Source organism: Rhinoderma darwinii, chromosome 2 (assembly GCF_050947455.1).
Source record: "Rhinoderma darwinii isolate aRhiDar2 chromosome 2, aRhiDar2.hap1, whole genome shotgun sequence".
In the NCBI taxonomy this organism is placed as follows: domain Eukaryota; kingdom Metazoa; phylum Chordata; class Amphibia; order Anura; family Rhinodermatidae; genus Rhinoderma; species Rhinoderma darwinii.
The window spans coordinates 40,896,256-41,040,434 of NC_134688.1; the positions used below are offsets into that span (position 1 = coordinate 40,896,256).

At 43.9% G+C, this 144,179-nt stretch overlaps 1 protein-coding gene and 2 long non-coding RNA genes across 5 annotated transcripts; 1 reads left to right on the forward strand and 2 right to left on the reverse strand.

Moving 5' to 3' along the window:
• Positions 1-29,452: 29,452 nt before the first annotated feature.
• Positions 29,453-93,762, reverse strand: ALKBH8 (alkB homolog 8, tRNA methyltransferase). 2 transcript variants are annotated; one of them, XM_075849980.1, is made up of 12 exons: positions 93,654-93,762; positions 82,869-83,009; positions 81,093-81,333; positions 73,423-73,545; positions 72,796-72,891; positions 72,116-72,220; positions 71,075-71,145; positions 56,718-56,824; positions 45,836-45,987; positions 43,874-44,133; positions 32,358-32,507; positions 29,453-30,197 (listed from the first exon to the last, which is right to left on the reverse strand). In XM_075849980.1, the coding sequence occupies exons 1-12, from the start codon at positions 93,669-93,671 to the stop codon at positions 29,736-29,738; spliced, it is 1,926 nt and encodes a 641-aa protein (XP_075706095.1). In that variant the 5' UTR covers positions 93,672-93,762; the 3' UTR covers positions 29,453-29,735. The 2 variants fall into 2 exon arrangements, with proteins under 2 accessions (XP_075706095.1, XP_075706094.1); XM_075849979.1 differs by lacking the exon at positions 93,654-93,762 and adding an exon at positions 83,251-83,335.
• On the forward strand, positions 83,477-89,629 carry LOC142742124 (uncharacterized). Of its 2 annotated transcripts, XR_012881315.1 has the most exons (4): positions 83,477-83,735; positions 87,196-87,382; positions 88,165-88,275; positions 89,049-89,629. It is a non-coding gene; the product is annotated as an uncharacterized LOC142742124 (long non-coding RNA). The 2 variants fall into 2 exon arrangements; XR_012881314.1 differs by lacking the exon at positions 87,196-87,382.
• Positions 93,763-122,306: 28,544 nt separating the features above from the next.
• Positions 122,307-128,815, reverse strand: LOC142740486 (uncharacterized). The gene is made up of 4 exons (XR_012880720.1): positions 128,321-128,815; positions 125,289-125,395; positions 124,456-124,823; positions 122,307-122,469 (listed from the first exon to the last, which is right to left on the reverse strand). It is a non-coding gene; the product is annotated as an uncharacterized LOC142740486 (long non-coding RNA).
• Positions 128,816-144,179: the final 15,364 nt, after the last annotated feature.

Genomic DNA, 144,179 nt, shown 5'->3' on the forward strand with positions numbered 1-144,179 from the left:
CAGGGTCTCTCCCTACAGGTCCAAGACCTGGCTCAGAGGTTCGACCAGCGGGATGCCACCCAGGTAGTGCCCTTCACCTCACCTCTTGAACCCCACCTCAAGCTGCCTGACCGGTTCTCAGGGGACCGGAAGACTTTTTTTTCTTTTCGGGAGAGTTGTAGACTCTATTTCCGATTAAGACCCCACTCCTCAGGTTCTGAGAGCCAGCGAGTGGGTAAAATTAGGTCCCGGCTCCAGGACCACCCCCAGGAATGGGCCTTCTCCTTGGCCCCTGATGCCCCTGAACTTTCATCTGTTGACCTTTTTTTTCTGCTCTCAGGCTCATCTATGACGTGACTGACAAGACTGCCTTTGCCGAGAGTCAGCTGGTGACCTTACGTCAGGGTAAGAGACCCGTTGAGGAGAACTTTTCTGACTTTAGGAAGTGGTGTGTAGCTTCTCGGTGGAATGATCCTGCCTTGAGGTGCCAATTTAGATTGGGTCTGTCGAACACCCTAAAAGACCTGTTAGTTAGCTATCCTACTTCAGACTCTCTAGATCAGGCTATGGCTTTAGCGGTACGTCTTGACCGACGTCTCGGGGAACGACGACTTGAACGTTTTGGTGCCTTCACTTCTGGCTCCCCTATGATGGCTCCACAAAGGTTCCGTTGCTTCGTTCTTCCACGGAGAACTCGGATGAACAGATTCAACTCGGGGCCTCCGTGTCTCCCCAAGAATAAGCAGCCGGAAATCTTCCGCGCCTAAGTGACCATCGGGGAGGTCGCTTGGGCGCACAGGTATTTCCCATAAACATGAAGCCTAATAAAATCTTGCTTCCCTTTCAGGTTTCTTTTGATGGAAGGTCTGCCACAGGCAGTGCCTTCGTGGATTCAGGGTCTGCTGCTAATATTATGTCTGTGGAATTTGCTATGTCTCTAGCTATGCCATTAATTGATTTGCCTACACCTGTCCCGGTAGTGGGTATAGACTCCACTCCGCTTGCTAATAGTTATTTTATGCAGCATACCCCTGTTTTTGAACTCATTGTTGGCTCCATTCATTTGGAGCAGTGTTCTGTGTTAGTGATGCAGGGGTTATCGTCCGATTTGATTTTAGGCCTTCCTTGGTTGCAAACGCAAAATCCCACTTTTAACTGGAATACTGGTGATCTTACTAAATGGGGTAATGAATGCATGACGTCATGTTTTTCTATTAATTTGGTTTCTCTTGTTGAGGAGGTGAACACTCTACCTGAGTTTATTTAGGACTTCGCTGATGTCTTTTCTAAAAGAGCCTCCGAAGAGTTACCTACTCATAGAGAGTACGATTGCGCAATCGATTTGGTACCAGGTGCAAGCTCCCTAAAGGTAGGATATTTAATCTCTCTTGTCCTGAACATGAAGCCATGAGAGAATATATCCAGGAAAGCTTGACTAAGGGTTACATTCGCCCCTCTACTTCTCCGGTAGGTGCTGGCTTCTTCTTCGTGGGGAAGAAGGATGGTGGTCTTAGGCCGTGCATCGATTACCAAAATTTAAATAAGTTCACTGTAAGGAACAAATATCCCCTTCCTTTGATTCCTGATCTCTTCAATCAGGTTCAAGGGGCCCAATGGTTCTCTAAGTTCGATCTTCGGGGGGCTTATAACCTTATCCAGATCAGAGAGGGAGATGAGTGGAAGACTGCGTTTAATACAACCGAAGGTCATTTCGAATATCTCGTCATGCCCTTTGGGTTGTGTAATGCTCCCGCGGTCTTCCAGAATTTCATAAATGAGATTTTAAGAGACTATCTGGGGGTATTTCTTGTAGTGTACCTTGATGATATACTTGTGTTTTCCAAGGAATGGTCCTCCCACATTGAGCATGTCAAGAAGGTGCTCCAGGCCCTTCGGGAAAACAAACACTTTGCAAATACGGAAAAATGTGTGTTTTGGGTGCAGGAGATACCATTTTTGGGTCAAATCCTCACTCCTAGCGAATTCCGCATGGACCCTGCCAAGGTTCAGGCTGTGGCGGAATGGGTCCGCCCTGCCTCCCTGAAGGCCTTACAGTGTTTCCTGGGGTTTGCTAATTATTACAGGAGATTTATTGCTAACTTCTCGGTCATCGCTAAGCCTTTTACGGACCTCACTCGTAAAGGTGCTGATCTCCTCCACGGGCCTCCGGAGGCGGTCCAGGCTTTTGAGGTCCTTAAGAGGTGCTTTGTCTCTGCCCCAGTGCTGATTCAGCCTAACCAAATGGAGCCATTCATCGTGGAGGTTGGCGCCTCCGAGGTGGGAGTGGGTGCTGTCTTGTCCCATGGTACTAGGTCTCTCACCCATCTCCGTCCCTGTGCCTACTTCTCCAGGAAGTTCTCCTCTACTGAGAGAAACTATGACGTTGGCAACCGCAAACTCTTAGCCATTAAATGGGCATTTGAAGAGTGGCGCCACTTCCTGGAGGGGGCTAGGCACCAGGTAACGGTCCTTACTGACCAAAAGAATCTGGTTTTCCTAGAATCTGCCTGGAGGCAAAAGACAAGCTCGATGGGCGTTGTTTTTTACGAGATTCAACTTTGTGGTTACCTTTAGGGCTGGGTCAAAAAATATTAAAGCTGATGCTCTGTCGCATAGCTTCATGGCCAGCCCTCCTCCTGAGGAGGATCCCGCTTGTATTTTGCCCCAGATATAATCATATCCTCTGTGGATTCAGACTTAGTCTCCGAAATTGCGGCTGATCAAGGTTCTGCTTCCGAGAATCTTCCTGAGAACAAGCTGTTTGTTCCCCTGCAATTCAGGCTAAGGTTGCTCAGGGAGAATCATGACTCCACACTATCTGGCCATCCAGGCATCCTGGGTACCAAGCACCTAATTTCTAGAACCTATTGGTGGCCTGGGTTGCTTAAAGACGTTAATGCCTACGTCGCCGCTTGTGAAATTTGTGCCAGGTCCAAGACTCCCAGGTTCCGACCTGCGGGCTTACTATGTTCTTTGCCCATTCCCCAGAGACCTTGGACCCATATCTCCATGGATTTTATCACCAATCTCCCTCCATCCCAAGGCAAGTCGGTGGTGTGGGTTGTAGTAGACCGCTTCAGTAAGATGTGCCACTTTGTACCCCTCAAGAAACTACCCAATGCCAAGACGTTAGCTACCTTGTTTGTCAAACACATCCTGCATTTCCATGGGGTTCCGGTCAATATTGTTTCTGACAGAGGGGTACAATTTTTTCATTGTTTTGGAGAGCTTTCTGTAAGAAGCTGTAGATTGATCTGTCCTTTTCCTCGGCCTTTCATACTGAAAGTAATGGCCAAACCGAGAGGACTAATCAGTCTCTAGAACAATACTTAAGGTGTTTTATCTCTGACTGTCAAAATGATTGGGTCTCCTTTATTCCCCTTGCCGAATTTTCCCTTAATAACCGGGTCAGTAACTCGTCGGGGGTCTCCACCCTTCTTCTGTAATTTTGGGTTTAATCCACGGTTCTCCTCCGTTTCACCTGGTGGTTCCAACAACCCTGAGGTAGATGTCGTTCATCGGGAACTGTGCACAGTCTGGGCCCAGGTTCAGAAGAACCTTGAGGCGTCCCAGAGCATCCAAAAGACTCCAGAAGATAAAAGATGTTCAACTAACCCCCTGTTTGTGGTCGGGGATCTGGTGTGGCTGTCTTCTAAAAATTTGCGCGTTAAAGTTCCGTCCAAGAAATTTGCTCCCCGGTATATAGGGCCGTACAAAATCATTGAGGTCCTCAACCCTGTCTCCTTCCGGCTGGAATTACCCCCGTCTTTTCAGATACACAACGTGTTCCATGCCTCCCTCCTGAAAAGCTGCTCCCCGTCCTTGGCTACATCGAGGAAACCTCCAGTCCCTGTTCTCAGTCCGGATGGGGTAGAATTCGAGGCAGCCAAGATTGTGGACAACAGGATGGTCCAAGGCTCCCTCCAGTACCTGGTCCATTGGAGAGGATACGGGCCTGAGGAGAGGACTTGGGTACCCGCCCGGGATGTTCACGCCGGTATATTGCTCAGGAAGTTCCATCTTCGGTTCCCCAACAAGCCAGGCCCACCTAGGAAGGGTCCAGTAGCCCCTCATAAAAGGGGGAGTACTGTAATCTCCGATTTCCCCCTCTATCCAGGAGGTCATTAGAAGAGCTAATAGCCAATGTTATCATGAAACTTATTTAGTTTCTGATTTAGTTCTTCATGGTCGGAATGTGAAGAGATGGAATTCTTGGACTCATTCAAAATACTGTATTTAATTATGATCTTAAATGGCTAATTTGAGATGTGTTTTACTTATATGGAGTGTCATTCTAATACGAACAGTATTGTGTGTCTGTTACTTATGTGTATTTTTGTTTGGTTTTAATGTATAAAAATCTTTCAATAAAAATTTAAGATTTAAAAAAAAAAAAAGGGGGAGTACTGTAAAGGGCTTACCAGACACAGGTTCTGTGTCGACGCCCGGGGTCAATCAGTCATCAGCTCCAAGGTCTGCTAGAGTGACACGATCTGTTACCACTCAGGCTGGCAGGCTGAGGAGAGGGAGAACCTATCACAGCCTGGCCTGATGGTTCTAGCTCCCGCCCTTGGTCTATTTATACCCTCACTTGCAGCATGTTCCTTGCCTGTGATTGTCTGGTTTCCTGGCTCTGCGATTCCTGCTATTTACCTGATTGACCGCTGTTACTTATTGACCCTGGCTTGACTGACTATTCTCCTGCTCTGATTTTGCTACTACGTACTCTCCTGGTTTGACTCGGCTCGTTCACTACTGCCTGTTGCTCACGGTGTTTCCGTGGGCAACTGCCCCTATTCCCCCTTTGCTTCTGTGTGCCCTTGTTTTGTGTTGTCTGTCTTGCACTTATTGAGCGTAGGGACCGTCGCCCAGTTGTACGCTGTCACTTAGGACGGGCCGTGCAAGTAGACAGGGACTGAGTTGCGGGTAGATTAGGGCTCACCTGTCCGTCTGCCTATCCCGATTCATTACAACTACATTACTATAATAATACTACATTACTATAATAATAGCGCTAGGTTTAAACTTAACAGAAATTTGCGAGTTTACTCCACTTGCTTATTTCAACAATCCAGTTTTCTAATTTAAGTGTCGCTAAATGCAGTCCAGCGGCTGAGTTGGCAGCGTTTGGCAGACATATAAATGTCAAAATTAGGCAGCCCCTTTTTAGATCGTGCCACAGAGCCCTCTATATATAATGCCGCAGTGCCCTCTGTAGATAATGCTACAGTGCCAGCTGTAGATAATGCTACAGTGCCCTCTGTAGATAATTCCACAGTGCCATGCTGTAGATAATGCTACAGTGCCCTCTGTAGATAATGCCACACACTGCTAGATAATGCCACAGTGTCCTCTGTAGAAACTGCCACACACCCACCCGTAGATAATGCCACAGTGCCCTCTGTAGATAATTCCACAGTGCCCTCTGTAGATACTGCCACAGTGTCCTCTGTAGATGTTACCACAGTGTCCTGTGTAGATGCTGCCACAGTGCCCTCTGTAGATGCTCTCACAGTGCCCTCTGCAGATGCTGTCACAGTGCCATCTGCAGTTGCTGCCACATATGTGGACAGCGATGTCAAGGGATTCCACGCAGTCCCGGAGCAGAGCCTTTACTAGCTGTCTGCCCAGGACTCTGGCTCTGGGGAAGCCCCAGACATCGTGTGTCCATATATAGACAGCGATGTCAGGGGATTCCACAGAGTCCCGGAGCAGAGCCTATACTAGCGTTCTGCCCAGGACTCCGGCTCTGGGGAAGCCCCAGACATCGCGTGTCCATATATGGACAGTGATGTCAGGAGGATTCCACAGAGTCCCGGAGCAGAGCCTATACTAGCGCTCCGTCCGGGACGCTGCTCTGGGGAACACTGTCCATACTAACAACACTGTCCACAGAGTCCTATACTAGCGGCTCTGTGTCCCGCGGGCCGCAGATGACAGCCTCAGGGGCCGCATGCTTGAGAACCCTGCTCTGGAAGATGTCCTAGAACATGACTTCAGCTTTAGCCATACATATATGACCATCTCTGGATTGACCCGGTTAGCTATTACTCAAATTATGTTCTAAGACACCTCCTGGAGTGAAACACTGACTTACAAGGTAGTTACCAACACTTTTCTTTCTTGTGTAGAAAAGTCTCACGACCTTCTGCTGGTTTTCCTAATGTTGAAGCATTAATCTAGTGAAGCTCAGAATTAGTGGGCATCCCAAAACTGGAAAGCTAATGGACCAACCGCACTGGACATAGAGATATTTAGGAAAATAAAATCACATGGGAAATATGAGCCAGAACCAAAAGAAACCTAAGAAATCGGAACAGCACTCCTTTAGAAATGAACATTCATTTCTGTATCTCCGAATCCCTGACACAGCGTTTCTTTTCAATCTTTGTGTCTATGTGGAATTGGGTGGTTTTTTTAAAGTGTTTTAAAGGTGCTCGTATATATCTGTGTGCTGATGATTTCAGCAGGTATGTATCAGTTTATATACAGTTTGGTCCAGAATTATTTGGACAGTGACACAATGTTCGTGATTTGGGCTCAGCTACCACCACATTGGATTTGAAATTAAACAACTGAGATACAATTGAAGTGTAGACTTTAAGATTTAAAGTTGAACAAAAGGGGTTGAACAAAAATATCCTGTGATACGTTTAGGAATTGCAACCATTTTTCTACACAGCCTCCTCACTTCAGGGGCTCAAAAGTAATTTAACATTACCATAAATAAAATATATTTTTTTAATACTTTGTAGCGAATCCTTTGCAGGCAATGACTGCCTGAAGTCTGGATCCCATGGACATCACCAAACACTGTGTTTCCTCCTTTGTGATGCTTTGCCAGGCCTTTACTGCAGCTGTCTTCAGTTGTTGATTGTTTGTGGGTCTTTTTGCCTTAAGTTTTGTCTTAAGCAAGTGAAATGCAGCTCAATCGGGTTAAGATCTGCTTATTGACTTGGCCATTGCAGAATATTCCACTTCTTTACCTTAAAAAAAACTCCTGGGTTGCTTTCACAGTGTGTTCTGGGTCATTGTCCATCTGTACTGTGAAGCGACGGCCAATCAACCTTGCTGCATTTGGTTGAATCTAAGCAGAAAGTATATCCCTGAACAGTTCAGAATTCATCCAGCTGCTTCTGTCTTCAGTCACATCATCAATAAACACTAGTGAAACAGTGCCTTTGGCAGCCATGCATGCCCATGCCATCACACCACCTCCACCATGTTTTACAGAGGATGTGGTGTGCTTTGGATCGTGAGCCGTTTCAAGCCTTTTCCATACTTTCGTCCTCCCATCCTTCTGGTACAGATTGATCTTAGTTCATCTGTCCAAAGAATGCTGTTCCAGAACTGGGCTGGCTTCTTTAGATGTTGTTTGGCAAAGCCTAATCTGGCCTTTCTATTTTTTAAGCTGATTAATGGTTTGCACCTTGTGGTGAACCTCTGTATTTGGTCTCATTAAGTCTTCTCTTTATGGTAGACTTAGATACTGATACACCTACTTCCAGGAGAGGGTTCTTCACTTGGGTAGATGTTGTGAAGGGGTTTTTCTTCACCATGGAAAGGATTCTGCCATCATCCACTACTGTTGCCTTCCATGGACGTCCAGGCCTTTTGGAGTTCACGAGATCACCAGTGCGCTCTTTTTTTCAAGAATGTTCCAAACTTGATTTGGCCACTCCTAACATTTGTGCTATCTCTCTGATGGATTTCTTCATTTTTTTCAGCCTAACGATGGTCTGTTTCACTTGCTGTGAAAGCTCATTTGACCCCATGTTGTGGGTTCACAGCAACAGCTTGCAAATGCAAATGCCACACCTGGAATCAACACCAGACCTTTTACCTGCTTAATTGATGATGGATTAACGAGGGAATAGTCCATGCAGCCCATTAAATAGCTTTTGAGATAATTGTCCAATTACCTTTGGTCCCTTGAAAAAGAGGCAGCTACATATTAAAGAGCTGTAATTTCCTAAACCCTTCCTCATATTAGTTTTTGAATACCCTCAAATTAAATCTAAGGGTCTGCACTCTAAGCACATATTGATTATATAACTGTATATTCAATATGTTTTGGTAAACAGCTAAAATGCCAAAACTTGTGTCACTGTCCAAATAATTCTGGACCTAATTGTACATACATAATAACTTGTATTCCTTTAACAAATATCCAGATAACATTGGTCAAATTGAGAAACATCATAAACATACAGAACTGTTATAACCAAACTATTTTATGCCTGTTGTATTTCATTATTTGTATTGATTTATGCATGAATTTGCGCAGATGGCAACATTGCAGTATAAAATTCTGGCAGCTGAGTGTATTTGCTTAAAAGCACAATTGAGCTTTGGGGGTGCTTGGGGTAAATTTCTTTGACTAGAGGGTACTTGACTTAGAAATTTGAGAAACGCTTACCTAGATGTCTCATTCACGAAGTGCTCTCTGTCACGGCTATGGTGTATGTGGACCCACTAGGCCGCTCTGCCATAGCGGAGTAGCAGCTGGCCAAAGAACAGTGAATGAAAGTCTTTAGGACAAGAGTACCTGGGTAGAAAATAGGCAGACACTTGGCGTAATTACACTTGGCGTGATGATACATGGCGTGATGACACTTGGCACAGATAACACTTAGTAAAGATAAGAAACTCGACTCCGGCGCTTCGTACTGGAACAAACACAAGTACTGGATACGGGATACAGGATATGGGAACACTGGGTACAGGATATAACTAAGGGACCATTTGTTAAACGAATATGGGTAGACACAACAACGCTTAGGCACTGGAAGGAGGGCAGGACGGATTTAAGTAGGACAGGGTGCACAGGGATAAGCTAGGGAAGTTTATAGTGGTGCATGTGCTGGCCCTTTAAGAGGTCTCTAGAGCGCGGGCACACTCTACGGGAACGAGCAGCTGGCGGGAGCAGTAAATGTCAGCATCCCCGGGGAGGAGGAGGGGAACGCTGGCACAGAGGTAATAGATGATGGTGGCCGCCAGGGGATTTGCTGTATTGATTCAGGACCACGGGCTTTGGGAGGGACACATGGAAAGAATTGGGAATCTTGAGAGTCGGAGGCAAGCGTAGCTTATATGTCACAGTATTGATCTGTTGGAAAACTTCAAAAGGACTAAGAAATCTGGGGGCGAATTTGTAAGAGGGGATTTTCAAACTAATATTCTTAGACGATAACCACACTTTGGCTCCGGGAAGAAACTGAGTATGGCTTTTTCTTTTTCTATCAGCATTTTTATTCATGCGGTCCACCGCCTGCAGGATAGAGAACTTGGTTTGCTGCCAGATATGAAAAAAAATTCCAACTGAATTAGCAGCAGGCACTTGAGATGTGGCCGGTACAAGAACAGGAACACGTGAATGTTGGCTGTATACGATGAAGAACCTGGAAGAAGCAGTAGTTTCACTTGTGTGGTTGTTGTTGGAAAATTCGGCCCAAGGAAAGAGCTGCACCCAATTGTCATGTTGAACATAAACAGATTGACAAAGATAATTTTCCAGTATTTGATTAATCCCTTCAACTTGGCTGTTAGATTGTGGGTGATAAACGGAGGAAAAGTCCAATTTCACATCTAGAAGTTTACAAAGGGTTCTGCGGAATTTAGAAGTAAATTGCATACTACGATCAGACACGATATGGAGGGGCAGTCCATGTAGATGAAAGATATGCTGTATCAATAAATTTGCCAGATGAGGAACAGAGGGAAGGCCATTCAGTAGAATGAAATGTGCCATCTTAGAGAAGTGATCCACCACAACCCAGACAGTAGTACAACCTGCAGAAGAAGGAAAGTCGGTGATAAAGTGCGTGGCAATGTGTTGTCAAGGACCATCAGGAACGGGCAGAGGTTGAAGCAGACCAGCAGGCTTGGAATGAGTAGACTTGTCTTGGGCAAAATAGGTACAAGAAGCAACATGGTACACAACATCTCTAGGCAGCGTGGACCACCAGTAGTCACAAGAGATAAAGTCCTGTGTCTTACGGACACCAGAGTGCCCAGCCAGTTTGGAATTGTGTCCCCGGAGGAGAATCTTTTTCCTCTCTGCAGGACGAACAAAAGAATTTCCAGGGGGAATGTGTTTAATTTGCAGAGGGTTAACGGCAATAATCCTGGAAGGATCTATGATATTTTGAGAAGCCTCCTTAGAGTCATCAGTTTCAAATGACCTCACATTTTTATCTGCAGGACGGAAGTGGAACAGGAACTGGAATAGCGCGAAAAACATTGACCATCTGGCTTGGCGAGGATTTAATCGTTGTGCAGACTGCAGGTACGTGAGATTCTTGTGATGCATATAGATGATGATAGGATAAATAGCGCCCTCCAGCAGGTGTCTCCACTCCTCCAAGGCCAGTTACTCCCGTTTCCCAAAGAAGTAATTGTGCTATACAGGAGAGAATAGTTTGGAGAAGAAACCACAAGCCACTGTCTTACCCTTAGAGTTTCTTTGAAACAACTGCTCCAGCACCAACAGAAAAAGTGAGAACTGCCGAGTCACATCAGGATCGTGAAGAACGGAGGCTGAAGTGAATACGCTCTTGAGGTTGGTAAATGCTGACTCTGCCTCCGGGGTGCAAACCTTGACCTCCTTCTTGGTGAGAGCAGAAATTGGAGCAGTCAGAGACGAGAAGTTTGGGATAAATTGGCTCTAGAAATTTGCGAATCCCAGAAATATCTGTATGGCCCGGAGACCCTGTGGATGTGGCCACTCTAAGGCGGACTACACCTACCCTGGATCCATCTTGAGTCCACAATCGGAGACAATATAGCCCAGGAAGGGCAAAGAGTTCCTTTTGAACATGCACTTCTCGAGTTTAGCGTATAGTCAATTCACCCCGTAACCGCAATAGGACTTGGAGGACATGCTTCCGATGCATCGTCAGATCTGGTGAGTAGATCAGGATGTCGTCCAAATATACCACCACACAGACATACAGTAGATCCCAGAAGATGTCATTCACAAATTCCTGAAACACAGCTGAAGCGTTACACAGACCAAAGGGCATCACGAGATACTCGTAGTGACGATCTCGGGTGTTGAATGCGGTCTTCCATTCATCACCTTTACGGATTCGGATCAGGTTATAAGCCCCGCTTAGATCCAGCTTCGTGAAAATCTTGGCTACACAAATTCTATCGAAAAACTTGCAGATTAGCGGCAAGAGGTACTTATTTTTGACCGTGATTTGGTTTAAACCCCGGTAATCAATACATGGTCAAAGTGATCCATCTTTCTTCTTGATGAAGAAGAATCTAGCTCCGGCATGAGAAGTGGACTTACTGATGAACCCCCCTCTCCTTGATATACTCTGACATTGCCAGGGTTTCTGGAAAGGAGAGAAGATATATCCATCCGCGAGGGGGAGAGGCTTCAGGAAGCAGTTCGATAGGACAGTTATAGGGAGGATGAGGAGGAAGGACCTCCGCCTCCTTTTTTCTGAAAACATTTGCGTAATGAGCATATTGTGGAGGTAGTCCAGAGAGAGATTGGGGCAGAGGGGAAACAACAGGTCGAAACTGAGACAGACAGCGGTGAAGACATCGGGGTCCTCGTTAGAGGACCGCTCCGGAATTCCAGTCAAGGACTGGAGCGTGCTGGCGAAGCAATCCAAGCAGGAGGGGGATAATAGCTTTGGTTAAGATGTAGAAGACTATTAGCTCAGAGTGGAGAACTCCTATCTGTACAGGGTGCACAGCAGTGGGTGGGAGCAGTCCTTACGGGAGCGAGCAGTGGGCAGGAGTAGTACATGCCGGGGTGGAGGAGGAGAACGCTGACACAGAGGTAATAGATGGTGGTGGCCACCAAGTGAAGCCGGATAGCGGGGATCAGCGGCCCTCAGCGTTACACTCTACTACATATTCACTGCTGTCCCCAAGGCCACCATCAGGGCAGTACCAGTGGTACTGCCGTATGGGACCTGGACACGAAAAAAAGAAAAAGGGGCCAGGCCACTGACCGCCCACCCGCCGCCATCAAGATTTTCCCCAGCAGCATTAAGTTAAGAGAAAAGAACGTGCCCTTTACATTGCAGGGGCCGTTCTCTTCTCCAAACTTACTATCGCTGGGACCCTGCTTTCCTAGGTCCTGATGCTGGCATCAGGACATTGTGCAGCGGCGCATACAACTTCCTGAGGTGTTGAATGCGCCGGTGCACTCAACATTCTGACGTCAGGAGTTTATAAGGCAGGGCACAAGTGCCAGGATAATGCCAGGATAATGAGGCGCTCAGAGGAGAAGAGGTGTCATCTGTATTATTTAAGGAGTCTGGTCTGGGGTCTGAATTATTGTAGGGGTCTGGTCGGGGGTTTGAATTAATTTATGGGTCTGGTTAGGGGTCTGAATTAGTTTAGGGGTCTGGTTAGGGGTCTGAATTAGTTTAGGGGTCTGGTTGGGGTCAGAATTAATGTAGGGGTCTGGTTGTGGGTTTGTATTAATTTATGGTCGGGGGTTTGTATTAATTTAGGGGTCTGGTGTCTATTAATTTAGGGGTCTAGAGAGGGGTCTGAATTAATTTTGTTATCTTGGCTGGTGTCTATGCAGGTGACATGGGTGCGACGTGTAAGGAGCCCCTGCCCACCTACTGTCTCCGTCCCGCCCCTCCACAGAGCCACTGCAAGTTTGCACCTCAGCCCTGCCCCCCTCCTGCCACTTTGTGTTTTCCACACCTTGACTGTATGGGGCCCAAAAATTTCTGATGGCTGTCCCTCTTTATTGAAAGACTCTGATTAATGTGGGATCTGATTTATGAAAGTACAGAATCCTTTTACAAGGACTTTTCCCCACTATTAACATATATGGCTCATTGATAGGGTATGCCACAATGATTGGTGAACATCCAACTGCTGTACGAAGTGAGGTCCCATGATTACTATAATAAAGGTCTGCAGTGCTATACTGTTATCTCCGCTCCATATGCACTACGGCTTCATTCAAACAGCAGACTTGGGTACCGCGTTCCTGTGATGGCTGGGGGTTCCAGCAGTCAGACCCCCAGCGATAAGATATTTGTCACCTATCCTATGGATAGGTAAGAAATGTTGTCTATGGAAAATCCCTCTTACTTATGTTAACGCGAACCTAACTTTTCAGGTGACCATTCAAAATAAGATGTCATATGTGTGTACATGAATAACCATATTTCTGGCCATTATATGACTTGTTTTTGCATTTTTTAACAGTTTTCCACTATGCAGGCTCTATCTCTAATTCTCAGTTTTCTCTGAGCTAGTGGGTGGAGCCTAACTGCTATCATGTCTTCTATACAATGCACACATAGAAGAGGAGAATCCTCCTTTCTCTATCTATCACATATCTATAGAAGCAGCAGCATTGAGGAGATTATACAGCAGTAATGAGCAGTGTAGCTGAGAATCCAGCACTAGGGTGACATATAACTCTTACTATGAGCAGCTGCTCCTGCCCCCTCTCCATATACTTCTATGGGCAGCGTCTGTCTCTCTGCTACCTCCTCCTACTCCCTCCTCTCCATAGACTTCTATGGGCAGCTTCTGTGTCTCTCTCACTCTTAGCCTTACTCCTTCTCCCCCTCCCCTCTCCATAGACTTCTATGGGCAGGCTTTTAAGAGACATACCCCAGTGAATGGGGAGGTGCTGCAGTTCTCTCTAAAGCCAGTGTACAGATTGGAATAAGCGCTAAAGCAGCTCCGCAGCCCCTTCAATCCCAGGATTGGTGTGGGTCTTGTCATTTAGATTCCCACCTATCGCAAAATGATCTTAGCGATATGTCATCACTTTGGGTGATGGGAATAACCATTTAACCCAGCCCAAGTGTATTATAATCAAGTGGTTGTTAAGAGGGCCAGTACCATTAATGCTTGGAAGCAAAAACCATTTTCAGTCCGTCTTTAGTACTTCTGCATTTACAAAAGCTGAGTTTCAGGAAGTGATATAGATGAGAATGTCACAGTACTTGCTCTACAGCCCCCTGCAAGCCCCTCAATCTCTGGCCTCTGTGACCCCATTTTAATGAACAGTGTTGGACCCCTTAACATTAGGGAAATACTGGACACGGTTTTTGATAAGCTCCTTTAGCAATGTTTAATGTACAACGTCAGAGCAGCCAAAATGGGATCCAGCAGAGGTGACATGACACAATGAGAATACCTGAGATTGCCATTTACTAGTACAATGTGCTCATTAGCTGTGTGCTGACAGGCGGGCGCACTACTTGTCAGAATAAATTACTTATTTTTTTCTTGCGAGCAACAGAGGTTCACTTAATATTCAAAACATATCAGACCACAATCGATGTCTCAGTCCCTCAACCAAGGAATCTCATTACATTTTCAACTAATCCATGAAATCACGACGCAGCTCTGCGTACAGGTTCTCTCGTAATCCGTAGGCACAGTTCATCAGCTATTATGGAAATGACAGAATGCACAGGAGAAAAGTTTCCATTGAATTGCTGAATAATGAAGCAAATAGCTTTGTCATTGAACAATTTTCCTTTAAGAATCAAATATTTCTCCAGACTTTTTGGTGATTTTTTAATCAGATCTTTTGTGTATAAAGCATTTTATTTCAAACCTTCTCTTTCTCATTTTCCCCCTTTTATTTCAAGCTGTGCGATTGAGCAATTTGAAGATCATTAAACACCATTTCCTACGGATAAAAGGACATTTTAGACTTAATACATCACTTTTAAAGCTTCTTCTAAATCTGCTCAGTGCAATCAATAAAGTCATCACCTTTGAGAGATTCTTCCTTCCACATGAGATCACACGTTCCCGTGGTTTTTTTTTTTTTTCTTCCTCTGGATGTCACTGGCAAAGTGAAGCTGAATAATAGAGTTGTATGAAGAGGATACGTCTATTAGAAATCTTATAGTATTTTAGAATCCAATTGAAAAGGAAGACAACGTTCCTGAAATGTTAAAATTAAAGCAAATGGCATTAGATATAGATGAAAGTAGATAGATAGATAGATAGATAGATAGATAGATAGATAGATAGATAGATAGATAGATAGATAGATAGATAGATAGATAGATAGATAGATAGATAGATAGATAGATAGATGCACCAACTCAAGGAGGTTGAGTCATGGAGGGTAAAATATTTAATAATAAAGTATGTGCCATCCACATAAAAGCTCCTTGCACTGACCTGGGTCTTCAGAAACAGAGCTTTTCATGGGTTGTGTGTACATTTCGACTCACTTGTAAAGTGCTGATCTCCAATTTACAATTTTCAAAGAGATAGGAACTTGTGAATCACTTAGACACAAATTTATTAGAAACTAATTATTAAAGGAAATTATCTTTAAATATTCCAGTTTTCACACTGGTCACGGAAGCACTCACAATAAGCTGACATTTCCTGTTTTCTTCAGCTCAGTTGTCAGTTTTGCTGTGTAGACTGGGACAAGCTCAGCAGAGTCATCTCATTATTATTACTACAAGGCATGGAATTGAATGGTAGATGACAGCTTTATTGTACTGCTGTAAGCCTAGATAAGCAGGATAGTAACACTATACACATAGATAAGGCTCTGTATGCAGCTTCCCTGTGACTCTTTGGTCTCTGGGGGAGAGGGAGCTGTATTCCATCACTTCTTGGAGACTCTAATTATATATTACATTTCTTAGTCAATTGATTCCCATTATTTTCAGCAGCCATCAAGCACACACACACTGCTGCACTGACAATACAGGAAGGAAGTGTGTGCCTCAAATTTCACTGCCCCCAGGCAAGTTATTAAATAAGTACGCCATTTAAAAATAATAATAAACACATTATTTCTCTTCTACAGACGTATATCTAAATAATGAAACAACAGTAATCTAAAATACGATTCAGTCACTTTAAAGTAAGCACTTGTGACAAATCCTCTTTAAAGAATCTAGCATGAATCCAGTATTTATTATTTTAAAATGTGTTAACTTTGTTTATTCACAGAGGCAAAAATCCCCCAGTATAAAATAAGACTTAACTTTTTTTTTTTTAATTCTTTATTTCTGTGACCAAAAAAAGGTACATTTTACAAGAAGATAAAAAGTACAAAATCATAACAACATAAGAAAAAGAATGTGATGAACAATTCACAACATTCATGGCACTTATGTGAGGCAGGAGTGCTCAACAATTAGAAGATAAAGTATCATAAAAACATTATGTCGAGCAAATATACTTCAATGTACTACATAAAATAATAGTACGAGAGTGTGGACAGGGAGAGAGAAAAAAGGGGGGGAAGAAGAGAAGGGAGGAGGAGAGGGAGGGAGGGAGGAGAGGGAGGGAGGGAGGGAGGGAGGGAGAGAAGGCATGGGGAGGTTTGTAACTCCAGATAACTATAGGTAGATGTGGCAGCGGAGATCACATTATATAAAATGGTGATCCAAAGCAGTGGGGAAAAGGCCTAGGTGGTAGGGTCAGTAAGGCTAAAGTCTCGGAGAATGTCCCTGTAGGAGACTGATTCCTGAAATACAGTCCATTGAGCCCATGTTTTGCAGAATTTATCATGTGCATTATTGAGAGAAGCTGTTAAGTCTTCCATGTACATAATGTCATTGACCTTGGAAATCCAGAGGGACAAAATAGGAGAGGTTTGCTTCCACCTCAGGGGGATGCAATACCGTGCTGCCATCACCAGGAAGTGGAGCAGTGAACGCTTGTAAATCTCGGCAGAAATATCGCAGTGGTGGAGAAGCAAGAGGGCCGGACCCAAGGTTATTCCAATGTTCGTAGCTTCACGGATCACCCATCTGACCCCTTCCCTAATTAATGCTAAAAGGTTACAGGACCAGAAAGTATGGAGGAGGGTACCATGTTCCACGCCACATCTCCAGCAAAGGGGGGATGCATTAGGGAACATGGTATGTAAACGTGTTGGGACTCTGTACCAGCGAGATAGAAGTTTATAACTAGCCTCTTGATAGCGAGAACTAATAGATGTCTTGTGAGCCAAGGTGAGGATGCGTGTTTACTGCGAGGGAGAAAAATATATATTCAGATCTGATTCCCATTGTGTTAGATAATTAGGAGGGGGTGTATTGGGTGGGTTTGAAGAATAGTGTATATTGTAGACAGGGTGTGGCGAACCAGACCAGATCCGGAGCATAGTTCTTCTAGTGGTGTCTTATCGCTTTGATAGGTAGAAGAAGATGAAGGGTTCTCCACAGCCCTAGAGGTTTAGGGTCTGATAAATGGGATAGGAAAGAGAGAGGCAGTCTGATGTAGAGGTGAAATGGGAAGCCCTAAATTTACCAGCGATTGACCATGATCGGAAGATTGGGTCTTCCAAGCCTGGCAAGAAGAGGGGATTACCCAAGATAGGGTACATGGGGGACTGGGACGGGAGTAGAGATGTTCTTATTAGAAAGGACGAGCAGCATGAGAAGTTGGGCCAATGGTGGAATGTTGGCGCAAAGATTTAATTTGGTCCGGCTCTAGCCAGGGGGCGGCAGATAGGGGAATATTGGTGAAACTTTGTTCCAGAACTATCCAAGGTTTGGTAGATGAATGCCTACACCAATCGACTACCCGTGAAAGGTGTGATAGAATGTAGTAGGATATAATATCTGGAAGGGCTAAGCCCCCGGTTTCTCTGGGTCTGCACAATAGTGTGCATTTAAGTCTAGGCGGTTTGCCTGCCCAGATGAATGAAATTTGAAGAGAGTTAACCAGTTTAAAAAACAAAGTTGGCATGGCAATTGGAAGGGCCTAGAATAAATACAAGATTCTTGGCAGTACATTCATTTTAAAAATGGTGCAGCGACCCATCCACGTGAATGTGCCTTTCGGCCATCTAATACAACCTGTCTGAATGTCTGCCATGAGAGGAGGGAAGTTCAGTTTGAAGAGGTCTTTCAGGTCAGCTGGGATCTTAACCCCAAGGTATTTAAGGGCTGATGTGTCCCATTTAAAGCTGAGTGCGTGTTCTAAGGTGGGTATTAAATGGGAAGGCAGGGAGACGTTCATGGCTTCTGACTTAGAGAAATTAATTTTAAAATTAAAAAGTTGGGAATTCATGCATTAGATTTGGGAGGGATATGGAAGGGTTGGACAGGAAAAATAAAAGGTCATCCGCATATGCCGCAACTTTGTCTTCCCTCGTATCTGTTTTAAGGCCCGTAAAATTAGGGTTTGTTCTGACATGTCAAAGGAAGGGCTCGATAGTCAGGATAAAGATTAAAGGGGATAGAGGGCAGCTCTGTCTGGTTCCGTTATGTATTGGCAATTCCTCAGAGAGGATGTCGTTCACCCGGACCCTAGCAGAGGGGTGGGAATACAGGGACATCACACATTGCATCATGTGTGTCTTGAGGCCAAGTTGGAGCAGGGTCTCCTCCATGTAAATCCAGTTAACCCTATCAAAAGCCTTTTCAAAATCAGTGGACAGTAAAATAAGTGGAGTGCTAGATGTTTTAGCTCTATGAATGAGATTTATAGTCTTTGTGATATTGTCACGTGCCTCCCATCCTGACATGAACCCGGCCTGGTCCGAGTGAACGACATCCCCCAATAAGGCAGCAAGGCGCTCGGAAAGGATTTTAGCAAAGAGTTTTGTGTCCACGTTAAGGAGGGATATAGGTCTGTAGCTGGCACATTGGGAGGGGTCTTTGCCGGGTTTAGGAATCACTGCTGTGTGCGCTCTGAGAGAATCAGGGGGTATGGGAGAGGAGGAGGACAGGGAATTCCACAAGGTAAGATGGTGTGCGAGCAGTGTATTGATTTTTTTTTTATAGTATGGGAGCGTAAAGCCGCCAGGGCCGGGGGTTTTAACCGTTCGGGAAAATGTTATGGCAAAGGTCAGTTCTTGTTCTGAGATTGGGGTTTCTAGTCTAGTTACACTGTCTTCTGAAAGAGCGGGGAGGCCATAGCCTGCTATATAAGATCTGATCCACAAGCGAAAGTCAGTAGAGAGGGATTGTTAGAGTCTGTGTTATATAAGGTGGCAAAATAATCGCGAAAGGCTGCTGCTATTTCTAAAGAAAAGTGAGCTTGTGGGCAGGAGGCAGTAGATATAAACGGGACGTAGATATAAGATTTCTGGATATGCAGAGACCTGGCAAGGGATTTGCTACATTTATTACCGTACTCGTAGAAATGCCATTTGCATTTTGAGAGGGCGGCTTTGGCTTTTGACATCAGCAGGGCCCTAAGGTCTTCTCGTTTTCAGAGCAAGGAGACTTTATTTTCAGGGTCAAGGGAAAGTTTGTGTGAAATTTCGAAAGTTTCAATCTCTGATAATAGGGTGGTGATGGCAATGGAACGTTCCTTCTTTAGGCATGCCCCATGTTTGATCAGAACTCCACGTATAATGGATTTGTGTGCCACATAATGCAGGGGTTGGTGTCACCTGTGGTGTTTAATGAGAAGTATTCATCTATGGAGCGTTGAATGTCGGCAGACACTACCGTGTCATTGAGGAGGGAGGAATTCAATTTGGTTGATACGGGATCGGGAAGCGGAGTGAGAGGACAATCTTGATAAGCACATCGGAAAAAGTAATCGTGTCAATGTCAGTTAGTTTTAGGAGGTGGAGGTCTTGGTGTTTAAGAAAGAAGAGGTTGAGTCTAGAGTATGTGTCATGTGATCAAGAGTAGAACAAAAAATCCCTGTCGGAACGGTGTAGTAAGTGCCAAGTATCTACTAAGCGGTTTTCGTGAAAGGTTTTCCTAATACATCGAAGTTGAGATAGTGAGAGAGCAGAAGTTCCAGTCGAGACATCTAGGGCAGGATCTAATCTGACGTTGAAGTCTCCGCCGAGGACTATGGCACCTTCCCCAAACTCCTCATGGGCGTCAAGAAAGTTAACAAAAGCCGTACCTTGGCCAATATTAGGTAGGTATAACGAGGCAAAGGTGTAAGTTTGGGAGGCGATAGAGCCCTTGAGCAACAGCATTCTTCCATCCCCATCACTGCGAGAGTCAAGGAATTCCCACGGAAGGGAACGTGATACAAGGATACTAGTCCCTCTGGATTTCGGGTCAGGGTTGTGACTATGGTAGGCGTGTGGGAACCACAAATTAGAAAGCTTGAAAGATTTTTGTTCACATAAATGGGTTTCCTGAGAGAAAGCAGTGTGGATATGTTTACCTTTCAGGAGGTTCAAAAGGATTGAGCGCTTTTCAGGACTATGAAGTCCCTTGACGATAAGTGACCCCACTACCAGATCCGTCACAACCTGCTGTGGCATTCCTGTACCTATGTGGAGCACAAAAAGGAACAGAGAGGGGTGGAGGGGAGAAGAGGGGGGTGGAAGAGGGTTGGGAAAAGAAGAAGAGAGAAAAGAGTTAGGGTATGTGCACACGATAGCAGGCATTTACGTCTGAAAAGACAGACTGTTTTCAGGAGAAAACAGTTGCCTCGTTTCAGACGTAAATGCTCCTCCTCGCATTTTGCGAGGCTTCTCTGACAGCCGTAAATTTTGAGCAGTGCTTCATTGAGTTCAATGAAGAACGGCTCAAATTACGTCTGAAAGAAGTGTCCTGCACTTCTTTTGACGAGGCTGTATTTTTACGCGTCGTCGTTTGACAGTACGTCGGCAAACCCATTCAAATGAATGGGCAGATGTTTGCCGACGTATTGTAGCCCTATTTTCAGACGTAAAACGAGGCATAATACGCCTCGTTTACGTCTGAAAATAGGTTGTGTGAACCCAGCCTTAAAGGAAAGGCAGAATGAGAGAAGGGGGGAGCAATGCAGAGGTCCAGAGGCCGACTCCTCAGTGAAGAAGAAAGGTCCTGAGGAGAAAAAGAATGTGAACTGTGGGGATGAGGAAAGCCATGGGGAGGAGCCCCACAAACCGAGCACAAAGGAATGGTCATAAACATCCAAAAACAAGGACCTATGAAGGGCAGTGACGGAGGTACAAATGCTTGCAAACCATGGCAATGGCACCATGAATGAAACTATAAAACTTTTATCGTTAACTACTTAAAGAAAAAAGGAAGAAGAATATTTTTAATCCTTAGATTAAGGCATCAGTAATCACATATATGCTAACAGGAGGATGAGCTTCACATTTTACATGTAAAAACCTGTCCAGACAAGGGAGGGGGTGGCAGGGGTGGGAAGGGAGCGGGAACAATGGACACTAAGTAAAAATAGAAACTTTACCGGCGTAGGGCAAACAGGTGTCCAAGGTGCGCTCCCGGCAGGCACCCGGGATAGGCCAAATGAGGAGTCTATAGCCGCAGAACTTGAAGAACAGGGAGGGGATCCACAGTGCACCGACTGGGACCGCAGCAGGACACCTGGAAGGAATCAAGACACAATGCTAGAATAAGTCCGTAAAAAAAAAAATACAGCAAAACCTTTGGCGATAAAATTCGGAAGCCGGCAGAGAAGGGACATCTGAGGATCATGTGTGTCTTGGGTAGTTCGAGTTCTATATAGTTATCAGCTTGCCGGTGGTGTGTATAGGTCGAAGAGTAAGCAGTAGACATGCGGAATCAAATCCTGATATCCAATCTCATGAGGCATTGTTGTCAAAATGTCCTCCGTGAATCAAAGTGTTCATACGTGTAGGTAGGGTGCAACATCAAAGGAGAGTGTTTCGAATGAATAGGCAACGTTCAAAAGTAACAGGTCAAGGTGTGTAAAAGAGGGTCCCCTTGAGATAGAACAGGAATTATGCTTCAGGAGGGAGCACTAGAGAGAGGTCCAGAAAAGTAGGACGTTGATCCAGTAGGATGGGACAGGTATTGGATAATTGTCTTGCATGACGGGATCGTCCACACGGCTGAAGATCAGAGCCTCCAAGTGACAACCAGTCAGGAACCGGGAAAGGAGCGATCTGCAGGAAGCAAAACAGGTCTTCGAGGTCAGAGTGATGACGTAGTAAGAAAGTAGTAGAGTCTTTTTTTGATTATGACATGGAACATGTGACCCCATCTGTAGGTGGCCCCTGTTGTCTTAATTTTTTCTGGGAGTTGATGTAGAAGGCGCCTCATGTATAACGTTTTGGAAGAGACGCCAGTGTATACCTTAACCAAACCTCCCTCTATTGTTATGGGACCGTGCGTCCGGGCTCCTCGTACAATCATATTTTTGACGGTGTAGTAGTGGGGTCGACATAATACGTCCTTGGGGTTGTAAGGGTCAGTAGGGCCCAGGTGAGATACTCTGCGGACTCTGTCCATAAAAAGGTGGCATCTGCAGGCCTATTAGTTATAGTATTAAATATGGCGGAAACCCTTGCAGGGAGGTCATCTTGCAGGCCAAGTTTCTCCGACCACTGTTTTCCTGATCATCCAGGGATTGTAGGTGCGATCTATGCGATCTATTCGAGGTCAATTCCTGTTCAAGGGCAGCAACTCTGACGTCCATGTTGGACACATTCTGTTCTATGGCATGGGATCTATTGTTTATTTGTTCAATATCGGAACATATTTCAGTTAGAGCTTGCTGGTGTGATAGCTCAATTCTGGAGACTAGGGAGTCCAGATCCTGTCTAGTTGGTAGGGCCTGAATTAATCCACGTAGCCAGACTGGGTTGTTTGTTCCCCTATCATGGGAGGTAGCTCCAAGATGGCGGGCGCATCCTCACGTCGTGGAGGAGGAGGAGGCGCCGTGACTCACCTCGGTAAGCGGTTTTCAAACCGAGGGACAGCTCATGTCGACTTGTGGCAGTGAAGGCAGAGGTGTCCGAGGGTAGCCATCGTCGGAAAGAGTAGGACGTGAGCGCGGTGGCGCCATATCCTCCATGTCAGACGATGCTGCAGTGCAGAGGAGCACGAGGCCGCAAGGAACCGATCTATGCTCTGACTCCGAGCGGAGGTCCTGGAAGGTGTACGGGAGGTTGCAGTGTAGGATCCCCTACGTTTTCCGGGTTCTGCCAGGGTTCTGCCAGGGTTTTAATGCAGTGAAAAATCGTTAGTTCGTTCTCGGTGTAGCGGATCTCCTCCAAGATGCGTGTTCACGGCGCCATAGCTAAGCCACGTCCCCAAGACTTAACTTTTAATAATATCCAGCTAAAATAGTAAGTAATAAACCTACCAACCAAACCGTAATACACCCTAGTGTAGCCCTGCCTAATAAGAGCACCAGCCCCAAAAGGGTGACCCCATCCTCCTCCCTATCCCTGGTCGGTCCCTGTTATGTACTAGCGATGTACTGTCAAAGAGCAGATAAGAGTTTTATGCCTATATACCGGCATCATACAGCTTAGGGCACCAGAACATTGTTCAGGATGGTCAGGGAAGCAGATTTTGCCAGGATAGGAAGAGGTAGGGCAGAGTTCCTGGGGGAAAAAGCGTGTGCAAATTGTGTTCAGATTCTCTATCAGGCTTCTTTGCAGGGAGAGAACCGTGGCCAAAACCAAAAGAGATCAGCGTGAGTACCGAGGGAAAAATAAAGGCAGAGCCCTGAGCTTGTTTGCAGCGAAGAGGCCAATGAGAAAGGTAACCTGGTGTATGGAGCAATTATTGAAGAGTGAAATACAGACTTAGGCCCCATGCACACGACCGTGCCTGTAATCACAGTCCGTGATTACGAGCACAGACGGCCGCGGACAGTCACCCACATTTTTGATCATGCTCCCGTTATAAAGTATGGGAGCACGGTCTGTAAAATAAAGGAAAAGGACATGTCCTATTTTTACGGAAATTTTCTATGGCCCTGACACCTTCCCATAAATATACGGGAAGGTGTCTGTCGGCCATGGAAACTAATGGGTCCGTAATTCCGGATAAAATCTGCGGTCGTGTGTGTGGGGCCTTTGGCCATTACTAGATCCGTCCCAAGCATATGCCGAACAGTTGAACTATTAGCATAAGCTGTGCTATCACCTGGTGCAGTCATTGCCACAAATAATGTAAAGACTGTTTTAGCGCCCATTTAAAGTTTGTCAACTGCATGCTATTTTTGTTCCACTGTTCCGGTTTGTTTGCTGCATATGTTGAAGTAAAGAAAGAGTTGACTGCCATAACCGTCTCAGCCATCTTTATCGCCTGCTTCCTGCATATTACATTTAGAGAGTGCAGCAGGATGTGTGTACTTTATAGCAGCTGCAATACATTCGGCTAATCAGACTAAGAGTCCCAAACCCTCAGATAGTTTCCAGAAAAGGAGGAGTACTGGCCCCCCACTCCACCCCAAGACTTCAAAGTCTCCTTCTACCACACTGCAAAGACGTATATAGGATAGAAACAGATATCTTTCCTGATTCCACTATAAACATGCTTTCAGCTTTGCCAAATGTGCCAATAGGGGCTGTGAGGAAGGGTTTCTAGAATGTAGCCCTCTTCCTCATCGTTCCTTAAAGTTCAGCATCATAGCTGTCAAATGCACAATCATTAATTTTATTGGTCCAATCTCCCCAACATTAGTCTACTTATTTATAATACAAATTCCCCATTTCCCTGGTACCCCTCTGCATATGTGTATTCATCAATGCTGATCCAACTGTCCACCCTACCTCATATCTTTATGACAGGAGCATTCTCTTCACCTATTTGTCTTAAAATATTACTTTATAGTGTAAGATGGAAAATTAGAAAGAAAGACAGCTTGATAAACAAATTTATAGCTAGATCAAGAGATCGATCGATCGATAGATAGAAATGGTCATCTGACAATTCACCTGACGTTGGGGAAGGGGTGTCTTTGTAAATGCTACCGGGACCGCCCACAATTTACTGTTATCGTCACAGGAAGCACCCAGTATCAAGCACTCTTTGCATCAGCACTCTACTCCGGCTAGTAGAGGCAAGTCCCAAGCGTGCAACAGGGCAAATACAAAGGGTTGCTTATGGCAGGTGTTACTGTGGAAACTGATGTCCAGATCTTATGTTTGGCTGTACAAATTTTAACGCTTATATGTTGCTTCTCAGGCAGCATATTTTATCAGCAATTTTCTTTTCTTTTTTTTCTGTTTGGTCTATGACCGCGCTCAACAGAAAGTCGATCATTTATCCACATTCCTTCTAAAAACAAATTTAGCTAAACAATCTAAAACCCAGCAGAAAGGCTTCAAATTGCTATCACATGCCCTGAAACAAAATAATATATTGTAAAAGAACACATAAAATAAACACACTTGTTATTTCCGAAAAATTTATGGCCAGAAACGACTTTTCTTTCCACGAGCTATCCAATATTCATTGCAGGCTATTGGGGTGACCTGTCATTGACTCCTGCACATAACTGTTTCCATTAAGTGAGCAATTTCCACTGATCACAGGCTGGTTTTATAACACAGCCCAATATGTTTTGCCACAAATAAATAATTCAGGTTTTACAGGCGGCTTTTGATGATTACAGTGAAAAATGAAGCTGGAAGATGCTCTTTGAAGCCACAAGCTCTGCAGTATGGCATTATTGTTGTAGCACAAAACGAATGTCAAATCGTTGTGGTGTAGGCCATTTGTTGGGATGGTATATGTCATTGTTACCTATTCTCAATACAGTAAATGTACCCTTTATGTACCCCGGATAGATTGCAGGCATCCTGAGCCAAATTTATTTAGAGCCTTCGTAATCCGCTATTACTAGTGGAGGAACCTCAAATGAGAATACATTATATGACAACCACTGAAATCAAATTTAGTATTATATGACACCCATTCAAATAAACAGACGACCATTTAATACACAGCCCGGCTGAGCCTGCCAGAATGTCTTCTAGGGGGGTTTTGAGTATGCCTCCCCCTACAGCATCCATAAACCCTAATAAGGTATATGCAGAGGGATAAGACTTTCCTACACCTAGGTCAGTGGTCCTCAACTGTCGGACCTCAGTCCGAATCCAGACCAGGGAAGCACAGGTATGCCATCATAGATGCATTGGAGGAGGGGAGTGTGCCCTCTAAAGCATCTACGAGAGTTGGTCTGCCGTCAGGTGCAAAATTACCGCCAGGCCAGCGTTAGCACGTTGTGTGCACTGGTCTGGGGTCTGAATTAATTTTTGGGGTCTGGTCTGGAGTCTGAATTAATTTTAGGGGTCTGAATTCAATTTAGGCGCTGGTCTGGGGTCTGATTAATTTTGGGGTCTTGACTGAATTAATGTAGGTCTGGCTTTCCCACTAAAGAATAATAATTTGTGATGTAAATAGTTCTACAAAATTTGCGAAATGTTAACAAGAAGACATATTTACTGTTAGTGTGTTTGCGGACCCTTACTAAAGCTGGTTCAGAACCCCTGACTTGGGGCAAAGAATTAGAATGCTGCCCTAGACCTGTATCTAAATAACCTGATCATGGCAGAGTAGATTGTTGGCGCCTCCTCATGCACCCAGGGGAAAATTCCCCCATCTATAACCATGCTTGATGAGAGTTTACCTTTGGATACTCCATTTTTGTTCGAAGGGTCCCCAGATGATCCCATGGTGCCCCGATGATGGGTTCCCGAGTCAATAACTATAATCTGTTGGGTACTTAGCAACAAGTGTTTAACATTACACAGTTCTTATTGACATCAATGGGCTTTCCATGTAATGCACAGACAAGCAGGGTCCCTTAGGGCAAGAGACACTCTTTGTAGCAACTCCTTGCTCTGGCTAATATGTGAGAATACTGAACGGGCAACCCCTCCCCCCACAAACACACACACACTTTATTTACTTAGGACTCCATAATAGGGAGTCCTAAACCAGACATCACCCATATCAAGTCAATCCCACCCAATCATGGTGGTGCCACTGCCATCCACAATAAATCCAGAATTTCCAAAAGAAAACATGGATGGTTGTGATATGGATAGAAGGCATCAGTGTTTTATTACTATCTTCTTTGATTCCAGGTTATGTTAGAATAGGAATTTATATCTTGGAGGGACATAATGGTGGATAGCACTATAGACATGCAGCATGGGTTTGACTCCAACCAGGACATCGGTGTGGAGTCTGTGTAGCAGCCCTTTAGAAATAACTGGTACTGAATAAAGTTGCATCTCCTCCACGGTTCTACTTTAAGTCATGTATAACCCTCTTAATGTATCTGTAGAAGCCTCATTGCTTTACTACACAGCTGTAGAAGTAACTCCACCAGCAGGTCTCTGAACCTATGGAACAGCAGGCTTCCGGGCTTTGGTCTGCAATCAATCTCTGTAAAGGTCATTCACACTTATTTTCTGCCTCCTATTTGTTCTCTATAAAACACCATTCAAGAAGAATGACAAGTTGTGTCAGCGGGATTTGGCAAAGAATTACAAAAGATTGCACAGAATTTAGAAGTGTAAAAGGCAAAGTAAATTTAGGCATCACAGAGTAGACAATAACATGAATACACCACTATACTATGAATAGAATACTTCATTCTGAACAGATTCACACAATAGTAAGCCGACAGACACACTGTATATATATACTGTATATATATATATATATATATATATATATATATATAAAAATACCAGATAGTTTGATAAATAAATACGAGATAGATAGATAAATAGATAGATAGATAGACAGATAGATAATAGATAGATAGATAAATACATACGAGATAGATAGATAGATAAATAGATAGATAGATAAATACATACGAGATAGATACAAGATAGATACAAGATAGATAGATAGATAGATAGATAGATAGATAGATAGATAAATACATACGAGATAGATACAAGATAGATACAAGATAGATAGATAGATAGATAGATAGATAGATAGATAGATAAATACATACGAGATAGATACAAGATAGATACAAGATAGATAGATAGATAGATAGATAGACAGACAATTTTTCTAGGGCAGAACGTCTGTTGTTACAAGCTCTCACTAATCTGACTTATCTTTGGTGGTGATTTTCTATTGTCATCCCGTTATTCTAGATCACACGGGAAACAAACTATAACATACTAACGGATTTCTTTGTCTTTTTGGATAACACGCGTTTATAAAACAAGCAATCGTTTGTAGTTAGACTCTTTTTGCTACATTTACACCCTGTGGAGTCCCGTGTGGCCGCACGGACTGATCTTGCCAGGTTGGCAGTTATCTCGTGGTAGCATCTGGAAGTCATCAAGGAAATAAAATACACAAAATGAGATCTTGTACAAAAAATCCTAGAATTTAATAAGATGTTGGCTGCAGTTAGTGTGATGTCTCCAGGGAGGGTAAACATCTGAGAACCAGAGTAGGAAAACTTCCAGCAGAAAGGCAGATCTAGGTAATAGCCATTTATTCCCTTACCTTCAATATTTCCTAAAAAGAAAGTATTATATGAACATCCGATGCTCCAGAAAGCACTCGTTTCCGGGACAAAATTGAGATATATATTGTGGAAATTTAAAATGATCAACAGCAAAGACGGTAGCAGATTTTAAAGGCTATAGATAACTTTGGGGTGAATTTTTTTTTGTCATGGAAATGCATTTATTGTGAAAAATCACTTTTGTAAATAATTATTTTTTTTAAAAAATAATGCGGTTTTACTTCTGCAGCTTTTATGTATCATAGTACATAGAAGCTGTAGACAGTTGTTCTGAGCCGAATCGTCAGTGAGCTGCACTGATGTCTCGGCTGACAACGGCTCCTTTGCGCTTCTGAACGGTTTTGTAAGCTCAGTTCTGATCTAGTCTAAATGGATCCAGAAGAGAAACCGTGCATTTTTTTTAAAATTAAAATTAAATTGCAAAAGTAATTTTTATCACTAAATAAATGCACTCAGTTGTCTCTATCAGACCCATAGACATTGAATGGAGCGCCAAAGCACTTGCGCAATCGCCGTTCCATTCAAAATGTTCCTCAGTGCGATCATGTATACAAGAGGAACAGCGGCTCGGGACCCCTGTTCTAGTGATCGATGAGGGTCCGAGCTAAGGTGACCAAAAAACATAACTTCTGTTTTTTCTTTTTCTTTTATAGAAATCACTGTGTGGGTTTATATTGAAACAGTTTAGACTTTTACGGATAAGACGATACAAAATAGGTTTTGTTTAAATCACTGTAGAGGAAAAATGGGAAAGGTTTTTTTTCTTTCATATTTTTTGTACAGGAAATCTCACAGAAAAGATTCAGAAGTGTCAGGATTCTGAATACACATGAAGTCCAGGCTGGAGGTCATGTATATTCATTATCAGGACACTTGTGTATGTGGCTGCACGTCGTTCTAGCAAGAACACTATGTGCTGTGTAAATGAATGGAGAGGAGTGCATGATGCTGATTGGTCACTGATTCGTCAGCATCATACACTTCTATTCACAATGCCCAGTTAGTAAAACAAGTAAACACGCCCAGATGTTACAAACACAATACACGCCCAGTCGGACATACGAAAAAAAACACGCCCAGTTGTCCATTTCAAAGCTCATTTGCATATATATAAAATAGCTCATAACTTGGCCAAAAATGAACGTTTTTAAAAAAAACAAAACTTTACTGTTATCTACATTGCAGCGCCGATCATATGCAATAGGAGATAGGGGTTTGAGAATCTGGTGACAGAGCCTCTTTAAGGGTTAAATAAATGAAATGGGGTACTGAACATTATTACCCTGTAATGTTTTTGACAAAAACCAGCAATGTGCAGTTATAAGTTATTTAATATGTAGAAATAGTATAGACTGAAAATCTCCGCACACCACATAAATCTCCTTATTCCGATGCAGACATTATTCCTAGTGAGATTATGCCATCTAGTGTGCGCTGAGGGACTGCACTTGGCACAAAATATATGTATTTTTTTTCATAGTCAAATATTTCTTTATTAAATCACAAACACAATGAAATATAAATAAAATGTTATCAGTCCAATAATCCCGTGACACTACGGAGCTTGATGCCCAATTCATAGGACCTTATTTCTTCTTCCTCCAGCATCATAATTTCTCTATAATTACGCACCAGTTTCCCTGATCGTGGTAACTGTGCCGGATGGTAACACCTGTGACTCTGCTACATAACGCTTCCAGCTCCCCTTCTCGGAACACGTGATAATAGCGGTGATACACTGAGCCTGGCACCAGCTGGTTTTCCTCCTTGGCATTAGTGGCTTCATTATTTCTAGCTTGATTGTTTGCTTTTAGATGCCAAGGAACTAGCAGGTCCTGAGAATCAAATGCGGTTCTGTTAGTGTGTATGGGTAGACTGGCAACTGACGCCTCATGAGTCTGATCAGACTTGGCATTCTGGAGGATCTGCTCATTGCAAGTCTTGCCTTCCTTGAGGTATTTTGACTTGTTCTTCTTGTACTCCTGTTCCATAGCCCAAACATAAATAAGAGCTGTCCCTCCTCTTTTAAGGAGGCAAATTAATTCTTGTATTGCTGCTAGTCTTCTCTCCTTCAAATAAAAATAAAAAAAAAGTTTACAAATCCCATTTACTCTGTAAACAGCTGTAGATGTGTATTCGATATAGTGCAGCCAAAAACGGTATGTAACTTTTTCTCCCCTCTATATAATTTCTGTAAATGTTAATGTGTAGAGTTGGAGAGCTGTGCTATGAGTTCTGATGCTGCTCCCTCTCCCCTCTCACAGCATGAGTCTTACTTTTAGGCAGGGGAAAGGAAACTGCAGTATCTGACCCTCCCTCTCCCCACCTGTGTGTCTCCAGTTACTATGTTACTCAAAACCTGCTTTTGAGTGACTGAATGGTTTCAGAACATAGAGAGAGAGAGAGAGAGAGAGAGAGAGAGAGAGAGAGAGAGAGAGAACTAGACAGTGAAAGAGGAACTACAGGCAGCTGAACAGGGAGGAAAATGTCACTTTTTCCTATTATATATATTACAATCATTTATGTATTCACATGTACTACTGATATATGCAAAAGAAAACCTAACACATAGGCTTTAAATCTTTATTATCAAGCTCAAACAATTAAAGGAGAACTCCACCCAAAATATCTAACACTTGTAATGTTTACGATTACCATGAACACGTTCATGGGACCCAACATGGCTGTGCCCAATGCAATCAACAGCAGGAGCCCAGCTATGATTGACAGCCGGGCTTCTGCTGCAATGGCTGAGATCAGAGAAACCTCTGATCCCAGGCGTTAACCCCTTAGTTGCCACAGTCAATAGCGCCCGCGGCATCTAAGGAGCTTGACAGAGAGAGGGGGGCTTCCTCTGTCTGTTCATCATCCTCCTGCAACATGATCGCAGGGTTTCGATGGTTTTCCATGGAGACCAGGTCTGCCATAGATATCTACCTATGAGGCCATGACAAAAGCATGTCCTAAAAGTCTGCCTGTGAGTGGTGCTAAGCATTATATACTTCAAATACCCTAGTGGGACAAAAAAAAGTGAAATAAAGTTTAGTTAGAAAAAAAGTCACCCGCCAAAAAATAAACCTCTTATTATTAAAAAAAAAATATAGAAAACAATAAAGAAAATACATATAGAGCAACCGCCCTAATAACGACCCATAAAATAACGTTAACATAATATTTATACAGCATGGCGCAAAACAATAATAACATTTTTTTAAACTTATTGAATAAATGATTTGTACCCCACAATGATACCACTAAAAACTACAACTTATTCTCATAAAGCTACATTGACGGAAAAATAATAAAGTTATGCTCTCGGAATGGAGTGACGCAAAAATGTTTTCATTTTTTTACCAAAACATATAAAACTATATACATTTGGTACCACCGTATTCGGTAATTCGTAATCCAAAATAAGTTAATGGGGTTTTCCAGCCACTAAAAATTGATGGCCTATCCTGAGGATAGGCCATCAATAGCTGATGTGTCGGGGTTCGACTGTCGGGACCCACGCCGATCAGCTGTTCAATGGGAGAAAGCTGCAATACCTGTGAATCGTCACTAAATGCGTGTCGAAGATTCACAGTGAAAAAGAAGAAATGAAGGGGAAGCCGTGCTCGTACGAGCGCTGCGGCCCCTTCAAAACAGCTGATCGGCGGGGGTCCCGAGAGACGGACCCTGACCTATCAGCTATTGATGGCCTATCCTATCTGAAACCCAGACCCCGCACCAATCAGCTGCTCCAGCTGCCTCTGGGCACCGGAAGTTATGCACTGTATGCAGTGTTTGGCGCTGGAATCAGTTGGCTCCGTACACTGCATAGAAGCCGTGCTGCAGAACTTCAACTCTATTCACGTGAATAATAGCTATACTGTGACTGGAGCCATCTGCTTCCGGCACGGAGATATTGTAGTTTTGTGCCAGATCAGTCTCCCTGGAATATTGGATGCCGGGTTAAAGGAATTTCACTGTACTTGGTTTAATAAAGCTACATAAAGTAAAATCAATAACCTCAATAGCACCCGTCAAGATTATGTAAAAGAGAAATGCCACACAATAAATGATTGGTACGTGGTCCGGGTGTCGGACCCCCACCAATCGCATACTGATGACCTAACCTGTGGATAGGTCATCAATATGAAAAAACGCCCCACGCCCGGACAAACCCTTTAAGTGTTAAATGTAGTAAACTCTTGAAGACTTCTAGCAAGCACAATCATCATCCATACCTCTGTGGCAAAGTGGTGGATCACCGCTATGGAGATGCATGCATCAAACGAGCCATTTCTAAAAGGAACAGATAACGCATCACAAACACACGCCTCAAATTTCCTCTCCCCACAAATGTCCACAAGGTTCTTACTGCGGTCACAGCCGATCTGGGAAAATAAAATGATATGGTTATAATACACACAAAACATCAATCACAGTTATGTCAGCAACGATAGCGACAACTATTTTAAAGAAAGATAAGAGAGTTAGAATGTAAAGAATTGCTTATTTTTACCTAGCACATACAAATTTCATTTCTAGAACCCTCTCCAGTCTTGGCTGCTTTTAACCTCCATTAGGGCATAAATATGATCAATGGCTGCAGCTTAGCTACTCAGATGGTCTGACACATACCCGCTGTCCCACCAGAGGCTCCAGCTGCTGTTCTGTATCTCCTCTCTGTTTTAATCTACAGCTCTGCTTATTCTGATTGGCTGCTGAATGGCAGCACAAGCTCACCCACAAGTCATTGCATGGGGTGCTGACTTTCAATATGAATAAAATTAGAATGGATAAAATTATCATAAGCTGTAAACTACTAACCAGTGAGAAAAGGATGTCTATCATGTAATTAAATAAAGGAAGAGTAATCACAATAAGGTGAGATCTTAGTTTTCTTCATTAAAGGGAATGAGTCGCAAATGAAAACTTTTAATGTAAGTTACTTATTTCTATTATATTTTTTAAGTTGTTTGCTGTATTTTTTTTTTTTCTTTCACATGGTGGAAAGTATTAAAAATTAAATAATAATTTGACATGTTTTCCTATGTTGGCCACCAGAGGGAGCACTTCCCAGAATTACAGCAAGGTGAATAAGGCAAAGCAACCTGATTCACAGCTGCCGTAAATGTGGGAGGGAATCTCACCCCCCATCTCACCCCCCTCCCTATTTTTGGCTACAAGCCAAGAAAAAAAAATTGCTGAACATTGACCGGCTGCCATTTTGGGAGTGATTGAACAAATGGCAGCTAGCAGAAGCTATAGGACACACCAAAAGGCTAATGGTATGTTCACATGCGTACTAAAAATGTCTAGGGAAAACAGCTCCTGATATTCAGCCATTTTTTAATCAAACTCACGTTTTTCGCAGCGTTTTTTACGGTCGTTTTTGGAGCTGTTCTTTTATAGTCAATGAAAAACGGCTCCAAAAACGTCCCAAGAAGTGACATGCACTTCTTTTTCGTGGGCGTCTTTTTACGTGCCGTTTTTTGAAAATGAGGTGTAAAAAAACGCCACGTCGGAACGGAACGCCGTTTTTCCCATTGAAATCAATGGGCAGATGCTTGTAGGCGTTCTGCTTCTGATTTTACAGCCGTTTTTCGGGATGTTTACGGCCCGAAAAATGGCTGAAAACACTATGTGTGCACATACCATAAGGGTATGTTCACACGGCTTATTTTCGGGCAGGAAAAATCGGAAGCAATACGCTCCAAACATCTGCCCATTGATTTCAATGGGAAATAAGGTGTTCTGTTCTGACGTGGAGTTGCTAAAAACGTCTGAAAATCAGCTCTGTATTTTCAGACATTTTGGATTTTGTGTGTGCACATACCCTAAGAATGATGAAAGTGAAGCGAAAGACTTTTCAGTTGAAAGGTTTACACGGCATGTATTTGACGTTTTTTTGCGCATTTTACATGCCAAAAAACGCATAAAAAAACGCTTGATTACGCTTTTCATTTAGATAATTGGTAAAGCGCGCTGTTAGTACGTACAACGCGCTTTTTTACAGAGGCATTTTTAAAAAACGCGTTGTGTAAATAAAGGAGTGTCGAGTTAATTCCTTTGCACGTAAAACGTGCCAAATGTTCCCATAGTCAATGGGAGTCCTAATTATGCGTCAAAAAGCGCACACAAAATGCGTCAAAAAACACGCGAAAAAAGCGTCAAACACTCGATTAAGCTTCCCTTTTACATCAATGGGAAAATGAGCTCTTAGTTTTTTACGCAAGCGTTTTTAAAAAACGTGTTGCGTAAAAAAGAAAAGTGGGGTGGGGTCGTGTGTGGCGCAGTTGCATGTCTGTGGGGATTTGTGTGTGTGGCGGGGTGCTCAGCGCTGATTCTTCAAAACAGCTGATAAGCGGCTATGAAGGATCAGCGGCACCCATGCATACTCCGCTGCACAAAAATAGGACACAGCTCTGCTGCGCACACTACACACACACAGCTCTCCTGCGAGCGCACACACAGCTCTGCTGCGCCCGCACACACAGCTCTGCTGCGCCCGCACACACAGCTCTGCTGCGCCCGCACACACAGCGCTGCTGCGCCCGCACACACAGCGCGGCTACACACAGACACACACACAGTTACAGCAGGTGTGCGGGGGGGGTCGCGGGGTGGAGTTGCGAGAGGGGGGGGCTGTGAGAGAGAGAGAGAGAGAGAGGGTCAGACAGAGATAAACACACCTTACCTGTAGTGCAGCCGGTCTTCATAATGGCGCCCGCTTTCCCCCTACAAACCAGCTTCACACACCCTATTTACGGACGTAATTCGGGCGTTTTAACCTCGAATTACGTCCGAAAATACGGCTCCAAAGCGTCGGCAAACATCTGCCCATTCATTTGAATGGGCTTTACGATGTTCTGTGCCGACAGTCATTTTTTTTACGCGCCGCTGTCAAAAGACGGCGCGTAAAAAAGACTCCCACTTCAAAGAAGTGCATGTCACTTCTTGAGACGTAATTGGAGCCGTTTTCCATTGACTCCATGGAAAAACAGCTCCAATTACGTCCGTAATGGACGCAGCGAAAAGCGCCTGCACATGTCTTTACGGCTGAAATTACGGAGCTGTTTTCTCCTGAAAACAACTCTGTAATTTCAGCCGTAACGGAGGCTGCCGTGTGAACATACCCTCACTCTGAACTGCGCTTGCGCAGTACAGAACCAGATGGCAGATGCAATGAACGGCTCCCGTTCAATGTGTCCTATGCACTGTAGCTGCCGTATTCCATCTTTGTATGTGTCGTTAAGAGACACATACACAGATGAAATAAAACATGGCAGCCCCCAGTACAGTAAGAAAGTGTTCATGAAAAAAAAGTGTGTGTGTGTGAAAAATTAAATAAAGTCAATATATTTTATTAAATAAAAACACATAAATAAAAAAATAAAAAAAAATCATGACACTGTCCCTTTAAGCTTAAAGGGGTGCTGCAGGGGAAATGCAGTGCTATACGCCGGACATTGAAATGAATGGCTGACCATGTAATACATAGCCTTTCCCTGTCCACCAGAACAAGGACAACTCTTTGTTAGCGCCTCTTCGCTCTGGCTAACAGAAGCAGAATCCCCCCTATGATGTTCATGTGCCCTGTTTTGCACAATCTGGTACATCGGCTTATTAGGAGTCTTGCCTATTTTTAGATACTTTGACTTGTTCTTCTTGTACTCCTGGTTCCATGGCCCAGATATAAATAGGAGCTTTACTTGCTCTTTTAAGGAGGCATTAATTCTTATATGGTCTTTTCCAGATATTCTGGATTATCGGTGTAAAGGATCAGTCTGCACCTGCTCCTAGGTCTGATAGAGTGACTCGATCTTCTACCACTCAGACTGGAAGGCTGAGGAGTGGGAGAACCTATCACAGCCTGGCCAGACGGTTCTAGCTCCCGCCCTCGGTCTATGTATACCTACATTTGCTTCTTCTCTTTGCCTGTGATTCTTTCTTGTTTCCTGGCTCTGCTGTTCCAGCTATTATTATTGACCTTGCTTCATTTTGACCCTGGCTTTACTGACTACTCTCCTGCTCTGCATTTAGTACCTGGTACACTCCTGGTTTGACTCGGCTCGTTCACTACGCCTGTTGCTCACGGTGTTGCCGTGGGCAACTGCCCCATTTCCCTTAGCTTCTGTGTGCCCTTGTCTGTTGTGCACATATTGAGCGTAGGGACCGTCGCCCAGTTGTACGCCGTCGCCTAGGACGGGCCGTGCAAGTAGGCAGGGACTGAGTGGCGGGTAGATTAGGGCTCACCTGTCTGTCTCACTACCCCGTCATTACAATCGGTCCCTGAAATAACTTAGTTTTTTTATTCCGAGAAGGGTCCTAATTGGACATAGCTGGGTTTTCCTTCAAGATTCAGCTTGCTGCCCAAGCCCTGTATTTAAATAGGCAGAGTGGCTTGTTGGCGCCCCTCTGACACCTAGCACCAAGGGCACATGCCCAGTCATTCCCCTCCTAGCTATGTCCCGGGTTCTCTCTGCTCAGCCTTCTGCTTCTGGTCTTGTGAAATTCTAGATTTTATTTGTTAGGCCCCATGCACACGATCGTGCCCGTAATCACAGTCCGTGATTATGGGCACAGCCGGCCGCGGACAGCCACCCACATTTGCGGGCCGTGCTCCCATATAAAGTAAGGGAGCACAGTCCATAAAAAAACAAATCGGACATGTCCTATCTTTTGCGGAGCCTTTATATGGCACGGACACCTTCTTGTAAATATACGGGAAGGTGTCCGTCGGCCAAAGAAATGAATGGGTCCGTAATTACGGATGAAATCTACGGTCGTGTGCATGGGGCCTTATATTGTAGTTTGTGCCAGATCAATCTCCCTGGAATATTGGATGCCGGACTACAGGAATTTCACTGTACTTGGTTTAATAAAGCTACATAAAGTAAAATCAATGACCTCAGTAGCACCTTGAAACGTAACAACCTGCTGTTAAAACGAGCAATACGGAAATGAATATCCGTCAAGATTATTTACAAGAGAAATGCCACAAAATGAATGTAGGCAAGGCTGAGCATTTACCCAAACGGTCATGTGGAAAATGTACTTATTATGTGTAACAAGAAGGGAAAGAAATATGACCTTGAGAGTGATCTTAACACACCACAAAATGTTAATGAATTGTAAACTAATTGAAAGGAACAAAGAATATTACTCTGTAATTTGCATGTAAATTGCATGAAATATATTTCGTCTCAGACTTGCTTTCTGTCCTTGTCTTTGTCCACATAAAAAAAGGGAAAATGACAGAGCGGGAAGAGGGTTGAGTTATGGGCCTCAATTACAGTTTACGGTAGATGTTAATTATGGGTTGGTGGCGCTCATTTCTGTGCCCGCTTCCCAATCTTATTTATTTATAAAGGATTGAATTGGCAGCAAGTGATAATAAAGAATTGTAGACCCAACAAAACAAGTGAAAATAAATCATCCAGAGCCTGGAGGACAATTCTGAGGATTATTATAAGAGATAGAGAGCTGGGTGATGTATCTACCTTGCTACCAAATTCCATTGACAAGCTGCTTATAACCAATTATGATTTTAGAGGTTAAGGCTTGGAGACGCCTTTCCAGTTGCATAGTAATTATCGGCATATCGCTAGGATATGCCATCGCTTAACCCCTTAAGGACGCAGCCTAGTTTTGGCCTTAAGGCTCAGAGCCCATTTTTCAAATCTGACATATTTCACTTTATGTGGTAATAACGTGGGAATGCTTAAACCTATCCAAGCGATTCTGAGATTGTTTTCTCGTGACACATTGGGCTTCATGTTCGTGGTAAAATTTGGTCGATATATTCAGTGTTTATTGGTGAAAAATTGCAAAATTTAGAGAAAATTTTGAAAAAATTGCATTTTTCAGAATTTAAATGCATCTGCTTGTAAAACAGACGGTTATACCACCCACAATAGTCACTAGTTCACATTTACCATATGTCTACTTTAGATTGGCATCGTTTTTTGAACATTCTTTTATTTTTCTTGGACGTTACAAGGCTTAGAACATAAACAGCAATTTCTCATATTTTTAAGAAAATGTCAAATGCCTTTTATTTAAGGTACCTCTTGAGTTCTGAAGTGGCTTTGTGGGGCCTATGTATTAGAAACCCTGATAAAACACCCCATTTTAAAAACTAGACCCCTCAAAGTATTCAAAACAGCATTTAGAAAGTTTTTTAACCCTTCAGGCATTTCACAGGAATTAAAGCAAAGTGGAGGTGAACTTTGCAAATTTCATTTTTCTTGCGGAATTTAAATTTTATTATTTTTTTTTTCTGTAACACAGAAGGTTTGACCAGAGAAACACTACTAAATATGTATTGTCCAGATTCTGCAGTTTTTAGAAATGTCCCACATGTGGCCCTACTGCGTTCGTGGACTAAAACACAAGCCCCAGAAGCAAAGAAGCACCTAGTGCATTTTGAGTCCTCTTTTTTATTAGAATATATTTTAGGCAGCATGCCAGGTTTGAAGAGGTGTTGAGGTGCCAAAACAGTAGGAATCCCCCAATAGTGACCCCATTTTGGAAACTACACCCCTCAAGGAATTCATTTATGTTTGTTGTTACCATTTTGACCGCACAGTTTTTTAACAGCACCTATTTGAATTGGGCTGTGAAATGAAAAAAATGTCATTTTTTCCAATAAAATGTCATTTGTGATCAAAATTTCTTATTTTCACAGGGAACAAAATACCCCATTTGGTTGCCCAATTTGTCCTTAGTGTGGCAATACCCCATTTGTGGTGATAAACTGCCGTTTGGGCCCATGGGAGGGCTCAGAAGGAAAGGAGCGCTATATGTTTGTTGGAGTCCAGATTTTGTTGGATTGGTTTTCGGGTGCCATGTCGCATTTGCAGAGCCTCAGGGGTATCAAAGCAATGGAAACCCACCAAAAGTGACCCCATTTTGGAAACTACACCCCTCAAGGAATTCATTTATGGTTGTTGTTAGCATTTTGAGCACACAGTTTTTTCACAGCACCTATTTCAATTGGGCTGGGAATTAAAAAAATATATATTTTTTTCCAATAATATGTCATTTTAGCTCAAAAATTCTTATTTTCACAAGAAATAAAATACTCCATTTTGTTGCCCAATTTGTCCTGAGTGCGGCAATACCCCATTTGTGGTGATAAACTGCCGTTTGGGCCCATGGGAGGGCTCAGAAGGAAAGGAGCGCTGTGTGTTCTTTGGAGTCCAGATTTTGCTGGATTGGTTTTCGGGTGCCATGTCGCATTTGCAGAGCCCCAGAGGTATCAAATCAATAGAAACCAATCACAAATGACCCCATTTTGGAAACTACACCCAGCAAGGAATTCATTTATGGGTGTTGTGACTATTTTGACCCCATAGTTTTTTCACAGAACTAATTTGAATTGGGCTGGGAATGAAAACAAAATTATTTTTTTCAAATAATATGTAGTTTTGGCTGAAAATTTCTTATTTTCACAAGAAACAAAATACCCCATTCTGTTGCGCAATTTGTTCTGAGTGCCGCAATACCCCATTTGTTGTGATAAACTGCCGTTTGGGCCCATGGGAGGGCTCAGAAGGAAAGGACCACCATTTGGCCTACTGGGGATTTTCTAGTGCGAAGTCATGTATGCAGAAGCCCCTGAGGTACCAGTACAGTTGAAACCCGCAAGAAGTGACCCCGTTTTAAAAACTACACCCTTAAGGCATTCATCTAGAGGTGTAGTGAGCATTTTGACCGGAGACCTACACCCCATAAACTGTAATGTGGGTTCTCCCGGGTATGGCAATACCCTACATGTGGCTGTTATCAGCTGCCTGGGCACACAGCAGGGCTCAGAGGGGAAAGACGAGGGGGGATAAGCTGTGCGGAGTGCATCAGGGTAAGTAAAATTGGGGTAAATTATAAACCAAGGGATGTATGATAAATTTTAAAACACTCTTTCATACAGAGCTCTGGTTATTCGGGACACGTGTCACATTGATATATTGTGTCATCCCTTATCGCCCTCTTATAGCAGACTTTGCACCTCTTTTGACTTTTTCCCTTCTTGCCAGTTTGGGGAACTTCCCCTGGAAAGTGTTGCTGCCCTGGTACGATGCGTGTGGCCCCGCTTCCAGAAGTACTGGGTGCCCCCCCCTTCTTGGTCCCTAAAGATTAGGTTCTTGATAATCACCTCTTGAAATTCCAGGAAAGTTCCCGTCTGGCCTGCACATCGACTTAGCACGTACACATTGTACAATGCCATCTGTATGATGTGCCCGGCCAGCTTCTTATACCACACCGCATGGCGCTGTAGGGCTTCAGGGCTTGATCTTACAAGTCCATCCCTCCCATGTACCTATTGTAGTCCAGGATGCAGTCTGGTTTGGGGGTGGCCTTTCCTTCATATATCCTAAACCTGTAGGTATACCCTGATGCACTCTCGCAGCTTATACATCTTCACGCCATACCTTGCCCTCTTACCCGGCAGGTACTGGCGGAATTGAACCCTCCCTTTAAAATGTACCAGGGACTCATCAATAGAAATACACTTCTCGGGGGTGTATGCTTGGGAAAACCGGGCACTGGAACGGTCTAATAGGGGTCTCCGTTTATACAAACGGTCAAAACTGGGGTCATCTCGGGGTGGGCGCGGCTCATTATCAGTATAATGTAAGAAGCGAAGTATTGCCTCATTTATTTATTTTTTTAGGTTCCAGTTCAGTTCTGAAGTTGCTTTGAGGGGCCCATATATTAGAAACCCCTATGAAATACCCCATTTTAGAAACTAGACCCCTCAAAGTATTCACAACAGCATTTAGAAAGTTTATGAACCCTTTAGGTGTTTCACAAAAATTTAGAGCAAAGTAGAGGTGAAATTTACATTTTTTTTGTCAGAAAATCCTCTTTATACCATTTTTTTTATAACACAAAAGGATTTATCAGAGAAACGCAACTTAATACGTATTGCCCAGATTCTGCAGTTTAGAGAAATATCCCACATGTGGCCCTAGTGCGGTAATGGACTGAAGCACCGGCCTCCGAAGCAAAGGAGCACCTAGTGGATTTTGAGGCCTCTTTTTTATTAGGCACCATGTCCGGTTTGAAGAGGTCTTGTGGTGCCAAAACATTGGGAACCCCCCAAAAGTGACCCCAATTTGGAAACTAGACCCCTTGAGGAATCCATTGTAGTTTTCTTGGGGTGCATGCGGCTTTTTGATCAGTTTTTATTCTATTTTTAGGTGGCGTGGTGACTAAAAAACAGCAATTCTACTATTGTTTTTTTATTCTATTTTTTTTACTGCGTGCTCCGTGCGTTATAAATGACATATTCACTTTATTCTGCGGGGCGATACGATTACGGCGATACCAGATGTTTATAGTTTTTTTTATGTCTTATGTCGTTTGCACAATAAAATACGTTTTGTAAACAATCATTCACTTTTTGTGTTGCCTTATTCTAAGAGCCAGAACGTTTTTATTTTTCAATCAATAAAGCCGTGCGAGGACTTATTTTTTGCGTAACGAATTGTAGTTTCAATCAGCACCATTTTTCGGTACATGCGACTTTTTGATCTCTTTTTATTCCATTTTTTGGGAGGTGAAGTGACCAAAGAATTGTGATTGTGGTTCGGTTTATTATTATTTTATTTTACGGCGTTCATCGTGCGGGATAAATAACGAAATAGTTTTGTAGTTCAGGCCGTTACGGACGCGGCAATACCAATTATGTATAGTTTATTTGTTTGTTTATATATTTTTATTAATAATAAAGGACTGATAAGGGAAAAAGGGGGATTTTTACTTTTATTACTTTTAAATCTTTTATTTTCTTATTTTTACACATCTTTTTTTAACTTTTTTTTGACTTTATTACTTTGTCCCACTAGGGGACTTGAGGGCAGGAGGCCCTGATCGCTATTCTAATACACTGCACTACATGCGTAGTGCAGTGTATTAGAACTGTCAGCTACTCACTGACAGCAAGCATAGTGGGTCCTGACGTTGTCAGGGCCCACTAGGCTTCCGTCTATGGCATAGCCGGACGCCATTGTTTGGTGTCCGGTTGCCATAGTCACCATCGCCGGCCGCTATCGCGTAGCAGGCCGGCGATGGCAGCTTAACCCCTAAAAAGCCGCGATCTCTATAGAACGCGGCTTTTAAGGGGTTAATCGGCGGGGACACAGCGATCGGTCCCCGCTGTAGGAGCTGTGACAGCTGCTGAACAAGACAGCAGCTTCACAGCTCCTGTATGTGTCGGGAGGACGGCCGAAACGGCCGTTACTCCCGTGACGTACTATTACGTCATGGAGCGCGAACGATACAGCTGCCATGACGTAATAGTACGTCAAGGAGCGGGAAGGGGTTAATGATTAATGGGGGTCAAATGTGGATTCTTTGAATGTAGGCTGCTAACTAAGGCCCCATGCACTCGACTGTATTTTCATCGATCAGTAAATACTGTCCATAAATATGGATCTGTAGGCATCCATAATTCATCCGTATTTATGGATTGGTATCCGCAAATACGGTCCGTATTGCACCCGTATTTGATCCGTATATACGGATCTGTAAAATAAAGGGAGGCTGCAAATGATGTCAGCAACAATTCCGTAGTGGGAACTCAGCTTTAGGCCCCATGCACACGACCGTAAAAATTGGCCCATAGACTTCTATTGGCCACGGGTACCTTCCCGTTTGCGTACGGGAAGGTGCCCGGGCCGTTAAAAAATATAGAACATGTCCTATTTCAGGCCGTAATTACGGCACGGGCAGGTCCATAGAAGTCTATGGGGCTCCCGTAATTACGGGTGGCTACGTGTGTGCATCCGTAATTACGGGAGCTTTGCTAGGCGACGTCAGGGGATTTCAATTTTGGAAAATATCAAAATACGGGTGGAATACGGATGACAACGGATCCGTATTTACGGGCAAGGGTCTGTAAATACGGGTTAAAAACGTGTGACAAAGGACCCGTATTTACTACAGTATTTACGGGAGGGAAAAAATACGGTTGTGTGCATGGGGCCTTTAGTGTGGTGATTCCTTCAGTGTTTCCCTGCGCAGTGATGCTCTCGATCACCCACTGTGCAGGATCCTACCATACAGCCCCATTCACGGGAATAGGGCTGTGTTGCAGGTCCCTGAATAGCCAGTGGTCGGCAGCACTACTGTGCAGGTGAAAAGCCGAAGAGACCTCAAACCCTTCGTTCTCAAAATTGGTGGTGATTCCAGAATTTGGACTTCTGCAGTGTTTCCCTGCACAGAGTGCATGTTTATTTTAATGAGGAGGGAGACACGCTGCTGCCAGACCCCTTTGAGGGTATGTGCACACGTAGTGACCAAAAACGTCTGAAAATACGGAGCTGTTTTCAAGGGAAAACAGCCCCTGATTTTCAGACGTTTTTTGAGCAACTCGCATTTTTCGCTGCGTTTTTCGCGCCGTTTTCGCTGCGTTTTTTACGTCCGTTTTTGGAGCTGTTTTCATTGGAGTCTATGAGAAAACGGCTCCAAAAACGTCCAAAGAAGTGTCCTGCACTTCTTTTGACGAGGCTGTATTTTTACGCGTCGTCGTTTGACAGCTGTCAAACGACGACGCGTAAATGACAGGTTCTCTGCACAGTACATCGGCAAACCCATTCAAATGAATGGGCAGATGTTTGCCGACGTATTGTAGCCCTATTTTCAGACGTAAAACGAGGCATAATACGCCTCGTTTACGTCTGAAAATAGGTCGTGTGAACCCAGCCTTACAGTGAACTTACACTTTACAGTCTTTACAAAGATCACTTACCATGAACAGATTCTTATTAACTCCAATATATTTTCCATTGCCACAACCCACGTCAGCCACGAGAGATCCTGCTGATAAACACATAAGGAAGTCTACCACCTTGGGCCATGGAGTGTGTCTTGTATTGCTGAAATGGCCAGCAATATCTTCATAGACCTTGTGAACATATTCCTTCTCCAGGGATTCAGGCTCTAAGTCATTAACCTGAGGAGGCGTTTTCTTCTCCTTGAATTGTTGGCTATCACACACTAATGGAAAAACTGTACAGTGAAAAAAATGAGTTTATAAACTTATATGCTGTAAAAAAATAAAAATAAAATATATATATATATATATACACACACACACACACACACACACACACACACACACACACACACACACACACACACACACATATATATATATATATATGTTTAATGGATATTAAAGAGAATGTATCATCAGAAAGATTTTTTTTATTTTTGGGGGTGTTTATTTATGGGCCAAAAAAAATAAATCACTAGCCACGAGCGGTTACAATAGGGTGATACTTCCTGTTTTTTGTAGTTTACCTGTCAGCTTTGCTGTATAGACTGGGACAAGATGAGCAGAGTCATCTCATTAACATTAGAGGGAGGAATCTAATAGCGGCTTTAATTGTACTGCTAGAGGCCTAGATAAGGCAGGATCGCAACACTATAAACACAGATAAGCCTCTGTATGTATCTTCCTCGTCACTCTCATCGCTTTCCGGAGATTGTGGTAGTCTATGAGATTTCTCTGTCAATTAAAACACACCCTGCTTTACTGTCTACATACAGACAATACAGGAAGGCAGTGTGTGCCTCCAATATGACCGCCCCCCCATTGAAATAAAAAAATAGCTACAATATTTAAAAAAAATAAAAAAATACAAGATTATTTATCTTCTACAGTCTTACATCTAATTAATGAAACCAAACTAAATATATATATCAGACATTCACTTTAAATATACTTCCGGATGTAGCCATCTTTAACTTGACTCTGATAACTTGCTGCAGCGTGTTATCACACAACAAAAGCCATTGAAAAGTCATTGAAAAAGTCAAGATAAGGGATCCTTCCACTGTGTATTTAATGCGTTAAAAGTCAAGGTAAAAACGGCTACATCTGTACTTTTCAATGTAAGTATATACGTTCCAAGACAAATGTTTCAGTGTGCTTCTCCCCTAACCAGTAACACAGTAATATACGTCTTTAAGTTGTCCTGTTCTTTCAAATTGTAAAAATTATTTTCAGCTGTTCTTAGTTATATCTGATTGTGCCAAAATTAGGTGACAACCAATATGGACGCCATTACAACTTCCACAGGCGTTGTCATCCACCTTTCCCGGATTCCTAAACAACCAATCTATCTAGTTATGTAGTGATGCTCCCATATAACTAGGTGGATTTGCCATTCAGAAGTCTGAGGATTACTTGGTGAACATCACTGTGGAAACTAAACTTGTGGCCATATCGGTTGTCACAGAGCGTTCTCAGAAAGATAGCGAAAATGTGTTCTGAATGGGGAGAGGGGAACAAGCCGCCGCCAGACCTATTATTTCCCATGAGAACAAAGGATTGGGCATGTTAAAAACCAATCTGCCTGATACTTCATTCCCACAACATATGCCATCAGGGGAGAGTCGTGACACCCCCATACACATTAGATTGTCAACTGGTTCTGCCAAAATCGGCGGGCAAATGTATATCTAAAGAGTATGGGTGGGCACCTTAAGAAACAGCTGAAATCTGACACAGAACTTATTTTCCCAGTAATTCATGGACTACCTGAATCCACCAGAGGGAAGCCGCTGTTTGTTAGTGGCTCTCCACTCTATCTTACTCACAGGGGACCCCAATGCAGGTGACCCCCCTATATGACATCCATATATATGACCTTTAAATCCTAAAAAAAATATATAATGTGAACAATAATCAATATATGAGACTTACCACATTTACATGAGCCATGTCTAATTTTCCTAAATGTAAACGATGTCCTCGTACCCCTCTTGCTTAGGGTTAACTCCTCTGTGTTCCCGCTGACAGTCCCAACTTTTTGTCCTTCTGATACTTGAATAACGTCAAACTTTCTTGGAGTGATGCTGGAATAAACCAAAGTTCAGAAATTATAGAGCAAGGATAAGGCTGAAATGGATTTAGTTCTAATAAGTGAGTGTGACAGTGAAACAATCAACTGTTTCTGAATGTCGGCAACACTGACATTACTCAAAGGAGAAGAAAATTGTTTTGCTATTGAAAATTAAATGAAGTGAAAATATCCATAAATAACTAATAAACTGTCCGGTATACAAGATGTCTAGCTCCTAGGAGAACCTATTATTTAGGAAGTGATATGAACTGTAGTCCGTGTCTGGTGTCTTCAAGGCCTTCTCTAGCAAAACAGTAATTTCGCTGTCATTCCACAAGTGAGAAGAATCTTTACAGGGGATGGAAACTGTTTATTAATCACAGGGCTGAGCACAAATCCAAATGTGAAGCGCAAAATGGCCAAAACCTGGAACCATGGGAGAAGAACATGAGTAACATGGAGGGGACCATAGAGAAATAGAGGTGAAAAAAATGAGCGAACCATGTCCCCAGTCAGTGACTCCTGAACAAGAGGAGTATTAAGGAGCTCCTGAGTCCCATCAACTAAATGCCGGTGACATTAAAGAGGACCTGTCACTCGGTCATATAAGTTGAACTGGTTAACTGACCTGAAAAGCGCTGTCACCATGATTCCAGCACTGTTTTTGTTTCCTGGACCCCCTTCATATATGAAATATGACCCACTGTTGTGTTGGCTCTATGCTAATTTGCTGTAGTTAGCCAACAGGGTGGAGCTAGCTTCCCTGCCTCTAATGCTGACCAATAAGCATGAGGCAGCTTGAGAGTAGTTCATGCCCCTTTGGCTAGCTACAGCAAATTAGCATATAGGGACCCAACACAACAGTGGTCCATATCTCTGGAACGGATGGGTCCAGAGAAAAAAGAAAAACAGCACTGGAATCAGGGGGACAGCGCTATTTAAGTCAGTTAAACAGTTCAAATTATATAACCAAGAATTATATAACCAAGTGGCAGGTACTCTTTAAGTGCCCCTATATGATATGTGGGTTACACTATAGAAATTGAACTATTCACTTGTATCATAAACCAATTGTGTAATTAGCAAATTACAGTAAAACCTCCTCTAAGAAGACCGACCGGAATTGCAGGGGTGGTCTTCTCAAAGAGGTGGACTTTTGAAGACAGATGGAAGAGAGTATTACTGGAGGATCAGACTACACAAGGTTTGTTTGTAGTCTGTAATCGTGGAGACAGATAGGTCTCCACAGCAGCTGTATACACAAAATGCAAGGAGAATTTTGATGTGGTCCATCCGTTTTGGTCCTTACTGCAATACAATGAGATATGGCAAACATCCTCAAAATTATGAATTGTGAAGGTCTTACCTGCCTACTATTGACAAAGGATATCAGGGATAGAATGGAAATTGCATGTGTAACCTCCTCCCTCTGGTGAGTGCCAACGGAAAAAAATACTGTCTGGAAATGTGCGCTTTATGCTGCGAATATGGTGGAGCTGCCCCCTGATTAGGAATTTTTGGGATGATGCTCTTGAAGTAAATGACAGGTTTGCAGATGGGCAGGTTGCGAACTCTCCTCAGCTTGCTTTACTCTCCCTAGTACTCTGGCTCTGGTTAAGAAGGGCTTGTTTCGGCACCTTCTCACCGTCTCACTTTGGCTAGCATGGGAACTCCAAGACATTGGAAGTCAAAAGTGGTTTCTTCACTTGGTTAATTGCTTGTGAAACTCAATCATATCATGTGTATGGAGGAGTTAGTAAATGAAAAGCATGACCATTCTGAGGGGTTTTATACTGTATGGTTTGCTTGGGTGTTGTTTCGAAACGCTCAGGATTTTCCTTAGTTGCTGTTTGGATTTGGGGTGAACTATGAGTTTGTGTTTTATTTTCTCTCCTTTGCTTCTTTCTTTTTGTATGCGCCAGGAGAGTGTAATATGGCATTGGTACACAGCTATCATTTGTTTTGGTATGGCTGTCTTTTGCCAGTAATAACTAACTTATAGTTTGATTAATATTCTGTTTGTATTGTGTATGTTATTCAGACTGTTCTCTGATTCTAATTATACATTTTTGTGAAGTGTGTATTTTACTTTTCTCAAGTCGCTTTTTGTACTTTTGGGAAAAAATACAAATAAAATAAGATTTCTCATTAACAAAACTCTTCAGTTTACTCTCTTGCCAGTCATTGTTGCTTCCTAAAGAGGACCTGTCATGTCCCCAGAAAAGGTAATCTGCCTCCATACCTGTGCTGCTGCCTTGTTCATAATACCAGTGCTGTTTATTTCATGTTGCTAGGTACCTCCGTGCCCCCGCAATCAGCCTTCGTTCCCCCAGAAATCAGTCTATTTATTTAGTAGGCCATTATGCTAATTTCGGAATAAATTAACAACTGGGCTGTCTCCACCATCCAGCGTCAACGGAACGTGAACCTAACCTCAGAGTGGATTAGGTTCACGCCCTGTTGATGCTGGGCGCTAGAGACCGCCCAGTTGTTAATTTATTCAGAAATTAGAATATCAGCCGCCAAGGCTGATTGCGGGGGCACGGAGGTACCTATCAACATGAAATAAACAGCACCGGTATTAGGAACAAGGCAGCAGTACAGGTATGGAGGAAGATTATCTTTTTCTGGGAACATGTCAGGTCTTCTAAAGAGTGCCAGCCAGCGCCCCCTCTCCCCCCCCCCACTACAGATTACATAGTTAGAACGGTTGAAAAGAGACATATGTCCATCAAGTTCAAACAAGGCATGGGAAAAGGGGAAGGGATAAAATGCCTCCAGGATACCCATTCAACTAATTTGCAAGAAGTAGGATTGTAGGTCTCTAAGGCCCTGTTCACAAGCTAGAACCATGAGCAGGAAAAAAAAAACAGCAAAAAGTCAAACTTCCCCTTTTCACTGCCAGGGGTTTCTGGACATTTTGCACCTCTGGTAGCTGGAACAATTTTCACCCTTTTGATATATATTAAACCCATACTGTATATTTTCAGAACGTAGACACCCGACACATTTTCATAATGCCATAATGCCTCAAGTCAAAAAGTCTGACTTGAGGAAAGAATTGCATGCAACTACTCCTAAAAATAACAGTTCAAGATGCGTGTCAACAGGGCCGATTCTAGCTTTTCTGCTGCCTGAGGCGAAAACTGAAATGAGCCCCCCAGATTTTGATTGACATCTCCCTTGCTGTTCTACATCACTAGCAGCCTCCTCCAACTCTTGCGGATGCGCCGTTGCCTTGTACTGCCATGCGTGGTGCAGCCGGGCAGAGTACACCTCGCTGCACGGTGTGTGCCCAAGTAGTACAAGGCAATGGCGCATCCGAGAAAGTTGGCAGAGACTGCTAGTGATGTATAACAGCTAGAGGGATGTCAATCAAGCATGGAAAGGTGGGTTTGGATGAAGTACTATGTGAATCTTCAGGATAGCGGCACCGCCCCATGACCCTTTAATGAGTAATTAGCATAAAGTGTGTGCCGTTTTAAAGTTGATTTTATAGATTTTGCTGCATCTGAAAAAAAACATACAGGGGAATCTTTGGAAATATTGTCAGATCATGTATTCCCGCATGGTGCCGGTTCAAGGGGTTAAAACTACCTGACAGGTTGCCATTAAATATACAATGAATTGCAACAATTCCATCTGCCCTGTAATTTTATTATAAATATATTCTACATAATTACAGCATCAGAACCAAGATCAGTACACATATACAGCCCCAGAACCAAGCTCTGACATATATATAGCTCCAGAACCAACCTCAGTACATATAAACAGCACCAGAACAAAGCTCAGTACATAAATACAGCACCAGAACCAAGCTCAGTACATATACACAGCACCAGAACAAACCTTAGTACATATATACAGCCCCAGAACCAAGCTCAGTACATATACACTGCACCAGAACAAACCTTAGTACATATATACAGCCCCAGAACCAAGCACAGTACATATATACCCAAGCTCAGTACATATATACAGTAACAGAACCAAGCTCCGTACATATATACAACAGTAGACCCAAGCTCATACATATATACAGCACCAGAACCAAGCTCTGTACATATATACAGCACCAGTACCAAGCTCATACATATATAAAGCACTAGAACCAAACTCAGTACATAAATACAGCACCAGAACAAAGGTCAGTACATATATACAGCTCCAGAACCAAGCTCAGTACATACATACAGCTCCAGAACCAAGCTCAGTATATAAATACAGCACCAGAACAAGATCATACATATATCCAATGTAGCGTCCATGGCCGTGGACCGTTGGGTTTACTCACCCCCCGACGGTCGCAGCCATGGATCCGAGAGCGCTGGCTCGCATCTCCTTCCCAGGAGACGCCAGCGCTCACTTTCGCTCCGTTCCGCTGTGTCCCGTAGTGTGCACGTGAGTGGCAGGCCAAAAAGGGCCAGCGCGCACACAAATGGAATCATCATTATCAACTGCCCATGATTCTCTGGACTATAAAAAGGGCCCTGCCCTTCTGATCCTTGCCTGAGCATTGTTAGTTTATCCCATGTCAGTCTTGCAAATGGTCCCGATCCTGTTGTTACCCGTGGCCTGTTTCCTGTATCCCGTGCTGTGTTCTTGTTCCTGAGCATGTAGTGTTGGAGTCGTGTTCCACTGCAGCTGCTGTCGTCTGCCACGTCCAGTGTCTCCTGCCACGTCCAGTGTCTCCTGCCACGTCCAGCGTCATCTGCCACATCTGAGCCTGTAGTGTTGGAATCGTGTTCCACTGCATCTGCTGTCGTCTGCCACGTCCAGTGTCGTTTCCACATCCAGTGTCATATGCCGCGTCCGGTGTGATCCGCCGTGTCTGGCGCAACCTGCGGCACCTGCTGTCATCTGCCACTTCTGGCGTAACCTGCTGCCCCCACCTCCATCCGTGCCAAAGCCTCAACCACTGTCTGGACTATTCAGGTACCCTAGTGCGGGACTTCGTATTGCTGGGGTGCTGTTTGGCCAGCTGCCTCCCTGCTACGGAGGTGCAGCCTAGTGGGTCCACATACCCACAGACCGTGACATCCAACACCAGAACCAAACTTAGTATGTATATATATATATATATATATATATATATATATACACACACACACACACATATATATATATATATATATATATATACACACACACATATACATACATACATACATACATACACAGCCCCAGAACCAAACTCAGTACATAAATACAGCCCCAGAACCAAACTCAGTACATAAATACAGCTCCAGAACCAAGCTCAGTACATTCTTTTTCTCTTTTTTTCTCTATCCAGTCCAGACCTCTATGATGACTTCTCCTGGCCACAGCCCATTTCTGCAGCTTGCCGCTCAGATGTCTTCAGCTTCTCACTTTTCAAACATTTCTGCACCTAGAAACGAAGATAAAATTCTCATGGTGCCACACTCTACGCCCCTAAATATAATAGTTCCATACACTGCACCTCTAACTATAATAGCACCATACACGTTGTCCTTAATTATAATAGCACCATACACTGTGACCTGAATATAATAGCAACGTACACGGTTTCACACACACACACACACACACACACACACACACACACACACACACACACACACACACACACACAGTGCTCCCTGTAGATCGTGCTCCATAGAGCCCCCTGTAGATAATGCCCCCATAGAGCTCGATTTAGATGGTGCCCCCATAGAGCCCCCTGTAGATAGTGCCCCACATATAGCCCCCTCCCTGTAGATAGCGCCCCACATATAGCCCTTCTGTAGATAGCGCTCTACATATAGCCCCCCTGTAGATAGTGCTCTACATATTGCCCCCTGTAGATAGTGCCCCACATATAGCACCCCCTGTAGATAGTGCCCCACATATAGCCCCCCCCTGTAGATAGTGCCCTACATATAGACCCCTGTAGATAGTATCCCACATACAGCTACCCCCGCAGATAATGGCACTCTTAACTTTGAAGTGAATAAAAACAAAAACTTTATATACTCACATTGATCCCGTCCCTGCGCCGTCCTATGTCAATGCAGGCCTGCTCTCTTCTTAGCAGGTCTGCTGGGCTGAATCGTTGAAAGGCGCTGATTGGCAGGGCAGAATGACATGCCCCGTCAATCAGCGCCTTTCAACAACCATTCAACAACCATATAGACGCAGGTACAATTAGTGCAGGAGGGAGTGGCGGCAGCTGGTTTCAGTTGCACCGCCGCCTCCTCAGAGAGGCAGCAGGCCACCAACTGAGGCGAGAATCTCATCTCGCCTCGGACCGTGCGGCCCTGCGTTTCACTTATGTCTACAAGAAAATATACACACAATTACCAAAACTGAAGAGATCAACGATATAGCTTTAAGTTGGAAATGTAAAAAAAAGTACAATTTATAAAATTCAAGGATTACACTCCTTGAAAACTGTGTACACCCCCACACACTATATACTGTATTTCCTGAAAGCAGCCAACCTGACTATTGCAATTGTCTTAACACAGCCATTTTTGGGATTTTCATTTCAGTTTTTCCTCCCCACCCTCCAAAAGCCATAACTGATAAAGCCATATGAGGGCTTGTTTTTAGCGGGACGAGTTGTAGTTTTTCACGGCACCATTTATTGTACCATATAATGTATTGGGACAATGGAAAAGAAAACCTTTGTGGGGTGGAATAGGAAAAAAAACAGCGATTTCTCAATCTTTTGAGGAGTTTCATTTTTACAGCTTTCACCATACGGTAAAAATCACGTTAACTTTATTCTACGGGTCAATACGATTACGGCGATACCAAATTTATATAGTTTTTTTTTATGTTTTACTACTTTTATAAGGAAGAAACTAATTGTTAAAAATAAAATTTGTTTTTGTCGCCACATTCTAAGAGCCATAAGTTTTTTATTTTTCTGTCGATTGAGCGGTATGAAGGCTTATCTTTTGCGAGCGAGCTGCAGTTTCTATTGGTACCATTATGGCCTACACGAGACTTTTTGATCACTTTCTATTTAATTTTTTTTGGGATATGAAGTGACCAAAAAACAGTGGCGTTTTATATATTTTTCTTTTTACAACGTTCACCGTGCTGATTAAATAATGCTATGTTGTAATCGTTCTGACTTTTACGGATGCAGCGATACCAATTTTGTATATATTTTTTACATTACTTCAGAGGAAAAATGGGAAAAGGAGGATTTTTAACGTAATATTTTTTTTTTTTACACTACTAAAAACTATATGAAACTTTTTTTTTTGACACATTTTATTAGTCCCCCCTAGGGGACTTGAACCTGCGATCGTTACAGGCTCCTCTTAAAGAGGCTCTGTCACCAGATTATAAGTGCTCTGTCTCCTACATAATGTGATCGGCGCTGTAATGTAGATAACAGCAGTAGTTTTTATTTTGAAAAACGATCAATTTTGAGCAAGTTACGAGCAGTTTTAGATTTATGCTAATTCGTTTCTTAACCCCTTAGTGACCACTAATACGCCTTTTTACGTCGGTCACTAATGGGCTTTAGGCTAGGCTGACGCCTTTTCACGTCAGCCTAGTCGAAGTCCTGCACGGGTCTCCCGTGCAGGCAGGAGCCGGGGCTCTGCTGTCTGATGACAGCTGAGCTCCTGCTCCAACGCCCGCGATCGAAGTTTACTTCGATCGCGGCCGTTTAACCCGTTAAATGCCGCCGTCAATAGCGACCGCGGCATTTAACTTTGTTTACAGAGGGAGTGCGCTCCCTCTGTCACCCATCGGCGGCCCGCGAATGAAATCGCGGGTCTCCGATGGGGTGTCATGGCAGCCGGGGGCTTGATAAAAGCCCCCAGGTCTGCCCTGGACATATTCCTGTTGGGACGCGCCGGAGGCACGTCCTAACAGATTGCCTGTCAGATTTACACTGACAGGCAATAATGCTCTGGTATACGAAGTATACCAGAGCATTATAGCAGCGATCTGAATATCGGACAGTAAAGTCCCCTAGTGGGACTAATAAAAAAAAGTCAAAGTGAAATAAAGATTATTAATAAAAAGTACAGTAAAAAAATAAATAAAACCATTTTTTTTCATAAAAAGTGGTTTTATTTAGTAAAAGTGTAAAAAAAAAAAAAAAGTACACATATGTGGTATCGCCGCGACCGTAATGACTCCATTAATAAAGTTAATATGTAATTTAAACCGCAAAGTGAACACCGTAAAAAAAAACGCAAAAAACCATGGCGAAATTGCAATTTTTTTCCATTGCCCCCCAAAAAAGTCATAATAAAAATGAATCAATAAGTCCCATGCACCCCAAAACAGTACCATTCAAAACTACGTCTTGTCCCGCAGAAAACAAGCCCAAAAAATCACTACATTGATGGAAAAATAAAAAAATTACGGCTCTTGGAAAGCGACGATGCAAAAACAAATAATTTTAGTTCAAAAGTGTTTTTATTGTGCAAAAGTCGTAAAACATAAAAAAACCTCTACATATGTGGTATCGCCGTAATCGTACCGACTCATAGAATAAAGGTAACATGTTATTTACGTCGCATAGTGAACGGCGTCAATTTAAAAACGCATAGAACAATGGCAGAATTTCAGTTTTTTTTATAATCCCCCCCAAAAAGGTTAATAAAAGTTAATATAAAAATTATATGTACCCAAAAATGGTGCTATTAAAAAGTACAACTAATCCCGCAAAAAACAAGTCCTCATACAGCTATGTAGACGAAAAAATAAAAACGTTATAGCTCTTTGAATGCGACTATAGAAAAACGAATAAAATAGCTTGGTCATTAGGGCCTAAAATGGGCTGGTCACTAAGGGGTTAATAGACAACTGGGCGTGTTTTTACTTTTTACCAACTGGGCGTTGTGAAGAGAAGTGTATGAGGCTGACCAATCAGAGTCATACACTTCTTATTGTTCCAGCCCAGCTTCTTTCACTGCACAATCACATTGTAACAATGGGCTGGAACAATGAGAAGTGTATGACGCTGATTGGTCGCTGATTGGTGAGCATCATACACTCCTCTGTACAACGCCCAGTTGGTCAAAAAGTAAAAACATGCCCAGTTGTCTATTTAGAAAGTCATTAGCAAAAATCTAAAACTGCTCATAACTTGCTCAAAATTGATCGTTTTTCAAAATAAAAACCACTGTTATCTACATTACAGCGCCGATCACATTATGTAGGAGATAGTGCAATTATAATCTGGTGACAGAGACGCTTTCAGCTCTGCCAGAGGCAGGGTTTAAAAGATGAAGAAAGGCGGGCCTTTATTAGGCCCCTGGGCTGCCATGACAACCATCGGCACCCACCCCCGATCGTGTTGTATGAACTGATCTTTCTAAGGTCTTAGATGATGCGGTTGATCACAGCATCTAAGGGGTTAAACGCCCAGGTCTTATGCAAACAAACTGTACTCTGCAAAAAACTATAAGATGTGAGGAGTTCATACGTGTCTACGCTCACAGGTGCGTGTGTTAAAGAAATGCCAAATTGCTAGTAACGCACCAACAGATTTTTGCATGCAAATTAAATTGGGGGTTATATAGGTATAGTGTACATGTAATTTTCCATCCCTCTATATGAACTCTAACCCTAATAAATAATCGCAAATCCATAAATGTAACCTAATGCATTATCTAATACTGATTTTTGTGGAACTAGTTCGAAACGGTCATTTATGGCAACAGTCAGTGGGTGAAAATGTTTTTACTGGCTGGTGAAAATCTGTACCACTAGTCAGAAATTGATTAGACTTTCATCTCTAGAGATATTCGTTATCGATAGGACTTTACCATGTAATGGGTATCACTAGAGAAGCAGTCAGCTGATTTCACACTAAAGATCAGTTGCGGACAGGCTAAGGACATTGTACTATGTATAAACTTTAATTGATGTTTTTGTGTGTTGTGAATGTATTTGGTGCGCCTTACTTGACTCTGTGATCTGGACACTGGTAAATGTTCGGGTCGTGGAGTCAATAAACGTCCTTATAAGGTGCAGAGGAGTAATTAGATGAGCAAATGTTCATCATCCCAATCTTTTTCTAGAAAATAAATAGTATGTAACAACTTGAGAGCAAATATGCTCTCTGATTGATAAAAGGGGTTATAACATAAAGGAAAGTTCATGTTATCCCCGCCCCTGGGGTTATTTAAAGCCATACAGGGACAGGAGGGTGACAGATACTCCTCCTTTCCCTGAACGCTGCCAGCACATCCTCTGCTGGCCCTCCTCTGCTACTTCCCACAGGCTGAAGTAGAAGCTGCAAATCTATGCAGCTCCCACTTCAGCCCGCTCGAGCTAGATCATTACTAGAGCCACGTTCTTGGTCTTGTTTTAAAGTTCTGAATTGCGTCCCTGCCAGGACATATGAGATACGTCCTTACCAGGTAAAGAATTAAAGCCAAGCAGCAAAAGCCGCATTAAAGAGTGCCATTTAGTATGTCCCCTTAAAGAGTGTCTGCTATCCCCATGACACTTCCTCTGTAAGTAGAGATAAATGCTGAAGACTGTTATTCTTCCAGCAGGAGCAGTCAGTCCGCACATGTTTGTTATTTTTGGAGTCTGAAGTACTATCATTATGTTGGTACAGTCTTGGAGAATATGTGTGGGTAGGGAAGTATGATCCAGGCACATACTGTCTAACAGTCTGAGGAAAAGCATTCCATAGTTCAGGTGCAGCATGAGAGAAGACAGAGATAGAAGCAAGAAGCTGTGATAATTTATAATGACCGTATGACAACACCCCAATCAATTACATATACATACCCATGCATCCACAGATATCTAGCTTCACCACTCATCACCAACAGACTGCGCTGTGGTACCATAACTGGGACACTAGTGCCGTCTAGATGTCTGAAGTCCATAACAATCTGCAAACAAATAATAACTGTTTGAGTTTTTTTGCAATTGGGAACTTTTTGGAATAATATTGAATAGTGTATTTATTACACTAGAATATATGTGTGCAGCCCAACCTTTGTAAACCTCAAACGTTCTAGCACCTATGTCCCTTTTTTGCCAGGGGCCCTGCAACGAGGAGCAGCTTCATCACAGAGAAAAATCACTGGACCCAAAACTGTGAGCTTGGCTTGTCTACGTATTCCATAATATCTTTATGATCTGTGCTTCACCTTTTCTTATATGTGTATCATGGTTCCAATGTCTCAAATCATAATGGGACAATTCCAGGACTTAGCCCACAAAGAGCCCCATATTCCCCTTATCCTGGAAGTTTTGGAATGTTATGTGCTAATAAAAATATATTTTTTCCATCATAGACATTTATGGCATATCAGCAAGATACAGGTGCGGTCGCTCTCCATTATAGTGAATGGAAATACAGAAATAGCACAAAGGTGACTCATCAAAAACTACGCCTAACATCACGGGCTCAAACAATACAAATTAAGGCATTTCTTGCATATTGGCGATGAGTGTCCTTTAAACTACATTCTTATTCATACTAATATGAGGTGCTCCTTTTTTCAGTTTTCAAAAACCAGAGCCGCAGGCATTAGGAACACAGAAAATGAGCACAAACAGCGTCTGAATTAATAACTTCTGCATGAATAATTTATTGCAAATTTCCCTACGAAGTACTTGTGAAATATTCATATCTCCCCCTCACAACATTGACACTGCGCGCCTCTCTGTGGGACCTGGGAACTTGCAAGTCAAAGAAACAAATCCCAAATTGTCCCCTAAATCCACTGTCAGGAGTTTCTTGTCTTCAGCACCAAAAGTCGGCTGGCAGATGTACGGCGGACGCCAGGCCTCCTCAGCTGTCTATATGGGTTTGTTATTGCTGACAAAGGCTGCAAATCAGCCCGAGGTTCCCTCTTGTTAGTTAGCGGCAGTTGATGTAAGTTTCATATTTCCACATTTCATACTTCACAAAGTGCTACAGAGAGAAAGGCCGGGGAGATTTCCAACAAAAACACATAAGAGAGAATAAACAAAAGGCTCCCGGTATAATGCGTAGCCAGAATATTAATAATATGTCTGTAACTGCAACCTATGGACTTGTACAACTCCCAACATGCAGTGCAGACACGAAGTCATGCTGGGAGTTGTAGTTTTATAACAGCTGGACGGCATGTGGACGCAGACTGCTGTACAAAAAATGTATTTCAACGGGGGAACTCATGGCGATAGAAAACTCCATTGTATGCCCCCATAAAGAAGTTAGGCCCCCAGTTTGCGCCCCTATACAAAAGTTAGGCCCCCTTTATGTCCCCATATAGAAATTAGGCCCCCAGTTTGTGCCCCTAATATACAGTGCTCTCTGCAGATAGTGCAACAGTGCCCTCTGCAGATAGTGCCACACATACCCCCTGTAGATAGTGCCACAGATACCCTGTGTAGACAGTGCCACACACACCCCCCATAGATAGTGCCACACACACCCAATGTAGATAGTGCTACACACCACCTGTAGATAGTGCCACACACAGCCCCTGTAGATAGTGCCATACAGACCCCCTGTAGTGCCACACACACCCCGTATAGTGCCACACACACCCCCTTTAGATTGTGCCACACACACACATACCCTGCAGATAGTGTCACACACACACATACCCTGCAGATAGTGTCACACACACCCCTTGCAGATAGTGCCACACACACCCCCTTGTAGGTAGTGCTACACCCCCCTCCCTGTAGGTAGCACCATTGGGGTTCCTTCTAGGAGTGGAATTCCCAGCCAGGGCGTTGCCGACGTTCTGGCTGGGGATTCCTCTCCTGGAGGGGCCCCTGACGTCACTGTCCACATATGGTTAATGACGTCAGGGGCTTCTCCAGGAGCGGAATCCCTGGCCAGAGCGTCAGCAACGCTCTGGCTGGAGATTCCGGTCCCGGAGGAGCCCAATGATGTCACTGTCCATATATGGACAGGGACGGAAGGGAGGGGCTCCCTCTAGAAACGGAATCTTAGGCCAGAGCGTCGGTAACGCTCTGGAGGGGATTCCGCTCCTAGACAGGGGCTCCCTCTTGGAGCGGAATCCCCGGCAAGAGCGTCGGCAATGCTCCTGGAGGAGTCATGACGGCAGAAAAAAGCACCAGGCGACCGAGTGGACCCCCCAACGGTAGTGGGCACCGGAACTTACCCAGGTTCACCGGGTGCTGATGCCGCCTCTGAAAGAACTTTCAAATTGACAACCAATTTCCCTTGCCCCGCTTTTTTTGGCAGGCCATACAAAGTGAATTACTCTGCAGGAGGCAACAAGAAACGCAGATTCAGCATGTCCCCATATTATAATAACAACAACAGGTTTTACTTGCGAAAGAGAAAAAAAAATCTATTTAACCCTTTAATGATTATTTTTAATTTTTTCACCGTCGTAACTCAAGAGTCCCATCTTATTTATTTTTCCATCAACATAGCCATATGAGGGCTTGTTTTTTTGCGGGACCAGTTGTATTTTTCAAATGCACCATTTTTGAGTACATATGTTATATTGATTAACTTGACTTTTTTTTTTAAGGGAATTGAAGAAATTCCAGTAATGATTTTCGCGTTTTAAATTTACAACGTTCACTATGCAGTGTAAATAACAGGTTACCTTTATTCTATGGGTTGGTACGATTACTGCAATACCAAATATGTATAGATATGTAGAGGAATGATCGAGGCACTCACCGAAGCTGGCAAACAATTTCTTTATTACAAAAAAGATCTTTGGTCAGGATGTGGAATTGCCTACGGCCGTTTCACGTGCTGGTACACGCTTTCTCAGGGCCTTGAGAAAGCGTGTACCAGCACGTGAAACGGCCGTAGGCAATTCCACATCCTGACCAAAGATCTTTTTTGTAATAAAGAAATTGTTTGCCAGCTTCGGTGAGTGCCTCGATCATTCCTCTACATATATATTCAGCCTATTGTGCTACTCTTTCGATGAGCAACTCCGTGGCAATTTACCTGCAATTATCCAACAGTAAGCAAGCCATATTTCAACTCCCATTCCGATTAGGCGGTTTTGGCAGTGCCAGCCTTCTTCCTTCTTCCCATTGATTCCAAATATGTATAGGTTGCACAATATAAACTCTCTTAAAAAAATAATAATGTGTTTTTGCATCGCCGCATTCCAAGAGACATAACTTTTTTATTTTTCCGTCGATTAAGCCATATGTGGGCTTGTTTTTTGCAGGACAAGTTGTAATTTAATTGGTACTATTTTGGGGTACATGGAACAACTGATGACCTATCCACCGGATGGGTCATCAGTATACCATCGGTGCCTGTCCGACACCCGGACCCTGCACTGATGAGCCACTCCGGTGGCCTGCGGGCAACGGATGTTATTGCCCATTATGCGATTTATGGAGCCGGAAGCAGTTGGCTCCGTACATAGCATAGCGGCCGTGCTGCAGTACTGCAGCTCGGCAGCCATTCCGTGGCCAGAGCGGCTTAACAGTGCTGGGTCCTGGTGTCGGACCCCCACAGATCATGTACTGATGACCTATCCGGTAGTGGACAACCCCTTAAACGTTTATCTTTTAGGCAGGGGGAATAGTAAAATAGTAAAAATATTTTTTTTTGTACGGCGTTCACCTGGCGGTTTAAATAATGTGTTAACTTTATTCCTTTGGTCGTTACGATCACAGCGATACCAGATATGTCTATTTTGTATTCTTTTTTTTTTTACACTTTTGCTAAAAAAAAAAACCACACAACTTTTTTAGGGAAAAATTTGGTTTTATTTTTACTGTAATATACAGTTAGGCCCAGAATTATTTGGACAGTGACACAATCTTCATGATTTGGGCTCTGTTTGATGTTAGTGTTTTATGAAAAACGTTTGTATTTATTTGTGTGTTTGTGTGTTACTTTTTATTTTTACACTTTTTCTTCCCTATGGGGGCTGCCATTTTTTTTTCCATTTCTGTATGTGTCGATTAACGACACATACAGACATGGAATACGGCAGCTCCAGTCCCATAGGGACTGCGAACGGGGCCCGTTCCATCCACTATGGTGTACGCCGCCTGTGTGGGAACGGCGCATGCGCCGCTCCCACACAGTCTAATTTGAAATGCGCGCCGTCCGGCGCCATTTTCCTGTGGACCGGAAGTCGCGGCCGGACAGTAAGATTACTACTTCCGGTCGCGGCTTCCGGACTTGTGCACATGGAGCAGCGGCAGCAGACGGAGCGGACGGTCCGGAGGGAGCGGCGGCGACTGGAGCAGGTAAGTGATTTCTATGTATGTTCGTGTTTTACTGTGTGTTTACTAGTGTATGTTAACCTACTACACTGTGTGTTAGCTCAAAAAATGGCGACACACAGTGTAGGAGGTTAGACCGTTCGATCCCCTCGTTTCTCCCGGCACTAGCCAGGATAAAGGAGGGGGGGATTCTGAGAGCTCACTAGAGCGAGGGATTTTTTCCCAATTTTGCAGCATAAAGCAATGTGGTTGCTTTACCACATGCAATGCTGCAATTTTGGGAATTGCTCCATCTAGTGACCAGCAATGGGAAATATTATAAATTGAATCCAATTTATAATATTTCCTGACTCGTAAAAAAAAATAAAAAACATTAGAACAATGTTTAATCACCCACACACTAATTGTTTAACTAAAAAAAAAAAATACATTTTTTGCTAGCAACACATTCCCTTTAAGATTTAATTCAAGGGGTTGAACAAAAATATCCTGTGAAACGTTTAGGAATTGCAACCATTTTTCTACACAGCCGCCTCATTTCAGGGGCTCAAAAGTAATTGGACAAATTAACATTACCATAAATAAAATGTCTTTTTTTCAGCCCTTTGTAGAGAATCCTTTGCAGCAATGACTGCCTGAAGTCTGGAACCCATGAACATCACCAAACGCTGGGTTTCCTTCTTTGTGATGCTTTGCCCGGCCTTTACAGCGGCTGTCTTCACTTGTTGCTTGTTTGTGGGTCTTTCTGCCTTAAAGAGGCTCTGTCACCAGATTCTCAAATCTCTATCTCCTATTGCATGTGATCGGCGCTGCAATGTAGATAACAGTAAAGTTTTTTTTTTGAAAAACGTTAATTTTTGGCCAAGTTATGAGCTATTTTATATATATGCAAATGAGCTTTGAAATGTCCAACTGGGCGTGTATTGTGTTTTTAACTGGGCGTGTTTACTTGTTTTACTAACTGGGCGTTGTGAATAGAAGTGTATGATGCTGACGAATCAGTGACCAATCAGCATCATGCACTCCTCTCCATTCATTTACACAGCACATAGTGTTCTTACTAGAACGATGTGCAGCCACATACACAAGTGCCCTGATAATGAATACACATGACCTCCAGCCTGGACATCATGTGTATTCACAATCCTGACACTTCTGAATCTTTTCTGTGAGATTTCCAGCAAGGGAAGCGAAATCTCGTTTACCTCGTAATCTCGCGAGATTACGAGTGTCGGACGAGCGAGGACACATCGGCACCAGAGGCTACAGTTGATTCATCGACTTACCTGCAAACCGAGCTACATCGACTTACCTGCAAACGCCGATGCTGCTGCGAATCAAATGTAGCCTCTGGTGCCGATGTGTCCTCGCTCGTCCGACACGATGCAGGACCTGGGGCAGGAAGTGAGTGACGTCACAGCGTGATCTCTCGAGAACACGCTGTGTCTGCACTGCCAGAAGCTGGGCGTTGTGAAGAGAAGTGGATGATGCGGATTCGTCAGCATCATACACTTCTATTCACAACGCCCAGCTAGTAAAAGAAGTAAAAACGCCCCGATGTAACGAACACAATACACGCCCAGTTGTACTTTTACTTTAAACACGCCCAGTTGTACTTTAGAAAGCCTCATTTGCATAAATATAAAAATGGTCATAACTTGGCCAAAAATGCTCGTTTAAAAAAAACAAAAAAACGTTACTCTTATCTACATTGCAGCGCCGATCTGCTGCAATAGGAGATAGGGGTTGCAAAATCTGGTGACAGAGCCTCTTTAACCCCTTCCCGCTCCTGGACGTACTATTACGTCATGGCAGCTGTATCGTTCGCGCTCCATGCCGTAACAGTACGTCTCGGGAGTAACGGCCGTTTCGGCCGTGCTCCCGACACATACAGGAGCTGTGACGCTGCTGTCTTGTTCAGCAGCTGCCACAGCTCCTACAGCGGGGACCGATCGCTGTGTCCCCGAAGATTAACCCCTTATAAGCCGCGTTCTATAGAGATCGCGGCTTTTTAGGGGTTAAGCTGCCATCGCCGGCCTGCTACACGATAGCGGCCGGCGATGGTGACTATGGCAACCGGACACCAAACAATGGCGTCCGGCTATGCCATAGACGGAAGCCTAGTGGGTCCTGACAACGTCAGGACCCACTATGCTTGCTGTCAGTGAGTAGCTGACAGTTCTAATACACTGCACTACGCACGTAGTGCAGTGTATTAGAATAGCGATCAGGGCCTCCTGCCCTCATGTCCCCTAGTGGACATGTAAAAATAAAAGTTAAAAAAAGATGTGTAAAAATAAGAAAATAAAAGATTTAAAAGTATTAAAAGTAAAAATCCCCCTTTTTCCCTTATCAGTCCTTTATTATTAATAAAAATATATAAACAAACAAATAAACTATACATAATTGGTATCGCCGCGTCCGTAACGGCCTGAAATACAAAATTATTTCATTATTTATCCCGCACGGTGAACGCCGTAAAATAAAATAATAATAAACCGAACCAGAATCACAATTCTTTGGTCACTTCACCTCCCAAAAAATGGAATAAAAAGAGATCAAAAAGTCGTATGTACCTAAAAATGGTACTGATCAAAACTACAGTTCGTTACGCAAAAAATAAGTCCACGCACGGCTTTATTGATTGAAAAATAAAAAAGTTATGGCTCTTAGAATAAGGTAACACAAAAAGTGAATGATTGTTTACAAAACGTATTTTATTGTGCAAACGCCATAAGACATAAAAAAAAACTATAAACATCTGGTATCGCCGTAATCGTATCGCCCCGCAGAATAAAGTGAATGTGTCATTTATAGCGCACGGTGAACGCGGTAAAAAAAAAAGAAAAAAAAAACAATCGTACAATTGCTGTTTTTTAGTCACCACGCCACCTAAAAATAGAATAAAAACTGATCAAAAGCCGCATGCACCCCAAGAAAACTACAATGGATTCCTCAAGGGGTCTAGTTTCCAAATTGGGGTCACTTTTGGGGGGTTTCCAATGTTTTGGCACCACAAGACCTCTTCAAACCGGACATGGTGCCTAATAAAAAAGAGGCCTCAAAATCCACTAGGTGCTCCTTTGCTTCGGAGGCCGGTGCTTCAGTCCATTACCGCCCGAGGGCCACATGTGGGATATTTCTGAAAACTGCAGAATCTGGGCAATAAATATTAAGTTGCAATTCACTGATAAATCCTTTTGTGTTATAAAAAAAATGGTATAAAGAGGATTTTCTGACAAAAAAAAAATTTACATTTCACCTCTACTTTGCTCTAAATTTTTGTGAAACACCTAAAGGGTTCATAAACTTTCTACATGCTGTTGTGAATACTTTGAGGGGTCTAGTTTCTAAAATGGGGTATTTGATAGGGGTTTCTAATATATGGGCCCCTCAAAGCAACTTCAGAGCTGAACTGGAACCTAAAAAAATAAATAAATGAGGCAATACTTCGCTTCTTACATTATACTGATAATGAGCCGTGCCCACCCCGAGATGACCCCAGTTTTGACCGTTTGTATAAACGGAGACCCCTATTAGACCGTTCCAGTGCCCGGTTTTCCCAAGCATACACCCCCGAGAAGTGTATTTCTATTGATGAGTCCCTGGTACATTTTAAAGGGAGGGTTCAATTCCGCCAGTACCTGCCGGGTAAGAGGGCAAGGTATGGCGTGAAGATGTATAAGCTGTGAGAGTGCATCAGGGTATACCTACAGGTTTAGGATATATGAAGGAAAGGCCACCCCCAAACCAGACTGCATCCTGGACTACAATAGGTACATGGGAGGGATGGACTTGTAAGATCAAGCCCTGAAGCCCTACAGCGCCATGCGGTGTGCTATAAGAAGCTGGCCGGGCACATCATACAGATGGCATTGTACAATGCGTACATGCTACGTCGATGTGCAGGCCAGACGGGAACTTTCCTGGAATTTCAAGAGGTGATTATCAAGAACCTAATCTTTAGGGACCAAGAAGGGGGGGCACCCAGTACTTCTGGAAGCGGAGCCACACGCATCGTCCCAGGGCGGCAACACTTTCCAGGGGAAGTTCCCCAAACTGGCAAGAAAGGAAAAAGTCAAAAGAGGTGCAAAGTCTGCTATAAGAGGGCGATAATGGATGACACAATATATCAATGTAACATGTGTCCCGAATAACCAGAGCTCTGTATGAAAGAGTGTTTTAAAATTTATCATACATCCCTTGGTTTATAATTTACCCCAATTTTACTTACCCTGATGCACTCCACACAGCTTATCCCCCCTCGTCTTTCCCCTCTGGGCCCTGCTGTGTGTCCAGGCAGCTGATAACAGCCACATGTAGGGTATTGCCATACCCGGGAGAACCCACATTACAGTTTATGGGGTGTAGGTCTCCGGTCAAAATGCTCACTACACCTCTAGATGAATGCCTTAAGGGTGTAGTTTTTAAAACGGGGTCACTTCTTGTGGGTTTCAACTGTACTGGTATCTCAGGGGCTTCTGCATACATGACTTCGCACTAGAAAATCCCCAGTAGGCCAAATGGTGGTCCTTTCCTTCTGAGCCCTCCCATGGGCCCAAACGGCAGTTTATCACAACAAATGGGGTATTGCGGCACTCAGAACAAATTGCGCAACAGAATGGGGTATTTTGTTTCTTGTGAAAATAAGAAATTTTCAGCCAAAACTACATATTATTTGAAAAAAATAAATTTTGTTTTCATTCCCAGCCCAATTCAAATAAGTTCTGTGAAGAAACTATGGAGTCTAAATGGTCACATTACCCATAAATGAATTCCTTGAGGGGTGTAGTTTCCAAAATGTGGTCACTTTTGGTGGGTTTCCATTGCTTTGATACCTCTGGGGCTCTGCAAATGCAAATGCGACATGGCACCCGAAAACCAAACCAGCAAAATCTGTACTCCAAAAATAAATCAGGTTGGTTTGACAGCTTCTGTCCTTTGTAAAACCATGCTGGCTGTCACTTATAATGCTATTTATTGTCACATAATTCTGTATAAAGTCCCTCAATAGCCCCTCAAACATTTTCCCCACAATTGATGTTAAGCTTACTGGTCTATAATTACCCGGCGAAGACCTAGAGCCCTTTTTGAAAATAGGCACCACATTTGCCCTGCGCCAGTCCCTTGGCACTATACCACTCATGAGAGACTCTCTAAATATTATGAAGAGGGGGACAGAAATAACTGAACTAAGCTCTTTAAGAACTCTAGGGTGTAACCCATCTGGTCCCGGGGCCTTGTGTACATTTATTTTATTTAATTTAGCTTGGACCATATCTACATTCATCCATTACCACTATCTAAGGGTCCTACATGTTCAGACCTGGGCTTTTTTGCATTTATATGCTTGAAGAATTTTTTAGGATTTGTTTTACTATCCTTGGCCACCTGCCTTTCATTTTGTATTTTTGCTAATTTTATTAAGCTCTTTATATTTTACAAAGGCTGCAGATGTACCCTCAGATTTGTATTTTTTAAATGCCCTTTTTTTGTCATGTATTGCCCCTTTCACAGAAGGTGTAAGCCATGTGGGGTTTAATTTTAGTCGTTTATACTTGTTACCTGTAGGAATACATTTTGCACTATAATTACCCAAAGTAGATTTGAAAATCTCCCATTTATCATTTGTTCCATTATTTGACATTAGTTCTTCCCAGTCTATATCCTGAATTGCAGCCCTCATCCTGGGGAAATTGGCTTTCTTAAAATTAAATGTTTTTGCCCTCCCAGCCTGCGTTTGTTTTTTACAGTATAGGTAAAATGTAACTATATTATGATCACTGTTACCGAGGTTTTCACGAACATTGACATTCCCAACAAGCTCTGCATTATTAGAAATGACCAGATCCAACAGAGCTTCACCTCTAGTCGGGTCTTCCACAAACTGGCACATAAAATTTTCCTGCAACAGGTTGAGGAAATGTCTCCCCTTTGCAGTTGAAGCCGAACCATGACACCAATTAATATCCCGATAATTAAAATCTCCCATTATCACAACAGTACCCGCCTGTGCAGCCCGCTCCATCTGTTTATATAGCTGACCTCCCATCTCCTCAGTTATATTTGGGGGTCTATAAATTACACCAAAAGTAATTTTTTCAGTGTTTACTTCCCTTTGTAATTCCACCCACAAGGTTTCAACCTCCTCACAGTCTTCACCCTCTAATGTCTCATTTACACTCACCTTCATAATCGCTTCTCACATACAGACATACACCACCACCTTTCCTATTTGCCCTGTCTTTCCGAAACAGTGTAAAACCCTGTAGATTTACAGCCCAGTCATGTGAAGAGTCCAGCCATGTTTCAGCAACACCAACTATATCTATATCTTCTTCCAGTATTAAGGCCTCCAGCTCCCCCATTTTGCTTGCTAGACTTCTGGCATTTGTGAACATACACTTTAACTTGCCTTTAAATGTTTCACTTTCACTATCAGAAATGTGATTATTTGACATTTGGGCCTTTTTATTTTCACTGCTGTTTTGTAACAAAAGGATCTCCTTATCTTGTTGCCTAGTCCTCTCCCCACCGTCTGTTTCTCCCCCCACCAATATAGTCTGACCCCTCTCTAACCTAACTACCCCTTTATTTCCTACATTGGCCTCCCTCCTCAGCCATAGTTTAAACACTCCGCCACCCCAGCTAGAATTCTCTCCCCCAGCACAGCGGACCCCCTTCCATTTAGGTGCAAATCATCTGCAGAATACAGTTTGTACCCCAATGAAATTTGGTTGATGCATTTTCTTTGAATCTGAGCAGAAAGTAAATCCCTGAACACTTCAGAATTCATCCGGCTGCTTCTGTCTTCAGTCACATCATCAATAAACACTAGTGACCCAGTGCCTTTGGCAGCCATGCATGCCCATGCCATCACACTGCCTCCATCATGTTTTACAGAGGATGTGGTGTGCTTTGGATCATTAGCTGTTCCAAGCCTTCTCCATACTTTCTTCCTCCCATCATTATGGTACAGGTTGATCTTAGTTTCATGCTGTTCCAGAACTGGGCGGCATCTTTACATGTTGTTTGGCAAAGTCTAATCTGGCCTTTCTATTTTTGAGGCCGATTAATGGTTTGCACCTTGTGGTGAACCTCTGTATTTGCTCTCATGAAGTCTTCTCTTTATGGTAGACTTAGATACTGATACACCTACTCCAGGAGAGTGTTCTTCACGTAGATGTTGTGAAGGGGGTTTTCTTCACTATGGAAAGGATTCTACGATCATCCACCACTGTTGTCTTCCGTGGACGTCCAGGTATTTTAGAGTTCACGAGATCACCACATTGCTCTTTTTTTTCCAAGAATGTACCAAACTGTTGATTTGACCACTCCTAACATTTGTGCTATATCTCTGATGGATTTTGATTTATTTTTTTCAGCCTAACGATGGTCTGTTTCACTTGCATTGAGAGCTCTTTTGACCTCATGTTGCGGGTTCACAGCAACAGCTTCCAAATGCAAATGCCACACCTGGAATCAACTCCAGACCTTTTACCTGCTTAGTTAATGATGGACTAATGAGGGAATAGCCCATGCAGCCCATTAAATAGCTTTTGAGATTATTGTCCAATTACCTTTGGTCCCTTGAAAAAGAGTTAGCTACATATTAAGGAGCTGTAATTCCTAAACCCATCCTCAAATTAGGATGTGAATACCCTCAAATTAAAGCTGAGTCTGCACTTTAAGCCCATATTGATTATATAACTCTATATTCAATATGTTTTGGTAAACAGCTAAAATGCCAAAACTTGTGTCACTGTCCAAATAATTCTGGACCTAACTGTATATGTTTTTTAAATAAACTTTATTTAACTGTTTTCATTTTGTTTTTGTCCCACAAAGTAGGGGACTTTACTTTGCAATCTTTTGATCGCTAATATAATGCTTTGGTATACTACAAAGAATTACTGCCTGTCAGTGTAAAACTGACAGGAAATCTATTAGGCCATGCCTCTGGCAGGTCTAATAGGCATTTAGCAAGGGCACGCCTGGAAGCCTTTATTAGGCTCCGGCTCCCTCTGTCACCCATTGGCAGCTCACGGTCGCCGGCCGCCGATGGAGGACAGAGGGATCCCCTTCCTCTGTCAAACCACTGAATTGCCGCGGTCGCTATTGAAAGCGACATTTAAGGGATTGAACGGCTAGGATTGGAGATTCCTCCAATGTCAGCCATTGTAGCCGGAGCCCACCAGTCAGTCACAGCCTGGCTCCCGCGGTGATCATGTGGGCACAGCTTCTGTGCCTGCATAAAAAACCATCACGTACATGTATGTCAGAGTGTTGGAGGGGTTGCCTTGCCATGACGTGCATGTATGTGATTCTGTGTTAAGGTGTTAATACACTATACTGTCTGTCACGTCCCATTGCTCTGTTCATTCTGATCATTGTTTAATCCATTAAGTGCAAAAACTGAAGACTTAAGCGTAATGTGAACTATCGTGACCACGTCTCTTTCTCACTGAAATAGATTTGGCAATAAAAGTGCCTTGGATACGGAAGACTATGCTCATTATAAAGTATGATTACATAGTTGTTAAAAAAAAAAACACCGGTCCTTCAAGTGCAACCTATAATCCTACAGTGTTGATCCAGAAGAAGGTAATACTCCCATAAGGGGTCTCAGGTTGCATCAGCTCAGTCTTTGCAGGTTGAAATGGCATGGCTGTGGCAGCAAATGACTAGCAGACGGTGTGGAGAGAGCGGAGGAGCGGCCACGGACTGTGATGGTGACCGGGGAATGAACACAGCAGCTACATAGGAGATTACGTTTTGCACACAGACTTCATGGTCCCAATTAAAAAGACATATCTGAAAAAGAAATGGCTGCGTTTTGGACAAAAACATTTGAGACCGGTACTGCACGCGGGTCAGGAGCTATGTGAGGTTTTCATGTTGGACCGGAGGTACGCTGTAAGTCCATGGCCAGCATTGGGCAATCCTATTTATTGTCTCCACTCTGGAACTATACAAGAAATGTATGAAGCATTTGCAGCCGTAACTTTTTTTGATTCTGCTGAAAGTTTATTTATTTTGCTAATACTAAATGGGAGTAAATGAGAAAATGTTATTGATCTTTGCTGCTTTCCTGTGAATTTTAGCGGTGTATCATTTCTCAATTATTTAAATTAGCTGGCAAACACAATGATGATTTCATGTTCACATGCTGGAAATAAACAATGTATTTGCTGGAGCATCGAAATACATTAAAACTTTAAACCGTGTTCAAATGAAAAAGAAAAAAGCTAAAAAGTTTGGATAAAATTCATCACAACTAGGACGAATGCAGACGACCGTCAAATACAACGGCCGTCACACGGACGCGTGTATTTCAATGGGGCCGTTCGCACAGCCGTTGTTTCAGAGGGGTGTATGCGCTGAGCCCTGCATCCACCCCTCAGTGCTTGCTGCAATTTTTAAGCAAATTTTCAATAAAGTGGAAAATATTCCTTTTAAACCCAGCGATGGAACAAAATTATTTTTTCCTTTCTATTGTGATTCAACCGAGTGCCACCTCGAAGACCGGTGCGCAACCCAGGATCAAACGCCAAGACCGGTGAGCTGGAGAAATTCTTCTATTTCTTTGTCCTGAGGAAGGCTGTCAGGGCATGCTTGGAATTGTAGTTTTACAGCAGCTGGAGTTTGCGAAGGTTGTTCCAGCTGTTGCTCAGGGGAGGACATTGTGAAGTAGTGGTAAGGGGGGAACTGAGAGACACAGTTTGGAGAATCTCAGTGGGTACTTTGTAAAGCTATATTTTTTTCAGGGAACATGAGCATTTATCTATTGGTTTTCCTGGCAATATATAATGATGGGGGGAGCTCACACAATATGCTTTTCTGTGGAGATCAGCTGCATATAATAGGTTGTCCACAGCGGTAACTGCTTCCATACAAGCTCATATATAACAGAGAACACATTCTGAATATGAATACAGTTCATGGTTTATTATTACCTCTGATCCCAAGCTCAAAGAGATGATCTCATCTTCAAATGCAGAATGGGTATCAATATGGGGTGGAATACCTAGGAAACAGTGAAACAGTGAGGTCATGGCCATATCTTCCATTACATGGTAAAATACGGTCCTGCGGATTATGGTTGTTTGCGGATGTACATAGTTACATAGGTCGAAAAATAGTCACAGTTCCATCAAGTTCAACGTTTCTCAATAAGTTACCCGCCATTCATTGCTTGATTAATTATAACCCACAATGCCATTTGTCAGTAAATAAACATCTAGCCTTTTTATAATGCTGACATAGTATCGGCCATCACTACCGCCTGGGGTAGGGCATTCCATAGCTTGACTGTAACTGTAAAGAACCCTTTCCTATATTAATGTCTGAAACGTCTTTCTTCCATATGCAATGAATATCCCCTGGTCCTTTGTAGAGTGCTTGGAAAGAACAGATTATTTGTTAGTTCTTTGTATTGACCACACATATATCTATAGAGGTTAATAAGATCACCTCTAAGGCCATTTAATAATCTAGTTGCCTTTGAACCCTTTCCAGTTCTCCTATAACCTTTTTTACAATTTGGAGCCCAAAACTGAATTCCATATTCAAGATGTGGCCTTACAAGGGATTCATAGAGGGGTAATATTACATTTCAGTCACAGGTTTTTATCTCTCGTTTTATACACTCTAAAATCCTATTTGCTTTTGCAGCTGCTGCTTGACATTGGCTTTTAAGGTGCAGTCACACACGGCAGAATTTGTTGCAGAAGTTTCCTGTGACTGAAAATCAGTTCCATTCATCTGAATGGTGTTGTTTCTGCCGCAGGTGCATAGATTTCTACAAGTTCCATTCAGATGAATGGAACTGATTTTCAGTCGCGGAAAATTTCTGCAACAAATTCTGCCGCGTGACTACACACTTACTGATCCATATCTGACCAGAGGTGAATAGTATTTTGTTTTACTAAGTGATGCCAACAGCAGACATACAACTTTCTCTCAATAGGTTCTTGTATGGAAGGATTCTGTCTTACCTTGCCCGGGCTCATACTGGTTTATGGTTAATTGGTCGGGCATATTCTTTATAAGCCTCCGATGCAAACATTTGTCCAGTAAGACATTACAGAACTCTGGAAGACCTGTAAGAAGAAATGATAAAGAAACCTATTGGTGTCTCCTGAAAATAAAGCTTAATGATTGTAAAATGAATAGTTCTGCAACTTTCTAATATTTTTAGCATTTTACGATGTTTGCTTAGAAATATTCTTACTTACACTCAGTCTAAAAACCTGACCGGATCTAGTCCTGCTTACACAGCTGATAGGTTTGTATCACAATATAATTTTGATGGTAAGAATGGTAGTCTGCAGCGCTATTCTTGCTGTCAAGGGACCCCATTATAAGTCAATGGATTCTAGTAGGTTTCGTTAGGTTCCTTTTTAAATAAATCCTGCTTACTTATAACAGTATCAGTGGCACAAATCTAAATTTGGTTTGCCGCGTATCCGCACGAGAATTGGCCCCATTCAGTGGTGGTGCTAATCCGGTGTTTTATCAGTGCGGAATCTGCGGGAATAAATAGTATGCTACTTATTCTTGAGGATCCTTTATAACCACGGTGTGGATAAGGTCTACTCTCATTGGCCATGCTTCACTTCTGAGGTGCCATACACGCTGCAATGACAAAGCCTGCTTTCAAGTCTATAAAACTCACCCCCTCGCAAAGGCTGGTCCTTGTCTACGTTATTATTATCATATCGGAACTCATATCCATAATGTTTCACCCGCCTATGTTTTAGTGACTTCTGATCTGCGAGTAGATTTAAAAGGAAAAATGCATTAGCTAAAAGAAGGTATTAACATTTGAAAACCAATTTGCAATTAGAATTAATCTTCATAAACATTTTTAGTATATTTGTAAATACATTACATTACTTATCTTGTACTAATCCTGAGTTACAGCCTGTATTATACTCCCGAGCTGCATTAACAATTCTGCTGACTCCAGAGCTGAAATCTCACAGCATTTCTGCACAGAACTCTTGCTTGCTCTGGTGATTTGTATTCTAGGATATGTTATCTGTACACCACGGACTGTATCGTAACCTCATGTAGGAAAAGATAACTGTTCCGCTGGATTGTAGGAGCTCAGATAAACTGTAAGGGATGTGTCTGTCGACAAGCTTGTTGACGTTTTCCAATAGCAACCAGCAGAACTATTGAAGTTCATTTGGAAGTCTAGGTTACATCGATAAAAACTGTGACAATTACATGTGCCAACTGCTACAACAATGTAATCTGTGGGTGTTTATTGATTGTCTAAAGCTCATATAATACTTACTGGAGTTATCGGTCTCCCAATTAATATTTTCTAACAGTACAAGTTCTTCTTCTGGAGAAACAATGTTTTCTACAACCAGCAGGCCAGGGGGTAACGCCGGAGGCGACACTTCTTTTACTTCAACTGTGAATAAAAGGAAAATAAAATTTACACTCAAGAAAAAAATAAAGCAAAGTCTCCAGTACACAGGTCCTGACTCCAAGTAATATTTAGAAGGCCTAGATTAAAGGATTTAGCACCGCTTAGCTTGGATTTTTATTGAGCAGCTATTTGGTACAAGTATCACAGAGTTAAGATGATGACATTTTACTGTGGTGAAACTATTTTAATTTCATGTGGTTTGTTTTTGGTTTTTTTTATCCCATGATGGGATTTACATGCGACTTACATGATAATCTGCGGGGAAAAAACTGCATACGTTTTTTCGAATATGGTACTTGCAGAATATCACAATGAAAAGTTTTGCAACTCTTTTCAGTGAACACAATGCTTTATTTTCCTGTAGTGACAAATAAGATGTCAGCAGCTGCTTCCCCAAATTTGGATCCACCCCCAAGATCAGCTAGTTGGTGGGGAACCATCAGGGGTTTATACTGGATAATCGCTTTAAATACATAAAATCACTGATTGTCATCTTGTCCATCTTTTGTGACACTTTATATCACAGACCTGCATTAGACCTGAAGCTTTTAAAACCAGCACAGACTCCAAGCTCCATTCTTTAGTCCCCTCACTCTTAGGCCCCATGCACACGACTGTAAAAATGCCTGTAATTATGGGCCGTAATTCCGGCACGTTTTTACGGGCCCATGGACTTCTATTGGCCACGGGTACCTCCCCGTATGCTTACAGGAAGGTGCCCGTGCCGTTGAAAAATATAGAACATGTCCTATTTTAGGCCGTAATTACGGCACAGGCAGGCCCATAGAAGTCTATGGGGCTCCCGTAATTACGGGTGACTACGTGTGTGCACCCATAATTACGGGAGCGTTGCTAGGCGACGTCAGTAAATAGTCACTGTCCAGGGTGCTGAAAGAGTTAAACGATTGGCAGTAACTCTTTCAGTACCCTAAACAGTAACTTCCGATCACAATATAGATCGACTTGTAAAAAAAAAAAAGACGTTCATACTTACCCAGAACTCCCTGCTTCTTCCTCCTGTCCGGCCTCCTGGGATGACGTTTCAGCCAATGTGACCGCTGCAGCCAATCTCAGGCCAATCACAGGCTGCAGCGGTCACATGGACTGCGCGTCATCCACGGAGGTTGGACTGGATGTCAAGAGAGGGACGCGTCACCAAGACAACGGCCGGGTAAGTATGAATTTCTTTTACTTTTATTACGGAAAGGGCTGTCCCTTCTCTCTATCCTGCACTGATAGAGAGAAGGGGCTGCCGATTAGTGCAGTGTAATTTTGCAGCGAAAACGTTCCCGTAAATACGGGTGGAATACGGGTGACACCAGACCCATATTTACGGGCACGGGTCCGTAAATACTGGTGCAATACGGGTCGAATACGTGTGACCAAGGACCCGTATTTACGCCAGTATTTACGGGAGGACAAAAATACGTTCATGTGCATGAGGCCGAAGTGTTGTCTAATGTCTTATCACACTTCTGTATACTGAGTCCAGCTATTATGACTTGAAACAACAACAAAAACTGAGAATTTAGTGTGGACCATGTAATATATTGAACAGGTTAGCAGTTACAAATGATCTTCCTAGAAACCTGCAGCATAAATGATTTAGAGAGGTTTCCTAATATATTTTATTTGACCAGGCTAATGGCACGGTCCCTGTACCAGCCCGTTCATTTATGCATGGCTTTTGATGTGGTATTGTAGTGTCATAGGGTTCCTAAGGTTGTAAACAAACATTTTTGGTATTTAACCCCTTCCCTCTTTAGCCACTTTTGACCTTCCTGACCGAGCCTCATTTTTCAAATCTGACATGTGTCACTTTATGTGGTAATAACTCCGGAATGCTTTCACCTATCCAAGCGATTCTGAGATTGTTTTCTCGTGACACATTGGACTTTAAGTTACTGGCAAAATTTGCTCGATATGTTCAGTATTTAATTGTGAAAAACACCAAAATTTAGCGAAAAATTGCAAAAATTAACATTTTTCTCAATTTAAATGTATCTGCTTGTAAGACAGGCAGATATACCACACAAAATTGTTGCTAATTAACATCCCCCATATGTCTACTTTAGATTGGCATCGTTTTTTGAACATCCTTTTATTTTTCTATGACATCACAAGGCTTAGAACTTTAGCAGCAATTTCTCACATTTTCAAGAAAATTTCAAAAGGCTATTTTTACAGGGGCCAGTTCAGTTGTGAAGCGGCTTTGAGGTCCTTATATATTAGAAACCCCCAAAAAGTCACCCCATTTTAAAAACTTCACCCCTCAAAGTATTCAAAACAACATTTAGAAAATGTCTTAACCCTTTACACATGTCACAGGAATTAAAGCAAAATAGAGGTGAAATTTACAAATTTCATATTTTTTTGCAGAAATAAATTTTTAGTACAATTTTTTTTATAACACAGAAGGTTTTACCAGAGAAATGCAACTCAATATTTGTTGCCCAGTTTCTGCAGTTTTAGGAAATATCCCACATGTGGCCGTAGCGTGCTACTGGACTGAAGCACCGGCCTCAGAAGCAAAGGAGCACCTAGAAGATTTTGGGGCCTTATTTTTGTTAGAATATATTTTAGGCACCATGTCAGGTTTGAAGGGCTCTTGCGGTGCCAAAACAGTCAAAATCCCCCAAAAGTGACCCCATTTGGGAAACGACACACTTCAAGGAAATTATCTAGGGGTATAGTGAGCATTTTGACCGCACAGGTTTTTTACAGAAATTATTGGAAGTAGGCCGTGAAAATTGAAATCAACATTTCTTCAAAGAAAATGTAGGTTTAGCGATTTTTTTTCTCATTTCCACAAGGACTAAAGGAGAAAAAGCACCGTAAAATTTGTAAAGCAATTTCTCCCGAGTAAAACAATACCCCACATGTGGTAATAAACGGTTGTTTGGAGACACGGCAGGGCTGAGAAGGGAAAGAGCGCCATTTGGCTTTTGGAGCTCAAGTTTAGCAGGAATGGTTTGCGGAGGCCATGTCACATTTACGAAGTCCCTGAGGAGACAAAACAGTGGAAACCCCCCACAAGTGACCCCATTTTGGAGACTACACCCATTGAGGAAATTATCTAGGGGTATAGTGAGCGATTTGACCCCACAGGTTTTTTGCAGAAATTATTGGAAGTAGGCCCTGAAAATAAAAATCAACATTTTTTCAAAGAAAATGTAGGTTTAGCTTATTTTTACTCATTTCCACAAGGACTGAAGGAGAAAAAGCACCACAAAATTTGTAAAGCAATTTCTCCCGAGTAAAACAATGCCCCACATGTGGTAATAAACGGCTGTTTGGAGACACGGCTTGGCTTAGAAGGGAAAGAGCGCTATTTGGCTTTTGGAGATCACATTGAGCAGGAATGGTCTGCGGCGGCCATGTCACATTTGCAAAGCCCCTGAGGGGAAAAAACAATGAAAACGCCCAAAAAGTGACACCATTTAGGAAACTACACCTCTTGAGGAATTCATCTAGGGGCGTAGTGAGCATTTTGACCCCACAGATGTTTCATAGAATTTATTAGAATTGGGCAGTGAAAATAAAAACAATCCTTTTTCTTCAATAAGACGTAGCTTTAGCGCAAATTTTTTCATTTTCGCAACAAATAAAAGGAAAAAAAAGAACCCAACATTTGTAAAGCAATTTCTACCGAGTACGGCAATACCCCATATGTGGTCATAAACTGCTGTTTGGGCACACGGCAGGGCTCAGAAGGGAAGGACCGCCATTTGGAGTGCAAATGTTGCTGGATTGATTTCTGGGCGCCTGTGAGCCCAAAACAGTGGAAACCCCCCAGAAGTGACCCAATTTTGGAAACTACACCCCTCAATGCATTTACCTAGGGGTGTAGTGAGCATGTTAACCCTGCAGGTGTTTTGTAGAAATTAGTGTGAACTCGATGTTGCAGAGTGAAAATGGGATTTTTTTCCATAGATATGCCAATATGTGGTGCCCGGCTTGTGCCACCATAACAAGACAGCTCTCTAATTATTATGCTGGGTTTCCTGGTTTTAGAAACACCCTACATGTGGCCCTAATCTCTTGCCTGGATAGTCGACCAGGCTCAGGAGTGAAAGCGTACCATGTAAAATTGAGGCCTAATTTGGCGATTTACAAAGTATTGGTTCACAACTGCAGAGGCTCAGATGTGAAATAATAAAAAGAAACCCCTGGGAAGTGACCCTATTTGGAAACTGCACCCCTCAAGGCATTTATTAAGGGGTGTAGTGAGCATTTTCACCCCACAGGTCTTTTCCATAAATGAATGCGCTGTGGATGGTGCAAATTAAAAATTTATATTTTTCCCTAGATATGCCATTCAGTGGCAAATATGTCATGCCAAGCTTATGACGCTGGAGACACACACCCCAAAAATTGCTAAAAGGGTTCTCCCGGGTATGACGGTGCCATATATGTGGAAGGAAACTGCTGTTTGGGCACACTGTAGGGTTCAGATGGGAGGAAATGCCATTTGGCTTTTGGAGCGTGGATTTTGCTTGGTAGTAGTTTTGTTTGGAGTCTTACTGGTGTTTCCGTTTATAATGTAGGGCATATGTAAGCCGGTCGGAGTATATAAGGGGCATAGTCAGGTGGTATAATAATGGGGTAAAAAAAAAACAATAAAATAATCCATAGATGTGTGTTACGCTGTGACACAATCATTTCTGCACAGGCCGGTGTCGCACTGATATATGGCGTCCTTTATTATCCCCCTTTTGATCCACACTCCGCGCCTTTGTAGTTTGGGGAATTTTGCTAGGAAGTGTTGTCCTGGTATAATACGGGCACCGTCGCTTCCAGCGGATATGTTTGGGCCCTCCCTTTCCTGGTTCCCTAATTTTAGGTCCTTGATAAATCGCCTCTTCAAACTGAAGAAATGTTCCCCTCGGGCACAACTGCATATTTTTTTATTTCCTGACTTATTGGAGCCATAACTAATTTTATTTTTCATAGACGTAGCGGTATGAGGGCTGGTTCGTTGCGGGACGAGCTGTAGTTATTATTGGTACCATTTTGGGGTACATGCAACTTTTTGATCACCTTTTATCCTATTTTTTGGGAGGCCAGGTAAACAAAAAAACGCAATTCTGGCACAGCTTTTTTCGTTTTTTTATACAGTGTTCACCATGCGTTATAAACTACATGTTAACTTTATTCTGTGGGTCAGTACGATTCCGGCGATACCTAATTTATAGAACTTTTTCATGTTTTACAACTTTTTGCACAATAAAATTACTTTTGTAAAAAGAATGTATTTTTTCTGTCGCCAAGTTGTGAGAACCATAACGTTTTAATTTTTTTGTCGACGGAGGTGTATGAGGGCTTGTTTTTTGCGGGACGAGCTATAGTTTTTATAGGTACCATTTTTGGATACGTGCGACTTTTTGATCACTTTTTATTCTAATATTTGTAGGGCAAAGTGACCAAAAAACAGAAACTCTGGTAACGTTTTTTACGTTTTTTTTTTACGCTGTTCACCGCGTGCAATAAATAATATAATATTTTGATACCTCCGGTCGTTACGGTCGTGGCGATACCAAATACATATGGTTTATTATTATTTTTCAATAATAAAGGACTTGATAAGAGTAAAAGGGGGATTGTGTTTTATTTGATTACTTGAAACTTTTATTGTTTTCAAACTTTTATTTTTTGCACTTTTTTTTACACTTTTTTATATTTTTTTTACACTTTTTCTCAAGTCCCACTAGGGGACTTGAAGGTCCAACGGTCAGATTTTTTTTTTTCTAATACATTGCACTACCTATGTAGTGCAATGTATTAGATCTGTCAGTCATTCACTGACAGCAAGCCGATTAGGCTTCGCCTCCCGGCGGGGCCTAAATCGGCTTCCGTAATGGCAGAGCAGGAGACCATTGTGTCTCCTGTTGCCATAACAGCAGTCGCCAGTCCCGATTGCCTGTCAGGGCTGGCGATCTGCTAGTAACCGCTACGATGCAGCAATCGCTTTCGATTGCTGCATCGAAGGGGTTAATGGCAGGGATCGGAGCTAGCTCCGGTTCCTGCCGTTACAGGTGGATGTCAGCTGTACAGTACAGCTGACTTCCACCGCTGATGACGTCGGATCAGCTCCTGACCCGGCGCCATCTTGCCGGCAGCTACGGAAGCCGATCAGGCTCCGCCGCCGGGCGGATCTTGACCGGCTTCGGTGCTAGGCAGACCGGGAGGCCAGTATTAGGCCTCCGGTTGCCATTGCAGCCACCGGAACCCCGGCAATTTCATTACTGGGGTTCCGATGAGCTGCAAACACCTTAAGTGCAGCGATCGCGTTTGAGCGCTGCACTTAAGGGGTTAATGGCGGGGATCGAAGCTAATTTCGGTCCCCGCCGTTACAGCCGGATGTCAGCTGTAAGATACAGCTGAGATCCGGTGATGATGGCACCGACTCAGCTTCTGAGCCGGTCCCAAACATTTGGCGTACATGTACGGCAAGATGCGGGAAGTCAATGCTTTCCATGACGTACATGTACGGCAAATGTCGGGAAGGGGTTAAACCACCAAATGTGGGTAAGGGTCAGTCATGTCGTAATCAGTGCAAAAAACATCCCAAATTGACCCCACTGATTTCAATGGGTAGCAGAGGCGTTCTTTTCCGTAGGAGGCTTTTGGGCGCTCGCAAAAAAAAAACTGTTATGCTCTTTCTTCGAGTCGTCACTGCCTCTAACCGCCCATTGAAATCAATGGGAGGCATAAAAAACCTGCAGTGCTTGTTTTGAGCGTTTTTTGCCTGTGGTTTTTGCGTTAGATTCAACGGTCATAAGCAAGAGAAGCTAAAAAAAATAAAGTATCCAAAACGCTGGCAAGTAAAAATCTGCCTGCAAAAAACTCTGTGTGAACTAGACATGATGTTTTTTTATAGGAATGTATAATCAGGAGACCCCCTCATGGCTTTTTTATGTATTGTTGGAATGAGACTGTTAGGGTTTTTTGCTCAAATATACATGCCATAAAAGTGTGATCAGAGGGTCCACTAAGAATAATAACATGGATCCCTTCATTCTTGTGACTTGTGGGGGTCCCAGTGGTCAGGACCCCACCAATCACACTTTTATGGCATATTTAATTGACATTACCTAGAAGTGAATGAGCAGAAAACCCTCGTACATCTTCACCCTGAATGTCTCCTTCCAAATAATATGAGTAAGAGACATCCAGTTACACGGAATATTATGTATATCACTGTCTGCTATTTATATATAGTAAATGTATGATACCTTGTGTCTGATCATATTGTATGTGTCCATCTCTCACGTCTTGTGACGTCATGCGCTAACATCCTGCCCTATATAATGGAAGTCTCCTGTTCCAATGGGTTTACTTTGTGGGGTGGAGAATTTCAGCCATTTATTTACAGCTTTACTAGACCTACGCTCAGTTCTCTCGGAACGGTGAAAGGAAACATGGCAGCGGAGGTTCCCCCCTCACTCCACCCAGCGCCCCCCAGTGTAAGAAGTCATAGGTAACACAAATGTCACTTGTGAAAGAATAGAACTAGAGAAAAGCAATACCTTTATCCACAAAACTCAGGTACAGAGTGATCTTCTGCTCCGAGTCCACAGATAGGAGGTCTTGACCACTGAGTGAGGAGTATGCGCTGATGGCCGCCTCAGGGGACGTATAGGTCACAAAGGAGTAGGGCTTGTTGGGGGGCATAACCAGCGATTCCACCAGTCCATGTGTCTGCAGAACATCAAGCAGTTGTTGTCTGCTCACTCCGTTCCCCAGACCTCCATTGGCGACTACCAGGCTCTGAATAAAAGGTCAAAAGAGACATCTGTGACCCGCAACATGTCAGACTTATTTATATTTTCACGCTGCCCCTCAGAGCATGGATCGCCATGAGCACCATATTCATTTTTGTACAACAAGCATGATGGCAGAAATGCTACAGTACTACGCCTGTGCACTGTGAGGCTGGATCTGGGATTAAAGGGGTAGTGCCATCTGGACCACCCCTGTTCATATACCCTATAAGAGCCTATGGATCTCATAGAGGGGGGACTTCCCTCTACAAGCCAGAGCAGAGAGCCGATGCAACACTACCGTGTACTATATGGTCACCCTCTCATTAGAATGAGCGCCATATAATACTACATTTTCCGTTGCAGAGGAAATGAGTGGCCGCATGGAGCTTCCCCTTGCAATAACAGCTGATCTCTTGGGGTAAGGGAAGCCAGACCCACGGTGATCAGTTGACAACCTCTTTATCCCCTTACTACCAATTGGCTTGAGGGTGATAGAGAGTGTACCCAGTTATGGCAAGGGCCAAACCCATTCAATCCGTTTTCAAAAATCGTTTTTCGGCCATGTTCACATCAGGTTTTTTTGTTTACGTACAAGTCAGAAAATTTCAGATGTACAAACGTTTCCATTGTCAGACAGAGGCCAAGAGAGTGGCTAGTATACCGCAAAAAAATCCCAAAAAACTATGGAATTCAATCCTGCAGAGTCCAGTGAAACAAATGTGTATGTTTTTTTCACATAGTAGTCTATGGGTGATGGATGCCACTGTATAGAATCCGTCACAGGCCTCCATTGAACGGCTACGTCATTGGCTTTTGAATAGCTTTAATGACGTGCACTGTAAATGGATTACCGCCATTATAGATTATGAACAACTGAAGATATAAACGGACGCCTAACAGTGGTATCCGTCAGGTATAGGCTATAATGGTATCGGTTTAATGGATACATCATGAAAAGGGTCATGGAAGTTCATGACGTATCCATTAAAACGGATACTATTATGGCCTATAGGTGACGGATACCAGTTAGGCATCCGTCACAGTCTACGTTTAACGTGTATTTCGGGAGCTTTTCCTGGCGTCTACGTCAAATGTAGGTCAAGAAACGTGACGTGAAAAGGGCCTTATAGAAAGGTAAAATCCGCCGCTAAATCCAACACCTTTCCGCAGCAGAATAGAACATGCCGCAGATATAAAAATCCACAGCAAGCACTAAAAATCCTCACTGATTTTTTCCATAACGTATGAATGGGTTTTGAAAACCTTATTCACTTGCACTTTAGTTTGCTGCAGATTTTTAGTGTGCAGAATCCATGTGAACATGGACTAATAGAAAAAGTTAACTAGAAGGATTATTGTGAGATGTGAAATCTGGATTTTTCCGGGTATGCTGCGCCAATATTATAAAATGTGCGCTGACATCCACCTGTACCGTATATACAGGTATCATTCACACATTCATCAGTGCAATTCCTTCATTGATGTGCATTATAACAGTATAAACAGATACAAGAGAACAGGCGGGACCCCCGCACCCACCTTTGAGGGACGTGACGCAGTCTCTACGCCTTCATGCCTCAGCAGAATGTTCTTTGCCTTCGCTTCCTTCTTCATCAGCTTCTTCTGCTCTTTGTTCAGCTTCGGTCTCGTGTTACATTCCAGTATTTGCTCTTCTATAGACTATGGTATAAAATATAAAACCGTAAGAAAAAGACAGAAAAGGAGAAGTATAAAGACCGTCACACAGTTTACTAGCCCAGTCCTCCATCTATATCCTCTGCACATTACAAAGCAACAGTAACAAATGTTATTTCAATACATGGGCAGATAAGTGGCTTCCAGGACTATTTAATGCTGCTTATCTCTGGGGAAAGAAAGAATCTGATAAATAAGAAATCAGACGGTCATATCCTGGTCTCACCCAATGGCAAATGTTGGGTGACTGTCTGCCGGGTCCCACAGATATTAGATTGCCAGCAGATCCCATCACAAGGCAGGATCGTCCAACTAGAATGTAACGTCTAATGCCAGTTTTAGGACCAGCAGTAATTCTACATATAGGAAAAAGATTCTGTCTGCTGCCACAGGGTGGCAGTGTACAACCACGTATAATAATATATGATAATCTGCATGTCTGTCAGGTGACCGTGACGATGTTATCTGCAGCGCTGAGGGGATTCGTCATCGTTACTATATATTATTTGTAGCGGATTATACCTTGCTCGCTATTGGGGGGACCGGTATAAATAATACTAGGGATTGGTGGGCGGATGTGAAATAGGGGATAAATAAATGAATGATTGTCTATCCGACAATGATCATGCTGAAATTCTGGGACCGAGGGTGATGGGCCGCATTCTGAAACCCCTGTCTTGGGCACCAACAGAGCTCATCCCGTCGCTGCAGGTACGTTTTGGGCAGAGCAACTGCTTTCTCTGCAGGTAGATACTGATGAATTTGGCTGACAGTCTAAGGGCAGATACAGACGGACGTTGCGTTTTTGCGCGCGCAAACAACGCGGGTTTTGCGCGCGCAAAAAACATTTGACAGCTGCGTGTGTCATCCGTGTATGATGCGCGGCTGCGTGATTTTCGCGCAGCCGCCATCATAGAGATGAGGCTAGTCGACGCCCGTCACTGTCCAAGGTGCTGAAAGAGCTAACTCTTTCAGCACCCTCGACAGTGAATGCCGAACACAATATCGAAAAACCTGTTGAAAAAAAAGAAACAGTTCGTACTTACCGAGAACTTCCCGGCCGTTGCCTTGGTGACGCGTCCTTGGTGACGCGCCTCTCGACATCGGGCCCCACCTCCCTGGATGACGCGCCAGTCCATGTGACCGCTGCAGCCTGTGCTTGGCCTGTGATTGGCTGGAGCTGTCACTTGGACTGAATTGTCATCCCGGGAGGTCAGACTGGAGGAAGAAGCCGGGAGTTCTCGGTAAGTCAGAACTTCGTTTTTTTTTCTACAGGTTCATGTATATTGGGATCGGAAGTCACTGTCCATGGTGCTGAAACAGTTTAACTCTTTCAGCACCATGGACAGTGACTATCTCCTGACGTCGCGTACCGATAATTTTTTTGCCGGGTTCGGCCAAAACGAGTTCGGCCGAACACGGTGAAGTTCGGTTCGCTTGTCCGGCTTCGCTCATCGCAAAGACACTCCGTTTGGATGTTCGGAAACAGAAAAGCACGTGGTGCTTTTCTGTTTACATTCATCCTTTTGACAGCTGGTGCGCTGTTTCAGTCGGTTCGCACGGAAGTGCTTCCGTGCAAACTGCGTGGTTTTCACGCACCCATTGACTTCAATGGGTGCGTAATGCGCGAAATACGCGGAGTTATTGAACCTGACGCGCTTTTTGCGCAGCAGACAAATGCTGCGCAAAAAGCACGGACTGTCTGTACTGCCCCATAGACTTGTATTGGTCCATGCGTGCCGCGTGAATACCACGCGGCCCGCACGGACCGAATACACGCTCGTGTGAATCCCCCCTAAGGGTATGTTCACACGATAGCAGGCATTTACCGCTGAAATGACAGACTGTTTTCAGAAGAAAACAGCTGTGTCGTTTCAGCCGTAAGGGTAGGTTCACACGGCCTATTTACGGACGTAAATCGGGCGTTTTTGCCCCGAATTACGTCCGAAAATAGCGCCTCAAAAGCGCTGACAAACATCTGCCCATTGAAAGCAATGGGCAGACGTTTGTCTGTTCACACGAGGCGTAATTTACGCGCCGCTGTCAAATGACGGCGCGTAAATAGACGCCCGCGTCAAAGAAGTGACCTGTCACTTCTTTGGCCGTAATTGGAGCCGTTATTCATTGACTCCAATGAATAGCAGCGCCAATTACGTCCGTAATTGACGCGGCGTTCAAGCGCCTGCACATGCCGTTACGGCTGAAATTACGGGGATGTTTTCAGGCTGAAACATCCCAGTAATTTCAGCCGTAACGGACGCCCTCGTGTGAACATACCCTAAATGCTCCTCCTCTTAATTTACGAGGCGTCTGTGACGCTCGTAAATCTTGAGCTGCTCTTCATTAAGTTCAATGAAGAACGGCTCAAATTACGTTGAAAAGAAGTGCCCTGCACTTCTTTGCCGAGGCAGTCAATTTACGCGTCGTCGTTTGACAGGTGTCAAACGACGACGCGTAAATTACAGGTCGTCTGCACAATACGTCGGCAAACCCATTCAAATGAATGGGCAGATGTTTGCCGACGTATTGTAGCCCTATTTTCAGGCGTAAAATGAGGTATATTACGCCTCGTTTACGCCTGAAAATAGGTCGTGTGAACCCAGCCTAAGGCCTCATGCACACGACCGTATTTTTGTCCTCCCGTAAATACTGGCGTAAATACGGGTCCTTGGTCACAAGTATTCGACCCGTATTGCACCAGTATTTACGTACCCGTGCCCGTAAATACGGGTCCGGTGTCACCCGCATTCCACCCGTATTTACGGGCACGTTTTCGCTGCAAAATTACACTGCAGTAAAGTCCACCAGCATGGACTTTAGAGCCAGGGAAAAAACCTGGCTGACCAAGTTAGATACAGTTTTCAGAGATGAACCCATGGTAGGAGATTCTGACACTAGGAAATTCAGCTGCTATTAGGAATAATCTAAAAGCATTACTCCACAAACGTACAAAAACGTGGTGGAATAAGGCTTTCCTAGAAAAGTACTTACAAAGGGGCCTCATACCCAGAGGTCTCCGCATTCAAGTATTTCCCACTCTCAACAGTTTAGATGAAAGCTTTGTCAGTCGATGGGAGGAAAATTGCAGATCCGCTTCACAGACGTTTATGGAGCTACTGATAGGCCTTGACAAACAGTCTCTTGAAGTACTGGATGTTGAAATAGATAAGGCACAGATTCTATTGAAAGCTAAAGTTAGTGATGATGAATGGATTGCTATTTCTCAGCAATGTAACATAGAAATGGATAAATGGGAGAAAGGCATACAGGATATCAAGAGCCGCAAATTTCAGCGGGATCTAAATGATAAACTGACGAATAGGATGTACAAATGGCAATACTCCAAAGTACATAATAGGATCACCAGCAGATCCCCTTCAGTATCCTCAGGCAGTTCAGTCTCAGAATCCGATGATAATGGGCAGAAAGGAAGAACACGTAGTGGTATGGATTACAGGAGAAATAATATACCCAACCAAAGGGGCAGACAGAGATTCCGTACGGATGAACGACGCACACAACCGTACAGTTTTGATCCCCCTGGTAGACAGAGAGATGAAATTAGGCGCTTTCCAACACCTGACAACCAACGTTTGAAGGTAATTAATTTATCGACTCATCAATTGTCTTCCAGTGACATTGGGGTATTATCAAAGGGGTTAACATTTGCACCCTCAAATCAATTTGATGCTTTTACAGCTATAAAAGATTTACATCTTTTCGCCAGAGGCCTGATATTTAAAAGGTGGTTTCACAGGAGGACCGATAATAACTTTACCACACCGGAGGAAATAGAGGCTTTGCATTCCTTAGAACAACTATTGAAAGAACAGGAATCCCCTGAGACAGGTACGATCCCCCAATCAATAAGGAAGCGATGGACAAAATTCCCTCCTTTCACCATATGTCCTGCAATTGATTTATTTGTTAAACTAGTTGCACAGGATATGGAGAAAATGTCTAGTAGTATTAAATATGATAATTTGACGAGCAATGAACGAACTAGCCTGAGGAAATTGAAGTCCTTTAATGATACGGTTTTCAAACCAGCTGACAAGGGGGGCAATATAGTGGTCTGGCCCAGGGATTTATACGAGAAGGAAGCATATCGTCAATTGAGAAACCCCATATATTACAAAAAACTAACTTTTAATCCTTTATCTGCTTTCAGTATATCACTCCATCACATACTGAGAGAGGCCCTTGATGCGGGCACCATCTCTACAGCATTGATGGACTGTCTGGTGGTTCAAGATCCTAAGGTGTCCAGTCTATACTTATTACCGAAAATACACAAAAACCTTAACCTGCCACCAGGGCGACCCATTATTTCCGGGAGAGAGAATGTTTGCGACAATGTGAGTAAATACATCGATGCGATTTTGAAGCCAATAGTGGAGACTTTACCATCTTACCTCCGCGATTCGGCTGATCTCCTTAAAAAATTGGAAGGTGTTCAACTTGAACCTAACATGCTATTGGCAACATGTGACGTTGAGTCATTGTATACTAACATCCGTCACCAAGATGGCCTTCAGGCAGTGGCATATTTTCAAAGGATGACAGACATTGATCCAGCCAAATCACAGTTGGTTCTTATTTTATTAGAATTTGTGCTCACACACAACTTTTTCACCTTCAACGGTTCATTTTATCTCCAGCTCCAGGGAACGGCGATGGGGTCAGCCTGTGCTCCCTCTTACGCTAACTTGTTCCTGGGGCTATGGGAGAGGGATCTCTTCCTGTCGGACCGGTTGTCAGCAATGAGCAAGGTGGTCCTGTGGACCAGATTCATTGATGACATTTTTATCATCTGGCAGGGCACCCAGGGGGAATTTGATTCCTTCATGGGTGAATTGAATGTGAACGAGGTCAACATACGATTGACCTGCAAAACCAGCTCAACAGCTATTGACTTCTTGGACGTGTTGATCAAATGTGATAATACTGGGTGTATTCAAACAGATATACACAGAAAAGAAACGGTGGTCAACTCGTACTTGCACGCCTCTTCCTCGCATCCTCAACACATGATCCGATCTATCCCGATCGGGCAATTCTTGAGAATACGTAGATTGTGTTCATCTGATGATGATTTTGAAAGACAAGCAACCATTCTTAAACAGCGTTTTTCTGATAGGGGCTACACCAGGAGATGTATCAACCGAGCGTACAACAGGGCATGCAGAGCCACACGGATCGAATTGCTTCATCCCACTACTAAAAAGGATAATGCTGACACCAAAATCAGGTATGTTACTACATATCATGAGAGATGGGGTGAGATGCAGAAGTGTGTATCTAAACATTGGTCAGTTTTACAAACTGATGGTGTTTTGGCTGATTTATTGCCTGCAAAACCAGCATTTGCATCATTAAGGGCCAGAAACCTCCGAGATTCCTTGGTCTATAGCTACCACCAACCCCAGATAACGAAACCAATCTTTGGAGCATCTAAACCCAAATGGGGGTGCAAACCATGCGGTAGATGTATTGCATGCCCAAACATTGTCTGTAGTGAGGATTTTGTTGATTCGTCAGGGCAGTGTAAATATAAGATCACTTGGCCCATCAATTGCAATACAAAGGGAGTGATCTACTATGCATACTGCCCCTGCCCGAAAATTTATATTGGGCTTACGACCAGAGAATTAAAAACACGAACAAGAGAACATGTCAATAGTATTGAGGCAGCTAGGGGAACAGCTTTAGATAAAATTGACCTCTTAAAAACCCTACCCCGACATTTTGCTCAGTATCATAACTGTGCATCAAAAATGTTAAAAATTATGGGTATTGACCATGTACAACTTGACATGAGGGGAGGATCTTTGATGAAGAAATTGTTGAGAGTCGAATCTAGATGGATCTGGAAATTAAAAACACTACAACCCAACGGCTTGAACGAAAGCCTGGGCTTTGCAGCTTTTCTATAGTGTCAGGATCATCCATGGTGTTGTTTTTAATATGTTCTTGATTTATATACAAGTTCTAATATATGTGCTTTTGTGCTTCTGCTTTTAGTTACATGGATCGAATTTTCCCAAAATTTTGAGAACCTGTTATTATCTACAATCCTGATGCTTCCCTATTGGGTTGAATGTGATCTTCCACCTCCTTATTCTTCCAACCAATCTCCCCAAATAGGTCCTTTGAAGATGATAATTTGTTGTGATTTATGTATTTTATATACATTCAGATGTGGTTTTTATAAAGGAAAGCTTTGGACAGATTTATTTAAATTAGTGTAGCGGCAATATGAACATGTGTAGATGCACAGATGTATTGACTGCTTCTTATGTCAATTTAGCTTTAATCATGTACATGAATTGTGAAAATAGAATAGATGGATGTAGACAGTTATGTATTCTCTGATCCTGATGTATATGTATTGATTGCGCCTTATTGAATGTGATCCACAGGTTTATACACCTTTTGGTGTGGGTGTACATTAAATGTGGCTTTGTATATTGTAATTAATTTGTGTGAATATATGTATGTTTATAATTTAATTGTATATATATTTAAATCGAGTGACACCTACAAGCATTTGTAATTTGGTATTTTTGTTATAATTCAACACCTTAATTTACTATAAATATTATATATTTATATTTATATATACATATATATATATATTTTTTGTTTTTTCTTGATCTATTTATTTATATACACTGTTGTCATTAATATCCATTTAAGCAATTTTTCACAGGTTGTAAATATATGTGTATATATTCACTCATTTTCATTCACAACTGATTATATTATTTGTTCCTGTAATTATGTATGATTTTTTGTTGGTGTATATGCATATATATAATATTCTTTCACTTTTTCTTCATTTTTTGTCACTTTTTTATTATGTATATATTTATTATTAATATTTATGCTTGATGTTTTTCATCTCTTGTTGTATGTCTTTATCACATCTTTATGTTTATATGTGATTTAACACACATATAATTTATCACTGTTATACACCAATAGGGAAAGGTTAGGGAAAGTGTTCAAATAATAATTTTAACAATTTATTTAAACCCACACAAATGTGTATGTACATTTAAATATTTATGTATGCACTTTAAGTGCTTTTTGTATTCCGCAATAATTTTTTGTATCTTTAATATTTTCTGTTTTTATTTAGTTGCAAGCCTCCATTTATGTTTACACAATTATGCTTATGAAGTGTTATCCAGTCATACTGTGCTAATTATGGTTGACTAACATTATATATGAAATAGTTCCTGGTATGTGTATACCTGACTGTTGCATCTTTTGAGCATTCTTCATTCATTTTCTCCTTACTTTGTCCGTTCACGTCTTGCATCTGATTTTAAAACAGCCTGCACTTGCCTCGGGTGCTGTGATCAGATGAACGGCGTCCGTTGCCATGGTTCTATCCCAGCTGTGGCCGGATCACTGGTCATGTGATTTCACTCTCCAGCGCGTCCGGATCCAGCACCATGGGTATGTTTACCTGTAACGACGTCCTGCTAATCTGCTACACCGAGGCACAGCTGCTGCATCCTCCCGCTGTAGGAGTTGATTGGTTGAGGGGGGCTATAAGGGGGACGGCATCTGCACTTCCAACACCACCCCCAGACGAAGGCTTCCGGGCCGAAACGCGCGTCGGGGTGACGCCAGTGAGGGTGACCTGTTCCAAATGGGTATGAGCTCCGTTCCCAGCATGTGTCCACCTTCAGCAATATGAGTTTTTGCATTTAGACTATCACCATGGGTAGAGGTTGTTTGCATTTATGGCTGACAACACAGCCACAGCTCTGATTTTGTATTGTGCCCTTTACCTATGGGGTCCCGCTGAGCCATTTAATTTATGTGCGTATTTTGTGTGCATAGTATGGACCTTGGCTCTTTTGTCTGGCTCTTATCAGGGGCACGTACATTGCTATACACGCTGTAATTTACATTTATTCTGATTCTACCTGCTGTGTAGATAGTTAGGGCGGGTTCACACATGGCGGAATTTCACTTAAATTCCGCTGCGGACACTCCGCAGCGTTATTCCGCAGCGGAGCCGTTTCTCCATTGACTTTCACTTTAATTTAGCAGTGTTCGTTTACACGATGCGTACAATTCCGCTGCGGAGCATAGGCTGCGGAGCGGAATTTGGTGTCCGCAGCATGCTCTGTCTGTTGCGGAGCAGTGGCGGACTCATGGCGGAATTTCTCCATTGACTTCAATGGAGATTCAAAGTTCCGCAATGAAGTCCGCAGCTGTCATGCACATGTTATGTGTGCTGCGGATGCGTCTTGCTTTTTTAACTTGACATTTCTTCATTCTGGCTGGACCTATGTATTTCTAGGTCTACAGCCAGACTGAGGAAGTCAATGGGGCTCCCGTAATGACGGGAGCGTTGCTAGGAGACGTCAGTAAATAGTCACTGTCCAGGGTGCTGAAAGAGTTAAGCGATCGGCAGTAACTGTTTCTGCACCCGGGACAGTGACTACCGATCCCAATATACATGTATCTGTAAAAAAAAATGAAGTTCGTACTTACCGAGAACTCCCTGCTTCTGTCTCCAGTCCGGCCTCCCAGGATGACGTTTCAGTGTAAGTGACGGCTGCAGCCAATCACAGGCCAAGCACAGGCTGCAGCGGTCACATGGACTGCCGCGTCATCCAGGGAGGTCGGGCTGGATGCCGAAGGAGGGACGCGTCATAAAGACAACGGGCGGTAAGTATGAATTTCTTTTACTATCACTAGGGAAAGTGCTGTCCCTTCTCTCTATCCTGCACTGATAGGGAGAAGGGAAGCACTTTTCCCGCAGTCCGCAGCAGCTAGTCCGCATCAATTTTCTGCACATTTTGTGCAGATCCGCAGCCGTAATCCGCAACCCGGATTAGGTGCGGCATTGATGCGGACAGTTGCGGAGGAATTCCGCCATGTGTGGTCATGCCCTTACACTGAGCTGTTTTGCTGCTGAATAGCCCCTCTCTGTTCTGCTGCCATTCTTTGTTCTTTCATGCTGGCTATGTAATAGAACATGCACATCATATAAATGTAATATACTACTGATGTATCTCTGCATTTCTGTAGCTCAACAGTGTCGCCCATTACCCAAATTTTTGGATATAATATATTATATACGTGTGATCTGGTTGTCTTTTCTACACTGTGGAATTCATCTCTGTTTTTAATTCATGTTATATTTTTTAATATGTATTTAATAAAGATATTTTTGTTTTAAAATATTTTGGTGTGTCAGACTCCGAAGTTTAGGTTTGTCATTTATTCAGCGGGTTCACCGTTATTACCATGCCTTATTCCCCATAAACTATTATGTATTAGGTCATAGTTGTGACCTGAATAAATGTATCCGGGGGATAACCTTTGTGGTGTTCTTCATATAGGTTTACTACACTGCAGTAATCGGCAGCCCCTTCTCTCTATCAGTGCAGGATTTACGCCTGAAAAGACGGCTCCAATACGTCGGCAAACATCTGCCCATTGCTTTCAATGGGTTTGCCGACGTACTGTGCCGACGACCTTTAATTTTACGCGTCGCTGTCAAAAGACGGCGCGCAAGATAACAGCCTCGTCAAAGAAGTGCAGGACACTTCTTGGGACATAATTTGAGCCGTTTTTCATTTAATCCAATGAAGAACAGCTCCAAATTACGCCCGTAATTGACGCCTCGCAAAACGCGAGTACGAGCAATTACGTCTGAAATGCAGAAGCTGTTGTCTCCTGAAAACAGCTCCGTAATTTCAGCCGTAATTGACGATATCGTGTGCACATACTCTTAGAGTGCGTCCACTCAAGATGGAAAATTCCACAGCAAAAAACGCAAGTTAGACGTGTGGATTTTGTGGGGGTGGATTTTGTGGGGGATTTCACCCTTCTCATAGAAAGAAGCGAAATCCGCAATAAATATCCGCAATACAAAGTGAAACGCTGCAGTTAAAAATCTGCACCGCAGGTTGATTTTCATGCGTAAATTTTACACTGGGAATGGATGAGGTTTGTTAAAATGGAATCACCTATGTGGGCATTCATATTTACCGGGGTAAAAACATTTCATTCACATAAACTTTTACTTTACACTGAAGATCTACAGGCAAATAAGTGATACCCGGAGATATACAGCGGTCATTATTATGGGACCAAAAACGAAAAGTCCAGCAAGTCAGCTATGGTGATTCTAGGGGTATGTGTCTGATACTGGTATTTAGGGCAAGGCTTATGCAAATCTGCCACAGTGTACCTTACACACAATGGGGGAGAACTGGTGCAAAGAGAACGTTTAGTAGTTGCCCATAGCAACCAACCAGATTGTTGCTTTTTCTTTTCAAAAGGCATCAGCAAAATGAAAGGCAGAAGCTGATTGGATGGGCAACTGCTCCACTTTTCCTTTGATAAGTCTCTCTACATTCCCCATATAACAGTGCACCTCAAGCTCTTGCACTACAAGTCCCAGCATGCTCTTCTCTCAAGCTGCCGTCTAACTACAAATACCTGTGAAGCTACCATGCCCTATCTATAATAGAACCTCCGTAAATAATATCCTCGTCTACATAGGGAGATAATATTACATATAACAGCATCACATCCCGCTCATGTTACATCCTTAGCACCGTGATAATATAATGTACAATCAATGCACGTTACCTCACTGTACGCAGCCATGTTCAGGAAGTGAATGTAAAAACTACAATTCCCAGCATGCAGCGGAGGCCACGTATATCCCGTGATCCTCCACACAAAGGGTGTTCATCGCTGTACGTCAGTGCGGAGCAGATTCTGACACTCCCAGAAATTCCCCGGCAGCTGGAGCGCTGCAGGCTGCAGTCACCAGGCGTACATAACAGTGGTTTACAAGCTGTGTCTCTCCAGCTGCGGCTGTCAGGGCATGCTGGGAGTTGTAGTTTGATAGACAAAGGTTGCAAACTACTGTACTACACAATAGGAAACATTAATAAGCACAGCTGTCTCCTTCTTCTGAACAAAGATAACATTGTAACAATATTAAGAATAAAGTATCCTCATTATATAAAGTAGTCACTTCATGGTGTAATATAAATTGCAAGCATGAAATAATCCACAGCCACATGGCTATATACCTACAGAATCCAGATACTATGGAGAAATGGAGTTTTTTGAAAACGCGCCAAAAACCGTCCGAAAATGACTCCCATTGATTTCAATGGGAGGCGGAGGCGTTTTTTCCCGCACGCGGGAAAAAGAAGGGACATGCCCTATGTTTGGGCGTTTACGCCTCTAACCTCCCATTGACATCAATAGGAGGCAGAGAAAGCGTATTTTGCGGCGTTTTATGCCCGCAGTGCTCAATGACCACAGGCGAGAGACGCTGTGAAAATCAGCGTGCAGGCAGAGGAAAATCTGCCTCAAAATTCCAAACGTTTGAGGCAGATTTTCCTCCTGCAAAAATCTAGTGACCAGCCTATTTTTTAAGTTGATCGTTGAATTTTAACCCCTTTAGGACGCAGCCTGTTTTGGCCTTGTGGACACAGATGATTTTTTCAAATCTGACGTGTCACTTTATGTGGTAATAACTCCGGAACGCTTTTACTTATCCAAGCGATTCTGAGATTGTTTTCTGGTGACACATTGTACTTTATGTTAGTGAAAAAATTTGGTCGATAAATTCAATATTTATTTGTGAAAAACTTCAAATTTTAGCAAAAATTTGCAAAAATTAGCATTTTTCTAAATGTAAATGTATTTGCTTGTAAAACAGATAGTAAGGCCTCATGCACACGACCGTAGCCGTGTGCACGGCCGTGATTTTCGGGTCGGCCGGCTGCGGACTGTCAGCGGACTGTCAGCCGCAGGCCGCCCGCAAATTGTGGGACATGCACATGGCCGCGGCCATTGTTTTCAATGAGCCCGGACCGCAGAACCGGGCCGTAATAAGACATGCCCGTTCTTTCTGCGGTCCGGGCTACCGGGCCGTGCACGGACCGCAAAAACTACGGTCGTGTGCACGGCCCCATAGAAAAGAATGGGGCCGCAATTCTCCCGTGGATTTTCGGGGGAATTGCGGCCGCAAAAACACGGTCGTGTGCATGAGGCCTAATACCACACAAAATAGTTACTAGTTAACATCCCCCATATGTCTACTTTATGTTTGCATCATTTTTTTTCACGTACTTTTATTTTTCTAGGACGTAACAAGGCTTCAAACTTTAGCAGCAATTTCTCATATTTTCAATAAAATTTCAATAGGCCATTTTTTCACGGACCAGTTCAGTTCTGAAGTGGCTTTCAGGGCCTTATGTACTAGATAGACCCCATAGAGCACTCCATATTGAAAACTGCACCCCTCAGAGTATTCAAAACCGCATTCAGAAAGTATTTTAACCCTTTAGGCGTTTCACAGGAATTAAGGCAAAGTAGAGGTGAAATTTACAAATTTCATTTTTTTTGCCGAAATTCATTTGTAATAAAAAAAAATCTGTAACACAGAAGCTTTTACCAGAGAAACACAACTCAATATTTATTGCCCAGATTCTGCAGATTTTAGAAATATCCAAAATGTGGCCCTAGTGTCCTAATGGACTGAAACACAGGCCTCAGAAGCAAAGGAGCAGCTAGTGTATTTTGGGGCCTCCATTTTTTAGGAATATATTTTAGGCACCATGTCAGGTTTGAGGAGGTCTTGTGGTACAGTCGAAACCCCCAAAAAGTGACCTCATTTTGGAAACTACACCCAGGGCCGCACCTACCATGAGGTAAGTTGAGCCTCTGGCTTCAGGCGGCATACTGCAGGGTCTTAGAGGGGGCGGCATTACAGAGCTGCTGGCCGACGTTTCCACCACTTATTAGCAACTGCAAGATGTGCTGCCTCCTTAAGAGAATATCGCTCCTGTGCCGCCTTAATAACCCCCCCACTAACTTCCCCCTCTGCTCTCCACTCTCCTGTCCTTGTTGTAATGTGATCCTGCTCAGTGTCTGGACAGAGCAGGGGGCAGTGTGTCTGCACTGCACTTCTGACCGCATGAAGAGGCTCAGGGGAAATCCTGCCATGGACTCTCCACCTCTTCCTGATGTTCTCTGAAGTCTACAAAAGGTATGTGTAGTGTGTACTGTATGTGTGTGTGTGTGTGTGTGTGTGTATATATATATATATGTGTGTGTATATATATATATATATATAGTCCAATGGTAGATGAACACAGCACTCCAATGGTTTCCAAAAAATCAGGCCATGTGCTCGTTACCTGGGGGTGAATCAATTCCCCAAGAGAATAGAGAGAAATATAGACCACAGCAACGGCACCAGGATTTCAGAGTAGATGAAAGCAAAAAGTGGATTTATTCACCTCAGTAAAGCAACGTTTCGGTTCAACAGGAACCTTTCTCAAGCCATGGCTTGAGAAAGGTTCCTGTTGAACCGAAACGTTGCTTTACTGAGGTGAATAAATCCACTTTTTGCTTTCATCTACTCTGAAGTCCTGGTGCCGTTGCTGTGGTCTATATTTTTCTCTCTCTCTCTCTCTCTCTCTATATATATATATATATATATATATATATATATATATATATATATATATATACACACACGCGCACACACACACGAGTATGTAATGTATGTACTTGATGTGTAATGTTCGTGAAAACCTCGGTAACAGTGATCACAATATAGTTACATTTTACCTATACTGTAAAAAACAAACGCAGGCTGGGAGGGCAAAAACATTTAATTTTAAGAAAGCCAATTTCCCCAGGATGAGGGCTGCAATTCAGGATATGGACTGGGAAGAACTACCGTAATGTCAAATAATGGAACAAATGATAAATGGGAGATTTTCAAATCTACTTTGAGTTATTATAGTGCAAAATTTATTCCTACAGGTAATAAGTATAAACGACTCAAATTAAACCCCACATGGCTTACACCTTCTGTGAAAGGGGCAATACATGACAAAAAAAGGGCATTTAAAAAATACAAATCTGAGGGTACAGCTGTAGCCTTTGTAAAATATAAAGAGCTTAATAAAATCTGTAAAAATGTAATAAAATTAGCAAAAATACAAAATGAAAGGCAGGTGGCCAAGGATAGTAAAACAAATCCTAAAAAATTCTTCAAGCATATAAATGCAAAAAAGCCAAGGTCTGAACATGTGGGACCCCTAGATAATGGTAATGGGGAGTTGATCACAGGGGATCAAGAGAAGGCAGAGTTACTAAATGGGTTCTTTAGCTCTGTATATACAACTGAAGAAAGAGCAGCTGATGTAGCCGGTGCCAGTGCTGTTAATATATCAGTTGATATACTGAATTGGATGAATGTAGATATGGTCCAAGCTAAATTAAATAAAATAAATGTGCACAAGGCCCCGGGACCAGATGGGTTACACCCTAGAATTCTTAAAGAGCTTAGTTCAGTTATTTCTGTCCCCCTTTTCATAATATTCAGAGAATCTCTAGTGACTGGTATAGTGCCAAGGGACTGGCGCAGCGCAAATGTGGTGCCTATTTTCAAAAAGGGCTCTAGGTCTTCCCCGGGTAATTATAGACCAGTAAGCTTAACATCCATCGTGGGGAAAATGTTTGAGGGGCTATTGAGGGACTATATACAGGATTATGTGACAATAAATAGCATTATAAGTGACAGCCAGCACGGTTTTACTAAGGACAGAAGTTGTCAAACTAACCTAATCTGTTTTTATGAAGAGGTGAGCAGAAGTCTAGACAGAGGGGCCGCTGTGGATATAGTGTTTTTGGACTTTGCAAAGGCATTTGACACTGTCCCCCATAGACGCCTAATGGGTAAATTAAGGACTATAGGTTTAGAAAATATAGTTTGTAATTAGATTGAGAATTGGCTCAAGGACCGTATCCAGAGAGTTGTGGTCAATGATTCCTTCTCTGAATGGTCACCGGTTATAAGTGGTGTACCCCAGGGTTCAGTGCTGGGACCACTATTATTCAACTTATTTATTAATGATATAGAGGATGGGATTAATAGCACTATTTCTATTTTTGCAGATGACACCAAGCTATGTAATATAGTTCAGACTATGGAAGATGTTTGTGAATTGCAGGCAGATTTAAACAAACTAAGTGTTTGGGCGTCCACTTGGCAAATGAAGTTTAATGTAGATAAATGTAAAGTTATGCATCTGGGTACCAACAACCTGCATGCATCATATGTCCTAGGGGGCGCTACACTGGCGGATTCACTTGTTGAGAAGGATCTGGGTGTTCTTGTAAATCATAAACTCAATAACAGCATGCAGTGTCAATCAGCTGCTTCAAAGGCCAGCAAGATATTGTCGTGTATTAAAAGAGGCATGGACTCGCGGGACAGAGATGTAATAATACCACTTTACAAAGCATTAGTGAGGCCTCATCTAGAATATGCAGTTCAGTTCTGGGCTCCAGTTCATAGAAAGGATGCCCTGGAGTTGGAAAAAATACAAAGAAGAGCAACGAAGCTAATAAGGGGCATGGAGAATTTAAGTTATGAGGAAAGATTGAAAGAATTAAACCTATTTAGCCTTGAAAAAAGACGACTAAGGGGGGACATGATTAACTTATATAAATATATTAATGGCACATACAAAAAATATGGTGATATCCTGTTCCTTGTAAAACCCCCTCAAAAAACAAGGGGGCACTCCCTCCGTCTGGAGAAAAAAAGGTTCAAGCTGCAGAGGCGACAAGGCTTCTTTACTGTGAGAACTGTGAATCTATGGAATAGCCTACCGCAGGAGCTGGTCACAGCAGGGACAGTAGATGGCTTTAAAAAAGGGTTAGATAATTTCCTAGAACAAAAAAATATTAGCTCCTATGTGTAGACATTTTTCCTTCCCTTTTCCCTTCCCTTGGTTGGACTTGATGGACATGTGTCTTTTTTCAGCCGTACTAACTATGTAACTATGTAACTATGTAATATTTGTGTAGTTTAGTGTGTGTGTGTGTGTGTGTGTGTGTGTATATATATATTTGTGTATGTATCAGAGTGTGTGTGTATGTATGTATGTACGGACATACAGTATGGCCTCATGCACATGACCGGTTTTTCTCAGCTGTAATTTATCCGTATATTTGCGGATAAATTGCGGATCCATTCATTTCTATGGCCCTTTGCACACGACCGTGGTTTACACTGATCCATATGGGGGCTGCAAATCCGGACCGCAAAAACTCAAGACAAGTAATTTTATGGTCCGGATTTGCCAATAATGGTGAACTGTTGTGAATCCTAATGATACACCAATGCACAACTAACCAGTGCGGTCGTGTGCATGAGGCCATAGCGTGTGTGCGTGTGTGCGTGTGTGCGTGTGTGTGTGTGTGTGTGTGTGTGTGTGTGTGTAACGTATGTATATGCGTGTGTGTGCTATATATATACACACACACACACACACACACACACACGCCAATAAGAAACAAAGCGGCACAACGCTCACCTGAGCACTTTTGCTGTTTCGTTTTAGCGATCGGGGAGTGCTAAGTGCTCAGACCCCCAATGATCAAAACTTCTGAAAATTTACTATGACATGTCAAAGGTTTTTTTTAAAGTTTAATTACACTTTAAGGGTCAGTTCACAAAGAGTTTTTTTACGTGGAAACCGCGTCGGAAAATGCGCCAAAAAATGGCCGAAAATGCCTCCCATTGATTTCACGGAATTTTGAGCCAGAATTTTCTGCCTGCAAAAAACTCTGTGTGAACATACACAAGTTATGAGCCTATTTTTTATAACTATTTTAATGTTCCCTAATATAACTGTATTTATTCATATATTTGTACTAATAAAGATGGGGGCAGCCATCTTTATTAGCATCTGTATATGTGTTTCTGCATGACACATACACAGGTGATATATGGTGCACTCAGGGCTAGGGATGCACGATGCATCGAAACTTCGTTACTGTTTCGATACTGTGCACCCCCAAACGGGTCGATACCGTTATTTCATGTATTTCGATACTGAGCTGTTCGGCTGCACAGCTCAGTATTGTAACACATGAATGTATGATAGCGGAGCTGCGGCCATGTGATAGTCATTGCCGCGCTCCTGAGTCCTGACAACAAGTGCGCGGGGCCAGGATGATGTGATGCGGCCGGCACTGCACTAATGAGCAGCGGCACAGAAGACAGAACATGGCGGGCGCACTGCAAAACACACCCATGTTCTGTGTTCAGTGCCTGCGCCGCCGCTGGCCGCATCACCTCATGCTGACCGCGCGCACACTTCCTGTCAGGAGCGGGGCAATGGCTGTATTACACAGCCGCAGCCCGCTCTATAACGGCGGAGATCAGAGAAACCGCTCATCTCCGCCGTTATTCCCGTGAATGCTGCGATCACAGCTGACTGCAGCATTCAGGAGAAAATGAGAAGGGGGATGCCCCTTGGATCGCGTCACAGGGAATACCTGTGACGCGATTGAGGGACATACCATATATGGGCAGACAGCCCAGGGTCCATTGAAGGACCCCAGGGCTGTCTTACCATATTTCCTGTTGTTAGGGCATACTTAGGTATGTCCTAACTGCCTGCCTGTGTACTATCTGTACACAGGCTAATGTACTGTAATATGGATATATGCCTGTGTACTATCAGTATATAGATATATGCCAGTACATTAAAGTTTAAAAAATAAATTAAAAACATAAAGTAATGTTAAATAAAATAAAAAATACACATACACATTTTTTACAATAAACATTAAATTAAGTCTCAATACATAAAACATACACATATTCAGTATTGGCGCGGCCGTAATAAGCTGCACAACAATTTTTTTGCATCATTTATGATGTGTACGCTGTCAAAAAATAAAATAAAAACTGCTTTCTATCACTTATTGTGGGGCACGAGGTGCGATGATGAATTTAACCTCCATGTGCCTCACATTAATACTAATTAACCCCATCATGTACCTCACACATTAACCCATTATGACTGAGGAACATGATGGGGTTAATTACTATTAATGTAAGGCACATGGAGGTTAAATTCATCATCGCACCTCGCGCCTCACATCAGAAAATGGAAGAACTATTTTTTTTTATTACTGTTGGCAAAGTATCGAATTGGTATCGAAATCGCAATACTAAACGAAGTATCGGTATCGAAGTCCAAATTCTGGTATCGTGACATCCCTACTCAGGGCATAGGGTCGGCTCCTATCCCTACTTTCCTATCTCCTGCTGGAGCCATTTTAGCTTTGAACTGTTCATGCTCTGTGGCATGTACGGTTCACAGGAACCCACAGCGACCCTCGCTTCTAGGGGGAAGACGGGCGCCATTTTATCTAAGAGCGACAGCCACTGCAGTCATCGCAGGAGTTGTCTGTCAATTGAAATGAATTGCCAGGCCCTGCCTGCTGTGAATGCAGGACCGTCCGTCAATTTATTTGAATTGCCGCCTCCTCCTGCCCCACACCCTTACCTAACACTTCAATGTGACTGCTAGTAACCCCGGTCACGTAGCTAATACAGGGACTCTTCTGTCACTTTAGGAGTCCCTGCATTAGCATTTTCTGGTGCACGGGACCTCCCAGATGTGTCAGAATTATTAATAACGATTAACATTTCTGCCGGATCTCTAGGTCCCGGGCGCCACAATAGGCAGTACAGTTCATTGACCTCTAGTTTCTATTGCAGCGCAGGGGAGGAGACAGAAGACAGAAGACTGCAGTAGGTGAGTAGAAGTATTATTATTTTTATACTGGTTATGTTTTGTTTTGCAGGTTTCGCTGGACCATTTGGACAACGTTGTAGATTCGTTGGATTACTTTGATGATCTACATTTTTTTTAATAAAATGGTCAGAGGGTTGTGTGAAGGAGTTTTTATTTCAATTAAAAAAATAGTATGTCTTTTTTTTTATACTTTATTACCGTCTTCGTAATAGCCGCTGTCTCACAGCATCCATTACTAAGGCTGGGGCTTAGTGTTAACCAGTAAAAAGTCTAGCACCAACCTCCCATTATTACCCCAGTACCCACCGCTATCAGGGGTACCAGGAAGAGCCAGGTACGATCCAGGACCCGACCATCTGAAGAGATGACGGTGCCCGGCCGTCGCTTCATATGTTCAGGTATTGGATTGTACCCGGCTCTTCCCGGTAACCCTGGCGGTGTTGGGTACCGGGGTAATAATGGGAGGTTGGTGCTAGCCTTTTTACTGGTTAACAGTAAGCCCCAGCCTTAGTAATGGATGCTGTCAATCAGAAAGCGGCCATTACACTGGCGGTAATAATGTATTAAAAAAACACATGGACATAAGAAACATTTTTTAATTTAAATAAAAACTCCCTCACACAACCCGCTTTCACCATTTTATTTAAAAAAACTAAAAAATTTAGATTATCAAAGTAGTCAAATAAATCTACGACGTAGTCCAAACGGTCCATTGGAACCAACCAGGGAAAAAAAAAAAGTATGAAAAATAAAAAAATATACACTTTCCTTCTCCCCTGCAATCCACTAGAATCTAGAGGTTAAAAAAAAGAAAAATAATTCCCCTTCAGACTCTGTTACCTGTCAACTGAAAAGTCTTTCGCCAGAGGTAAATTGCACAATGCCCCCAAAATGGGCCGCTACTCTTGGAAAAGTGCTGTGTGCTTGCCTCCAGGCTAAAATGTGCCAGCCAGCCCTGGGCCGTCGGCTCCCGGCCCCACCGTTTTCTCTCGTAGACCACAGCCTGGTTTAGGCCTGCGGTCTACAACAGTCCAAGAGCACGCTATTGACGTCAGCGGCCTAGCGCGATTACGTCACTGCATCATGCAGAAAGTCAGAACGTCCGGCTGTGGTTACTTGAATAGATTTGGGGGGGGGGGGTGCCTTACTATAGTTCGCCTCAGGCAGCAAAGGAGCTAGGTTCACCCCTGACTACACCCCTCAAGGCATTTTTCTAGGGGTATAGTTAGCATTTTGACCCCACAGTTTTTTTGCAGAATTTAGTGGAATTAGTCTGTGAAGATGAAAATCACCTACTTTTCTGTGGAAACATAGAATTTTTTCATTTTTACAAGGAATAAAGGAGAAAAAGCCACCCAACATTTCTAAAGCAATTTCTTCCGATTACGGCAATACCCCATATGTGGTCGTAAACTGATGTTTGGACCCACAGCAAGGCTCAGGAGGGAAGGAGCGCCTTTTGGATTTTGGAGCGCAGATTTTGCTTGATTGGTTTTCAGTGCCATGTCGGGTTTGCAACGCCCCGGAGGGACCAAAACAGTGGAAACCCCCCAAAAATGACCCTATTTTGCAATCTACACCCCTCAAGGAATTGTTCTAGGGGTATAGTGAGCATTTTGGCCCCTCAGGATCTTTTTTAGAGCTAAGGTGACCAAAAAACAGCGATTTTGGTGCTTTAAATTCTTTATTTATTACAGCGTTCACCGTGCGCAATTAATTACGTTTTAATTTATTCTGCCGGTTGGTACGATTACGCCCATACCATATGTGTATAGTTTTAAGTTTTGCAGCGTTTGCACAATAAAATTCAGTTTCTATAAAATAATTTATTTTCTGAGACACGCTATTCTGAGCTGTAACTTTTTTATTTTTTTGTCAAAAAAGCTGTGTGAGGTCTTGTTTTTTGCGGGACGGGTTGTAGTTTTTATTGGTACCATTTTGGGGTAAATGCAACTTTTTGATCACTTTTTATTCTATATCTTGGGAGGGGTGGTGACCAAAAAATAGCGATGCTGACAGTTTTCCGTTTATTTTGTTTGCGGCGTTCACCGTGCGGGAAAATGAACATTATAGTTTCATTATTTTGCTCGTTACGAACACGGTGATACCAAATATGTGTACTTTTTTTTAACGTTTTCATTTTTTCCCTATAATAAATGACTTATTATAGGAAAACAAAACCTTTTATTTTTACACTTTTATAAAACATTTTTATTAACTTTTTTTTACTTTTTACACTTTCTTTTTTTGACCTGCAGCTCTGATCGCTGCTAGAATACATTACCCTACCTAGGTAGTGTAATGTATTCCAACTGTCAGTGTGACGTCACAGTCACTCTGGCAGTTGGTCTACGAGGATCAGCAGAGGCTGATCCTCATAGGCTGACATACATGGCAGACTTGGGGGCCGTTGTCTGGCCCCCGGGTGCCATCACAAGCATCAGCAGCCCCCACGATTGCATGGGGGCTGCTGATGCGCTACAAATCCGCTACATGCGGAGATCGCAATCGAGCCCCGCATGTAACGGGTTAATTGCCGAAATCAGCCGCAATGAGCCGCTGATCGGCAACACTCGAGTATCAGCTGTCGGGGACAGTGTGCATCGGGAACGACACAGTGACTTCCTCCCTCTGAAACCACTTACATACTGCAGCATCTAAGGGATTAAATGGGCGGGATCGAAGGTAACTATTATCCCGCCCGTTAGTGCAGGAGCCTGGCTATCTTTAGTTAAAGGACTGAAATATCTGGGCCCCATACAGTAAAAAGGTCCAGGCCCTTGGGTTACATCCCATGTCTCATCTGGTAAACCATTATGTACATTTGGGGAGCAACCAAGGGGGCAAATTTTGGGACAGGGGATCTCTTATAGCATGAAAATCATACTATCCTTCTTCACATGCACGTTGGCAAAAGTCTGTTGGCCCTTGTGGGAGGAATGGAAAGGAATATTATGATCTTGAAGCACATTTTCAAATTCACACTATACATTTGGTGGCTCCTTTCGGAGGGGGACTAAAGACTTACTGTGGCCTGTGAAATGTATGGGTTCGTTCATTTAGCATAAGCAAGGGTGGGGCAAGCTCTATTGCAGAGGCGTAGCTAGGTTCTCCAGCACCAGGGGCAAAGATTCAGTTTGGCGCCCCCCTCAACATCCCCCTCGCCATGTTTGTTTTCTCTACCAATCAATGACATGTTATTTATTTTCCACATTTTTTTTATGCAACTCGAGCATAAAAACATTTGTACATTTTACAAGCAATATAGTGCTATACACAACACCAGAATAGTGCTCAGTACATAAATACAGCCCCAGAACCAAGCTCAATACATATATACAGCACTAGAACAAATACAGCTCAATTTAGTGCAACCCCTGACGTATAGATTCACACTAAATTGTTTCCAGCTCCCAGCATGGCCCGAACAACGATAAGGATATGCTGGGAGATGCTGTTTCACAAAAAATAAATCATATCATAATGACACCACCCATCATCTCGCTGCAGATCATACAGTGACTACAGTGCTGATTAGAGGCAGAATGAACATTTACATTAAGTGACTCACCGGTGACGTCTCAGATTCTAGTTCTTTTTCTCCATCCGGTCCAGACCTCTATGATGACTTCTCCCGGTCACAGCCCATTTCTGCAGTTTGCCGCTCAGATGTCTTCAGCTTCTCACTTTTCCAACATTTCTACACCTATAAACAAAGATAAAGTTCTCATTATACCATATACTATGCCCCTAAATATAATAGCGCCATACACTGCACCTCTAATTATAACAACACCATACACCGTGTCCCATACACACACACACAGTGCCCCCTGTAGATAGTGCCTGCCATAGAGCCCCCTGTAGATAGTGCCCCCATAGAGCCCCCTGTAGATAGTGCCCCCAGATAGCCCACCCCTGTATATAGCCCCCTGTAGATATAGCTCAGCCCTGTATATAGTGCTACACGCATAGCCCAACCCTGTATATAGCCCCCCTGTAGATATAGCCCATCCCTATATATAGTGCTCCACATATAGCTCACCCCTGTATATAGCCCCCCTGTAGATATAGTCCACCCCTGTATATAGTGCTCCACATATAGCCCACCCCTGTATATAGTACTCCACATATAGCCCACCCCTGTATATGGCCCCCCTGTAGATAGAGCCCCCCCGTATATAAAGCTCCCCCTCCGTAGATAAAACCCTCCCGTAGACAAAGCCACCCCCTGTAGATAAAGCCACCTCCCGTAGATAATCCCACACACTTTTATTAGGATAAAAAAACAAACTATACAAACTCGCCTTAATCCCGTTCCCACGCCGTCCGGCGGCAATGGAGACCTGCTGTCTTCTGCGCAGGTCTCCTGGGGTTGAACGACGCAAGCAGCTCGATGACGTGATCGCGGCGCTTGCATTTATGAAAGGTGCTGATTGGCAAGGCAGAATGACTTTCCCTGTCAATCAGCGCCTTTCAACAACACAAGCGGAGCAAAGAATTGTGCCGCTTCACTCGTAGAAAGGCGCTGAATGGCCGGGCACGGAACGTACCCGGCCATTCATTGCTTCTAATTGTACCTGTGTCCTATAGACGCAGGTATAATTATAGTGCAGGAGCGGGCGGCAGATGATTTCAGTGGCGCCGCCGACCCCTCGGAGAGGCAGCGTCATGGACGGTACGGCCTTGGCGCCCCCTCTAAGTTGCGCCCAGGGCACATGCCCCGCCTGCCCCCCCTAGCTTTGCCCCTGTCTATTGGTACCCGAGGCGGTGGTTTCAGAATGATCCCCCCTATTAGTACCTAAAGTTCAGCATTATGGTCATCAGATAGACAATAATTTATAGAATTGTCCCCAGTTACACCTCCCCCCCACCAATTGCTAGTGTTATATATACAGGAAAACACACAGGTCATAATTAAACCCCTTGGCGACATCAGATGTACTATTACGTAAGATGTATGCCATCACAATATGACACAGGAGCTGAGCTTGCACCATACTCCGCTGGTTCCAGCTGTTCTAAACAGCTGACACTTGCCTGCAACATCTGGGATCGGAGATAAGTCAGATCCCAGCCGTTTACCTCCTCAGATGCCGCTTTCAATAGCAACTCCCTTTGCCACTGGTGAGGCAGCCGCAGCATCCAGGCAGAGAATAAATGTAGAGGTCTGTAGCTTTCTGCATTCATTTCTATAGGAGTTACAGAACAGTCGAACAAGCGGCCACTGCTCCATTTATTCTCTGCCTGTTTGCGGCAGCTGCTACACCAGGTGCGACTGAAGATAGGTGACCCCCGTACTGGAGATAGGTGTGGGTTCCAGAACCGCTGGTCCCATAGATATGCCATAAACAGGTTGTTTTTTTTAGCCTCCATATGTAAACAAGGATGTTCCCATTTACTGACAGCAAACAGGGATCTTAAAAATGGTAATGAATTGAAAAACAAGTGCAATGGAAAGTTGCAGAATTTTTTATTAATTAAAGAGGTTGTCTCACAAAGACAACCCCTGTCTCTATGTCTTATTAGGGCATACGGACATAATAGAGGGGGGTCCTCCACCTGGGACCCCCTGTATGTACCAGAATGGAGAGCTGTTCTGTAAGAGCAGCTCCCGATCTGGTGGGTCAGATGCGTTTATGCATTAAAAGGGTGACCATTGCTTTAAATGACTGCCATGCTATATGCCGCCAGTGACCTAGCTCCAGGGCTTTCTCTACTGTCCCAGACTTGTTGTCTAGAGGAGGTAGCCGCACAGGAGGCATCTGCCTTACCTATTTATGATCGCGTAGAGCGCTCCGTGCTTTCCGACCATAGAGAGGATGGTGCGGCAGTACACGAAGATGAAGCGGATCACTATCAGCCTGACCACTTCATCTACCTGTACTCAGAGCTTGCAGGACAGAACTGAAGCCTGGACAGGTGAACAAACCACTAGACACCATCGAACATAGGGGAAATCATCCCCTTCACTAGTCTAGACCACCAGGTAAATTAATCCCTAGACCTGCAGGGAAATCAACCCATTCACTTCTCTAAACCATCAAAATATTAAACCACTTTACTACCACCAGGTAAATGAATCCCTAGTCCACTAGGGAAATGAACCCCTTCACTACTTGTAGCATGATGGGAATAGTAACCGTGTTACAACTGTAGACCACCAAATTAGACAACCACTTCACAGCCCTAGACCACCAGGGACATTAACCACTTTCAGACTCTAGACTACCAGGGACAAAATCCCTTTGACAATTTATTTAATTTATTTCTGTTATTTATATAGCGCTAACATATTCCACATTGCTGTACCGAGGTTGTCCTTAATTGCTGTCCCCATTGGGGTTCACAATCTCAATTCCCTAATGGTATGTTTGTGGGGAAATAACCAGGGAAATTAACCACCTTACAACCCTAGACCACCAGGGACATTATCCTCTAGACCACTATGGAAATGAACCCTGCACTAAACAACACCAACAGTGCAATCCCTCTACTGCCCCTCAGCAGGACCAGAACCAGTCCTGCATATGATAACATTGTTAGTTAGGCAACTGTATGATAGCGCCACTTCAGGGGAAATCTAGTATTACATGCCTGAATGCTTTGACTAACTATTAGAATACTGTAGGATAACTGTACTTGTTCCAGAATATTGCGTAATAAGATCCTGTTCTGAAACATTGAGACACAAGAATTTGATATAACATGCAAGAAATAGGTAGAGGGAGTAGATTGCTCGTCTCTATAAAGACACAGGTCGTGAAAGATGATTTGGCCAATATGGATGATAATTAGGACAAGTATGGTGTTTTATGGTGAGTAAAAAAAAATTCAATCTACCGGAGCCTTTATTAAAATCTTCCTTTCAAATATTGACCAAAAATATGCTGCAATGCAAACATTATTGTAGAGTATTTATTTCTCCATAAGATCAGAATAATTTTCCATGGAAAAATTGTCTTCATTGTAGAGCAACACCTGCGTAGTTTTCAAAATATTCCAATAATAAGAAAATATTGGAACTTCCAACTAATCAAAGTAAAGTTTTGCATCTATGGGCAGCATTATCTAGAGGCACTGTTCTCAGTCAGCCCTGGGTCCAGGTAGGAATACTCCAAATACATTAATTAAACCGGGAAAGAATACCTACTATATATAAGGTCATATAATCAGTACAAACTCATTGAATATGGGAACCCATATTAGATATATAAGCAGATAAAGACTTCCCTAAAGGCTATAATAATAAAATGTCCATCAATTTGTAGAAAAAAGTACAAAATCTTTATTAAGACACAGAAACAGTTGTACATACCGTTTAAAAAAACACCCATAAAAACACATGTACACAAAGTACAAAAAGAGGACAGTGTAAATCAGGGGTCTCAAGCACGCGGGACACAGAGCCGCTAGTATAGGCTTTGCTTTGAGACTCTGGAGTTTTCCCTGACATCGCTGTTCACATATGAACAGCGATGTTTGGGGCTTCCCCAGAGCCGGAGTCCCGTGCAGAGCGCTAGTACAGGCTCTGCTTCGGGACTCTGTGGAATTCCCTGACATCGCTGTCCATATATGGACAGTGTGTCATGGTCATCCACAGAGGGCACTGCGGCAGCATCCACAGAGGGCACTGCGGCAGCATCCACCGAGGGCACTGTGGCACTATCTAAAAAGGGGCTGCCTAATCTTGACATTTGTGTCTACCAAACGCTGCTAACTGAGCCACCAAACTGCATCTAGCGACACTTAAACTGGAAAACTGGATTGTTGAAATAAGCACGTGGAGAAATATCTCAAATTTTAAACCTAGCGCTATTATTATAGTAATGTAGTATTATTATTATTATAGTAAAATATTGTTATAGTAGTTCAAATAACTAATTGATTAACAATAATTTTGTATGGTATCAAATTTGAAAGTAATGCGGCCCGTCAACTTCCCATTTTTTCTATATGTGGCCCACTTACCCGGCCGAGTTTGAGACCCCTGGTGTAAATCATAAGGCAGGGCATATGTGGTGGTAACACAGGTCAATATTTTAAAATATCAGAACATACCTTGTATATATACAACCACTATGTGCACATAAGTTATTCCAATAATAGAACCACAGTTAAACCAGAAGGGTATGTTGCCGTAAACGCCCGAAAAATTTCTGAAAAATCAGAAGCACAACGCCTCCAAACATCTGCCTATTGATTTCAATGGGAAAAACGGCGTTCTGTTCCGATGGGCCGTTTTTTTACGCGGCTGTTTTTCATAGACTCTATTGAAAACAGCTCCAAAAACGTCCATAAAAAACGCTGCGAAAATCGCGAGTAGCATAAAAAACGTCTGAAAATCAGGAGCTGTTTTCCCTTGAAAACAGCTCCGTATTTTGAGAAGTTTTTGAGTATGTGCATGAACATACCAGAACAATGTCAGCACAAGTAGTTATCAAAAAATATAATAACATATAAATGACATACTTCGTGACTTTTATGCTAAGTTGTATGCCAGTCCTCTTACCAGTGTATCTTCTTTAGTTACCCCCTTCGATACATTACAACTACCTACATTTACAGCAGATGATAATGCTATGCTAAATTCACCTATCACTGCGGATGAAATTCGAACGACTATTTCACACCTCAAAAATCAAAAGGCACCAGGTCCTGAGGGATATACCAGTAAATACTATAAAATATTGAAAGATCAGGTGACACCTTGTTTCGTTTCTTTATATAATGGTTACCTGACAGGTAAACCTATACCCGAGTCCTCAAATACTGCTTATATTAAAGTCCTTCCTATACAGGACAAAGACCCTGAACTAGCAGCCTCATATCGTCCCATTTCGCTAATAAATTCTGATGTGAAAATAATGTCCAAAATTATGGCAGATAGGTTGGCTACCATTCTTCCATCTCTCAGCCAGGTGGGTTTTGTAAATGGTCGTTCTGCAGTTTCTAATATACGTAAACTTATTGGTGTCTTAGATTACATTAACCCCTTAAGGACGCAGCCTAGTTTGGGCCTTAAGGCTCAGAGCCCATTTTTCAAATCTGACATTTCACTTTATGTGGTAATAACGTCGGAATGCTTAAACCTATCCAAGCGATTCTGAGATTGTTTTCTCGTGACACATTGGGCTTCATGTTCGTGGTAAAATTTGGTCGATATATTCAGTCTTTATTTGAGAAAAATTGCAAAATTTAGAGAAAATTTAGAAAAAATAGCATTTTTCAGAATTTAAATGCATCTGCTTGAAAAACGGACGGTTATACCACCCAAAATAGTTACTAGTTCACATTTCCCATATGTCTACTTTAGATTGGCATCGTTTTTTGAACATTATTTTATTTTTCTTGGACGTTACAAGGCTTAGAACATAAACAGCAATTTCTCATATTTTTAAGAAAATTTCAAAAGCCTTTTTTTTAAGGTACCTGTTCAGTTCTGAAGTGGCTTTGAGGGGCCTATGTATTAGAAACCGCCATAAAGCACCCCATTTTAAAAACTAGACTCCTCAAAGTATTCAAAACAGCATTTAGAAAGTTTTTTAACCCTTCAGGCATTTCACAGGAATTAAAGCAAAGTGGAGGTGAAATTTGCAAATTTCGTTTTTCTTTCTGAATTTCAATTTTATTCTATTTTTTTTCTGTAACAAAGAAGGTTTTACCAGAGAAACACAACTAAATATGTATTGTCCAGATTCTTCAGTTTTTAGAAATGTCCCACATGTGGCTCTACTGCGCTCGTGGACTAAAACACAAGCCCCAGAAGCAAAGAAGCACCTAGTGCATTTTGGTGGTGCTTTTTTATTAGAATATATTTTAGGCAGCATGCCAGGTTTAAAGAGGTGTTGAGGTGCCAAAACAGTAGGAATCCCCCAAAACTGACCCCATTTTGGAAACTGCACCCCTCAAGGAATTAATTTATGGTTATTGTTACAATTTTGACTCCGTAGTTTTTTCACAGCGCGTATTTGAATTGGGCTGTGAAATTAAAAGAATGACAATTTTTCCAATAAGATGTCATTTTTGATCAGAATTTCTTATTTTCACAGGGAACAAAATGCCCCATTTTGTTGCCCAATTTGTCCTGAGTGCGGCAATACCCCATTTGTGGTGATAAACTGCTGTTTGGGCCCATGGGAGGGCTCAGAAGGAAAGGAGCGCTATGTGTTCTTAGGAGTCCAGATTTTGCTGGATTGGTTTTCGGGTGCCATGTCGCATTTGCAGAGCCCCAGAGGTATCAAAGCAATGGAAACCCACCAAAAGTGACCCCATTTTGGAAACAAAACCCCTCAAGGAATTTATTTATGGGTGTTGTGACCATTTAGACCCCACAGTTTTTTCACAGAACTTATTTGAATTGGGCTGTGAATTTAAAAAAAAAAACTTTTTTCCAATAAGATGTCGTTTTGGCTCAAAATGTCTTATTTTCACAACGAATAAAATACCCCATTTTGTTGCCAAATTTGTCCTGAGTGCGGCAATACCCTATTTGTGGCCATAAACTGCCATTTGGGCCCATGGGAGGTATTAGAAGGAAAGGAGCGCTATGTGTTCTTTGGAGCCCAGATTTTGCTGGATTGGTTTTCGGGTGCCATGTCGCATTTGCAGAGCCCCAAAGGTATCAAAGCAATGGAAACCCACCAGAAGTGACCCCATTTTGGAAACTACACCCCTCAAGGAATTCATTTATGGGTGTTGTGACCATTTAGACTCCACAGTTTTTTCACAGAATTTATTTGAATTGGGCTGTGAATTCAAAAAAATTTAATTTTTTCCAATAAGAGGTAGTTTTGGCTCAAAATTTCTTATTTTCACAAGGAATAAAATACCCCAATTTGTTGCCCAATTTGTCCTGAGTGCGGCAATACCCCATTTGTGGTGATAAACTGCCGTTTGGGCCCATGGGAGGCCTCAGAAGGAAAGGAGCGCTATGTGTTCTTTGGAGCCCAGATTTTGCTGGATTGGTTTTCGGGTGCCATGTCGCATTTGCAGAGCCCCAAAGGTATCAAAGCAATGGAAACCCACCAGAAGTCACCCCATTTTGGAAACTACACCCCTCAAAGAATTTATTTATGGGTGTTGTGACCATTTAGACCCCACAGTTTTTTCACAGAATTTATTTGAATTGGGCTGTGAATTCAAAAAAATTTAATTTTTTCCAATAAGAGGTAGTTTTGGCTCAAAATTTCTTATTTTCACAAGGAATAAAATACCCCAATTTGTTGCCCAATTTGTCCTGAGTGCGGCAATACCCCATTTGTGGTGATAAACTGCCGTTTGGGCCCATGGGAGGCCTCAGAAGGAAAGGAGCGCTATGTGTTCTTTGGAGCCCAGATTTTGCTGGATTGGTTTTCGGGTGCCATGTCGCATTTGCAGAGCCCCAAAGGTATCAAAGCAATGGAAACCCACCAGAAGTCACCCCATTTTGGAAACTACACCCCTCAAAGAATTTATTTATGGGTGTTGTGACCATTTAGACCCCACAGTTTTTTCACAGAATTTATTTGAATTGGGCTGTGAATTAAAAAAATTTTTATTTTTTCCAATAAGAGGTAGTTTTGGCTCAAAATTTCTTATTTTCACAAGGAATAAAATACCGCATTTTGTTGCCCAATTTCTCCTGAGTGTGGAAATACCCTATTTGTGGTGATAAACTGCCGTTTGGGCCCATGGGAGGGCTCAGAAGGAAAGGACCACCATGTGGCCTACTGGGAATTTTCTGGTGCTAAGTCGTGTGTGCAGAAGCCCCTGAGGTATCAGTACAGTTGAAACCCCCGAGAAGTGACCCCGTTTTAAAAACGACACCCCTTAAGGAATTCATCTAGAGGTGTAGTGAGCATTTTGACCCCACAGGTATTGTGTAAAAGATAATGCACAGCAGATGGTGCAGAGTGAGATTTGCAATTTTCTATATATATATGCCATGTCAGTGTCCGATATATTGTGCCCAGCATGTGCCACCGGAGACATACACCCCATAAACTGTAATGTGGGCTCTCCCGGATACGGCAATACCCTACATGTGGCTGTTATTAGCTGCCTGGGCACACGGCAGGACTCAGAAGGAAAGGACCACCATTTGGCCTACTGGAGCTTTTCTGGTGCTAAGTCTTGTACGCAGAAGCCCCTAAGGTACCAGTACAGTTGAAACCCCCAAGAAGTGACCCTGTTTTAAAATCTACACCCCTTAAGGCATTCATCTAGAGGTGTAGTGAGTATTTTGACCCCACAGGTATTGTGTAAAAGATAATGTGCAGCAGTTGGTGCAGAGTGAGATTTGCAATTTTCTATACATATATGCCAATTCAGTGTCCGATATATTGTGCCCAGCATGCGCCACCGGAGATATACACCTCATAAACTGTAATGTTGGCTCTCCCGGGTACGGCAATACCCTACATGTGGCTGTTATCAGCTGCCTGGGCACACAGCATTGCTCAGAGGGGAAAGATAAGGAGGGGTAAGCTGTGCGAAGTGGATCAGAGCGAGTAAAACTGGGGTAAATTAAAAATAAAGGGATGGATGATACATTTTAAAACACTCTTTCATACAGAGCTCTGGTTTTTCGGGACACGCGTCACATTGATATATTGTGTCCTTCCTTATCCCCCTCTTATAGCAGACTCTGCACCTCTTTTGACTTTTTCCCTTCTTGCCAGTTTGGGGAACTTCTCCTAAAAAGTGTTGCCCTGGTACGATGCCTGTGGCCCCGCTTCCAGAAGTACTGTAAGGCTTCAGGACTTGATAAGTCCACCCCTCCCATGTACCTATTGTAGTCCAGGATGCAGTCTGGTTTGGGGGTCTCTGTACTGGTACCTCGTACAGGTACATGGGTACTGGTGTGGCATCTCCCTGGTCTTGTACTTGACACACAATATGTTGCTGCTAGATTGTGCCCTGCTCTCACCCCTTCTGAGCGTTTGCCCTGCAGATTCTTAGGGAGGCCTCTCAGGTTTCTTCTAGCAGTGCCGCATGCCGCAGGACTTCTGGAAGCGAGGCAGTTGAAGAGTGGGACGCTGGTATAAAAATTATCCAGGTAGAGGTGGTAACCCTGGTCCAGCAGTGGGTGCACCAAATCCCACACAATTTTTGTATTAACTCCCAGTAAGGGGGGGCATTCTGGGGGCTGAGTACTGGTGTCTTTCCCTTTATATATCCTAAATTTGTAGGTATACCCTGATGCACTCTCGCACAGCTAATACATCTTCACGCCATACCTTGCCCTCTTACCCGGCAGGTACTGGCGGAATTGAAGCCTCCCTTTCAAATGTACCAGGGATTCATCTATAGAAATACACTTCTCGGGGGTGAATGCTGGGGAAAACCGGGCACTGAAATGGTCTAATAGGGGTCTCCGTTTATACAAACGGTCAAAACTGGGGTCATCTCGGGGTGGGCACGGCTCATTATCAGTATAATGTAAGAAGCGAAGTATTGCCTCATTTTTATTTTATTTTTTAGTTTCCAGCTCAGTTCTGAAGTTGCTTTGAGGGGCCCATATATTAGACACCCCTATCAAACACCCCATTTCAGAAACTAGACCCCTCAAAGTATTCACAACAGCATTTAAAAAGTTTATTAACCCTTTAGGTGTTTCACAGGAATTTAGAGCAAAGTAGAGGTGACATTTAATTAATTTAATTTATTAGGCACCATGTCAGGTTTGAAGAGGTCTTGTGGTGCTAAAACAGTGGAAACCCCCCAAAAGTGACCCCTTTTTGGAAACTAGAGACCTTGAGGAATCCATTGTAGTTTTCTTGGGGTGCATGCGACTTTTTGATCAGTTTTTATTCTATTTTTAGGTGGCGTGGTGACTAAAAAAACAGCAATTTTACTATTGTTTTTTATTCAATTTTTTTTACAGCGTTCACCGTGCGCTATAAATGACTTATTCACTTTATTCTGCGGGGTGATACGATTACGGCGATACCAGATGTTTATAGCTTTTTTTTATGTCTTATGGCGTTTGCACAATAAAATAAGTTTTGTAAACAATCATTCACTTTTTGTGTTACCTTATTCTAAGAGCCAGAACGTTTTTATGTTTCCATCAGGAAAGTCGTGCGAGGACTTATTTTTTGCGTAACGAACTGTAGTTTCCATCATTACCATTTTTCGGTACATGCGACTTTTTGATCTCTTTTTATTCCATTTTTTGGGAGGTGAAGTGACCAAACAATTGTGATTGTGGTACGGTTTATTATTATTTTCTCTTACGGCGTTCACCGCGCGGGATAAATAATGACATTGTTTTGTAGTTCAGGCCGTTACGGACGCGGCGATACCAATTATGTATAGTTTATTTGTTTGTTTATATATTTTTATTAATAATAAAGAACTGATAAGGGAAAAAGGGGGACTTTTACTTTTATTACTTTTAAATCTTTTATTTTCTTATTTTTACACAACTTTTTTTTACTTTTTCACACTTTTTTTACTTTGTCCCACTAGTGGACATGAGGGCAGGAGGCTCTGATCGCTATTCTAATACACTGCACTACATACGTAGTGCAGTGTATTAGAGCTGTCAGTTGTTCGCTGACAGCAAGCATAGTGGGTCCTGACTTTGTCGGGACCCACTAGGCTTCCGTCGATGGCGTAGCCAGAGTCCATTGTTAGGATTCTGGTTGCCATAGTAGCCATCACGGCCCGCTATCGTGTAGCAGGCCGGCGATGGCAGCTTAACCCCTAAGAAGCCGCGATCGCTATTGAACGCGGCTTCTAAGGGGTTAATCGGCGGGGACCACCGCGATCGGTCCCTGCACACTAAGCTGTGATAGCCTGCTGTCAGAAACAGCAGTTATCACAGCTCAAGCACGCGCCGGGATTAAATGGCGCCGTGTTTACTCAGGTCAGTAATAGTACTGACCTGAGCGCGAACGTTCTACTTAGCAGGACGTACTATTACTGACCTGAGCGCGAAGGGGTTAAACTAAATTCTGCTGCGCATCCATTCCCAGCCCTCCTAACTATCGATGCAGAAAAAGCTTTTGATATGGTGGACTGGGGATGGCTGGGAAGGACACTAGATTCCATGCAGGTTAGTGACCCATTTCGTACTTATTTAAAGGCCCTATACACATGTCCTAAATCTAGAATATATACCCCAGGTTTTCTTTCTTCGTCCATTTCGTTGTTTAAAGGCACACGACCGGGGTGTCCACTTTCGCCCTTGTTATTTAACATTGCTCTGGAGCTTTTCATTAAGGCGCTGGATGGGGATCAACGTGTTGAAGGTATAAAAGTGGGTTCGGAGGTGGTCAAGGCAACGTGTTTTGCTGACGATGTGTTGTTAATCCTGTCTAACCCTGTAAGGGATCTTCCATATGTTTTTGATTTGATCAAAATGTTTGGACAGCATTCAGGCTTCAAGGTCAATGTTAAAGGGAATGTGTCGCTAGAATTATTATTATTTTTTTCTGTTAAACAGTTAGTGCATATGTGATTACACATTGTTTTTGTTTTTTTATTTTTTCACAAGTTAGGAAATATTATAAATTAGATTATAATTTATAACATTTCCATGTGCTGATCACTAGAGGGAGCAATTCACAAAATTGCAGCATTGGCATGTGGTAAAGCAACCTCATTGCTTTATGCTGCAAATTTGGAGTAGAGACACTCGCTCTAGTGTACTCACACAATAACTCCTCCTTTCTCCTGGCTAGTTCCAGGAGAGGGAGGGGTTTGAATGTATTCAAACCTCCTTACACTGTGTGCCGCCATTTTCAGAGTGACTGCACAGTGGTAGGAGGTTGTACGTCTCCTGCACTTCTTTTGGGAGCGGCAGAAAGCGCATTTCTAATCTTTATTTTGGTTTCTTATTTTTTGGTTTGACGGCTTGGGAGTGATATGGGTCAATTATTACACTACTTTTCATCTTGCGCATAGAAAACACGAACTCACAAAGCTAAATTTGAATTATAAGTATCGTTGCACACACAATATACCTCATTGTGTGTATCACATGTCTTTATTGCTGATAATCACCCTTTATTACAGGAATTATGTTTTCTCATGCCATAATCTTGAAATTTCTTTTTTTACAGAAATGCCATCTTGCATTGTGTCTGGTTGTGACAGCCGGTCTAATAGAGCAACTTACTGTAAAGGAGTGATACTGCATGTTTTTCCTGGCAACATTGAAAAGATAAAAGTTTGGCTCCAACAGGCTAGACAATCGTTGAACAATATTGATGCACTCTCACAAAGAATTTTGGAAGGCAAAAAGCAAGATTTATTTAGACTATGTTCCAAACACTTTGAACAAGACTGTTATGTGCATAAGTCTGATAAAAAGCTACGATGGCTGAAGGAAAGTGCAATTCCCACTATATTCCCTTATCAGGAAACAGAGTCTCCACCATGTAAACGGAAACGTATAGAATATGAACACAATTATTCTTTGGCAACCCAATGCATGGAATTATCTATGGCTTCTACATCCACCAACAGTATTACACACGTTTCTACCGGTACCTCAATGCTAAACGATCCACCAACGTCAATGTCCCAAGTGATGGAAGTGAAACATGTCAAAATTGGTGTGAACAGAAATTATTTTCAAAGGAATGCAAAAACAAACACCCAAATTAGGACATTGTCAACGATAGCCACCAACACACCTTTGAAAAGAAAAAGAGATGCAACCACTCAATCGCACATCTTCACAGTGGATAGAGGATGCCAGTTTCCAGAGGACGAATTTGTTTTTGGAAACCAATCGACAATAAAGTTGGATCATTTCTACCCATCTAAGTTTTCTACCCCCTGCACAAAAAGACAAACATCATGCCAATGTATATTGGAGGATCCAGAGGAAAACTTTGTTTCTTCCACTGACAGAAATGATGCAAATGATCCGGACTACGAACCCCCAGATGCAAGTCTGTCATTTGAGAACTTGACAAACAACTTGATTTCGGAACCACCGGATGAAGACCTAGTAAAAGAGCGGAAATTTTTGGTATTTGAATCTGCTTTGGATGTACTTTTTGGTCAGTGCGCCTGTTTCTGTGGTAAAAAAATTGAAAACCCAGTCAAAATACTGAAAGGTACCTATCTTTCAGTACATGGGAAATGTTACAATGGACATGATTTTTTGTGGGAAAGTCAACCCACGTTTAATCGTATACCGGTTGGAAATGTTCTCGTTGCAGCTTCCATTTTATTTAATGGTGGCAACTATGCCAAGATGTCAGACATTTGTTCATCTATTGGTATTCAATTTATTTCACATTCAACTTACTTTCGACACCAAAGAACATTTTTATTTCCAGTGGTTGACATTCACTGGAAACAAGAAAAAAAGGAAGTTCATAAAGAAATGAAACAAAAAGCGTTGTGTCTCCTTGGTGACGGACAATGTGATAGCCCTAGGAATAATGCTAAATATTGTGTGTACACATTGATGGATTCTAAGAGCGACAAGATTGTTGACTTTGAAATCGTTCAGGTTACACAAACCACATCTTCTGTGGCTATGGAAAAATTGGCCTTTCAAATCTGTTTTGACCGTGTTCTTCTTGATGGCCTAAATGTGCACGGTCTTGCAACAGACCGTCATGCCGGCATACGGAAAAAAATGCGTGAAGACTACCCTGAGATTAAACATCAATTTGATGTATGGCATTATGCAAAGTCCATTCGTAAAAAACTGAACGCTGCAAGTAAAAAAAGAAGCTGTTCCGAACTTGGTTATTGGATCACGCGAATAACAAATCATTTTTGGAACTGTTGTTGTACTGCTTCCGGTAATGTGGATCTGCTGCGTGAAAAATGGCTCTCTATACTTCACCATATTCAGAATGTCCATGAATTCAATGGTAACATTGTCACAAAATGTGATCACAGATCTTTAGACATTGATGGCAAACGAAAACACGATTGGATGTCAAAAACATCTGCAGCCTATGAGCAGGTGCTAAAGATCGTAAGTGATAAACAGCTATTGAAAGACTTGCCCCACCTGGCAGAGTACTGTCATACTGGAAAAATCGAGCTCTTCCACGGCTTTCTTCTGAAATACCGGCCAAAAAGAATACATTTTTCTTTTGACGGAATGGAAGCACGGACAAAACTTGCTGTTTTGGCACATAATCATAATGCTAAACGGGAACAAGCAAGAGTCCACCGACAGAACGCAAAGTCGGATCAGCTTGGTAGCAGGAGGTATAATTTAGTTTTCTCAAAACTAAGCAAAAAATGGACTGTAAAGAAAGTCTACGTACCAATGTATTTCTCACATCTCTTACCTATGTTTGTCAATGTCCTCAAATTGGCAAAACAGGAAATTGAACATAGTTGGCAAACACGGACATTGACCCTACCACCAAACATAGCCACAGAACCACGGCCGGATAAAGCAGCTGCTGTTATTGCTCACAAATCTCGTTTTTAATGTACTAAACTATGCTGTTTTTGTACTTCTCAAAAAATGCCTTGCAGAAGAAGCCTTCTGTTTTGTACTTTTTAGTGTCTTATGATATTATGTCTCTGGGTAAATGTAATTATTTACAAACTAGTCGCTCTTCACTAGCACCCATAGTATGAAGTAAACACACAGCCCTGTAGGGAACTTCATTGTGTTATTCTCATCAAATGTATTATTGTTGAGAAACTGACAATTGTACCAACGATATGAAAATACATAACATATAACATAACATACAAATACATAAAATACATAGCTTATTTCCGTTACGCCTGTGTCGGAGTGCATATCTCTGAAGTTACTTCCCCTTTGCTATCTATCTTCCTTAATGCCAGGAATTACTTTGGGGATTTGGGTAAAGGCTGGAATATGTGACATAGGGTCATTGTATGATGGAGATGTACTAATACCTTTTTATAATTTGGTAGATAGTTACCACATTCCCAAACATGATCTGTTTAAATATTTTCAAATCCGCCATATTTTACAGTCAAGTTCTGTCGATTCCCCAGTTTTCCCTATTAGTGCACACAAGATATTTGTCTTAGCATCGTCAAAATCAAAAGGGATCTCTCTGCTTTATTCTGAAATTTCCCGATCTCAGTCGCTAGTTAAGCCTGGGTATTTGCTGCATTGGGAGCTAGTTTTAAAGCTGGAAATGTCACTAAGTGAATGGTGCTCTGCTATACATTGGGCCTCCAGGATTTCAAGGGGAGCTAGCCACAGAGAAATAGCGCAAAAAATACTACTTAGGTGGTATAGAACCCCTCTGCAAATTGCTAAATTTAATGTTAATTATTCTCCGTCATGTTGGAGGGGTTGCGGAATAATAGGTAGTTATATGCATGTATGGTGGACTTGTCCTCTAGTATCCAAGTTTTGGAAATTAACCTTTACATTTATTTTTTCTATTGTACATTTCAGGATCTCTCCATCCCCAGCTCTGGCACTATGTTTTATTGGCCTTGTTGACATCCCTATAGAGTTTCGGTGGATTGTTGGCCATGTAATCTTGGCTGCCAGATTAATGATAGCTAGGTCTTGGAAGTCTTCAGATCCGATCACAATAATGGAGCTAAGTAACCTAGTACACTTTGACTATGTTATGGAGAAGATGATAGCTATACGTTTAAATACTTTCAATACCTTTCTTATACAATGGGCCCTATGGTCAGAATATAGGTTGTCCAGGACTCCTTCCCCCACTTCCCCTTCGTAACATGGGCGTTGGTAGTTCGGGGGGCAACGTATGGCTATAGGTTCATTTTCCATTTTCTAAACTTTTCTGTATAAACCAAATAATGCGGCAGGGGGAAAACTTCTGGCTCAGACTTCCATGTTTTGGAAGAAGGTAATACGGCGGCTTTTCTTTTTCTTTGTTAAAATTACTACTTATAGTCGAAGAAGCTGAAACTTGTTTATTTGTTATTTCTAATGTATTTGTACTATAAAATATTAAGATTTTTCACTAATCTGGTTGACAACGGATGGAATTGTTTTTGTCTTTCCTTTCTTCTGATGGATTATATAGTGCAAATGTTTTTGTTTTTTTGTTTTTTTTTTCCTCCTTTTTGTTTTTTTGTTTCTTAACTGTTTTGTTGTTATGTTTAAAACGTAATAAAAATTGTAATTAAAAAAAAATAAAAATACATAAGTTGTCATTTCTCATCAATGGAGAAGCGAATCACATAAGCAAAGTCGCCATTTCAATGAGTGGGAAGTGACCTACAATGAAGTATGTTTAATTTACTAGGAGATCATCCGGCTGACAATATAATATGTGATTAATCTAAAATATTTCACACTATTTATATTGTCTGTCACTGGAAGAATTTCTAAGCAAACTATGTGTGGGTAGATTGGATGTTGATTCTGGGATTTATTCTGATTGCCATATTTGGAGGCGGGAAGGAATCCCCCCCCCCCCCCCAAATAAAGAACAAAAATAAAAAACTGGGGCTATTGGCCTCTGCCAACCTGGGGGTTTTTGCCTTCCTCAGAATCAACACTAGCACTTTATAGGCAGTATATTATTTTCAATTATGTACAATACTTATCCTGTTTTACTATGTTCTAAAAAATAAACAATAATTTTCAACATCTTCTCAATCAGTACCAGTGTTTGATCAAAATTTTTTTATTGTAAAATATAAACATAGGAAAGTAAACAAACAACAAATTTCAAAAATCAGCCATTTCAGAAGCATTATAGTCACTGGCTTGTGTGAAACCAACGTATCTGTGGTTTTCTTCTGGAAACATTTCTCTCACTTTACGGACAGCACATGCTGGTATCATCCGCCGGTTTTTTGGTCCTAGGTAACCGTGAACCCACATCGTGAACATTCTGTAAGCTACCTTCCGTAACGACCTATACAGGATTAAAAACTTTCTTGATTAAAAGTGCTATTAAAACATTTTAGGCATTCACATTTGCACACTATACAGAGGGCAATCTTATACTGTCACCCCTAACATGGTCATATTATTGACATTAGAATCTGAAAACATAAGAGCTCGCAAAGGCTGGGGCAACACATCGGTTGATTGCAGCGTGTAACACGATCCCAATTTACTGCTAGTCTTACACGGACCACATAAGAATTTGGCCTGACACATACAGTGAAGGAAATAAGTGTTTGATCCCTTGCTGATTTTGTAAGTTTGCCCACTGTCAAAGTCATGAACAGTCTAGAATTTTTAGGCTAGGTTAATTTTACCAGTGAGAGATAGATTATATAAAAAAAAAAAGAAAATCACATAGTCAAAATTATATACATTTATTTGCATTGTGCACAGAGAAATAAGTATTTGATCCCCTACCAACCATTAAGAGTTCAGCCTCCTCCAGACCAGTTACACGCTCCAAATCAACTTGGTGCCTGCATTAAAGACAGCTGTCTTGAATGGTCACCTGTATAAAAGACTCCTGTCCACAGACTCAATTAATCAGTCTGACTCTAACCTCTACAACATGGGCAAGACCAAAGAGCTTTCTAAGGATGTCAGGGGCAAGATCATAGACCTGTACAAGGCTGGAATGGGCTACAAAACCATAAGTAAGACGCTGGGTGAGGAGACAACTGTTGGTGCAATAGTAAGAAAATGGAAGACATACAAAATGTCTGTCAATCGACATCGATCTGGGGCTCCATGCAAAATCTCACCTCATGGGGTATCCTTGATCCTGAGGAAGGTGAGAGCTCAGCCGAAAACTACACGGGGGGAACTTGTTAATGATCTCAAGGCAGCTGGGACCACAGTCACCAAGAAAACCATTGGTAACACATTACGCCGTAATGGATTAAAATCCTGCAGTGCCTGCAAGGTCCCCCTGCTCAAGAAGGCACATGTACAGGCCCGTCTGAAGTTTGCAAATGAACATCTGGATGATTCTGAGAGTGATTGGGAGAAGGTGCTGTGGTCAGATGAGACTAAAATTGAGCTCTTTGGCATTAACTCAACTCGCCGTGTTTGGAGGAAGAGAAATGCTGCCTATGACCCAAAGAACACCGTCCCCACTGTCAAGCATGGAGGTGGAAACATTATGTTTTGGGGGTGTTTCTCTGCTAAGGGCACAGGACTACTTCACCGCATCAATGGGAGAATGGATGGAGCCATGTACCGTCAAATCCTGAGTGACAACCTCCTTCCTTCCACCAGGACATTAAAAATGGGTCATGGCTGGGTCTTCCAGCACGACAATGACCCGAAACATACAGCCAAGGCAACAAAGGAGTGGCTCAAAAAGAAGCACATTAAGGTCATGGAGTGGCCTAGCTAGTCTCCAGACCTTAATCCCATCGAAAACTTATGGAGGGAGCTGAAGATCCGATTTGCCAGGCGACAGCCTCGAAATCTTAATGATTTACAGATGATCTGCAAAGAGGAGTGGGCCATAATTTCATCTAACATGTGTGCAAACCTCATCATCAACTACAAAAAACGTCTGACTGCTGTGCTTGCCAACAAGGGTTTTGCCACCAAGTATTAAGTCTTGTTTGCCAAAGGGATCAAATACTTATTTCTCTGTGCACAATGCAAATAAATATATATCATTTTGACAATGTGATTTTCTGTTTTTTTTTTTTTTTAATATAATCTATCTCTCACTGGTAAAATTAACCTAGCCTAAAAATTCTAGACTGTTCATGTCTTTGACAGTGGGCAAACTTACAAAATCAGCAAGGGATCAAATACTTATTTCCTTCACTGTATATTAGCCACATGCATGCAGCTCAAAATCTTAATAAACAAAAAAAAATATATTACAGGCATAAGGCTATGTTCACAATCGCATCATGCTAAAATGACAAGACCATAGTTAGCAAGTAATGTCACAAAATAATGTCCTTACCTGTTATTTATTGGTGCTGGACGTGTTGGACCAATACATCGATACATTTCACAGAGGGTTAGTTTGTCCTTGTCGAGACATCTGTCAGTAAAAGTCGGGTGCTCTGTAATGCACGGCATAGGCTCATCTTCTTCTTCCATTTTGTTGAGCACATTGTGTATATCTTGACAACAGACGCATTCCTCTTCAGTAGGCAAATTCATACATTTACCACACTGACACCACGATTCTACAGTTGTTACTCAAGGCGATGGACTTTGTCCCTGACTTTGTTCTTCTCGTGTTCCCATAGACTGTAGTGACAGAATTTGATTCGGATCTGGAGATTTTTGCCACCTTTCTCTAAGCTCCTGATCTAATATCGCTCTCTAAAAAAAAGAAACAATGGTGTCACTATAAAATGTAGTGTAAGTCTACAGTCAGAGGAGTGTGAAAGATTTTATCACGTAAGAAATGTACGGAAATCACCACCTGTGCGTTGCGTTATTTCATCACTGATTTTGGAGTGGGCATGTAATTTTCACACAGTCAACAAGGAATTCGTTTTTTCATAAAATAATTGATGCACACATCGTAGGTATGTTCAACAGTGTGCGCTCCATTTACGTCAATGGTCAAGGTGAGTGAAAAGGCACATAAAATATAGGACATAACATAATGAATGGAATGGCCAACCAAAACAGTTACTGAAAAAACTCCAGAATAGTACCGGTTTGGTTTTTGGTAAAACCACTAGATGGAAGTGTGCTTGGCCCCCTAGAAATGAAAGAGTCAGCGTGCTATCCCATAGCACAGTGAAGAATTTCACAGACGTCAACTGCACAAAGTCTTACCTCCTGGGCTCTTTTTTCTTTCTCCTCTGGGGTGAAAGTTGGTGGTATTCGTTTACGTCTTATTTGGTTTTCATCACTGGATTTCCGATTTCTCTTTGGAGCCATAACTTAAAAATACACACAACAGTTGATACATATCATTCCCAAGACGTCAAATCAAAAACGTGGATAACCATGTCTGGTTCAGTCAGTGTATTTCTATTTCTATGCCAAAATGTAATTGCTGGGATTACATACAGGGCTATACAAACAGTATCGGACATGGTGGGATTAGATACAGGGCTCAGCAGCCAGTATCGCACATGGTGGGATTAGATACAGGGCTATACAAACAGTATACCACACAACCTCCCTGGATATAATGCCACACAGCCTCCCTGGATATGACGCTACACAGCCTCCCTGGATATGATGCCACACAACCTCCCTGGATATGATGCCACACAGCCTCCCTGGATATGACGCCACACACCTCCCTGGATATGATGCCACACACCTCCCTGGATATGATGCCACACACCTCCCTGGATATGATGCCACACAGACTCCCTGGAAATGATGCCACACAGCCTCCCTGGATATGATGCCACACAGCCTGCCACACAGCCTCCCTGGATATGATGCCACACAACCTCCCTGGACATGATGCCACACAGCCTCCCTGGATATGATGCCACACACCTCCCTGGATATGATGCCACACACCTCCCTGGATATGATGCCACACAGCCTCCCTGGATATGATGCCACCCAGCCTCCCTGGATATGATGCCACACAGCCTCCCATGATATGATGCCACACAGCCTGCCACACAACCTCCCTGGATATGATGCCACACAACCTCCCTGGATATCATGCCAGACAGCCTCCCTGGATATGATGCCACACAGCCTCCCTGGATATGATGCCACACACCTCTCTGGATATGATGCCACACAGCCTCCCTGGATATAATGCCACACAACCTCCCTGGATATGATGCCACACAGCCTCCCATGATATGATGCCACACAGCCTGCCACACAGCCTCCCTGGATATGATGCCACACACCTCCCTGGATATGATGCCACACGGCCTCCCATGATGTGATGCCACACAGCCTCCCTGGATATGATGCCACACACCTCCCTGGATATGATGCCTCACAGCCTCCCTGGATATGATGCCACACAACCTCCCTGGATTTGAGGCCACACAGCCTCCCTGGATATGATGCCACACAGCCTCCCATGATATGATGCCACACAGCCTGCCACACAGCCTCCCTGGAAATGATGCCACACACCTCCCTGTATATGATGCCACACAACTTCCCTGGATATGATGCCACACAGCCTCCCTGGATATGATGCCACACAGCCTGCCACACAGCCTCCCTGGATATGATGCCACACAGCCTCCCTGGATATAATGCCACACAGCCTCCCTGGATATGATGCCACACACCTCCCTGGATTTGATGCCACACAGCCTCCCTTGATATGATGCCACACAGCCTCTCTGTATATGATACCACACAACCTCCCTGGACATGATGCCACACAACCTCCCTGGACATGATGCCACACAGCCTCCCTGGACATGATGCCACACAGCCTCCCTGGATATAATGCCACACAGCCTCCCTGGATATGATGCCACACACCTCCCTGGATTTGATGCCACACAGCCTCCCTGGATATGATGCCACACAGCCTCTCTGTATATGATACCACACAACCTCCCTGGACATGATGCCACACAACCTCCCTGGACATGATGCCACACAGCCTCCCTGGATATGATGCCACACACCTCCCTGGACATGATGCCACACAGCCTCCCTGGACATGATGCCACACAGCCTCCCTGGATATGATGCCACACGCCTCCCTGGATATAATGCCACACTACCTCCCTGGATATGATGCCACACAGCCTCCCTGGATTAGATGCCACACAGCCTCCCTGGATATGATGCCACACAGCCTCCCATGATATGATGCCACACAGCCTGCCACACAGCCTCCCTGGATATGATGCCACACTCCTCCCTGGATATGATGCCACACGGCCTCCCATGATATGATGCCACACACCTCCCTGGATATGATGCCACACACCTCCCTGGATATGATGCCACACACCTCCCTGGATATGATGCCACACAGCCTCCCTGGATATGATGCCACACAGCCTCCCTGGATATGATGCCACACAGCCTGCCACACAGCCTCCCTGGATATGATGCCACACAGCCTCCCATGATATGATGCCACACGGCCTTCCATGATATGATTCCACACAGCCTGCCACACAGTCTCCCTGGATATGATGCCACACACCTCCCTGGATATGATTCCACACATCCTCCGTGGATAGGAGGCCAACCAGCCTCCCTGGATATGATGCCACACACCTCCCTGGATATGATGCCACACGGCCTGCTACACAGCCTCCCTGGATATGATGCCACACACCTCCCTGGACATGATGCCACACAGCCTGCCTGGACATGATGCCACACAACCTCCCTGGACATGATGCCACACAACCTCACTGGATATGATGCCACACAGCCTCCCTGGATATGAGAGCAAGACCTAAAGTTCGGAGTCTGAGACACCAAAATAATTTAAAACAAAGGTTTCTTTATTAAATACATCTAAAAAGTAACATAAATTAAAACAGAGATGATTTCCACAGTGCAGAAAGACAACCAGATTACAAGTATATGATATATCCAAATATATGGGTGATAGGCGACACTGTTTCAATCCAGAAATGCAGAAATACATCAGCAGTATATTACAATTATATGATGTGCATGTTCTGTTACATAAACCAGCAGGAGAAACTATTCAACAGCAGGACAAATCTTTATATATTTTTCACATATTTTTTACATATTTTTCACATAGGAGGTAGGATTTGAGCAAATATAAGTATAAATTAGTTAAAGCGTGTACAGCAGTGTAAATACCCCTGACTAAAGCCAGATAAAGAGATCAATAATAGTACTATACACACAAAATATATGGCTCAGTTTACCCCAAAAGTAAAGAAGCACAAATCATTTCTTCTTTTCTTCCATTCATGTCTTGCATCTGATTCCAACACAGCAATCCACCTGCACTTGCTTTGATACTGTGTTCAGATGAACGGCGTTCGTTGCTATGGCTTCACCCCTTGGCTGTGGCCGGATCGCTGGTCACGTAATCTTACTCTGCAGCGCTTCCGGATCCAGTACATCGGATGTTCTGACCTGCAACGACGTCGCTGCAATCCTCTACACCGAGGCACAGCTGTTGCATTCTTCTGATGTAGAAGGTGATTGGCTGAGGGTAGCTTTAGTAGGGACGGCATCTGTAGTCTCAACACCACCCCCAGACGAAGGCTTCCCGGCCGAAACGCGTGTCGGGGTGACGCCAGAGACGGTGACCTGTTCAAATGGGTATGAGCTCCGCTTCCAGCATATTTAATTTTTTCAGCAAAACGAGTCTTCCATTTAGATTATACCTATTGGGTAGTGGTTGTCTGCACTGTGGCTGACAACACAGCCACAGCCCTGATTCTGATTTGTGCTTCTTTACTTATGGGGTAAACTGAGCCATATATTTTGTGTGTATAGTACTATTATTGATCTCTTTATCTGGCTTTAGTCAGGGGTATTTACACTGCTGTACACGCTTTAACTAATTTATACTTATATTTACTCAAATCCTACCTCCTATGTGAAAAATATGTAAAAAATATGTGAAAAATATATAAAGATTTGTCCTGCTGTTGAATAGTTTCTCCTGCTGGTTTATGTAACAGAACATGCACATCATTTAATTGTAATATACTGCTGATGTATTTCTGCATTTCTGGATTGAAACAGTGTCGCCTATCACCCATATATTTGGATATATCATATACTTGTAATCTGGTTGTCTTTCTGCACTGTGGAAATCATCTCTGTTTTAATTTATGTTACTTTTTAGATGTATTTAATAAAGAAACCTTTGTTTTAAATTATTTTGGTGTGTCAGACTCCGAACTTTAGGTCTTGCTATTATTCAGCGGGTTCACCGTTATTACCATGCTTCATTCCCCATAAGCTATTATGTAATAAGTCAGATTTGAGACTACAATAAATGTATCTGGGGAATATTTTTCGTGGTGTTCTTCATGTAGGTATACTACTCCCTGGATATGATGCCACACAGCCTCCCATGATATGATGCCACACAGCCTGCCACACAGCATCCCTGGATATGATGCCACACAGCCTCTCTGGATATGATGCCACACAGCCTGCCACACAGCCTCCCTGGATATGATGCCACACAACCTCCCTGGACATGATGCCACACAGCCTCCCTGGATATAATGCCACACAGCCTCCCTGGATATGATGCCACACACCTCCCTGGATTTGATGGCACACAGCCTCCCTTGATATGATGCCACACAGCCTCCCTGGATATGATGCCACACAGCCTCCCTGGATATGATACCACACAACCTACCTGGACATGATGCCACACAACCTCCCCGGACATGATGCCACACAGCCTCCCTGGATATGATGCCACACACCTCCCTGGACATGATGCCACACAGCCTCCCTGGACATGATGCCACACAGCCTCCCTGGATATAATGCCACACAGCCTCCCTGGATATGATGCCACACAGCCTCCCTGGATATGATGCCACACAGCCTCCCTGGATATGATGCCACACAGCCTCCCATGATATGATGCCACACAGCCTCCCTGGATATAATGCCACACAGCCTCCCTGGATATGATGCCACACACCTCCCTGGATTTGATGCCACACAGCCTCCCTTGATATGATGCCACACAGCCTCCCTGGATATAATGCCACACAGCCTCCCTGGATATGATACCACACACCTCCCTGGATATGATGCCACACAACCTCCCTGGACATGATGCCACACAGCCTCCCTGGATATAATGCCACACAGCCTCCCTGGATATGATGCCACACACCTCCCTGGATTTGATGCCACACAGCCTCCCTGGATATGATGCCACACAGCCTCCCTGGATATGATACCACACAACCTACCTGGACATGATGCCACACAACCTCCCTGGACATGATGCCACACAGCCTCCCTGGATATGATGCCACACACCTCCCTGGATATGATGCCACACAGCCTCCCTGGATATGCCACACAGCCTGCCACACAGCCTCCCTGGATATGATGCCACACACCTCCCTGGATATGATGCCACACGGCCTCCCATGATATGATGCCACACGGCCTGCTACACAGCTTCCCTGGATATGATGCCACACAGCCTCCCTGCATATGATGCCACACACCTCCCTGGATATGATGCCACACAGCCTCCCATGATATGATGCCACACAGCCTGCCACACAGCATCCCTGGATATGATGCCACACAGCCTCTCTGGATATGATGCCACACAGCCTGCCACACAGCCTCCCTGGATATGATGCCACACAACCTCCCTGGACATGATGCCACACAGCCTCCCTGGATATAATGCCACACAGCCTCCCTGGATATGATGCCACACACCTCCCTGGATTTGATGCCACACAGCCTCCCTTGATATGATGCCACACAGCCTCCCTGGATATGATGCCACACAGCCTCCCTGGATATGATACCACACAACCTACCTGGACATGATGCCACACAACCTCCCCGGACATGATGCCACACAGCCTCCCTGGATATGATGCCACACACCTCCCTGGACATGATGCCACACAGCCTCCCTGGACATGATGCCACACAGCCTCCCTGGATATAATGCCACACAGCCTCCCTGGATATGATGCCACACAGCCTCCCTGGATATGATGCCACACAGCCTCCCTGGATATGATGCCACACAGCCTCCCATGATATGATGCCACACAGCCTCCCTGGATATAATGCCACACAGCCTCCCTGGATATGATGCCACACACCTCCCTGGATTTGATGCCACACAGCCTCCCTTGATATGATGCCACACAGCCTCCCTGGATATAATGCCACACAGCCTCCCTGGATATGATACCACACACCTCCCTGGATATGATGCCACACAACCTCCCTGGACATGATGCCACACAGCCTCCCTGGATATAATGCCACACAGCCTCCCTGAATATGATGCCACACACCTCCCTGGATTTGATGCCACACAGCCTCCCTGGATATGATGCCACACAGCCTCCCTGGATATGATACCACACAACCTACCTGGACATGATGTCACACAACCTCCCTGGACATGATGCCACACAGCCTCCCTGGATATGATGCCACACACCTCCCTGGATATGATGCCACACAGCCTCCCTGGATATGATGCCACACAGCCTGCCACACAGCCTCCCTGGATATGATGCCACACACCTCCCTGGATATGATGCCACACGGCCTCCCATGATATGATGCCACACGGCCTGCTACACAGCTTCCCTGGATATGATGCCACACAGCCTCCCTGCATATGATGCCACACACCTCCCTGGATATGATGCCACACAGCCTCCCTGGATATGATGCCACACAGCCTGCCACACATCCTCCCTGGATATGATGCCACCACCTCCCTGGATATGATGCCACACGGCCTCCCATGATATGATGCCACACAGCCTGCCACACAGTCTCCCTGGATATGATGCCACACACCTCCCTGGATATGATGCCACACGGCCTCCCATGATATGATGCCACACGGCCTGCTACACAGCTTCCCTGGATATGATGCCACACAGCCTCCCTGCATATGATGCCACACACCTCCCTGGATATGATGCCACACAGCCTCCCTGGATATGATGCCACACAGCCTGCCACACATCCTCCCTGGATATGATGCCACCACCTCCCTGGATATGATGCCACACGGCCTCCCATGATATGATGCCACACAGCCTGCCACACAGCCTCCCTGGATATGCTGCCACACACCTCCCTGGATATGATGCCACACAACCTCCCTGGATATGATGCCACACAGCCTCCCTGGATATATGCCACACACCTCCCTGGATATGATGCCACACAGCCTCCCTGGATATGATGCCACACAGCCTGCCACACATCCTCCCTGGATATGATGCCACCACCTCCCTGGATATGATGCCACACGGCCTCCCATGATATGATGCCACACAGCCTGCCACACAGTCTCCCTGGATATGATGCCACACACCTCCCTGGATATGATGCCACACGGCCTCCCATGATATGATGCCACACGGCCTGCTACACAGCTTCCCTGGATATGATGCCACACAGCCTCCCTGCATATGATGCCACACACCTCCCTGGATATGATGCCACACAGCCTCCCTGGATATGATGCCACACAGCCTGCCACACATCCTCCCTGGATATGATGCCACCACCTCCCTGGATATGATGCCACACGGCCTCCCATGATATGATGCCACACAGCCTGCCACACAGCCTCCCTGGATATGCTGCCACACACCTCCCTGGATATGATGCCACACAACCTCCCTGGATATGATGCCACACAGCCTCCCTGGATATATGCCACACACCTCCCTGGATATGATGCCACACAGCCTCCCTGGATATGATGCCACACAGCCTGCCACACAGCCTCCCTGGATATGATGCCACACACCTCCCTGGATATGATGCCACACACCTCCCTGGATATGATGCCACACAGCCTCCCTGGATATGATTCCACACAGCCTGCCACACAGCCTCCCTGGATATGTTGCCACACAACCTCCCTGGACATGATGCCACACAGCCTCCCTGGATATAATGCCACACAGCCTCCCTGGATATAATGCCACACACCTCCCTGGATATAATGCCACACAGCCTCCCTTGATATAATGCCACACAGCCTCCCTTGATATGATGCCACACAGCCTCCCTGGATATGATGCCACACAGCCTCCCTGGATATGATACCACACAACCTCCCTGGACATGATGCCACACAACCTCCCTGGACATGATGCCACACAGCCTCCCTGGATATGATGCCACACACCTCCCTGGACATGATGCCACACAGCCTCCCTGGACATGATGCCACACAGCCTCCCATGATATGATGCCACACATCTCCCTGGACATGATGCCACACAGCCTCCCTGGACATGATGCCACACAGCCTCCCTGGATATGCTGCCACACACCTCCCTGGATATGATGCCACACAACCTCCCTGGATATGATGCCACACAGCCTCCCTGGATATATGCCACACACCTCCCTGGATATGATGCCACACAGCCTCCCTGGATATGATGCCACACAGCCTGCCACACAGCCTCCCTGGATATGATGCCACACAACCTGCCACACAGCCTCCCTGGATATGATGCCACACACCTCCCTGGATATGATGCCACACGGCCTGCTACACAGCTTCCCTGGATATGATGCCACACAGCCTCCCATGATATGATGCCCCACAGCCTGCCACACAGCCTCCCTGCATATGATGCCACACACCTCCCTGGATATGATGCTACAGAGCCTCCCTGGATATGATGCCACACAGCCTCCCATGATATGATGCCACACAGCCTTCCTGGATATGATGTCACACAGCCTGCCACACAGCCTCCCTGGATATGATGCCACACAACCTCCCTGGACATGATGCCACACAGCCTCCCTGGATATGATGCCACACACCTCCCTGGACATGATGCCACACAGCCTCCCTGGACATGATGCCACACAGCCTCCCTGGATATGATGCCACACAGCCTCCCTGGGTATAATGCCACACAGCCTCCCATGGTATGATGCCACACAGCCTGCCACACAGCCTCCCTGGATATGATGCCACACACCTCCCTGGATATGATGCCACACAGCCTCCCTGGATATGATGCCACACAGCCTGCCACACAGCCTCCCTGGATATGTTGCCACACAACCTCCCTGGACATGATGCCACACAGCCTCCCTGGATATAATGCCACACAGCCTCCCTGGATATAATGCCACACACCTCCCTGGATATAATGCCACACAGCCTCCCTTGATATAATGCCACACAGCCTCCCTTGATATGATGCCACACAGCCTCCCTGGATATGATGCCACACAGCCTCCCTGGATATGATACCACACAACCTCCCTGGACATGATGCCACACAACCTCCCTGGACATGATGCCACACAGCCTCCCTGGATATGATGCCACACACCTCCCTGGACATGATGCCACACAGCCTCCCTGGACATGATGCCACACAGCCTCCCATGATATGATGCCACACATCTCCCTGGACATGATGCCACACAGCCTCCCTGGACATGATGCCACACAGCCTCCCTGGATATGCTGCCACACACCTCCCTGGATATGATGCCACACAACCTCCCTGGATATGATGCCACACAGCCTCCCTGGATATATGCCACACACCTCCCTGGATATGATGCCACACAGCCTCCCTGGATATGATGCCACACAGCCTGCCACACAGCCTCCCTGGATATGATGCCACACAGCCTGCCACACAGCCTCCCTGGATATGATGCCACACACCTCCCTGGATATGATGCCACACGGCCTGCTACACAGCTTCCCTGGATATGATGCCACACAGCCTCCCATGATATGATGCCCCACAGCCTGCCACACAGCCTCCCTGCATATGATGCCACACACCTCCCTGGATATGATGCCAATCAGCCTCCCTGGATATGATGCCACACACCTCCCTGGACATGATGCCACACAGCCTCCCTGGACATGATGCCACACAACCTCCCTGGACATGATGCCACACAGCCTCCCTTGATATGATGCCACACAGCCTCCCTGGGTATGATGTCACACAGCCTCCCTGGGTATAATGCCACACAGCCTCCCGGGATAGGATGCCACACAGCCTCCCTGGATAGGATGCCACACAGCCTCCCTGGATAGGATGCCACACAGCCTCCCTGAATAGGATGCCATACAACCTCCCTGTAGACAGGATGCCACACAGTCTCCCTGGATAGGATTGGATACAGGGCTATACAGACAGTATCGCCCATGATGGGATTACATACCGGGCTCAGCAGACATGAACGCACATGAACATAACTTACCTGCTCCTGAAGCTGCGTGGAGACTGCCAGGTTTGCTACCGGTTGAGGTGGCCCCGATAGAGTAGCTGCTTGCCAAACAGATGCTAGGTAGAGACAGGCAGATGGTTCCTTGGTAGTAGTAGACAGGAGCCAGATTACTGGAAGCAGGCTGGTACCAGACTACTGGAAGCACGCTGGTGCCGGATTACTGGAAGCACGCTGGATTGCTGGAAGCACGCTGGATTGCTGGAAGCACCCTGGTGCCTGATTGCTGGAAGCACGCTGGTGCCGCATTGCTGGAAGCACCCAGAGTGCACGGGATACTGACAGGTAACAGACTCAGGATACAGGAAACCAATAGGTAACAGTCTCTGGGGAAAGGGGCAGGGTCACTGATAAGGGAAAGCATGTGCAGGGATCAGCTGGGGACATTTTTACTGGTGTGTGCGCTGGCCCTTTAAGAACTAGCGCGAGTTCACCCTACGGGCAAAGTCTGGGAGAGGAGGTAGAGATGAGAGTGCGCAGGCGTCCCTGGGAGAGGAAATGCAGACGGGGATGCACAGTTCTGCGGTTGCGGTTGCCGGTAAGAGGGGGATACCGGCGGTCAGCGGCCGCAGGAATAACAGTACCCCCCCTTACGCCCCCTCCTCTTAAGTCCAGAGGGTAGGAGGAACTTCTTGATGAAAGCTGTGGCTTCAATATTCTCTCCAGGTTCCCAATGTCTCTCCCCAGGACCAAAACCCTCCCAATCCCACAAATAAAAGGGCTTCCCTCCTTCTTTGTTCTAGTCCAGAACCTCCTTGACCTCGAAGACATCTGAAGAACCGCTGGGAGCAGAGTTAGAGGACTTGCTGTACCGGTTGAGAACTACTGGTTTCAGGAGAGACACATGGAAGGACTTGCGAGTTTTGAGGTTAGGAGGCAGACGTAATTTGTAGGACACAGGATTGATTTGTCGTAAGACTTCAAAGGGACTGAGAAATACAGAGGCAAATTTTAAGGAAGGAACCTATAAATTCTTTATACCAGACTGTAATGTCCGTGGCTGCAGGTTGTCAGCTCCAATCCCCTCCTGACAGCCGCAGCCACGAGTCGGCAAGCGCTGGCCCCAGCCTCCACCTCAGGAGACACCATGCTCTCGCGTCCACCCACCTAAGCCGGATCCCGTAGGGTGCGTGCGCACGCTCGTGCCCGCTCTTAAAGGGGCAGCGCACGCACTGGACCTTTTGATGAACTTTGACCCGTGAGTACCCTGGACTATAAGAGGGGTCCAGCCCCCTGCTTCTATGCCTGAGCGTTATTGTTGTTTCCTAGTTAGTCTATGTGATGGCCTCCTAGTGTGTTTCCTGTTCCTGTACCTGATCCTGTACCTGTTCCAGTTCCTGTTCGTTGCATTCCATACCATCCTGGTCTAGCACTGTGCTGTGCCAAAGTCGTGTCATGCTGTATCCACATCTGACCTGCTTCACCTCGCCTGACGTCTACCTGCTGCCTAGTCCCAACCGAGCCTGCCCTGCTGCTGTCTGAGCTGCCACAGGTACCTATACGATATAAAGACTTTCACCTGCTCCCTGTTAGCCAGCTGCCTTACCGCCAAGGCGATACGGCCCAGTGGGTCCACAGACCCTTCGTGACAGTATGCTCAGGCCATGCACCCCACTGGTCGATTCAAGACCATGGCGACGTCACAGGAGATGCGAGCGGATATGCTGGACCTCCGGTCTCGACAGGTCCAACTCCTTCAGGCGTTGAACATCCTTGCACGTCGGCAGGAGGCACAACTGATGTTCCTCCTACTACACCTCCTGGCAGTGTTGATCCTCAAACTACACCTCTTGGCAGTGTTGACCCGCATGTTTCTTTGCCACTTCCTGACCGCTATGATGGAGAAGCAAGTACCTGTCGTGGATTTCTTAATCATTGCCAGATCCACTTCAGCCTATATAGTAGGACATTTTCATCTGATGGAGCAAGGGTCGCTTTCATCATTTCTATCCTCACCGGCAAGGCTCTTGCATGGGCGAACCCTATCTGGGAGAGACAAGGACCAGAGACCCGTGACTTCCCAGCCTTCCTCCGGACTTTTTGCATGGTGTTTGAGGAGCCTAGACGGGTCTCATCTGCAGCGGCATCTTTGATTAACCTACGCCAAGGAGACACCTCCGTGAGTGAGTACGCCATCCACTTCCGCATCCACTTCTCCCATCTCTAACCTTACTAAGAAGGGTGTGAATGCCAAGGTGTGGACTCCCGAGGCATTCAATAGCCTGAAGAGTGCCTTCACGTCAGCCTCTATCCTCCATCATCCGGATGTCTCTCTACAGTTCTCGTTGGAGGTGGACGCATCCTCTGTTGGTGCTGGTGCACTCCTGTTTCAAAGAGGTCCCAAGGGCAAGTCAAGGGTATGTGGATATTTTTCTAAGCTCTTCTCTTCCGCAGAACGCAACTACTCGATTGGGGATCGGGAGTTACTGGCCATCAAATTGGCCCTGGAAGAATGGAGACATCTACTAGAGGGCGCAGATCATCCGATCCTTATTTTTACAGACCACAAGAATCTGACCTACCTCCAGACGGCCCAATGGCTGAACCCTCGTCAGGTCAGGTGGTCACTGTTCTTTACAAGGTTCCAGTTTGCGCTCCATTATCACCAGGCCGACAAGAATGTGAGGGCCGATGCCTTGTCCAGATCTTTCGAGATGGAAAACACCTTGGAGAGTCCACAGAATATTATTGTAATGACAGGGATAGGGAAACAGACAAGTGAGCCCTAATCTACCCGCCACTCAGTCCCTGCCTACTTGCAACGACCCGCCCTAGGCGACGTGGTACAACTGGGCGACGGTCCCTACACTCAGTAAGTGCACGGCAGACAACCAGACAAGGAAACACAGAACAAAGGGAAACAGGGCAGTTGCCCATGGCAACACCGTGAGCAACAAGAGTAGTAAACGAGCTGGTCAAACCAGGAATGTACGAGGTACCAAACGCAGAGCAGAAGAGTAGTCAATAAGCCAGGGTCAATACGAAGCAGGGACAAGTAGTTCAAGAAGCTGCAGCAGGGCCAGGAAACCAACAGAGAAGAATCACAAGCAAGGAGGAACAAGAAAGGCAGGTATAAATAGACAGAGGGCGGGAGCTAGCTCCGTCTGGCCAGGCTGTGATAGGCTCTCCCACTCCTAAGCCTGCCATCCTGAGTGGTGGAAGATGGAGTCAGTCTCACAGACATAGAAGCAGGTGCAGACTGATTACCTATGGGCGTGGATATAGAAGCTGTGCCTGGCAGATCCTTAACAATTATTGATCCGTCTTGCATTATCTCTGTCAATCCTCTGTAAGTTGGGGACACTCCTCCAGGGAGGACTTTTGTGTGCCTGGCTGATCGTGGAAGACTCCTCCGTTGGGGATCCCAGGTCACGCGGGGGTCCGTAAGACCAGGGATCTGATTGCTCGTCATTTCTGGTGGCCCACGCTGCCCAAGGACATTATGGACTTTGTTTGTTCCTGTTCTGTATGTGCAGCCAACATGGCCGCTCACTCCAGACCTGCTGGTCTGCTCCAGCCATTGCCTGTGCCTGATGCTCCCTGGCAGCATATAGCTATGGACTTTATTATGGATCTGCCTCTCTCTGCTGGATGCAGTGCTGTCTGGGCGGTGGTGGACCGATTTTCAAAGATGGCCCACTTCGTTCCTCTGACCGGTCTTCCTTCTGCTCCTCAGCTGGCCAAGCTGTTCATCCAGCACATCTTCCGCCTGCCCTCGGCTTTCCGCAGCATATTGGGTCTGATCAGGGGGTTCAGTTTACCTCGAAGTTCTGGAGAGCTCTCTGCGGACTCCTCGGTGTGAAATGTAACTTTTCATCAGCCTACCATCCTCAGTCCAATGGTCAGGTCGAGAGGATAAATCAGATCTTGGAGAATTACCTACACCACTTAATTTCCAAGCAGCATGATGACTGGGTGCAGTTGCTCCCATGGGCAGAATTCTCCTACAATAATTACACCAGCGAGTCCACAAGGAATACGCCGTTCTTCATTGTTTACGGCCAGCACCCACAAATTCCTCTCTCGGTGCCCGATACTTCCGAGGTTCCAGCGGCTGACTCGATCCTCCATCCTGATGGCAGTCGACCGCATGAAACGGAAGGCTGACACAAGGAGAAGAGAACCTGCTCAGTTTCTTCCTGGCACGAGGGTCTGGCTGTCTTTCAGGAATATCCGACTATGAGTGCCATCATTCAAATTTGCTCCCAGGTTCCTTGGACCCTTCGAGATCCTACAGCAGATCAACCCTGTTGCCTATAAGCTTCGGCTGCCTCCTACCCTCAAGAACCCCAACTCATTCCATGTCTCCCTCCTGAAGCCGGTGGTCCTGAACCGCTATACCAAGACTCCTAGCCCTGTGATGGCCTCCAGCGGCCCTTCAGACACCTTTGAGGTTCAGGAGATCCTGGACACTAAAAAAGTGAGAGGAAAGAGCTTTTATTTGGTGGATTGGAGGGGGTTTGGTCCTGAAGAAAGGTCTTGGGAGCCAGAGGAGATCCTTAATGCTCCTGCTCTTCTGAAGAAGTTTCTCTCTCGCTCTGGTCCCAAGAAGAGGGGGCGTAAGAGGTGGGATACTGTAATGTCCGTGACTGCGGGCTGTCAGCTCCAATCCCCTCCTGACAGCCGCAGCCACGAGTCGGCAAACGCTGGCCCCAGCCTCCTCCTCGTGCTCGCTCTTAAAGGGCCAGCGCACGCACCGTACCTTTTGACCCGTGAGTACCCTGGACTATAAGAGGGGTCCAGCCCCCTGCTTCTATGCCTGAGCGTTGTTGTTTCCTAGTTTTTATATGTGATTGCCTCCTGGTGTGTTACCTGTTCCTGTTCCTTGCATTCCATACCATCCTGGTCTAGCACTGTGCTGTGCCAAAGTCGTGTCATTCTGTATCCATGTCTGACCTGCTTCACCTCGCCTGACGTCTACCTGCTGCCTAGTCCCAGCCGAGCCTTCCCTGCTGCTGTCTGAGCTACCACAGGTACTTATACGAACTATAGACTTTCACCTGCCCCCCGTTTGGCCAGCTGCCTTACCGCCAAGGCGGTATGGCCCAGTGGGTCCACAGACCCTTCATGACACAGACTTTAGCTACGGGGGGAATTGAGGAGGTGTCCTTCACTTCCTATCAGCATATTTCTTCATCCGCGCCACCGCCTGCAAGATTGCTGACTTGGTTTGTTGCCAGATCTGGGGAAAGCTTTCATAGGAAACATTGACTGTGGGAACTTCAGAGGTGGCAGGCACAGGGAGAGGTACACACGGATGTTGGCTGTAAACTATGAAAAAAGGACAAGTAGCAGTGGATTCACATGTATGATTATTATATGAGAATTCGGCCCATGGAATGAGATGTACCCAGTTGGCATGTTGAGCTGATACGAAATTGCGAAGATAGTTTTAGAGCACTTGATTAATTCGTTCAACTTGGCCATTGGATTGTGGATGGTACACAGAAGAGAAGTCTAATTTTACACCCAGAAGTTTACACAGAGCTCTCCAGAATTTGGATGTGAACTAAACGCCACGATCAGAGACAATGTGGATAGGCATTCCGTGCAGACGAAAGACATGCTGAATGAAAAGACTTGCCAAGCGAGGAGCTGAGGGAAGACCAGACAGCGGAATGAAATGTTCCATCTTGGAGAAACTATTTACAACGACCCAGACAGTGGTACAACGAGCAGAGGGAGGAAGATCTGTAATAAAATCCAATGCAATATACTGCCAGGGACTACCAGGAACTGGCATAGGTTGGAGGAGGCCCACAGGCTTGGAATACGCAATTTTGTTTTGGGAAAACTTGGTACAGGTGGAGACAAAGTCTTGGACATCCTTGGGTAACATGGGCCACCAATAGTGGCAGGTGATGAAATCCTGGATTTTTAGAATGCCAGAATGACCTGCCAACTTGGAGTTGTGACCCCAGGAGAGAATCTTCTTTCTGTCTGCCCGAGGGACATAGATTTTCCCTGGAAGAATGTCTTTGATCTGCAGAGGAGTAATGGTTATTATGCATTAGGAGTCAATGATGTGCTGTTTATCCACTTCATGGTCGGTTGTCTCAAATGAGCTGGAAAGAGCGTCTGCTTTGATGTTTTTGTCCGCTGGATGAAAATGATGTTGAAAATTAAACCTGGCCAAGAAAATAAACCACCTGACTTGATGTGGATTTAACATTGTGCCGACTGTAAGTAGGTAAGTTTCTTGTGGTCAATGTAAATGACAACTGGATGTGCAGACCCTTCCAACAGAGCTCGCCACTCTTCTAGGGCAAACTTGATGGCTAGGAGTTCACGATCTCCAATTAAATAGTTCCTTTCCGCTGCCGAGAAGAGTTTAGAGCAAAAGCTACAGGAGACAGCTGTTAGGGATCTGCCAGGTACTTCATCTAGCTATACTCCTGGGATTAATCAATCCACACCTGAGGCCAGACCTGTTCGACTGACACCATCTCCCACCAACCAGGGTGGCAGGCTCAGGAGTGGGAGAGCCTATCGCGGCCTGGTCTCTCGGAGTTAGCTCCGCCCCCTGCCCTTTATTACCTGCCCTGTGCTCTCCCTCAGTGCTTGTAATTCTTTTGGATTCCTGGCCCCACTGCTGCTTGCTCCAGCCTGCTTCTGCCGTGCTTCTGCCTTGCTGCAGTTCTGCTTGACCTGCTTTGCTTGCCCTGGCTTGCTCCTGTCTCCGTGCCCGCCCGGGTGTACTCACTTCGTCCTGGTCCTGACTGTTCGTTCGCCGCCCCGTTTCCTCGTGGCGTTCCGTGGCTACTGCCCCTTCCCTTGCGTGTTCCCTGTTTGTCTTCCAGTGCACTTAGCCAGCGTAGGGACCGCCGCCCAGTTGTACCTCGTCGCCTAGGGCGGGTCATTGCAAGTAGGCAGGGACAGGGCGGTGGGTAGATTAGGGCTCACTTTCCCTTCACCTCCTTCCTGCCATTACATAATTACAAGCCCTTACCTAGTCTACCCTTTCTCCTACGCTGACGCTATCATGGACCCCCTTGAGACCCTGACCCAGCAGATGCAGGGCCTCTCCCTACAGGTCCAGGCCCTGGCCCAAAGGGTCAATCAGGGTGACGCTGCTTTAGTAGTACCCCTCACCTCACCTCTAGAACCCGACCTCAAGTTACCTGACCGGTTTTCAGGGGACCGTAAGACGTTTCTCTCCTTCCGGGAGAGTTGCAGACTGTATTTCCGCCTAAAGCCCCACTCCTCAGGTTCCGAGAACCAGCGGGTGGGTATCATCATATCCCGACTCCAGGAAGGGCCCCAAGAGTGGGCCTTCTCCTTGGCTCCTGACGCCCCTGAACTTTCCTCTGTTGATCGTTTTTTCTCTGCCCTCGGACTCATTTACGACGAGACTGACAGGACTGCTTTAGCCGAGAGTCAGCTGGTGACCTTACGTCAGGGTAGGAGACCGGTTGAGGAGTACTGTTCTGATTTTAGGAAGTGGTGCGTAGCTTCTCAGTGGAACGATCCGGCCCTAAGGTGCCAGTTTAGGTTAGGATTATCTGACGCCCTGAAGGATCTGCTGGTTAGCTACCCCTCGCCTGACTCCCTTGACCAGGTTATGGCCCTAGCAGTACGACTTGACCGACGTCTCAGGGAACGTCAGCTAGAACGCTTCAGTGTGCTCCCCTCTGACTTTTCTGCGATTCCCCCCGAGGTCCCGTCTCCTCGCCCCTCCACGGAGGACTCGGAGGTACCTATGCAACTCGGGGCCTCCATGTCCCCTCGACAACGTAGGGAGTTTCGCAGAATGAATGGTCTCTGCTTCTACTGTGGGGACGACAAGCATCTACTGAACACCTGTCCCAGGCGCAAGAATAAGAAGCCGGAAAACTTCCGCGCCTAAGTGATCATCGGGGAGGTCACTTGGGCGCACAGGTATTTCCCGTTAATGTGAAACGCAATAAAATTTTGCTTCCCTTTCAGGTCTCGTTTGCTGGCCGGTCTGCCACGGGCAGTGCTTTCGTGGATTCTGGCTCATCTGCTAATATCATGTCTGTGGAATTTGCTATGTCTCTAAAGATGCCTTGTATTGATTTACCTTATCCTATCCCTGTAGTAGGAATCGACTCAACCCCCCTTGCTAATGGTTATTTTACTCAGCATACTCCTGTTTTTGAACTCCTGGTTGGCTCCATGCATTTGGAGCAGTGCTCTGTACTGGTGATGCAGGGATTATCGTCTGATCTGGTTTTAGGCCTTCCCTGGTTGCAGTTGCATAATCCCACATTTGATTGGAATACTGGGGATCTCACCAAATGGGGTAATGAATGTCTTATGTCATGTTTTTCCGTTAACTCTATTTCTCCCCGGGAGGAGGTAAACACGCTTCCTGAGTTTGTTCAGGACTTCGCCGATGTGTTTTCTAAGGAGGCCTCCGAGGTGTTGCCCCCCCATAGAGATTACGATTGCGCTATCGATTTGGTGCCTGGTGCCAAGCTTCCTAAGGGTAGGATATTTAATCTTTCATGTCCTGAACGTGAAGCGATGAGGGTATATATCCAAGAATGCCTGGCCAAGGGTTTCATTCGCCCCTCGACTTCTCCTGTAGGTGCTGGCTTCTTCTTCGTGGGGAAGAAGGATGGTGGTCTTAGGCCGTGCATTGATTATCGTAACCTGAATAAGGTCACCGTAAGGAACCAGTACCCACTTCCTTTGATTCCGGATCTTTTTAATCAGGTTCAGGGAGCCCAGTGGTTTTCTAAGTTCGATCTACGGGGGGCATATAACCTTATCCGCATCAAAGAGGGGGATGAGTGGAAAACTGCGTTCAACACACCC

Coding starts and splice junctions, on each gene's coding strand:
- ALKBH8 (XM_075849979.1), bottom strand. CDS start 83,316: ATGGGATCTGCTGGCAATCTAATATCTGTGGGACCCGGCAGACAGTCA. Junction 81,334..82,868: donor CTGCGTCACGTCCCTCAAAG/GTGGGTGCGGGG, acceptor CCTTTTATTCAG/AGCCTGGTAGTCGCCAATGG. Junction 56,825..71,074: donor CTTTGAGCTTGGGATCAGAG/GTAATAATAAAC, acceptor ATTTGTTTGCAG/ATTGTTATGGACTTCAGACA.